The sequence below is a fragment of the Rhipicephalus sanguineus genome, chromosome 3, assembly GCF_013339695.2.
Source record: "Rhipicephalus sanguineus isolate Rsan-2018 chromosome 3, BIME_Rsan_1.4, whole genome shotgun sequence".
Lineage (NCBI taxonomy): Eukaryota > Metazoa > Arthropoda > Arachnida > Ixodida > Ixodidae > Rhipicephalus > Rhipicephalus sanguineus.
This window is the reverse complement of record NC_051178.1, coordinates 80085246-80192649: the sequence shown is the minus strand read 5'-3', so window position 1 is coordinate 80192649 and position 107404 is coordinate 80085246. Positions and strand designations below refer to the sequence as shown.

General features: G+C 48.1%; 3 protein-coding genes across 3 annotated transcripts; 1 reads left to right on the top strand and 2 right to left on the bottom strand.

Moving 5' to 3' along the window:
- Window positions 1-1131: 1131 nt before the first annotated feature.
- LOC119386785 (transmembrane 9 superfamily member 2-like) lies at window positions 1132-81184 on the top strand. Its single transcript, XM_037654057.2, is given in 18 exon segments — window positions 1132-1318; window positions 28560-28627; window positions 29908-30001; window positions 33174-33301; window positions 35403-35535; window positions 46858-47003; window positions 48565-48676; window positions 49838-49917; window positions 56193-56301; window positions 61496-61601; window positions 61604-61627; window positions 66365-66426; window positions 68305-68362; window positions 73418-73635; window positions 74677-74828; window positions 75647-75758; window positions 76535-76703; window positions 80851-81184. Coding segments are annotated over 18 exon segments (2022 nt in total). The 5' UTR covers window positions 1132-1135; the 3' UTR covers window positions 80919-81184.
- Window positions 81185-85649: 4465 nt separating this feature from the next.
- LOC119386786 (uncharacterized) lies at window positions 85650-89481 on the bottom strand. Its single transcript, XM_037654058.1, has 4 exons — window positions 89324-89481; window positions 87926-88058; window positions 86409-86497; window positions 85650-85916 (listed from the first exon to the last, which is right to left on the bottom strand). The coding sequence occupies exons 1-4, from the start codon at window positions 89437-89439 to the stop codon at window positions 85769-85771; spliced, it is 486 nt and encodes a 161-aa protein (XP_037509986.1). The 5' UTR covers window positions 89440-89481; the 3' UTR covers window positions 85650-85768.
- An 11416-nt stretch (window positions 89482-100897) lies between these two features.
- On the bottom strand, window positions 100898-107336 carry LOC119386787 (uncharacterized). The gene is made up of 4 exons (XM_037654060.2): window positions 107108-107336; window positions 105348-105480; window positions 102139-102227; window positions 100898-101141 (listed from the first exon to the last, which is right to left on the bottom strand). The coding sequence occupies exons 1-4, from the start codon at window positions 107221-107223 to the stop codon at window positions 100994-100996; spliced, it is 486 nt and encodes a 161-aa protein (XP_037509988.1). The 5' UTR covers window positions 107224-107336; the 3' UTR covers window positions 100898-100993.
- Between the last annotated feature and the right edge of the window lie 68 nt (window positions 107337-107404).

Sequence of the window (107404 nt, the reverse complement as noted above, 5' to 3'; positions counted from 1 at the left end):
ACGCGACGCGCGCTCTCATTTGCGCGCGCGTCGCGCCTCCCCTCTAGCCCGGCCGTGACTAAATAAACTTATTTGCTTTTGAAAAAAAAAATATGGCTGAGGTTTAACTCTTATAAGCCTATTTATCGCTATCGAAAGGTAGTGAATGAGTGAGTAAAAGCTCTATTTAAGAACAAAGGTATTTCGGTGGGCTGCTTTGTGGTTAGGCGGCAAAGAGCCCCAGGGCGGCATCTCCTGCTCCCTTGATAACCCGGCCTGGTCTGCAGGTCAGGGTCAGAGCTGCGCAGCACAACCTCCCACTGCTCAGCATTATTTACTTCCCGATTTCTATGGTCTACTTGTTTGGGTAGTTTTGCAAAAGCTATGCACACAGGCGGCGGCTGCAGTAGCTTCGATCTTGATACGCTTCCGCGCTTGGTAAGCTTCTCGACATTCATTCATTCATTCACAAAACTTTATTGAGAGTCCTGAATGTGTTGCTCCGGTGTTTCAGCAGGCAACTTTGCCTTTGCTTGAGATTTCGCAACCCTCTACTGAATGATTGGATTCAGCCTGTCGTTTGCGCTGAAGCGCACACACAGCCGGACCAGTCGGTACGTCATCCATGGCGAGACCGAGCGACCAAGCGCCGGCGAAGCAGCCGCCAAACCACAAAACACCTACAGCCGCTGTCGGGTGTAATTATACCAGCGTCCGCTCTTTGTCAATTTCAAAGCGGCAAGGGCACTTCGCAGGAAGGGCTTCAGTGCTCCCATTTGAACCGACCGCCTGCATCCACGAATAAAAGGTTAATTTAATATTTTTAATTGATGTCTTCAGTCATCTTAAGACATCTACCATTACAGAAAAAGTAATTACGAAGGCCGCCATAAAATATTACATTTCTATTATTTTTGAGGATTTTCGGGCACATCTAGAAACCCTGGATTTTGCACCGTAAATACTTGCAAAATGTGCGGACGAAATGGGCTAAAGAAAACGAACCCGGTGTCTGTGCCAATGTTGAGTGAACAGTCATCATCATCGCTAAAGAAGGAATGCACAGCCAAGGAGGAAGAAGAAGAAGAAGCCAGAAGCCATTCATAAAGGCAACCATCAACATCAGCAGAAGAAGAAACGTTCGTGAAGACGCTCAATGGGCCTGCGGAGTGCTGTGCAGGCGTTCCCCATGGCGGCCCCAAGCAAGCCATCGCTGTCGCTGTTGGTGCTGCTGGTGCTGCAGCTGTGCTCCTGGGCGCCGGGGGCGGTGGCCTTCTACCTACCGGGACTGGCGCCGGTCAACTACTGCAAGGACGACGCCACCACCGCCCAGTGCCAGGTACACGCGCCCATGCGTGGATCACTAGCATTACACTCATTTGCAACTCTTTGCTTCTCGTAGTTAATGAAGGCCCAAGTGCTCCGCAGAAATTAATTTTAGTGGCATTCAGCAGAACGCCTAAATAGTTATTGCATATGTTTTTGTGAGCTAGTTTCAGTAACCACGATGTGGATACATACATATGATGCATCAACCTCGTGCTTTTTTTTTTTTAACGTCATACGTACCTAGCCTTTTCGCAACACGTCAGCAAATGTTGCTGTGACGACTTCATGGAGAAAAATGACCACGATACAAACGGGGGCTTATCCAGGATTTCGTTTTTTTGTTTTTTTTTGGGGGGGGAGCGAGGGAGGGGAGGAGGAGTGCTGTCTAGAAGAGGGCAGGGGTCGGTGCGAATTAATTTTTCAGGGTTTCTGGATGCACCTAGGGGTGTATTAGTGTATTAGGGGGGGGGGGGCGTCGTATAAACCCCTGGATGCTAGATCTGGCATGAAAGGGGTACTGACACAATAGTGTATTAAGGGGGGGGGGGGACGTCGTATAAACCCCTGGATGCTAGATCTGGCATTAAAGGGGTACTGACACAAAATTTTGCGACCGAGATAGTCTGCGGGATCGATTCCCGTGAACATGCGTATATCATCTGCACAATATTGCCACGCCCACTTTTTGTCTTGTTTTGATGAATTCGGGTTTCACCGGCAGGGACGGTTATCAACGCTCGACGCTGTCCGCGAAACAGTGTTCGAGAAACTTCGCGTCTGTAGTAGATCGTTTTGTTAAGATTGCGCCCCGCACGCGAATGTTCCAGCTTTGTCTAGAGATAACGCCGCCACCAGCGATATTGCTGGAAAGTTTGATAGCACCTGTATAAAAGCCGACGCGCTTGGCCGCTTGTCAGTTGATCGACGGACGACGCCCTGTTCGCCGCTGTCATTGTACAGCGTGTATTGCTGTAGTGCTAGTTCTCATTTTCCGGCCACAAGTTCGGCCAAATAAACAGTTTCATCTTGCAACCACCGACTGATGTCTTCGTCGACGTCACGACCACGTGACATCTGGTGGAGGTGCTGCTTCATCCATGATCCGGACGCCCCCGCGAAGCGCTGACCCAAGCCCAAGCCGCGAGGAGGACGACAGCAAAGAAAACCCGGATCGTCGAACAAGCCGCAGGCAGAAGGGACTGCAGCCAGAGTACGGGCTCCTTCCCGAACAAACCAGGCAGCCCCAGGTCCCAACACCCACCGCAGCGACGATGACCGACCCCGTGCAGCCTGCGCCGGTCCTACTCCGGCAGCCCAAGGAGCCGCCAACCTTCCGCGGGTCGTCATTCGAAGACCCGGACACCTGGCTCGAGACTTTCGAAAGGGTCTCAACATTCAACAACTGGGACTCCGAGGACAAGCTGCGTCACGTTTACTTTTACCTTGAAGACGCAGCAAGGACCTGGTTCGAGAATCGGGAGTCCACTCTTCGAACTTGGGACGCCTTTCGAAGCGCTTTCCTGCAGACGTTTGCAAGCGTCGTCAGAAAAGAAAGGGCCGCAGCCTTGCTAGAGACGCGGGTCCAACTTCCAAATGAAAGTGTTGCCATCTTTGGAGAGGAAATGACCAGACTGTTCCGCCACGCCGACCCAGCCATGCCTGAGGACAAGAAAGTCAGGTTGCTCATGCGAGGTGTAAAGCAAGAGCTCTTCGCTGGGCTGATGCGGAACCCACCCTCGACAGTCCAAGAATTCATCTCAGAGGCGACGACAATTGAGAAGACGCTGGAAATGCGCAACCGCCAGTATAATCGCCGTTCGACTCAAGACAGCCCAGCTGTTCATGCCGTCGGCTCCGACGACCTGCGTGAAACGATCCGAGCGATCGTGCGGGAAGAACTGCGCAAGCTTTTACCCTTACCACAGCCTGAAGTAGCCTCGATCGCTGACATCGTCCGAGAGGAAATACAGCAGTCTCTGGGCACCCCCGAGTCAGCGCAGCCACAGCTGCAAGCAATGAGCTATGCCGCTGCAGCCCGACGCAACGCCCCCCCTCCTCGCCCACGTCAAGACGCCGCGCCACCCCAGCAGTTCCGCCGCCAGGCACCACCGCCGCCGCCACCGACGTCATACCGCCCGCCAGCCGGCCAGCTATACACGCCGAGGAAGGCCGACGTTCGGCGCGCCCCCGACCACCGCCCACTCTGCTACCATTGCGGGGAAGCTGGCCACACTTACCGCCGCTGCCAGTACCGACAGATGGGACTGCGTGGGTTCGCCATCGACGCGCCGCGTCCACAGCGAGGGGAAAGACCACGCGACATCGCCGACTACCTCGCGCGAACGCAATGGACGCCACGACAACCTTCCCGTTCGCCGTCGCCAGGCCGCTACGTCTCTCCCCAACGCCGACCATACACTGGCCCAACGCGAGGCCGGTCACCCAGCCCGTATCCGGAAAACTAAGGGCAGCAACCGATGGAGGTGCGGTTGCTGTACGACGAAATACCGAAGATCCTCCGCCGCCGACGACAACGCCGCAACGAAATCTAAAGAACATGCCGCAAGCCGAACGAAGCTCTGACGTCGAAACTTCACGGCCCGAAGAAGACCTGACGACACAACGTCGAAGCAGCGGGACAGACCGACGTAGCCGTGATCCGACGCCACGACCAAATCGAAACGGTAGGCGACATACGAGTGACCTCGACGTTCTCATCGACGGCCACAGCGTCACCGCTCTCGTCGATACTGGAGCCGAATATTCTGTCATCAGTGGACCGTTCGCGACGAAGCTGAAGAAAGTCAAGACCGCCTGGGAAGGCCCCGAAATCCGGACAGCGGGAGGTCACCTAGTAACGCCGGCAGGAATCTGCACAGCGAGGGTCTCCATCAACAACCGGATTTATCCCGCAAGCTTCGTAGTTCTTCAGCAATGCTCCCGAGATGTCATCCTTGGTATGGACTTCTTAGGCCTTCATGGTGCAGTCATCGACCTCAGATCGAAGTCGATAGCACTATCTACAGAAAAAGCTTTACCGAGGTACACGCCGCCAGGGAAGCATGCCTTGAATGTGCTGGAAGACCAGGTGACCATTCCCCCTCGCTCCAGCGTCATCATTTCCGTCGGCTCTCAGAAAGTAGCCGACCTGGAAGGCGTCGTTGAAGGCGACCAGCACCAGTTGATTAACCGCGAGATTTGCGTCGCAAGAGGAATAGCAGAGTTGCGGGGAGGCAAAGCAACAGTGATGCTCACAAATTTTAGCAACGAGTATAAGCACGTAAACAAAGGCACGACAGTCGCCTACATCGAAGAAATTGTGGCAGCCACCAATGCTTTCGCCATCGCCGATTGTTCCGAGCCCACACCGACGAACCAAGCTCCTCAACCAACTTTCGACGTCAATCATATACTTCCGAAGCATAAACAAGAACAGCTCAAAACCAGGGGCGTAGCCAAGGGGGGGGGGGGGGTTGGGGGGGTTCAAACCCCCCCGAAATTTTTCAGTTTTGCTTGCGTATATAGGCACGCACACATACAAACGCACGCACGAACATACATAAAGTATGGTTGAACCCCCCCCCCCCCCGAAAAAAATTTCTGGCTACGCCCCTGCTCAAAACCCTGCTCTTGAAATACAGGGACTGCTTTTCGTCATCGTCAAGAATACGCCAGACCCCAGTCGCAAAACATCGCATCATAACAGAGGAAAACGCCAGGCCACTCCGGCAGAGCCCGTACAGGGTTTCGACGCGAGAACGCGAATCCATAAAGAAACAAGTCGACGAAATGCTACGCGACGACATCATGCAGCCGTCAAAGAGTCCATGGGCGTCACCCGTGGTGTTAATGAAGAAGAAAGACGGAACCCTACGCTTCTGCGTCGATTATCGCCGCCTGAACAAAATCACGGAGAAGGACGTTTACCCTCTCCCACGGATAGACGACACCCTGGATCGACTCTACAACGCGAGGTACTTTTCGTCGATGGACCTCAAGACCGGCTATTGGCAAATCGAAGTCGACGAGAGAGACCGAGAGAAGACTGCCTTTTTAACACGGGACGGCCTCTTCGAGTTCAAGGTTATGCCCTTTGGTATTTGCTCGGCACCTGCGACGTTCCAGCGCGTCATGGACACCGTGCTGGCTGGATTGAAGTGGCAGACTTGCCTTGTGTACTTGGACGACGTCATTGTGTTTGCCTCAAGCTTCGACGAACACCTCCGGCGCCTTGACGCTGTACTACAAGCAATCAAGACCTCTGGCCTCACCTTGAAGCCTGAAAAGTGCCGCTTTGCATACGAGGAGCTACTGTTTTTGGGTCACGTGATCAGCAAGGGTGGTGTTCGCCCAGACCCGAGGAAAACAGCTGCCATCGCTGCCTTCCCGCCCCCCACCGACACGAAAGCCGTGCGCCGTTTTCTCGGCTTGTGCGCCTACTACAGGCGCTTCGTCAAGGAATTTTCACGAATCGCCGAACCGCTAACTCACCTCACGAAGACCGACGTGCCATTCAAGTGGGAAACGGCGCAAATCGAAGCATTTGAAGAACTGAAACGACGCCTTCAGATGCCTCCGATACTAGCACATTTCGACGAATACGCCGATACGGAAATCCACACCGACGCAAGCAGCGTATGACTCGGCGCCGTCCTTGTGCAGAAGACTGACGGGCAGGAAAGGGTCATCAGTTATGCTAGCCGGTCGCTATCAAAGGCAGAAACGAACTATTCCACAACAGAAAAGGAGTGCCTGGCGATCATCTGGGCTGCATCCAAGTTTCGCCCCTACCTCTACGGCAGGCCCTTCAAAGTTGTGAGCGACCACCACGCACTGTGTTGGCTAGCTAACTTGAAGGACCCTTCAGGTCGCCTCGCACGGTGGAGCCTACGACTTCAAGAATTCGACATTACCGTCGTTTACAAGTCCGGAAGAAAACACTCCGACGCTGACTGCCTGTCTCGCGCCCCCGTCGACCCACCGCCACAGGACGACAAGGAGGACGACTCCTTCTTGGGAATCATAAGTGCCGACGACTTCGCCAAACGACAGCGAACGGATCCGGAACTCAGGGGCCTTATGGAATACCTCAAGGGCAGGACCACCGTTGTTCCGAAGGTATTCACGCGGGGACTGACGTCGTTTTTCTTGCGCAACGGTGTTCTCCTAAAGAAGAACTTCTCACCGCTCCGAGCAGATTGCCTTCTCGTGGTACCCTCGACATTGCGGCCAGAGGTCCTCCAGGCTCTGCACGACGACCCGACGGCTGGACACCTGGGTATTTCTCGCACGCTAGCAAGAATACAGGAGAAGTACTACTGGCCGCGCCTTACCGCCGACGTCACTCATTACGTAAAGACCTGCCGGGACTGTCAGCGACGCAAGACACCGTCTACCCAAGCAACATTTTATCCTTGGCAAAATGTCGGCCTGATGTCGCTGGCCAACTGCACTGTCGTTGGCCCAACCTTGGCAACCAATGTAGGGCCGGTCTTGGGGATTGACATTGGCCTCATGTGGGCCTGCGTCGGCACCCGATGTAGGCCCGTCCACCGTGGCCGACGATGCCGAGTGCATGCCGCTCGCGGGTTGACCAAGGCCTGACATCACATAAGCGTCGATTTACCGAGGCCGTGGGTCGGTTGCGGACGTTCCTCGTTAGTATTGCTCTGTTTTTTTTCTTATTTTTTGTGCGTGTTCAAACAAAACGCATCAATTGTTTTTCTGGTGTGTTGATGCGTGTCATATTTAATGTGAACGGGCAGTTTATAGAGGCGTTTAACTCTATCTGAATTAATTACGGGCAGAGTGCACATGTAAGACGGAATTAAACGCCTCTAACGGTCTGTACTAACGTGTTAATACGTAACACACAATAACAGAAAGACGCGAATATAAGTTTTCTCTCTTTATATGTTTATTTTGCAATTGTATAGATGCACTAATTTTACATGCAACATTGTTCGCACGGAGCGTTTGCATCAGCCCTTGTGCAACGCAACCGTACAGTCCATGTGATCGCTGCATGATAGCGCTGACATATATATAAAACGGACGGCATTCTTGTTGGATCGGCTCCCTTCTTTCGGCCAGTTCTCGTGCTCTTGGCCCTGAACACGTACGCAGATGCGACGTTTTACCGTCGAGATGTGAGCGTAAATCGCCACCCTCATCAAGATGTGAGACTTGCATTGTTCTTCTGTCGGAAAAGACTGAAAGAAAGAACAATGAATAATACTCTGAGAAAGGTAGACTATTTACTTCACCAGTTGCACAGTCATGTCGCGTCTAGAAACTCTATTCACACAACTAAACAAAATTATTTTGTCACTGCACAAATAAGAAAAACACTGCACTTACAATAAATACGAGTGTGCTGAAATTCTGAGAAGTGCTTCAAGCTCCACAGTGCACAAACTTGATAATATGTGGAGACAGGATGGATTGAGGTTTTCATTGTTGGCTCGTAATGTCACTGCAAAACAAATGGAACAATAAATAGATTAATGAGAACACAATCTTACCTTCAAAGCGGCCGCGGGCCAGTCACATATTATGTATAGTCGGCATTTACAGCACACTTGCGACCAAATTCAACGTGAAAAGCGATTGCGTGAAACTTTTGTAACCAAGCATGCGTCTTACCAGAATTCTTTTCAGTTGGCGAGACCAGCGCAGCACGCTATCCACACCAGTCCTTGTTGCAGTGTTCCTTAGAGAAAACGGCAAAATAGGTTACGGTCTTACAATAAGATGCCACAAATAAAAAACAAGAAAATCTTACATATTTGCCCGTCAACAATGTCTTGGGTCCACGGACAAATATAACCACCGTTCGCCTGAACATTTCTGATCTGCCCGCTAGAAGAGACGACCAGATTGACGCATCAATTGCGCAAATAAAATTTGATTTTGTCGCTAGACAAAAGTCACCATACGATACACCGAGGAAATAGAATGTCACTTACGAGTTCGCGTCAAATCCTCGGCAGCGGGAGACGGCCGCGCGCCTCTAGGATCAAGGCAAACGAAATGCTTCTGAGTGCTTGCCCAATGCCCGCCTCTGCGTTCAGCACGTCCTCGCTCGAAAGAGCTACGAGTACGATTTCGCGGGAAGGGAACTCCCGCACGCCACGGAGCTCGCTTCCCTCCCCAGCGCGGTGATTGGATTGGAAAAACTTTATTTACGTCCTGCAGAACGCGCTCAGCGCGTAGCGGGCGTCTCCCACGTAGGGACCGACAGAGAATACCTGGCGGCCGCCTCGTGGGCCTGCTGGACAGCCCATTGCTGGTCGGCGAGAAGCGAGCTTCTGAGGGACGTCTCCCACTTGTGTGAGGTAGAGCCAGGATGAGCGTTTCTACACTCCCAGAGCATGTGTGTGAGTGTCGCCGTGTGTCCGCACGAGGGGCACGTGTCGCTGGGGTACGCGTCGGGATAGAAAACATGAAGCTTGGCGAGGTTTGGATATGTGTGCGTTTGCAGTAAGCGTAGGGTTAGCGCCTGCGGCCTGTTAAGTTTCGGATGCGGGGGCGGAAAAATGCGGCGTCCAAGGTAAAAGTGTTTTGTGATGTCGTTATACGTAATGGGTGCGTCCCGGTTGGCTTCTAACTCGGCGAGATGAGGTTTCCCTGTGACGGCGCGGTCGGTAAGTGCGCGCGCTGCGTCGTGGGCGATCTCGTTGAGGTTGGACGGGGCCAAAGAAAAAAAAACCGCGAGAGGTCCGAGGTCCGGCGCTCCGCTTGTACGCCCCGCCGCCCTCGGCACATTCCGTTCCTCCTTTCAGGACTTGTCATTCCTTCTAGGAGAGGGATGTGATGAATGCTGCGTGCGCTCTCTCTCAAAAGCAAGACCGCAAGACCCCATTTTACCACTTTTTTTTTTTCGGGGGAACGCACGTGTGTCTGGTGACTAGGGCAGCGCAAATGCGTCCAAGAAGCGAATCGAATTTGAATTGAACCGTTTTCGTTGTTAACACAAAATATCGTTGGCACCCTAACATTAAACAAATTAACATGAAAACCATAAACTGAGCATCAAGTACAAATATTAAAACTCTTCAGAGTGTGCGGAATATCGAATTCTGGCTCTGCAAGCGACTTTTACGCTAATTTTGTGTTTATTTGGACATAGATGATATTTTGAAATATTCGTATTAACGCATATGGGCTATTCCCGAAAACCGAATCAAGTATGACGATATTCGATTCTATATTTCAAATGTTTTCATTATATCTGATGTCCTCCCTCTGTCATGCGGCTCGATCAGATCAATCATGTATTTATATTCACGACCGTGCTAAAGCGGTGGACAGTTCGGTGGACAGTTCAAAATCATCGATATTTTAATAGAGCCTAGCGCGCTATAGTATCAGGATCACAATTAAATTTCTGCTAGGTACTCGCATTTATTCCCATTTATTGATGTTGCTCAACCAAATGCTTTGCGTCTAATGCATGTAAAGGCGGACATTTTCTTGAGCTTCGAGCAGAAACCGTAAACGCTCGGTACACTTGAAAAGCACTCATGTCGTACCACTCTACATTGAGCATATAAGTGCTTAATCATAACAGGTCATCATAAGGCTTGAAAGGTGCTCATGACAATGCGGCGGAGGATTCTCGGCGGCCCGATCGCTAAAGGTTCTGAAGTTTCTTGCGAAACAGGTGAAAAATTTCGACATTTAAATTCCGCATTCTAACCAACTCCGCAATTGTACCCTTTCTTATTCACATACTCAATGTGCACATCAGAAATATTCGGCTGGATTCGGGAAAACTGAGGCACAGCAAACATATAACTTTATTAGCAACAACTTGTAGGTTTGGGCGAGTCGGTTCATGATGCGAAAACTAGAAGCAGTGCTAGTCTAGACAGCGCTAGTCCTGTTGTGTGTGTTCCTATTTTTGTCGTCGTTTTTTTCGCGCTGCTTCTAGTTTTCGCATATAACTTTAGTGCTGGGGTTATTGATTGGAGCAGAACTGCAAATGCGACGTCATTTTTAGACAAATGGACGTGTAACAAGCTACAAGGACGCCAGATCTTAAGATCACTTCGCAATTCAGCTTTTCATGTAATCAGTTAGAGCTTTCGCGCCCCTGAAACACGTATCTGAAATTTTCCATTAAAGTTGTACAGTCCGCGAGAACTCTATTTCGCACAATTCATGTGACGAAATTAATATTTTTTTGGTCTCGCTATAAAGCAGCCAAAACCTTTCCGATAGGAGAAAGAATGATTTAATTCATTTTCACTAAAGTTTATTATTAATAGATGGTGTAATGTATATGGTCGGTTACAATCAACGTGCCATTTGCGAACTATTTCAGTCAATTCTATACCGCGGCACAATAGACCATTGTAAAGCCACATTGAACATAAATTCGCGTGATTGCACTTTCTTATCTGTTATGTACTTCCTGGTGGCAAATACATTGATCTCCAGAGTGTTCAAATCTTGCGATTTTTCAAGGTTATAAAAATATTTTAACGATATTCTCCGATCGAATAATTCTTCACAACGCCGAAGAACTCCAACTTCCATATTGATGTCAATGCATGCGCTCATCATTATGGCCATCGCATGTCTAGTCAGCATCCGATTAATAGCTTAACTTCAGTCAGTTCAGAGCAAAACTCGATGTTATCCCTTAGCCGGAAGTTTCCCTTACGTCTGTGGTTGACGGTCATTGCTGTTTTCCTTATTTGACCAAAGGCCGTCATCGCGTTTGTAGCTACACTACATGACTTATTTCTCAACATAATGCCCAAACGCGCTCGCGCTTGTTAGCTCGAAACCTAAATGTTGAACTTCAAAGTAAAATTGACCAGTGTTCAACTTGTCACTCGATCAGAGACGAATACTTTTCACCACGTCGCGTTATTTTGCTCTGCTTTCGATAACAACGGCGTTAGATTGATGAGCTCTGCTGACAAATCCTCATCACTCTATGCAGCCGATGTAAGGCTGGACAAATATATAGATCAATCTAACGGCGTCGAGCAGTGCACCTGGTCCCATGTGGTGCGTCACCAAGGGACTTGATAATTAAGTTCTCATATGTGTAGAAGCGTACGGTACGCTAATTACGTTGCGCAGCCTCTACAGTCAGCCACACATATCGTCAACGGCACGTGAAGCGTCTACTATTAGCAATGTAATTTTATTACTTTTTTTTTCGTTTTGCATGCGAGGCACCGATGACGGCAGATTACCGCGAGGCACTATAGCTATGCATTTGTCTAACGCGTCTTGAAATATAAAGCTACAGCGTCCATAGAATCATAGAAATATAAAGCTACAGCGTCCAGTTTTAAGCACGTGTTGCTCCCATTGATAATTATCATTATGTGAAATAACGGAACTAGTAAACATTTTATTACCATTCCAACAGAACAGCAGTGCGCGTTGCGCGTTACCCGCCGCAAATGCTCCATTATGCGATTCTTTTATACGTATGAGTCAGAAGATCAGACAAATCCGCGGAATGTTTCTCATGCATTTCCATGCATCATATTCGCTTGCTTATCTTTTTGTTTAGTATTTTCAAGACGTATAAAATGATCACCATGCGATTTCTGACTGGCATTATTGCGTATCTTGAGGCAGTGCATCGTTGGGATTATTTTAACTTCTTTATAATGTAGGTTACGGTGTACCTGCTTTGTCTTTTATTAAAAACAGGGGTTCATTTTTATTTGAAATGCTGTGCTAAAATGATATTAATGAGAACTAACAGACAATAACGCCAAGGAAAGTATAGGGGGTGTTATGTGTAGTATTTAGAATATAAATGTGAAGAAAGTAAAGTGGACGAAAGGATAACCTGCCGCCGGCAGGGACCGGTCCCTGCCGGCGGCAGGTTATCCTTTCGTCCACTTTACTTTCTTCACATTTATATTCTAAATACTACACATAACACCCCCTATACTTTCCTTGGCGTTATTGTCTGTTAGTTCTCATTAATATTGTGTCTAACAAAGAAAACGAGCCCTTAAGAATCATCTTCTTTCCTTCGTGCTAAAATGATGAATGTCACGAACATATGCAAGGCGACCTCTGACAAGGTGATGGGATAACAGAAACTTTTCAAATAGGCATATCGAGGAATATGAGCTTATTATCTGTAAGAGATAAAGGTGTAACTACATTGCACATTAAAGAAAAAGATAAATTCGCGTTAACTTAATTCCAACTTGTTACTACCTAGACGTACACGCGTAAATTTTGACAAACGCAAGTCTTTAGTGGTGCTGTTTCGGACATGTGTCCCATTTTCTTGGCGGCTTTAGGCGTGCCTGCAGATGTGCGGCTTCTTCGAAAGAGGAGGCGGCTCCACCATTCTGCCCTTGTGGCACTAGAAAACGCTGAGAAAGAAAACCGGAGAACAGCGGAAAAAAAGAAGTTTCCCTCTCCCCACCGGGAGCTTCCGGGGCGCGGGCCGCAGTAGCGCATGTTATTTTGCTTCTTTTTTTTAAGTGTGTTTTTCACTCCACGCTCCCTAGCTACACTGTAGAGCAGCGCGCGGTTCCTCTTTGATCTTTCCCGCACTTTTCCACCTTCTGCGTTTTATTTTCCACAGCACGAGTCTTCAGTGGATTGCCATTGCTGTGTGTTCGTTCTAACAATCTTGAAAGAATATTTCTTGTTTATTTATTATTCGTGTATTGGTACTAAAATCTTACATTGCGGCCACGCCTTTTGATGAGTTTTTTTCACATAGCATATATGGTATTTCCGTTTGCCTGACTTATCCGTCAGCGAAAGATGAGAACGTTTACTCATTCGATTGCGCAAATTACATAATAAAGGACTAGCTGTTAGAACAAAACATTGCGTCTCTCTATCCACAGGCTGTTTGGGTGCAGCGCTGCTCGGGCAGCACGCAAAAATTTTCATGCTTCATGTTGTCTGTATAAAGACGATGCTTCTTTTAAGTTATACAGAATGGTTTTTAATGGCCGTTTTAGTTCAGAAATGACATATATGTATTATGTGAGCTCGGTTTAATGCAAGCGGGTGACATTACTTGCATGAAAAAGCAAAATAAATAATCGCCTATCTAAATAAAGTTCATTTATGACCTTCAAATTACACTGCCTTACCTACGTACTGCAACTGACTAACTGTAGCCACTGAGTTTGCAATAATTGGAATGAAATCTTACGATTTAATATTTATGCCATCAAATTTGAGGTAGAAATTCACTGTTTGCTTCGGTCACGTTTTTTTTTTTTTGTAAGAATCCGTTTTAAGCATCGAACAACGACAAAAGCCTAGTTTAACGCCCATGTATACAAATACTGTCGCACACTTGGCGAATGATGGTCTCGAAAAACTCTAGATACGCACGCTTGGAGAAACCATGCACGAATGTAATGGCTCGCTATTATTTTTGTTATTTAGTCAATAATGGATTTGGATTGTTCGCACAAATAATCTCTATCACTTGGTGTAATCAGCTCAAGGACCACAAGTATGTTGTGTGTCACAGGTGATTTTTGTAATGTTTAAAAAGATCACGCTGTAGGAGTTGTTTACACTTCCTGCAGTGTATTTTATGCTGCCCTAAAATAATACACGCTGTTCGAATTCTCTGCCGGCAACCAAGGCCGGCACGACGTGTTGCCGACTTGTCGCCCCGACAAGCGTTTGGCGCGCTCGGCGTTCACTCGGCCACCAACGGTGGTGCGAATCGTGCAGCCGACCTAGTGCCGACAAGCGTTTGGCGCGCTCGGCGTTCACTTGGCCACCGACGGTGGCGCGAATCGTGCAGCAGATCTAGTGCCGACGTAGCTGGCAGCGCACCTCCGGCCGACCCTTTTCGGATGCCTGGTGGCCAGTGAAGTCGGCTGCCGGCTATTTGCCAGTGATCAGCCAAACGTCGGCAGTCGGCCAGCGTTACTTGGGTACTAGGCCAGCCGGACTTCTGCAGCCTATCGAGCCACCTCGACGGCCGTTCCAGCAAATCGGGATGGACTTACTGGGGCCGTTCCCGACGTCCAATACCGGAAACAAATGGATCGTCGTAGCTACCGACTACCTCACCCGCTACGCCGAGACAAGGGCCCTGCCCAGAGGCAGTGCCGCCGAGGTAGCGAAGTTCTTCGTTGAGAACATCGTCCTGCGTCATGGCGCCCCAGAAGTCCTCATCACCGACAGAGGTACGGCGTTTACTGCTGACCTAACTCAGGCAATACTGAGATACAGCCAAACAAGCCACCGCCGGACCACAGCGTACCACTCACAGACAAATGGCCTCACCGAGCGGCTAAACAAGACCATCGCCGACATGTTGGCCATGTATGTCGACGTCGAACACAAGACGTGGGATGCCATCCTTCCGTATGTGACCTTCGCATACAACACGGCCGTCCAAGAAACGACGCAGATGACGCCGTACAAGTTGGTCTACGGAAGGAGCCCGGCGACGACGCTCGACGCCATGCTACCTTGCGTCACCGACGAAGAAAACCTCGATGCCGCCGCTCACTTACAACGTGCCGAAGAAGCTCGACAACTCGCCCGCCTGCGCATCAAGACCCAGCAGCACACCGACAGCCGTCGCTACAATCTTCGACGACGCTTCGCGGAATACCAGCCCGGCGACCGTGTTTGGGTCTGGACGCCGCTACGCCGACGTGGGCTTAGCGAAAAACTCCTCCGGCGATACTTCGGGCCATATAAGGTTCTTCGACGCCTCGGCGCTCTTGACTACGAGGTGATCTCGGACGGCATTACGAACTCCCAGCGACGCCGCGCACGACCTGAAGTCGTCCATGTCGTGCGCCTTAAGTCGTTTTTTGCGCGTTAGCGCACCTGGGGACTCTATTTTTTCCCCCTTGTTATTGTAATTTATTTGTGTATGCACTTGTTTTTTTTTTCTCTTCTATGTTCTTTCACAAGCATCGGGACGATGCTTTTTCAGAGGGGGGCAATGCCACGCCCACTTTTTGTCTTGTTTTGATGAATTCGGGTTTGACCGGCAGTGTATTAGGGGGGGGGGCGTCGTATAAACCCCTGGATGCTAGATCTGGCATGAAAGGGGTACTGACACAATAGTGTATTAGGGGGGGGGGGGCGTCGTATAAACCCCTGGATGCTAGATCTGGCATTAAAGGGGTACTGACACAAAATTTTGCGACCGAGACAGTCTGCGGGATCGATTCCCGTGAACATGCGTATATCATCTGCACAATATCAACAGCGAATATAGCTTGGAAGGTATTTGTCGGAGGCTTGACCATTTTGAAACCGAAACTGACACTGGTCGGTAATGAGAAGCCTGTAATTATCTGTCTCATTTCAAAATGTGCAGTTAACATTTTGAAATGCATCCACACCAACTCGCCCAAGCGTCAACCCTTGCTAATTATCTGTCGCGCGCTGCAGCAAACGATGTGCCGTGCTATGACTAACGGGCCCCCAACAACACATCGCAGCAAAAAAATGCGAGGACAACATTTTTGTGTTAGTACCCCTTCAAAATACCGAATATGAATGCATGTGAAACATCTTAAAGGGCCCCTAAACCACCCAGCGGTCGAAATTTAGCTGACGTGAGGAAGTTGTGCTCGAGTTTACAACGAACACGTAGACGTGAGAATTTTTCGAAACGGTGCCGTAATAGCGGAGTTACACGCGTTTGATGATCGAAACGCGACGATCGCTTCTTTCCCTCTTTCCTACGTTACCCTCTTCCAAAACCGCTTTGCCCTCCTCGCTGAATGCCCCTCCTCATCTCGCGTGGCATACGTCACCGCTGACGCGCTGTTCGAGACAGCGTCTACTTCCGGTTGCCGCGACTCCGGCGACTCCGACGCTCCAGCTCGCCGTCAACTCTGTGTGTACAGTGTTCTGTATCTGTGTGGTATCTGGGTGCACTGTTCGTTGAATAACCGCTGTTGCTGCCGTGCCGGCCCGTGCCCCTACGAATCGTGCCGGTATGGACCCTGTGTTGCGCGCACGCCTTCAAAGGATCGCCAACGTGATGGGACCCGTACGGTGACACGCCGTGCCAGACCACCTCGGCTCGAGATGAGTTCACGGAGCTCATCAAACCGCAAGGCGTGGATGTGTAATTACGCTAACGACTTGGCGGTTGCGTTTCAGTCTGTCCGGCATTAAAAAAGACAGCGTCGCGTAAAACCAAATAAAATGTCCCCAAGCTGGCGCCAGGTCAAGTGGCGCCAGCTATGGAGGATTAGAAACAACTAACAAACGCGTAATCTATGTCCTCCGAGCACTCGGAAGCGCCCTTCTCGACTCGCTAAGCCTACAGCATCGATTATTTGAGTATGGCTCTCCAAAACGGGGCTGAATCGGTACGAATACCTTGCTGTCGAAGCTTAAGGACATGAATCTAAAGCAAATGGAAGCATCAGTTCGGAGCTTACACGCTACAGAGCACACGGCGGCCACTTGATAGACTCGAGGTGGACGACAACCGCTTTTGGCACTGCGGCCATGTTTTTCGGAGGCTTGCCGGCGTACGAGCGTTTCTTTTCTCACAGACTCCATCCGGGTAACTTGAGATCTGGAGACTTTTCGTCCGCTTGCTCCTTGAAAATCCCTCTACGTCTGGGTACTACCTAGGCAACTGTTTATCCCTAAGAGACCCAGCCACTCAGCGACTCAGCTGCTTGTTGATGGCGCGTGTACTTGTCTACGAACGAAGTTTGTGCGCGCGCGGATGGTGATCTGCGGCCGAGGTGTGTTTACTTTCCGTCCGTTCCAGTTTTTACACCCATCGAACGCTTCGAGATAGTCCGGGACGCGTGTTCATAGTGAATGCGCTGCGGGCTCAGCGATACTGTCTCCCCGAGTGACAATCCACGTATGCTGGCGAAGTGAGAGTCAAGTGCGCTCCGTGAGCGACACCCTGGACGTTACTTTAGCAACTGTTAATCGTTACGTCTGGGCGTAACGCTAGACACCGCCTTTACATCGCGTTTGAGCCCTATGGGTATTAAATTTATGAACAGCGGTGGCCGCCTTCATCAGCTTGAGTAAAAGACCCACCAATCATGATCAAGAAATTCGATGTGGATCAGGCCCGATTGTGATCGAAAGGGGTTGTGTGACACCGGTATTATGTTTTTCACCGCTTGTCTGAAAAGGCTGAGTGAGGAAATCGGTGTCATATTCTCAAAACGCTGCCTAATGCATCCAGCAAAGCTGCTATTGCCGTGGCAGTGAAATCATGCCAGCTAGACATGTATTCAAATGTGCATGGTCATTCTTTTAGAACTGACCTGTTTCATTGGGCTGTAGTCTTCCTGCAAATTATTCGATTTTAATGCAGCTTACGGTCAAAGATTCAGGAAGGATGAAAATTTACTGGCTCGTCCCATTTTTTTATGCGCAATGCAAAAAAAAGAATAAATAAGAAATAAGGAAAAGTGCGAAAAAACTCTGAATGTCATGCGGCATGCCACACACGACTCGTAAAGGTTTGTAAACGTTATAAATCACTTGCCCTACCGCAGGTGTTGAAATGACCACCCTGCATGATCAAACTTTTTAATGCATTTATTAGCATGCACAAATTTTAATGGACAAGTGGCACCGGTATTGCTAATTATTTGACACCATGATGCTGTCACCACATGCTCAACTAGGAGTTTTATATTTTTCATATTAGTGTAACGCAAAAGTTGCCCATGCAGACTTGCAGGGAGTACTGAAAAACCCAAACGACATTACAGACAAGCACAAGCAAGGTTTGGGGCTTTGCGTAGGCAGAGTTGCTTTGGGGAACGCAACATATAAATCTGCAAGAATTGGGCACACACCCAACAGCCAGTATCAAGCATGCTCTTTACCTTTCCAGTGAGTTCGTAAAAACTTGCTTCACAATAGGTAAGCAGATATAAACACCACAAAATGGAGTAGAAGTTTTGTTTTATCTGTTAGCAGGATACTGCAGGCCTTGAGCCCAGAACAGCAGGGCAAATGAACAGAAGTAGTTATATATGATACTTAAGTTCCTGTGTAGTAACGCCCTCATATTTCAAGTATCATGAATTACCAACTCACCCAATCAGCCATTCTGTTAGGTATATGTGGATGTGTGTGCATGTGTGTTGTGTGTGTGTAAATAAGTAATGAACATAGAAAAAAAATAGTTGGTTTAATAAACACATGAAGCACAAGGCTAACGAATACACAATAAGAATAAACAATGATCAATAAAAACATATCATTCACATGCACCAACATCATAAACAAATGTACGACATGGAACCATACAGGTGCATTACAGTTCAAGATTCATAGTTCTCATTCTCTTTGTGGGCTGGTGGTAGTTTGTCCCAGTCACTTGATCGTTGAAAAAAAAAAGTGTTTAAATGTCTTAGTGATCTCATTCATCTGATAGCTACAGCGTATAGAGATGTAAAATACAGCGATCATAGGCTAGTGAGTGCAATCCTTGCCCCCAGTTTGAAGAACACACACACAAAAAATAACCACTAATGCACAGGCCAACCCAGGTATAGCCAGGAAAAAAACAGAATACTTTAGAATTCCGCTAGAAAACAAATACGACACCTTAGAACAAGAAGAAACAAAAGACATAGAGGAAACCACAACTAGACCGATTTCTGAATCTGTAGTCGAAGTTGGAGGTAAAGCATCAATGCAAGAAGTAAGCAACATCTCTTGAACCACAAAAGACTGGATAAAGAAACAACAACAGATAAGTGGGTGGGCATAGATAAATAGAATTTGCTTAGCTATTAAAGCTATCAATAAGTATAAGCCCAGTGACATATGGAATTATGATATCAAAGAGCAGTGAAAAAGGTGATGGCATCGAAACAGCTACCAGGCAACTCTATAGGAAAGACCAAAATGCATGCAGTGAAAGATAAGCATGGCAATATTAATGGTAAACTGAATGATGTGGTAAACTGAATGAGTGCATCACTTGTTACACCACTAAAACAAGATAATTTATGAGCTCGTGGCAATTTCTATTCAGGCCACATGGTTTTGAGAACACTGAAGAACTGATAGTTTTTGGTGCAAAGTTAAAAAAAGCAATTTGTACCATTCTTTTCCCTCTTAATAACATACTGCCATGAAACCAAGGCGAGTAAAAGTCCTTGATTACTTTATCAATAAAAACTGATTCAGTGTTTCAGATTAGCAAGCCTTTAATGTTGAAGTAAGGCCCGTATTCTGAAATGCTCCTTGCCTCAGCGAGGAGGCCATAACTGCTTCAGGACGCCTTGCCATGTATTCTATAACGCTTCTTACCAAGGTTCCCTCACTGAGGCCTTCCTTGGTGCAACCTTCGTGCCTCCTTACCTCGCTCCTCGCACTAAAAGGGTGCTTCTCTGCAGTACTTTGTCAGTGACACTGTGTCCGATCTTTTTTTTTTTTTCCTTGTACTTCTGCACGAGCTGTGTAATTATATCCTTCCCATTGCCGATCGAAAATTGCTTGTCGGGCATGTTTTTTAATGTGCGGCTGAACAGTGGCCAAAATTTTTCATTAAGGTGGTGCAGTACGAAGAGGACAGGGTACACAGAGACGACGAAGATGGAATGCTTACTGCCAACTCATGCTTTGCATTTCAAAGGGTTAAACATTCTTCAGCGAGACCCGTATTACACCTTTGAATGCGTACCACCCTGTGTTTGTGACATCATATACTACGTCCTACCTTCCCGTGCAGGCAGTCAAAAACAAATGGTGATCCTCCTGCATACAAATCGTTATTTGCAGTCACCACTGTCGGGTTCCCAAAAGCTGTCGAAGCTCACTACAGTGTCAAATGAAAAAGAACCACATGTCCTGCATGGTTTCCTACTTGTCATTCGGGCTGGCTATCACAGGAAAATATTAGCAACTGTCTTAAAACGGGCGAAATTCAGTGAAAACAGCTCTCAATGGCACAAAATAAACTTCATACCAGTAAGCACACATAAAGTGAGAACAGCTAAGATGCAAGCATTTATGACGAGAGAAATCAACAAGGAAGGAGACATGGTGAGAAAAAAATTTCCACACTCCATTAACATTGGTCCTTGCCTTATTAACTGAAACGTCATGCTTCCTTGTTTAGAGGGTACAGGTATATGTGGCTTTGTTGGTAGGTGGGCAGCTGCAATTTGAAAACAACTACATTTTTCCATTTGTGTGAATGTAAAAAAAAAAATGCTGAAAGTACACGGTAAACCATTCATGTGTGTCACTTTGTGAATCATTAAAGCAGCATATGCAGAATCGGCAACAGACAGGCAGGTACACTCTTGCGACAGAGCATCGCAAAAGCAAAGGTCAAAGGATGAAGCAACACAATAGTCAAAGGTTCTCAGTCAGGAAACAAACCAAACAACACAAGTGACATTCCCATTTCTGTTGTTTTGATGCCAAGTACAAGAGAACACAGGAAAAAAAAATACTAATTTCAGTATAACAAAGGAGCAAGCATTTGCAGCTACAAATGTTGGTTGTGTGCATCTGCTCTAGTCTGCAAATGGCAGTTGTAGGTAGAAGAAAGTGCAGTAGCAATTGAAGGGGTGCATTCGTGGAATGGTGAAAGTTACAGTGCTGGGCTGAACTGAACCAAATGAAGTATCCCATGCCTATAGAAGTGTGTCACCCATCTAGAAGTTAAATGTACCATCTAATCTAATGATGGTGCATTTAACTTCACATTTTGCATTAAGCCAGTTATAAAGTCTCATGACCAAAGGAAAACTTTTCCTAAAAAGGTGCACCTTTACCAACCACCAACTGTAGAAACAAAGTTGCAGGTGCATTCACACCACTGATACACCTGTGCGACAACATGAATGAAAGCAGTCATGCTGCTTCTCAAAACATTTCGCTTCTCTTTATCTACTCACCATGTAGACGTATCCTTGTCATTGTATGTCCAAATATTGAACACTAGCAATGTGATGTAGCCAGCAGTTGCAATTATTTCTTATTACCACCTGGCGTCTAAGGATCCTGCTCGGCTCTTTTTTTTATAGAAGCATGGACACTTTCATTACTTTGGGTGCACGTGCCCTAGATTTTTAGCATCAACTATATTAAAACTCAATCACATGCGCGGGCAGAATAGCTATTGCAAGTAATACCGGTGACACGCAGGCACTTTTGATCGCAGTCAAGGTTGACCCGGACCGGATTTCTTGATCGCGATCATCAATCATTGCTGCTGCTCGGTTCAGACTAATCCGGATCGAGTTTGACGCAGACATCAGTCAAATCGCGATGTGGGAGCCAGATATCGATGCGCAGATCGCTGATCGCAATTAAAAGTGACCGTGTAGGTACACCTGATCCGGATCGAGCCCAATCCCGATCGGTCATGATCGCGACCAATTGCCCGTGTGACACCGGTATAACGATCAGCGAAGTGCTTTCGTTCATGCCAGTTTCCAAAAACGCACAATATTCTCAGCTACACTGATAATGGCAAAGAAAACACCCGGCGAGCACGGACGCGCCGTCCGCCACCAACGTCAACAACACAAACCTCGCGTGCCTCGCGCGCCAACCCGCAAACGCGAGCTCTCCTAGGGATAAAAAGAGCATTGCACGTGTTCCTAGGTAGTACCCAGACATAGGGAGATCTTCAAGAAGCAAACGGGGAAAATATCCCCAGATCAAAGTTACCCGGATGGAGTCTGTGAGAAAAGAAACGCTCGTTTGCCGGCGTAGCTTGCGCGAAGCGGTAACTCCAGGAGGGTGATCCTCGCTCTCATTGGCTAGTTCGATGCAGACGTCACCGCTCCGTATAACATCGCTTTCTGGGGAATTCTAGGGACGGTGCAGCGTCAACCACGAGAGAAATCAAGAGCTCGATTATTCCCTATCAGGAGATGCCAAGTTTTCCCAGTTTACCTACAGTTCCTGCCGATCCCGCAACAAGTGAGCCTCGCGTTCCCGTCTCCCGAGTTAGCGGAGAGCGATTCTTTTCTCCTGTCGGACGCTCTCGATGGACGGCAGCGAAAGCGCCGGGACGCGCGCTAGCACCTCTTAGACCTAGCACGAGCAAGCGGAATAGCACATACTGAGACAGCGACGGAGCAAGCAAGACAACACATGCTCTCGTGTCGACTTGCTTACACCGTCCCTGCCTCGGTGTGAGCTATTCCGCTTGCGTTATGTATGTACACGAACAAGCCCAAGCTACTCTTCTTGCGTACAAGAATTTCTACGGGACACTTAAAATGTGTGCAGCTTCATGCAATACCATGAAGGAAAAAAAACGCAAAACACTTCTCAAACCATTCACGGAAACTACGTAGAGTCAGCACACATGACACCAATGAAAATGCCTCAACCTAGCTGTTGCCAGTACATTTGGTTCATAGGCGCTTTCTCAACATTTAGCACTTCACATTGCGTTTTCACACCTCACTTGCCTGTATTTCTTTTCCCAAGAGTCGGTTTCAGTGCTAATGAAGACGTGCTTGAAACGGCCTGCCACGTTTTAAGTGGTAACGAATTAACGCAACTTTACTAGCTCGGAAGCTGTGGACACACGCCCACCCCGTTCATGCCTCTCACACAAACCCATCACGCACCACGCGATTGTACCATTGTACTACGTGTTCCGCGTGTTCGGTGGTTGTACCTAAACCGTCCCTAGACACACTCTCTGCTCCTAGGTGAAGATGTACCTAGATGAGCTATCGCTTTGATCACGTGACTTTATGCCCACGTGACCTGAGGATCGTTCTCCTGCATTTACCGCCTCGCGTAGCTTGCCGTGCAAGTTGGACTGCTGTCGCGCGTGCGGCGACGGCCGACGTTCTGCGACACCGCGCCGTTGCGACAGGCTTGCCGCTAGCGTGAGCGGGCCCTTACGGGCCGCAGATGTCGATTCGCAAGCGGCAACACGACCAAGAACAGCAAGGTGCGCACGAACAGCTGTTTGCAGAGTAACCGGAAGTCGTCGGTTGTCGTTCGGCCAATCGCAAGCATCGAAACTGATAACGTCATAGTTTCACTGGTGATGTCACACATGTCAGTGGCGGGAATCGCGGGGACCGGAAAGGAGAAGCTATTGTTTTTTCGAAATTGTGGCGCGCCCGCGACCTGTAGCGCTGCGGCGTGTGGCATCGTTGATCGCGACGGCATTCTGCACGCGATGCGCTTGTTTACTTGAAATGTTTGGGAAAATGTCGGAGGGGGTTTAGGGGCCCTTTAAAATTAACTTCACTAAAAAAGAGTTCCCCATTGACGGTAATGGGGAACTTCAATAAGGAATTCTGCCGTATGAACAAATGCGAAGCTGAACGTCGATGGAGAAATCAAAAAATTATTTTCTTCCTTAAAACTAAAATTGTAATGACAAAAACTTGCCATATAAGAACTATTTATTTGGTTTCGGTTGAGCTATAAAGTTGATTTTTAATTGGAGCACCACGTGGTGTAAATTGCGTCTCAGTGTGGACCAAACTGAACATTTTCTTAAATTCGTGACTTTTTCTCGTAAAATTTACAAACTTCAGTGGTGTGAAAATACATTTAACGCAAAATATACCTTCCGTAGAGTAAGTATTGGTTACTGAGATATTCATACATAGCGCAGTATTACAACAACAAAAAAACGCCAGGCCTGCGATAAAACCGCAGCACAGTCACAGCGAAAGCTGGAAGAGCGGCGTTTCTAGAGCCCGTTGTAAGCTATCTTGGGGCTACAATACAAGTAGACTAGAAAGGTACCCACTACGCCATAAATCACAATTTTTGTGAAGTTGGGAAGCACCTACTAAGCCATTATTCGTCATTCTGCGGAGAAGCGAGGCACCAGCTACACGTCTGTAGGGCATTATGTGCACTTTGTTGACGCGACGACTGATGACAATGAAGAATTATGGCTCAGCCCTTTGTAATGGATTGGGAGCTTTAAACGGCCCACCAGTTATGTAATTTGCATTGGGTGACGCCCGCTCGCTATTTCCCTCTCCCGTCATGCTGTATAACATACGTTGACGTGGGAGAGAGACGGGGGGAGGGGGAAGAACTTACTGAGACCCCGAGGAAATGGATCATGCGCTCATGGGCTTCCTTGGCAACTAATCCAAGTGCACTTGCGAGGAACCCACTACGATATAAAGCATTGTAATTTTACTGAGACCCCGAGGAAATGGATCTGCGCTTATAGGCTTCCTTGGCAACCGATACAAGTGCACTTGCGAGGAACCCACTATGCTCTAAATCATTCTAATTTTTGAGAAGTAGGGCAGCAGGCACTGTGCGATTTTTCTTCATTTTACGGAGATCCGTGGTACCTGCTAAACGCATGTAAGGCATTGTGCGCACTTTGTTGATGCTGTGCTTGATGACGACGAAGAATTATGGCAGAGATCTTTGTAATGGGTTGGAAGCATTTCACAACCTACTCGTTGCGCAATTCGCATTGTGTGACGCCTCGTTACAGAATTCGTGTTGTGCGACGCTTGGTGCTTATTTTACTCTTCTACCACGCTATATTGCATATGCTAATGTGGTTCCTTCCCGACATGAAGCCTGTATAGGACCTTTTTGCAAAGCAGTTTCAAGCACCGGCATGGCTCAGAGGTTGAATACTGGCCTCCCACGCAGAGGGCCCAGGTTCGAACCTCGTTCCATCCTGGAGTTTTTTTCTTATTTCGTTTTTTTTCTTATTTCGATCGATACTGGTTACGGACACCGGCGGCGGCGGCGGCGGACAACTACGGCGCCAAAAACGACCGGTGAAATGATCTCATAACAGCTTTCGCTGTAAAAAATGCAAACATCGAAGGTTATGCCAAGATTTATGGAGGCGTATATGGAAGAAAAATTGGAGTAATATTATTGAGCTTCGAATGCCTTGCACAAACGCATTTGCTTAATATGTAAACTAAATATGGCATTGAAATCAACAACGATACTCTCAAATTAAATTTTGTGTCAAATATCACTCAGACGACGACACTGAGAAATGCGGAAGGCTACGTGGCAAAAAAAAACTTTTTCTCTCCGAAATATTCTAGCAATTCACTGTTATCAATGCAATAAATGAGCACATTTTTTTTCGAACACAACTGGGATGGTCGCAAAAATGGCTGTGACGTTTGGCGTGGAGTGACTCACACGGCAGTGAGCAAACCCAGCAGCCTTTCTGAGTCATAAACGTCGCCTCCCGGAACGCTTTACACTTTCGGCGCATGTGCACACGCAGAAGCTGCGCTGTATTGCACAGACATAAATAAGCGTTTCGGTGTTGAACACGTGCGAAATAGCGTTGATGTGTTCAGATGTTCATTGGGGTGTCAGGAGTCGACAGCAGCTCGACTTCACGTGGCAACGAGCGACATTTAGCGAGCAGTGAACAATGCCAGGTGCGCCAATGCAGAGACCGAAACCGAAACCAACGCACTTGCATCACTTCCGACTTGCGTAGTCAGTGTAGCCGCCGGCAGGTAATCGCATTTGTCATTCGCTTCCACAGCAAATGTGTAAAAAAACGAACACGTAGGGCACAGTGAATGCTTGTTCTAAAACAAGGCGAACGCCCTTTAAATAATTTTCAGCGAGTTCGCCGAAACAAGATCGAAAGTTTCTTGAAAATCGCGAGTCCCTTCGCTGCTGCGGTGGCACGTGTGAAACCAGTGAGTGAGAATATGCTCGTAATATATAAAACATGACAGCCGGAAAACGTTGAAATATACCATTTCATATCCACTGAGTAGCGTGTAAAACGGAAAAAAGCTTTTAAAATGGCTTATTTCTCATCGGAGCGCCCACTTAGCAGAGTGGCGCAGTGGAAGCGTGCTGGGCCCATAACCCAGAGGTCCGTGGATCGAAACCACGCTCTGCTATCAATTTTTTTGTTAAGTTCTTTTATTTTTTTTTCTCAACATTTTTTATTTCAGTGTCTCGTTTTCATGATATTTTTGACGCCATCCCTATTGAAAAAATCCATATGTACGGAGTCCGCAGATACGAACTTATTGGAATATGGAATGCCATATCACCGTATCATACGGATATCCGTATCTTACGGATTTCCGTATCATACGGATATCCGTATCTTACGGATTTCCGTATCTTACGGATTTCCGTATGATACGGTGATATGGCATTCCATATTCCAATAAGTCCGTATCTGCGGACTCCGTACATATGGAATTTTTCAATAGGGATGTCTCTTGTACCTGAAAAAAATCAACATTTAAAAAGAATACAGCGATCACACAGACCACTGTGCGTGACAGGCAGTGATGCTGCGCAGGTCGCGATAGACACCGACACAAGCTACGGGTTCGACAAGACACATCTCTAGAATTATTCGTGCCGCGTTAATAAAATAAAATTACCGATCTTAAACCTCGACTCATGTAGGTATAATTTATTCGCTGAGGTCACGCTTGCCCGTTTGCCCGCGCTGTTTCCTGTGATAATTCGAGGACGCGAGTTCGATTCCCGGCCATGGTGACCGCATTTAGATGGGGGGGGGGGGAACTGCAGTCACGGGCTACAAGGGTATCTCGGGAAACAAACGATCAAAAATCAATCCCCAACTGGTCCGCGATATACAGCGAAGAACCCAACAACAATATGCCCCGCCCCACAAGCTACTTAGTGTGGAGGAGGCGCAAAAATATAGAATACGGACCTATATATACCCACATTTAGGTAGATACCATAAATTAAACCCAGCCTTATAAAATTACTCTTGCCCATGGTGCGGGTCCTGGCATTCACTGCGTCACTTACCATGATAATACGCCAAAAGACCTCGAACTGTAAGTTCACCTTTGGTACTGGCCTTGCTTGGTGAGCCTTTGGAAGCCATCCTTGCTCTTGCTGACCTCGAGGCCCGCAAGGGCCTCCTGGATAAGGCTGGGCACGTCGCGGTGGCCACTGGAGTCTTCCAATAGGGACCCAGATCCTCTCCCCTTCCTTCATTGTAATCAATAAATATCATTCATTCATTCATTCATTCATTCATTCATTCATTCATTCATTCATTCATTCATTCATTTACTCGCCTGCCATGCTTCTCGGTGGACACCTCAACCATGCCCCGCGAAAGACTTTGGCCGTTGTAAACTCTTCCACAGTCTAAGAAAAAAAAAACCACAAATTATAAGAAAAAGCCGAACATTTGGGAGTAGTTCTACCATACAACAACAATCGTCATCTGGCTTGCTCGCGTTTCCTTTCTTGAAAACCCGGTTCTCGCCACTTTCCTATCAAGAATGCTGTGTCACGCTGACAGCGCGCCGTTCGTGACCGGGAAGTGACGAGACCGCGGTGATAACGCAAGGAAAGTACGCGAGGCAGATGACGATTATAGTTGTGTGGCAGGAATACCCTCCAAATACTCGATTTTTACAGCGAAAGCTGTTATGAGATCACAGCAGTGCCGTAGTTGTCCGCCGCCGCCGCCGGTGTCCGTGACCGCTATCGCCCGAAATAAGAAAAAAAAATGAAATAAATAATATTCTGGATTTGAACCCGGGTCCTCTGCGTGGCAGTCGAGTATCCTATCACAGAACCACGCTGGTGCTTGAAACTTCGTTGCAAAAAAGAAAAAGAAGAAAAAGAAAACAAGAAAAGGTGAAGTTTGCACTAAGCCGCGCAAGGCTTGAAACAGCGAAACTGGACGATTCTGAAGGCTAATCTGGTTGCTTCGAGGTTGTTTCTAGGCCTTAGCTAGGTGATGCAGGTTCTAGGTTGCTTCTAGGTTGCTGCTGGGTTTGAGCCAGGTGATGCTAGGTTGTGTTGAGAAGCGTGTAGGCGCGGTAAACGAAGTAAACCGGACGGCGTGAATAGACAATACAATAGACACAGATGAAAAAGAAGAAGGAGAAAAAGAAGATGGCTTTCGCTTTCCAGACGTCTTAGGAAAATGCATAAAGGGCGGTGTGGCTCTTTGTTTAACACAGCGCCGACACGATGTAGTGACCGCATGTGGTGTATGTCCTTTTTTTTTTTCTTTGTCGTGAGATATTCTTGCGCTCTACCTTTCGTTATAGTGCAAGATATAGGAGTATAAACTGAAAAAGGGGGGGGGGGTACAACTAGAGTTCGCCCAAGTCGCTTCATGGTTTACTAAGTACGGTCGTGCTTCTGCTGCTGATGCAATGCGTATATTTACTTACGAAGTGCTTTACAGTCAATGCAGCATTAGATTTCTTGCAAGAGTGTGTTTTCGCTGACTGTTACTTAAGGCATGGCCACGCAAAGTGGAATGTGTTGATCCACGATGAGTATTACTTACGGTATATCTCTTTCTGGCCGTACAGTCGAACGTCAGCCTGTACGTGAACCGGCTGACGTCGGAGGAGTCGGTGCTGCCGTACGAGTACCACCAGTAAGTGCTGCGTCATAGAGGAGCTCACATTGGTACCTTTGTCGTTTTTTTCTTTTTTTTTCTTAAATAATTGTATTGCATGTGAGCTGGCTAATTGAGTTTTTTCTCTGTCCATGCTTTCCATAAACCGTTGGGACGTGCAGATGACCATTTATTTGTCACTTTACGCCTGACATTGCTGTGCACTCGAATGTTTAATTGTCGAAGTAAAACACTAGGAATAGACTGTATTGCTGTGCACAATACCATGAAACAGCTATAGTATTGCTGGCCGTAATGTCCTAAACGTCGCGTTGTTGCGTTAAACGCATACTGTCGGGCAGCATTAGATCAACTTCAGTGGCTAAAATGTACACACCTTTCTTGAAAAATCGCAACAGCTTTGTTTTTTAGTAAAATTAAAGACTTCGCCGCAGAAAAAAGATATTGCAATATTATACATATGAATAAAATGAAATTTTGGTGTTTTTTGTGGCAATACCTAAGTACATGAGTGTCTTTTCCCACTTTGTTCCCATTTTTTCGTATTCTGAAGTGCACGTCGTCACTAATAATAAAGGGGGAAAGAAGGTATATTCATGCTACCACCAAACAGTGGCTTTTAGAAGGATCAGACGCGCATGCGAACTTCTCAATACGAATTCAAATGGATGAGGTGCTGTTCCTACTGTTCAATCGCCCACGCAGTGCGGGTTTTCTTATCAGTAGCCCCAATTTGAAACACAATTCAGCATAGGTTGCATCTGAAGAAGGAAGAGTGGTATACACACTAAAAAATCTCATTTGACTCTTTTTGGCGAGTCCCGTCTTGTCACTTATAAAACTCTCTTTGAAGATACACGTTTACTCTATTTTGGAGACCATTATAATCTCTTCCGAGACTCGTGGGAGGCGCGACTTTTAAAAACGGAGTGACGGTGTATCTGTAAAGATACACCGTCACTCCGTGCGCATATGTCGCAAGTCAAGACCTATTAAGAACAGCAACTGGTGGTCTTTTTATTTTTTTCTTAGAGCGTTAATATTAGAAACAGTACAATCCGGACGTATTGTTCACCTCAGTCAAATTTATTAGCGCTTGGCGAAGAGTGCGATGTGAAAATAACCCCGGAGAAAAGGAGGTGGGGGTGTTTTGCCACTTCTTTAGTCTTAATCGCCTCCGGAGGCTTCGCCCATAGGGTTGCTCTGAAACCGACGTTCTCGAAAGTTAGTTGAACTAGGAAACGGGCTCTGCGGTATATATAAGTGACCTGTCAGCCACCTCGCGTTCCTCTGTGCAGCTTCGACTTCTGCAAGACCAAGGAGCCGGTGTCGCCGGTTGAGAACCTTGGGCAGGTCGTCTTCGGCGAGCGCATTCGTTTATCGCCGTACAAGGTAAGCGCGCGAGCTACACGTCAGGCTTAGAGCCGGCTACATTTTTGCGCCCGCCATTTTAGTTTTTCTCGTCAGTATCGCGACATCAAATTTATTTATTTATTTCTATTAACCGCATCGCGCCATACGACATTACAGGAGGGAGGGCATTACAGCACGTAAAAAGCCTGAGCAGCTTCAAAATGATTGCGAATAAGGGTTGTTGTAAACCTGTAAGTTAGGTTCCTCGAAGTTTTACGGTCGATATCCACTGTTTCCTCTCATACACATCTACGATGTAGCTCGAACCTGTTGTAAGAATCTTGTTGCGCTACGGCTTTAATAATAGAGAAAGAGAAAACGCAGTGAAATCACCTCAAGGCAATATTCGCACCAGAACAGTTCACAAGAGCTAATCGAGCCATTCGCGATGTTGCACACAATATTAGCGAAGTTGGCTGTTCAGTAGCAGCAGCGCGTTTTGGAACACGAAGATTTGAGAATTCAGCTTCTAGATTGCAGGTTTATACTGTGAGCGTTGACGTAAATTTATCTACACGTATCTCAGGACAGTAAATATTCTTCTGTAACTATACATGATTTGTAGACATCCCTGAAGCTTTATGTACTATTTTGCGATCGTACGTTTGAAATAAGATGCGCTTTACTTTTGCATATGTTGTTACGCGAGTGACATGTGATGCTGCGTAGATGATGTGGCGTTGCTACTTCTGTAAAAAAAAAAAAAGACAAGACACACTGTTCACGCTAAAGGGGGTGAGAGCTTAGTCAAGCCGTCATATACGCACCGGCTTTCAGAGCGAAAGCTGTTATGAGATCACAATGACAGTGCCGTAGTTGTCTACCGCCGCCACCGCCGGTGTCTGTAACCGCTATCGCGCGAAATAACAAAAAAAAAGAAATAAATAAAAAATATCCGGGATCGGATGAGATTTGAACACGCGGGCCTTCCGCGTGGCGGTCGAGTACTCTACAACAGAGCCACGCTGGTGCTTGAAGCTCCTTTGCAAAAAGATCATATACAGGCGTCATGTCGGTCAAGGAATCGCGTTAACATATGCAATATGGTGTGTCAGAAGAGTAAAATAAAAATCAGGCGTTACACAATACCAATTGCGCAACGAGTGTGCGGCTTAATGCTTCCCAGCCACTGCAAAGTGCTCAGCCATATAATTCTTCATCGTCATCAGCCACATGCAGCATCAACAAAGCGCACATAATGCCTCACAGATGTGCAACGGGTACCTCGCTTATCCGCAGAAAGACGAAGAGTGGCATAGTGGGTGCTTCCCCACTTTACAAATATTATGATTTATGGCGTAGTGGATACCTTGCGTGTGTACGCCCCAAGAGTGTTTGCCGCTCTTCGAGCTTTCGCTGTGACTGTGCTGCGCGTTGCGCGCAGGCCTGACGTTTTTTCTCTTGCTCCTCATGCTGTATTCCAAACATGCGTAACTACGCGTATTACTACGCATATTACTTAACACCTGCCCGTCCTGATTATTCAGCTGTAATTGCAGCGCAGAGGTATCTGCTCATGAGCGAACACACGGTGAAGATAATAGCTTCTGTCATAGAGTTTCATAGTATGAAACTCCGTGGCTTCTGCCCAATCATTTGCAGCCGTTTCGATAACACGCCCTTCACCTTAGACACAGGCTATATACGAATCCATCGTCTAATTTTAGGCAGCGCAATTTATTATTCGGCTGGTCACTTCATTCTAAAATCAATGCGCGCCGCCTTTGCATCACACTTCTGTCATCCATCAAGTAGAATGCACTACATGCGCTTAGTGATATGCTGTTGCCCGCCTTCACCTGCCATCACCAAGAGCGGTTTATCGAAGTTATACTATGCCGACTCCGCATTGGGCACACACACTTGACACACAACTTTTTACTCGCAAATGAGGAACAACGAATACGTGAAGAACCGTTGACAATTATACACATCCTAATCGCATGCCCCGATTTTGTAACGCGCTGAAGGGACAAAAATATCCCAGCAAGTGCAAGACATACCTTTACACCGTACTCTGCTTCTAGATCATCCTCGTGTACCCTTGACTTATGTGCTGAGCTTTCTAAGAGAATGTGGATTTTAAATGAGCTTTAAAACTGCATCATTTCACTGTTTATTACTTAACACCTTGTGACTGGCTCAGCATAGTCTCTAACTAACTAACTAACTAACTAACTAACTAACTAACTAACTAACTAACTAACTAACTAACTAACTAACTAACTAACTAACTAACTAACTAACTAACTAACTAACTAACTAACTAACTAACTAACTAACTAACTAACTAACTAACTAACTAACTAACTAACTAACTAACTAACTAACTAACTAACTAACTAACTAACTAACTAACTAACTAACTAACTAACTAACTAACTAACTAAACTATTGTCTCGCTTCATTATTACACCAGACATAAAGCGGCCGTCAGTGGCTTGCGCAACCTCTACACATCAGTGTGGAGGTTCGCAACAATTCGGTTGCGAATGGCACTGCGTGCATCCATCAAATAGACAATTGCGGGGTGCACTTTTCTCTTCATTTCAATCATCAAAAACCACTCCCCCCATCAAATAGTGCAAAAAAGGCCTCCTCTTCTTACCAAAAGAAATCCACAGGTAAATTCGAGCTTTCAGTAAACCTGGAATTTGCAAAAAAATATTTTATATTGATTATTGCGGGGTTGGGCTTATGAAAATATTCGTACACTCTGCAATTGCGCTATTCGAGCATTTATACTACTACTACTACTACTACTACTACTACTACTACTACTACTACTACTACTACTACTACTACTACTACTACTACTACTACTAATAATAATAATAATAATAATAATAATAATGACAACAAAAATTAGAAGCTTTTTATTTCCATCGACGATAGAGGAGACGGCGGGTATAGGTTACTTGAGAAACAAGCAACTTTACAGCAGCCCGCAGCCACCTCTACAATTCAGGCAGCGATAGCACACATATTCAGAATACAAGAAATTAAAAGAAATCAATGCACTTTCATGGGAAACAGTCACAGAAGTAACAAAAATTAATAGCGCTAATATAGGTACTCAATGATCGCGTTTCGTGTGTGGCCGTCGTACCTACGCGGGCCTTTCCTGATTAATTCACCCCAAACTGCGCAGATCCGCTTCCTGGAAAACCGGACATGCGTGTCGCTGTGCAACAAGACGTACAGCATTGATGACCATGCCTCCATGAAGAGGCTCGAGAAGCTCAAGAAGGGCATGAGCAAGAACTACATGCACCACTGGTGAGCACGGATCGAGGGCGGGACTGTAAGGAGGTGGTGCTGAAAAAGGAAACACTGCGAAGCAACATAGCGGATGAGATCACAGTGACATCATGAGCTCAAGGTCTTTTCAGTTATAGTGTCGCGCAAGCCAGGCGTGGCACAATTCTGCTCCTTGAGCTAGACTAATCGTAAAGGCTGTATCAGCATGGCGATAGGTCTCGGGGCCAGGGTTGACAACGATCGCATATGTTTAAGCGTTGTTTCTTTGCTGTGATATGGGGCAACGCACCCCCCCCCCCCCCACACACACACACACTCCCCGCACACTTACACATTCTCGTAGAGTTGATCAGGCGATATGATGAAAGCCTACGCTTACGCATACGACGCGATATGCGATACGTAGGTGGGCATTGTAGAAGCGGGGAAAAGCTCCCGTCACTGTTCTTGAAATGGACCCGACGTTTCGGGCGCCATGGCGATTCACAAACCTGTGTTGAAGCTCGCCGGCTTGCTGTATACGGCCGAAGGATCGACCTTTCTAAAGAAGCCAAGGTGGTGACGCGGGCTAGTTGGTCGTGATGACCGGCATTCATTAGGTAGCGCAAAAATAGAGACACAGACACAAGAGAGCACACGTAGACGGGACTATAGCGCCCGTCCTGTCTACGTGTCTTCTCTTGTGTCTGTGTCTTGATTTTTGCGCTACCGAAATGAATGCTTCCGAAGAACAACACCGGGAGTTCTTCTACAAGCTGGGTGTCTGGTTACGAGTGCCCAGTCAGTTACATAGGCGAAAGCGCGCGGTTTCATGCGAGAATCCGCCTCACAGGAATGATGTGAGAAGATTGGAAGCTCGACGCAGCGCAGCGCTGTTGCAAAACACATTGAGAAGCAGGACCACAAAGTGGCCGACACCGAAGCAAATCCCGCAAGGAGGCGCTTACTCGAGGAGTCTTTGCAGAACATCCCTGGCAACATCAACCGCTCGCTGGGAACAATGCCTTCTGTGTACGTGCACGGCCTTCGATACGCGATGGAAAGGGGAAACCGAGTTCAGAGGATAAAGACGAGAGGCTGCTTCCACAAACAATACAGCCGCGCCACGAAGAAGGGACCGAACGGGTTTCGAAACGTCAGGTCCATTTCGAAACTTTGGCTGGAGGCACTTATGCTGCTAGAATTCATTCACCCAGCCAGACATATATCGGTCAAAATGTTTACATTTAAGAGGCGGACATTTATTTCCACGAGAAATGGGATTGCATAGTTTAGGCGTGGATACCAGACCTTGACAGCCAGGCTAGCTGTTAGCCTGATTTAAACTTTCTTCATGTGCGCATCGTCCCGTCATCGTCATGGCACCGGCGGCCGCGTCATAACGTTTCCTCGCCGGTTTCTCTTCGATTATGGGACAGCAGAAACGTTGGCTAACTGTCATGTATATGACACCTTACCATCCCATCTTGCAGACAAAAGAGGTGAGCAAGCGCTCTTCCTTTGCTAACGCCGGCCTCGGGACTACGGCGATGATGGAGCGGATGGCCGCTTTGTGAACTAGGCTTGAGGATTTCTGCGAAACATTCTAGTTTGGCGTGAACTGGGAGAAATAGCAGCGCGCGTCCTAAACGAATAGACGAAGAATTGATAGGCGGATATCTTAGTTACCTGGACCCTGAAATCTTCTGTCCATGTGATTTCTGCTCCTTCCAGAGGTGTCCTTGAGCAGGCGAAAGAAAATATACAGCTCGCGATCTGTGTACGAAGAAAGTTGTTACGAACTAAGGAAAAAAAGAAACGAAGCATTAAAGGGTGTTCATTGAAGGGCAATAAATACCGCTAAATTTAGGCCGTATAATAGATGCGCAGCTACGGAAATGAAATCGGAAAGAATACAAATATCCCATAAAAAAAAAGAATGCCGAAGTCTCACTGCTGAACATTATCGAGAAGTGCATGTTTCTTTAGGAGCTGTTGTGTGCGAATGCACTGTAAAAAAGAGCCTGATCTACCCCTGATCTATCTCCGGTTTCTGTGTCGGTTTCTGTGTCGGTCTTCGTCGTTTTTTGATTGTCGATTAGTGTATGGTATAGTGCACTCACGTCCCACACTCACGCAGGATCGTGGACAACATGCCCGTCACGTGGTGCCACTCGACGAGCGAGCTGAGTGGCCAGACGTGCAGCATGGGCTTCCCTATGGGCTGCTACACGTTTCGCAACAGCGTTCCCCGAGGAATATGCGGAGTCTACGTGAGTCACATAACTCATATACATAGTGTGGCCACTTTCAAAGCCTACGCATATCTTAGTCTGCTACTTGTATTTCTCAGATATTTGTAGCGATGGTAAAGGAAAAAAATTAAGCGGTATTATTGTTCTTTAAGCGTCTATAAATGCACTTACCCCTAGCATTCGATGAACATTTTGTTCACGTGGGTAGCCTTTAAAGTCAGAGAAAACAATCCTGGGGTATGTGCCGTCTTGTTGACAAACTTGACACACACGCGCAAGAAAACAGTCTTCTCTTTGAATGAACTCGTTCAATTAATTTTCATTAATCATCCTGACAGTGAATTTGCCCTTATCTTAAATAAACAATGGTCCGATATCATATATATGCTATAGAACTCTTAACTTAAACCCTCCTTTTGGTATTGCCACGCCCGCTTCTTGTTTTTTTTATGTGTTCGGGTTTGGCCAGCAAGGACGGTTAGCAACGCTCGATGCTGACCGCGCCGGTCAGCGTCGCCTAGCCCGTATCCGGAAAACTAAGGGCAGCAACCGATGGAGGTGCGGTTGCTGTACGACGAAATACCGAAGATCCTCCGCCGCCAACGACGACGCCACGACAAAATTGTAAGAACACGACGCAAACCAGATTGAGCCCCGACGACGAAACCTCGGGGCATGAAGAAGACCTGTCGACGCGACGTAAAAGTAGCGGGACAAGCCGACCTAGCCGTGACCCTACGCCACGACCTAACCACAACGCAAGACAACGGACGAGCGATCTCGACGTACTATTCGACGGCCACAACGTCACCGCTCCCGTCGACACCGGCGCCGACTATTCCGTCGTCAGTGGAGCGTTCGCCACAAAGTTGAAAGTTAGGACTGCTTGGCAAGGCCCTGAAATCCTTACCGCTGGAGGCCATATAATAACGCCGGCTGGAGTCTGCACCGCAAGAGTCACCATCGATACCCGGACTTATCCTACGAGCTTTATAATCTTACACTGCTCCAGGGATGTGATACTTGGGATGGACTTCCTCACTCACCACGGCGCCGTCATCGATCTCATGTTTCAATCCATAACACTAACCTCAGAAAAAGCGCTGCCACCCCACACGACGGCAGGGAACCACGCATTGAATGAGATAGATGAGCACGTCACTGTTCCGCCTCTCTCCAGCGTCATCATTTTCGTCGGCACCGAAGAAACCGCAGACATTGAAAGCGTCATCGAGGGCGATCAGCACCTGCTCCTGAACCGTCAGATTTGCGTCGCAAGAGGCATAGCCGAGCTGCGTGACGGCAAAGCAAAGGTGGTGCTGACAAACTTCAGCCACGAATATAGGCACCTCAACATCGGTACGACGGTTGCCTACATCGACGAATTCGTGGACGTCAGCAATGCTTTCGCCTTCTTCGATGCTACCGAACCTGCTTCGATGGATCGAGGTCCCAAAACACATTTTGACATCAACCCAGGCCTCCCGAAGAGCAAGCAAGACCAGCTCAAAGCCCTGCTCCTGCAATTCCAGGACTGCTTCTCTTCGTCGTCAAGAATTCGACAGACCCCAGTCGCAAAACATCGCATCATAACAGAAGAAAGTGCCCGACCAATCCGTCAGAGCCCATACCGAGTTTCGACACGAGAACGCGAAGCCGTTAAGAATCAGCTCGACGAAATGCTACGGGACGAAATCATCCAGCCGTCCAAGAGTCCATGGGCGTCACCTGTGGTGTTTGTGAGGAAGAAGGATGGAACCCTACGTTTCTGCGTTGACTATCGTCGCCTGAACAAAGTTACGAAGAAGGATGTGTACCCTCTCCCCCGAATAGACGACGCCCTAGATCGACTCCACAACGCGAAGTAGTTTTCGTCGATCGACTTCAAGAGCGGCTACTGGCAAGAAAAGACTGCCTTTATAACACCAGACGGCCTGTGCGAGTTCAAGGCCCTTGGTCTTTGCTCGGCACCTGCGACTTTTCAACGCGTTATGGATACAGTGCTGGCTGGCTTGAAGTGGCAGACGTGCCTCGTTTACTTGGACGACGTCGTTGTGTTTGCCTCCGACTTCGACGAACACCTCGGGCGCCTTGAAGCGGTACGTCAAGCAATCAAGAACTCCGGACTCATCCTGTAACCAAAAAAGTGCCGCTTCGAGTACGACGAGCTCTTGTTCTTGGGCCATCTCATTAGCAAGTCTGGAGTTCACCCGGACCCGCGGAAAACAGCTGCCATTGCTGCCTTCCCGCCGCCCACCGACAAGAAGGCCGTACGCCGATTTCTGGGCGTGTGCGCATAGGCATGCGCAGGGTTCCCCATCAGGGGGGCAAAGGTTCATCGCAGCGCCCCCCCCCCCACCCTACTAAGCCAATGTATGGGGCAGATTTTGCGCCCCCCCCTCTTAGGTGACTAGAAGGGTCAATGTACGGGGCAGATTTTGCGCCCCCTCCCCTCTTGGGTGATTAGGGGGGGGCGCCCCCTTGCCCCCCCCCCCCCTGTGCGCACGCCTATGCTTGTGCGCCTATTAAAGACGTTTCGTCAAGGAATTTTCACGGATCGCCGAGCCACTGATGAAACTCACGAAGACCGACGTCGAATTCAGGTGGGAAACGTCGCAAGTTCAAGCATTTCAAGAATTGAAACGACGCCTGTAGACGCCTCCGATACTTGCGCATTTCGAAGAACACGCCCCATACGGAAATCCACACGGACGCAAGCAGCGTAGGACTCGGCGCCGTCCTTGTGCAGAAGACCGACGGAATGGAGAGGGTTATCAGCTATGCTAGCCCGTCGCTATCAAAGGCAGAAATCAACTATTCCACAACAGAAAAAGGAGTGCCCGGCCATCATCTGGGCTGTGAGCGACCACCACACCTTGTGTTGGCTAGCTAAATTGAAGGACCCTTCAGGCCGCCTCGCACGATGGAGCTTGCGACTTCAAGAATTCGACATTACCATCGTTTACAAGCCCGGAAGAAAACACTTTGACGCCGACTGCCTGTCTCGTGCCCCCGTGGACCCGCCGCCGCAAGGTACGACCAGGATAATGACTACTTCTTGGGAACCATAAGTGCTGACGACTTCGGTGAACAACAGCGATCCGCCCCCGGAACTCGGAGGCCTTATAGAATACCTCGAGGGCAAGATCACCGTCATTCCGAAAGTATTCAAGCGAGCACTGGTGTCGTTTTTCTTACGCAACGGCCTTCTCCAAAAGAAGACCTCACCACTTCGAGCCAAGTACCTTCTCGTGGTGCCTTCAGAATTGAGACCAGAAGTCCTCCAGGCCCTGCATGACGACCCGACATAAGGACACCTCGGTGTTTCCCGAACGCTAGCAAGAATACAGGAAAAAGCACTACTGGCCGCGCCTTGCTGCCGACGTCACTAGCTACGTAAGTACGTGCAGAGAGTGTCAGCGACGCAAGACACCGCCAACAAGACCATCGGGCTTTCTTCAGCCGATCGAGCCACCTCGGCGACCGTTCCTACAGATCGGGATGGACCTCCTGGGGCTGTTCCCAACGTCGACTAGCGGTAATAAGTGGGTTGTCGTAGTTACCGACTACCTGACCCACTACGCCGAAAAACGGGCCCTGCCCAAAAGCAGTGCCGCTGAGGTAGCAAAGTTCGTTGAGAACGTCGTCTTACGTCATGGCGCCCCAGAGGGCCTTGTCACGTGGTCGTGACGTCGACGAAGACAGCAGTCGGCGTTTGCAGAATGAAACTGTTTATTTGGCCGAACTTGTGGCCGGAAAAATGAGAACTAGAACTACAGCAATACACGCTGTACAATGATAGCGGCGAACAGGGCGTCGGCCGTCGATCAACTGACAAGCGGTCAAGCGCGTCGGCTTTTATACAGGCGCTATCGAACTTTCCAGCAATATCGCTGGTGGCGGCATTATCTCTAGACAAAGCTGGAACATTCGCGTGCGGGTCGCAATCTTAACAAAACGATCTACTACAATCGTGAAGCTTCTCGAACATTGCTTCGCGGACAGCGTCGAGCGTTGATAACCGTCCCTGCCGGTCAAACCCGAATACATCAAAACAAGACAAGAAGTGGGCGTGGCATTGCCCCCCTCTGAAAAAGCATCGTCCCGATGCTTGTGAAAGAACATAGGAGGGAAAAAAAAAGAACAAGTGCATACACAAATAAATTACAATAACAAAGCAAAAAAATAAAAAAAATAGGGTCCCCAGGTTCGCTAACGCGCAAAAAACGGCTTAAGACGCACGACATGGACGACTTCAGGTCGTGCGCGGCGTCGCTGGGAGTTCGTAATGCCGTCCGGGATGACCTCGTAGTAAAGGGCGCCGAGGCGTCGAAGAACCTTGTATGGCCCGAAGTATCGCCGAAGGAGTTTTTCGCTAAGCCCACGTCGGCGTATCGGCGTCCAGACCCAAAGACGGTCGCCGGGCTGGTATTCCACGAAGCGTCGTCGAAGATTGTAGCGACGGCTGTCGGTGTGCTGCTGGGTCTTGATGCGCAGGCGGGCGAGCTGTCGAGCTTCTTCGGCACGTTGTAAGTAAGCCGCTGCATCGAGATTTTCTTCGTCGGTGACGTTGGGTAGTATGGCGTCGAGTGTCGTCGCCGGGTTCCTTCCGTAGACCAACTTGTGCGGCGTCATCTGCGTCGTTTCTTGGACGGCCGTGTTGTATGCGAAGGTCACATACGGAAGGATAGCATCCCACGTCTTGTGCTCAACGTCGACGTACATGGCCAGCATGTCGGCGATGGTCTTATTTAGACGCTCTGTGAGGCCATTGGTCTGTGGGTGGTAGGCGGTGGTGCGGCGGTGGCTCGTCTCGCTGTATTTGAAGATCGCCTGAGTTAGGTCCGCAGTAAAGGCGGTACCTCTGTCTGTTATGAGGACCTCTGGGGCGCCATGACGCAAGACGATGTGCTCCACGAAGAACTTGGCTACCTCGGCGGCACTGCCTTTGGGCAAGGCCTTTGTCTCGGCGTAACGGGTGAGGTAGTCAGTTGCTACGACGATCCACTTGTTGCCGGAAGTCGACGTCGGGAACGGCCCCAGTAGGTCCATCCCGATTTGCTGGAACGGCCGATGAGGTGGTTCGATTGGCTGCAGAAGTCCCGCTGGCCTAGTCGGCGGTGTCTTCCGTCGCTGGCAATCTCGGCAAGTCTTAACCTAGTGGGCGACGTCGGCAGGAAGGCGTGGCCAGTAGTATTTTTCCTGTATCCTCGCGAGCGTGCGGGAAAAGCCGAGGTGGCCAGCCGTCGGGTCGTCGTGCAGGGCCTGCAGAACCTCTGGTCGCAGTGCCGAAGGAACAACGATGAGGTAGTCGGCCCGGGCCGGAGAGAAGTTCTTCTTTACGAGGACGTCGTTTTTCAAGAGAAATGACGCCAATCCCCGCCTGAATACTTTTGGAACAACGGCGGTCCTGACCTTGAGGTATTCCACAAGGCCCCTGAGTTCCGGGTCGGCTTGCTGTCGTTCAGCGAAGTCGTCGGCACTTATGGTTCCCAAGAAGCAGTCATCATCGTGGTCGTCCTGCGGCGGTGCGTCGACGGGGGCACGAGACGAGCAGTCGGCGTCGGAGTGCTTTCTTCCGGACTTGTAAACGACGGTAATGTCGAATTCTTGAAGTCTTAGGCTCCACCGCGCGAGGCGACCTGAAGGGTCCTTCAAGTTGGCTAGCCAACACAAGGCGTGGTGGTCGCTCACAACTTTGAAGGGTCGGCCGTAGATGTAGGGGCGAAACTTCGATGTAGCCCAGATGATGGCCAGGCACTCCTTTTCTGTTGTGGAATAGTTGATTTCTGCCTTTGATAGCGACCGGCTAGCATAGCTGATGACCCTTTCCAATCCGTCGGTCTTCTGCACAAGGACGGCGCCGAGTCCTACGCTGCTTGCGTCGGTGTGGATTTCCGTATCGGCGTGCTCGTCGAAATGCGCAAGTATCGGAGGCGTCTGCAGGCGTCGTTTCAATTCTTGAAATGCCTGAACTTGTGACGTTTCCCACCTGAATTCGACGTCGGCCTTCGTGAGTTGCGTCAGTGGCTCGGCGATCCGTGAAAATTTCTTGACGAAACGTCTGTAATAGGCGCACAAGCCGAGAAAACGGCGTGCAGCCTTCTTGTCGGTGGGCGTCGGGAAGTCAGCGATGGCAGCTGTTTTCCGCGGGTCCGGGCGAACACCATCCTTGCTGATCACATGACCCAAGAACAAGAGCTCCTCGTACGCGAAGCGGCACTTTTCAGGCTTCAAAGTGAGTCCGGAGGTCTTGATTGCTTGAAGTACAGCTTCAAGGCGCCGAAGGTGTTCGTCGAAGTTTGAGGAAAACACAACGACGTCGTCCAAGTACACGAGACATGTCTGCCACTTCAAGCCGGCCAGTACTGTATCCATAACCCGTTGAAAAGTCGCAGGTGCCGAGCAAAGACCAAAAGGCATGACCTTGAACTCAAACAGGCCGTCTGGCGTTATAAAGGCAGTCTTTTCTCGGTCTCTCTCGTCGACTTCTATTTGCCAGTAACCGGTCTTGAGGTCCATCGACGAAAAGTACTTTGCGTTGTGTAATTGTCGTCTATCCGGGGAAGGGGATACACGTCCTTCTTCGTGACTTTGTTCAGGCGACGATAATCGACGCAAAAACGGAGAGTCCCATCGTTCTTTTTCACTAGCACCGCGGGGGATGCCCACGGACTCTTCGACGGCTGGATGATGTCGTCGCGTAGCATTTCGTCCACCTGTTTCTTCACGGCCTCCCGTTCCCGTGTCGAAACCCGGTAGGGACTCTGACGGAGTGGTCGAGCATTTTCTTCTGTTATAATGCGGTGCTTAGTAAGGGGCGTTTGTCGGACCCGCGATGACGACGAGAAGCAGTCCTTGTTTTTCTGCAGAAGGCATCGAAGCTGTTGCTGTTGGCGAGCGGGAAGACTTGGGTTTACGTCGAAGGGTGGCTCAGGTGTTGGGGTAGTCGTCGTAGCTTCGTCATGATCTGAAAAGGCAAACGCATCGCTGACGGCCAAGATTTCTTCGATGTATGCAATCATAGTGCCCCTGCTCAGGTGTCTGTATTCTTGGCTGAAGTTCGTTAGCATCACGCTTCCTTTTCCTTCATGCAACCGAGCAATGCCCCTTGCAACGCAAATGTCGCGGTCTAGTAGCAAACGCTGATCGCTCTCGATGACACCTTCGATGTCTTCAGCTTTTTCGGTGCTGGCGGGAATTATGATGCTGGAGCGAGGCGGGATGGTAACTTGATCCTCGAGCACGTTCAGGGCATGGTGACATGGATTCGTATCCGGCGGTGTCGTTTTGTCCGACGATAGGGTTATCGACTTGGTTCTTAAGTCAATGACGGCGCCATGATGGTTTAAGAAATCCATGCCAAGTATGACGTCCCTGGAGCAGTGTTGCAAGATTACGAAACTCGCAGGATACGTGCGATTATTGATCGTAACTCTTGCTGTGCAGACTCCAGACGGCGTTATTAGATGGCCTCCAGCGGTACGGATTTCGGGGCCTTCCCAAGCAGTCTTAACTTTCTTCAACTTCGTGGCGAAAGGCCCACTGATGACGCAATAGTCGGCTCCAGTGTCGACGAGAGCGGTGACGTTGTGGCCGTCAATGAGAACGTCGAGGTCGCTAGTTCGTCGTCTTGCGTTGCAATTGGGTCGCGGCGTCGGGTCACGGCTGCGTCGGTTTGTTCCGCTGCTTCGACGTGGCGTCGTCAGTTCTTCCTCAGGCCGCGAAGTTTCGACGTCAGGGCTTCGTTCGTCTTGCGGCGTGTTCTTTAGATTTCGTTGCGGTGTCGTCGTCGGCGGCGGAGGATCTTCGGTAGTTCGTCGTACAGCAACCGCACCTCCATCGGTTGCTGCCCTTAGTTTTCCGGATACGGGCTAGGTGACCGGCCCCGGTTTGGGCCAGTGTACTGCCGGCGGTGCGGAGACATGTAGCGGCCGGGCGACGGCGAGCGGGAAGGTCGTCGTTCTTGCCAGTGTGTTCCGGTGAGGTAGTCGTCGATGTCCCGAGGCCGTTCGCCTGGCTGCGGGCGCGGCGCGTTGACGGCGAATCCTCGAAGGCCCATCTGTCGGTACTGGCAGCGGCGGTATGTGTGGCCGGCTTCCCCGCAATGATAGCAGAGCGGTCGGTTGTCAGGGGCACGCCAAACGTCGGTCTTTCGAGGGGCGCATGGTTGTCCTGTCGGCGGGCGGTATGGCATCGGTGGTGGTGGCGGCGGTGCCTGACGTCGGAACTGCTGCGGCGGCGCGGCGTCTTGACGCGGGCGAGGAGGGGCGGCGTTGCGTCGGGCTGCAGCAGCATAGCTCATGGCTTGCGGCTGAGGCAGTGGCGGTTCAAGGTTGCCCAGCGACTGTTGGATTTCTGATCGAACGACGTCTGCGATCAAGTCCACTTGAGGCTGCGCCGAAGGTAAGAGCTTGCGAAGCTCCTCCCGCACGATCGCTCTGATCGTTTCACGCAGGTCGTCGGAGCTGAGGGCATGAACAGCTGGGCTGTCTTGAATCAATCGGCGATTATATTGGCGGTTACGCATTTCCAGCGTCTTCTCAATCGTGGTTGCCTCTGAGACGAATTCTTGGACCGTCGAGGGTGGGTTCCGTATCAGCCCAGCGAAGAGCTCTTGCCTTACCCCTCGCATGAGGAAGCGGACTTTCTTGTCCTCGGGCATGGCAGCGTCAGCGTGTCGAAACAGTCGGGCCATTTCCTCTGCGAAGATGGCCACGCTTTCGTTTGGTAGTTGCACCCGTGTCTCCAGCAAGGCTGCGGCCCTTTCTTTTCTGACGACGCTTGCAAACGTCTGCAGGAAAGCGCTCCGAAAGGCGTCCCAAGTTCGAAGAGTGGACTCCCGGTTCTCGAACCAGGTCCTTGCTGCGTCTTCAAGGTAAAAGTAAACGTGCCGCAGCTTGTCCTCGGAGTCCCAGTTGTTAAATTTTGAGACCCTTTCGAAAGTCTCGAGCCAGGTGTCCGGGTCTTCGAATGACGACCCGCGGAAGGTTGGCGGCTCCTTGGGCTGCCGGAGTAGGATCGGCGCAGGCTGCACGGGGTCGGTCATCGTCGCTGCGGTGGGTGTTGGGACCTTGGGCTGCCTCGTTTGTTCGGGAAGGAGCCCGTGCTCTGGCTGCAGTCCCTTCTGCCTGCGGCTTGTTCGACGATCCGGGTTTTCTTTGCTGTCGTCCTCCTCGCGGCTTGGGCTTGGGTCAGCGCTTCGCGGGGGCGTCCGGATCATGGAAGAAGCAGCACCTCCACCAGATGTCACGTGGTCGTGACGTCGACGAAGACAGCAGTCGGCGTTTGCAGAATGAAACTGTTTATTTGGCCGAACTTGTGGCCGGAAAAATGAGAACTAGAACTACAGCAATACACGCTGTACAATGATAGCGGCGAACAGGGCGTCGGCCGTCGATCAACTGACAAGCGGTCAAGCGCGTCGGCTTTTATACAGGCGCTATCGAACTTTCCAGCAATATCGCTGGTGGCGGCATTATCTCTAGACAAAGCTGGAACATTCGCGTGCGGGTCGCAATCTTAACAAAACGATCTACTACAATCGTGAAGCTTCTCGAACATTGCTTCGGGGACAGCGTCGAGCGTTGATAACCGTCCCTGCCGGTCAAACCCGAATACATCAAAACAAGACAAGAAGTGGGCGTGGCATCCTCATCACGGACAGAGGTACCGCCTTTAATGCAGACCTAACTCGGGCGATTCTGAGATACAGCCACACAAGCCACCGCCGGACCACCGCCTACCACCCACAGACCAATGGCCTCACCGAGCGCCTAAATAAGACCATCGCCGACATGCTGGTCATGTACGTTGACGTCGAACGCAGTACCTGGGATGCCATTCTTCCGTACGTGACCTTCGCATACAACACGGCCGTGCAAGAAACGACGCAGATGACGCCCTACAAGTTGGTCTACGGAAGGAACCCGGCAACGACGCTCGACGCCATGTTACCCAACATCCCCGACGAAGAAAACCTCGACGTCACTCTTTATCTTCAGCGCGCCGATGAAGCCCGACAGCTCGCCCGCCAACGCATCAAGAATCTACAGATGACGGACAGCCGCCGTTACAATCTTCGACGACGCTTCGTGGAATATCAGCCCGGCGACCGTATGCGGGTCTGGGCGCCGATACGCCGACGTGGGCTCAGTGAAAAACGTCTTCGGCGATACTTCGGGCCATACAAAATGTTTCGACGTCTCGGCGCTCTTGACTACGAGGTCATCCCGGACGACATTACGAACTCCCAGCGACGCCCCGCACGACCTGAAGTCGTCCATCTCGTGCGCCTTAAGCCGTTTTTTGCGCGTTAGCGAACCTGGAGACTCTACTCTTTTCCTTTGTTATTGTAATTTATTTGTGTATGCACTTGTTTTCTTTCTTTCTATGTTCTGTCACAAGCATCGGGACGATGCTTTTTAAGAAGGGGGCAATGCCACGCCCGCTTCTTGTTTTATTTTGATGTATTCGGGTTTGGCCAGTAAGGACGGTGAGCAGCGCTCGACGCTGACCGCACCGCCGTGTTCCAGAAGCTTCGCGATTGTAGTAGATCACTTTGTTAAGATTGCGCGCAGGACACGAAAACTCTAGATTATTCCAGAGCTTGCGCGACCACCAGTGATAAGACTGGAAGGTTCGATGCGTGATGTATAAATGCCGACGCGCTTTACCGCAGAGCAGTTTTATCGACGGCCGACGCCCTGTTCGCCGCTATCAGTGTACAGCGTGTATTTCTGTAGTTTGACTTTCATTTCCCGGCCAAAAGTTCGGCAAAATAATGTGTTTCATCTTGAACATGCCGACTGCTGTCTTCGTCGACGTCACGACCCCGTGATAATATGACCTTTTATTATTATTATTGTTTTTTGTTGGGGTTTTGTCGCATTCTAGTCAACGCTCAACTTTCGGTTAGCTGGGGGTGAATTCCGACATGTTCCTTGAATAATTTAATGTGGCTAGGTGCTAGCAAAAGAAAAAAAGAAGCGTAGCCGAGCCGCCTACATAATTAAGAAAAAAGAAGAAAAAACGTTTAAGAGACTTTTTAACGCCTCTGGCAGCGTTTTTGATGAACCGGGGCGATTTTTCTATGTTCAAAGAAATTAGTATAGACTTACTATACTACATATGCTCTAACTAAAGTTTCATTTCATTCTTTTTTTTACTCCCAATCGAAGGAAATAAGGTGAACCAGCTCTATAGAGTGATGTAGGAATAAGCTTTCGGTTTTCCTGCGTCAAACGCAGGCGGGTTGCCAGTCCTTCTAACGCTATCGCATGACGGCTTCTCAGATTTATCATTTGTTTTGTTTTTTTCTGTTGGCCATGACAAATGCAGTCGGCCTACTCCAAGCCGGAGACATTCTACCTGTTCAACCACGTGGACCTGACCATCTCGTACCACAAGAGCGAGAAGGAGTCCTGGGGAAGCTCCTTCATCGAGGAAGGAGGGCGCATCATCTCCGTCAAGGTGCAGCCCCGGAGGTGCGTGGCGTAGTGCTTGAGGCGGTGTTGCGCATTTACGTGTACGCCTATCTACTGACATCGCGGTTAAAGCGGCGCTCTCAGCGAACACAGAAACGAAGCTTAATAACTTTATCAACTGTCGTAGAAGCGGGGAAGGGATCTCTCTCAAACGGTGTTAGTCACGGTTTATGAGCGACTTGAGCCTCAAATATATGGCAAAAAAAGAACGAGAAAATCGTCCATGGCGTTTACCGTGGAAGTGTTGCGTTACTAAATCGTGCCACATAATATATACTGTCGTACATAGGCGTTCGAAGGGTTCTCCATTGCGTAGGGGGGGGGGGGGCAGAAGAGGAAGCTTCACTGAAGCGCCCCCGTCTCCGCATCGGTCGAGTTTGAGAGAAAACAAGCTTCGCAAGGGATGGAAAAAATGTCAATGAAGGATGACGTGCTTCCCACAACTGCCCGTATTTTTCCCCAGCTTTCTGGAGGTATATATCGAGGTGGGAAGTAGAGTTTGGCATGCAACATGAAGCCTCCTCGGCCGCCATTATCGTCGAAAACCTGCGTGACCATAAAGGCTCATTCACACCTGCGACTTGCGCCGGTCGCGCGACCATTTGCGACTGACCACCAAAAGGCGACTCGAGGCGACCGGTGTTCACACCTGTTTTGCGACGTATACCCGTCGCCACACAGAATTCACGTCTGCTCTCATATGGCTCGTATTGCCATTGCGCCGTAAAACAAGCCGACTTCCCTGTTCCTGCGCATGTGATTGGCTCAGAGGTTTGCGACTGAATAAATCAAGCAGCGAACGACTGTGCCTAAATAGTCTCCTTGCGACCAAGCAGCAATTTGCGACCGTTTGCGACTTTGCGACTAACTTGGTCGCAGGTGTGAGCGAGCCTTAACACTATATACAGCTTAAAAAATGACTGGACAGGCCGGAGTTAGTAAAGGTATGGGGCAGATTTGGCGACCCCCTTGGATGATCGCCCCCCCCCCCCTCCTCTCCCTCTTCTGCCGCCCCTGTGCGCACGCCTATGCTGTAGATTCTGCAGTTGCTTTGTGACTGTGTGCACTTTCATAAATCGAGCTGCGTGGTTATGTCTCGTATTGCTTACACGCTCAACTATGCTGTAGCTCATATATTCGCACGCGCGCGCGTATAGATGTTTCAACTTTGCGAAGCTCCACGGAGCGTGCAGTTTTTCTTAGTGATTTGATTGTTTTGCTTATTTTTGTTCGCGGCGACTGGCATCACGCAGTGTGGTGACGTACTGAACTGAATTGCAGCTTGTTTGTTTCACATGCAAATAACGGCGCGTGTAACAAAAGGCACCAACGTCACGTACAGCTTATGACATGGCACTGTAGCTGCGCGCCTAATTTTGCACTGATCCTTTTTCTTATGCACATTGATTTCTATATGCTAATGTGCTATAAAGGCAATGGAACTGTTATGCCCGTTGACCTAACATGAATTTATTGAGGCGCAGTGAACGCTTACGGTGCGTGAAGTAAACGGTCATGTAGAAAGGAAGAGATTTTCCTTCTATTTTCATTTCAATTACAGCATCGCACACAAGAAGCGGCTGAACTGTGATTCTGGCGAAACCATGGCACTGAGCTCAGGCGAGATGAAGGAACAGTTTACAGTACAGTACACGTACAGCGTCGTCTTTGTCGTGAGTATATATATCGCGTGGTCGAATGTGGCTTATGCCACGTCAGTCTATTGGGTTCGCGGTTCTGTATAAACTTCTCTTAAGCCTAATTGTCGTGCTTTTTTGTTTGCGGTCTTGTATTTTTCGGTGAATTCACTCACTTCGACAATAGGCCTTGACACATCTGTTTCATTTGCCCCAATTTGGTATGTGTAGGTCCGTGCAAACTTCCAACAGCGGCTTTTGCAGAGAACGAACGGTCCGTAACGCACGAAAAATATTGGAACTTCTGAAGTAAAAGTACTGAAATTTTACAAGTATAATAACCTGAACAGTTCGAAATCGAAAAACTTAAACGATAAAATTAAGACTAATTAAACTAGAGCGAGTCGAGGATGTAACGAAAAATGGTAGAGGCAAGATACAGAGCAGAGAAGACGAAAATCGCAGAGGAAACGGCCGTGGCTAACCTTTGTTTCTAGATTAAAGTGTATTTACCAAGTTGGATAGGTAATATAACTGATGCTTTAATGATGCAACAAGGGGCGCCAAAGGAAGCACCGACGGCGGTGAATACATGCTGCAATGAAATGAGGAAATTTGCAGGCGTGAGACGATTCGGCTGGAACAACACACTATATATGGATGCAAATTAAGTCTGGAGAGGCCTCGCCCAGATCACCGAAGCGCGGCAGCCAATCACCTCTGCGACTGAAAGAAAGTCCCGCTCACGCGGTGCTCTTCGAAGGCGGCGTTACCGGCCGTCCGGTTCACGACGTAAATGTGGGGCACGCGCCCATTGGTGCAGGCTTGCGTACTTCTGTCTTTGAGGGGGAAGTGCCGCAGAGTTCTAAAGTTGCCTCCGACTGTAGAGAGATCGTAGCAAGACACGTCTATTGCTTAGTTGGCATTGTAGGTTAATGATGGTGCCGATGACTATGGCGATGACGATGGATTATTTCTAGCTATAGTTGTCACGTTGACTGTGGCAGAGCTGCTTAATCGCATTTCCATGTCAAGTGAATGAAACGTGGCGTCTTTGTGGCTACATGTCTTTGCCCACAGATTCGCCCTGCTACAAATATTTGTAGCGCACTGTGCAACGTACATTTTAATTTTTTTGCAGTTAATGTTTCAGGGAATTCATATGTTTGAGAAATGTCGCATCTCATCTGCTCGCAGAGGAACGACCAGATCCGGTGGTCATCCCGTTGGGACTACATCCTCGAGTCCATGCCGCAGGCCAACATTCACTGGTTCAGGTGGGTGCAGCATGTTCAAGGACGTGCAGCGCGAGTAAACTGAAAAGAAAAATTGCGGCAGGAATCGACTCGTCTCAGTTATCATTGTCGATGCGAATAGCATGCACGGCGAATTGACGACACTTCGTGTGCAGCGTGAAAACGCACCAAGCGTTTTAACGTGCCAGCTCGCACGAAGTAAATGGTTGAGGAAAAGCGTGACAAGAGTGTGAAAGTACTTGTTTGCTCGCGGGAGATACATATCTCGTGTAGTATCTCGTGCAGTACAACATGCATACCTGACTACGCCCCTGGTATGCTGCAGCATACCAGGGGCGTAGTCAGAAATGTTTACTTTTTGTTTTTTTGTTTTTTTTTGGGGGGGGGGGGGGGCGGTTCAACCATGCTTTATGCATGTTCGTGCGTGCGTTTGTATGTGTGCGTGTATATATACGCAAGTAAAATTGAAACATCTCATGGGGGGGGGGGGAGGGTTAAACCCCATAACCCCCAACCCCTTGGCGACGCCCCTGCAGTCTACTAATTCCCATAGGGGCAGTTCTCCCGCTCCCTATAGTATTTTCATGGTCAGCATGTTTGAACGAATGGTGATGTTTTAATATTGTTTAAGGTTAAATGTGTTAATGGTAAAATGACGACATAGCGTATTTTTATGCTGACAAAAGTAGTGTTCAAGAAGACTAAGCAGTTTTGCCACGCGTCTGGAGCGGTCGTGAATATGGAGAAAACTAAGAGTCCACGCAAGATGTCCGCTTACAATTCCACCACGCTCTCCTCGATCCACCCAAATTTTCAGACACTAAGGCTCTCCTTAGCCTCGACTTTCACAAGGCATTCGACCACGTCTCCCATTCGGCTATCCCTGCCCAACTCGCAGCCCTCAACCCAGGCACCCACACCTACAACTACGTTCGCGCGTTCCTCAACCGCCCGCACGGCCGAAATCATCATAGAGGACCTCTCGTCTCCCACGTACGAGCTTGGCTCTCGTGGCACCCCTCACGGCGCCGTCTTGTCGCCTTTTCTATTCAATCTCGACCTCCGCTCACTTCCTGGCAAGCTGGATCGTATCCCCGGTCTCAAACATGCCCTGCACGTGGGCGACATTGCTCTCTAGGTCACGTCGGGCTCTGACGGCCACATCGAGCAGACGTTGCAACGCGCAACCGACGTCGTCACGTCCCATGTACACGCGGCCGCTCTTACTTGCTCAGCAGCCAAACGGCCCTCCTACTCTTCCGGCCTCTCTACCGGCGTCGCTACAAACTCCTCACCTTACCATCACGGTTCATGTCAACTCCACTCCCATCCCCATCGTTTCGCATCTTCGCGTGCTCGGGCCGATACCACATTCCAACCGCCATAACACACACACCATAGACAAGCTCTCGCTCTCGGTGCAGCAGACCGCAAGTATGCTCGCCCGTGTCCGTGTGTGACATGAGGGCGCATGCGAGAAGACGATCTGCTCCGCCTTGACGCTTTCGTCGTTTCCTGCGACAAAATTGACGTCCTCATCCGTCGGGCATACAAGACTGTCCTCGGCCTTCCCCCCAACGCGTCCACCGATCGTCGTTTGGGTGTACACAACACCATTGACGAGCTGATTGAAGCTAACCGCTCCGCTCGGGTGCAACGCCTTTACCGTTCGCCACATCCTTTCCTCCATCGGCCACGACACCTGCTCCCAGCCTCCGGATCTGGTCTCATTACCCCATGCTGTTCGAGCGGCGTTCTCTATCAAGCCGCTACCTAAGAATATGCTCGCGACAGTGGCATAGCCAGAGGGGGGGGGCACACCGGGCCAGTGCCCCCCCCCCTCCGAAATTTTTTTGCCATGTCATATACAGCACAAAATGACACGTGACCACATCTACTTGCCCTGCCCCCAATTCAGATCATGGCGGTGCCCCCCCGCCCCCGGAAATAATTTCTGCCTACGCCCCTGCACCACGACGCTCGCCGCCATGCTTCAAGCAAAGTACGCCGACCACCCGGCCGTCGCCTACGTGGATGCGCCCGATACAACTCACGCAGGGACGCCTTCCTAGTCATTTCCGTGTCGTCGTCCTCATCGCCTTTGCAGCAATCACGGCTGGCACAGTTCGAATACCTTACGCTGTCAAGGCGGAGGAGGCAGCCATCGCTTTGGCCGCGACCTCGGTCGACGCTGGCGTCATACTCAGCGACTCCAAGCAAGCCATATCCAATTGCGCGCGAAGTCTCGTCTCGCCTACCACCCTACGGCTCCTTTGCCCACTACAGCTGCAAGATGAGCAGCGCCACATAGAACTGATCTGGGTCCCCGCCCACTCGGGCCACCCCGGCAACGAGAAAGCTCACCAACACGCTCGAGGATTCGTCGACCGACCGGTGGGCCCCTCAGAGTCGGACGCCGCGGTGCCGGAGCCCCTGGTCACCTCCCAGGACATCCCTCAGCACTTATCGCCTCGAGCGATGTGCCTTTTCACCTCCTCACAACAGCCTATCCAAGCTGTCCGAGATCGCCTGTCGTCGCCTACAGACCCGCGCCTTCCCGTGCCCCCTCGTGTTTTCGTACATGCACCCAGGTGCCATCGATCCACGCTGCTGCCTGTGCGGCAACGTTGCCTCGCTGAACCACATCCTCTGGGGCTGCCCGGAGGATCTCATTTGCTCACCTCCCACCGAAGAACAATCGGATGCCCTTCTCTCCAGCACCGACAGAGACACCCAGACACGGGTCCATTAACGAGCGGAAAAAAATTGAAGGACACCTTGTAAATTCCAAAGTGTGTTGGGCGAAAGCCTGTGGCCATTCGACTGACTATGCCATGGTATCGGGGGAATCCACATTCTTGGGGCGCTTCTCCAAGCCGCTTGCCGTGGAGTCATCACCGGGCCGCTTGGGAGTCGTCCGACTAACTCGACTGCTGCAACGAGACGTCTGACGAAGGAGTGTTGCCGCGCGCGCCGCTGTGCCATCAAGTGATTGCTGAGAGATTGTGAGGGGGCACGGACGGATGCCACCGACGTACGTCGCCGCACAAATGCGCAACGCGCGTTGCAAGGAGCAACGTGAAACTGTAGCACGTTGACGGACTGACGCCGCCGCTGGACGCCGCCACCGCGTTGCGCAACAGTTGCTCAACGCGCGTTGGAAGGAGCTAAGCGCAACTGTTGCTATGCGCCGCTGTCCCATCACGTGATTGCTGAGAGAGTGTGAAGGACAGCGGCCACAGCTGGCACCGTTCCAGGGCACGGACGGACGGAAGACGGACGCCACGAGTATAAGCCATTAAAGGTTTTCGCCTTACGCCATCGAGAAGCACAGCCTGGCAGCCTAGGTGGCTTAGCCACCCATCACCCCTTCAACTAATAAAGTCGTTACTCACTCATTCGGTGGTTGAGGCCTGCAATTCAAGTTGCCTCTTCAGAATATTCTTAACATTATTATTTTATGCTTATTTATGCTTATCCGGTGTACATATGCGCTCTACTGACGTCACTCGTTCGCGCGCATATGTGTGTGTCACCCCGGAAGCTGGAGTGTTCACACTTTCGGAATCCGTCACGCAAAAAAAAAAATAACAAAAACAAAAGAAGGATGCAGTCGTACTTAAATGCCTGTCAAATAAGCGCGTAGCACTCACGCTAACGGCATCACTGCGTTAATTGGCCGAAAGAGAGCGTTTCGCGGCTATTTGCTTAACGACAATCACCAGGGGCAGAAAATCGAGATGACCGTTTGATTTGCTGCGCCCCCTACAGGCACGCTCCGCATTGCGATAATATGTTGACGCTCTAAAGTCTTGTTTTCTTTCCTTAAAATGTACTGTCTTTTATGGGTCTCGGCCTAACCGCAATGAACGAGTAAACAATGAATCGAGCTATAAGTTAGGTGACTTGCGCCGCACTTTAACAAGGGTGTCACGCGATACTAAGCTGCTTTTATGAAAAAAAAATTAATTCACCCCGTACTTCAATGCTTTTATGGGCTCTCCATAATAATATCATCTGGAGTTTAACGTGCCAAAACCGCGAAATGATAATGAAGCACGCCGTAGTGGAGGGCTCCGGAAATTTCGACCATCTGGTTTTCTTTAACGTGCACAGACATCGCACAGTACTCGGGCCTCTAGCATTTTGCCTTCATCGAAATGCGACCGCCGCGGCCGGGACCGCACCCGCGACCTTCTGGTCAGCAACCGAGCACCGTAACCGCTACCCCACCACGGCGGACCGCAGCCTCTCGATGCCTTGGTAGCTGTAGAAAATAATGTACAATAACTTCGTTTCAGTCTGAAGAATCAAAATTTATTCGCTGTAATACTCGCGGTCACGATTTTTTCACCACCGACACGTGATCTGAAGTCTCTGAAGCTCAGGAATAGTTTATACGTTGGAAAAATGAGTCTCTAAAGCTTCGGCATGCAATGAATCAACTCTATTTTTGACTTTTCTTTGGTTGCAGTCTTACCTAACTTGCTAAAAAACTGAACTGTAAACCTCATGTTTCCTTCTCTTGCTGATGCTAACACTTCCAAAGCGATTTCTTTTCTCCAAGCACAACGAGATACTTTAGTTCACTCTTGGGTACTCATCGTTGCTCACCGATAAAGTAGTTTTTGCGCGTCATGGGAGAGTACATTATGATTTCACAATTAATTTGGTGTGTAGAATTTATTATTATATTTAGGAAGAACTTGTTTTTGGGCGAGTTGGTGCCTTAGTTCGCTGAACATATCGTAACTGGTGCGAAGCTAGAAACGTGAAAAAGGGGCCGGAAAAAGGCATGAAAAAAAGGCCTTTGGCGCTGTTCTGTCTCTTTCATCCGGCCCCTTTTTCATGTTTCTAGCTTCGCACCAGTTACGATATGTTCAGCAAATTACTATTATATTTTACCTCTGTTCGCCTGCCATATTAAAAATGCTTTGGTTACGTTGACGTTTGGTAACTACTGTTCCCTGCCTCTTCCCTCTCCTGCTGTAGCCCTGTAACAGAGATGAAATCTGTATAAAATAAATGAATAAACAAACCTATATATGTCGACATCCACCGATATATAGTATACATATATATACTGTAGCGAAGAGAGGACGACGGCGAAGCACACGAGCAAGCTAGCAAGCAAGCAAGCCGCAGTGTCAATAGTAATAGGGGACACCAGCTAGCGCTTGCCCGGATTTTGGCTACTTCACGGCCGCCGCTCTCCGACGCCCTACTCTTGACGTCTGTCGACATTCCCTGAAGACGCGTCAATAAATCACGTCACATTTGGTGGAGGTGCGGGGTATAGATGGTAGGTGCTGAGCAATTTGGGTCCGAATGACGTGTTTAAGGTTAGGGGCGAAAGTCTGCGTCAGCTCGTTCGTGAGAGGTAGTAGTAAAAGCTGACGGGCTACCTCTTCGCGGGCAGCGGCTGCTGATCGGCAGGGCGAGCAGTAACGTGTAAGCTCGATAGCGTGTCGGTCGTCGTGAGGGCTTGGCGCGCGATCGAGCGCTGCCGACGCAACTCGTCAAAGCTCTGACACAATGAGACCAGTGCAGCGACTGTGGTGGGATTCCTTGCGAGCAGCATCTGAAAAGCATCGTCCTCGATGCCCTTGAGGATGTGCTTGACCTTCTCCTCTTCGGTCACGGTAGAGTTCAGGCGGTTGCAGAGGTTCAGCATATCCACAATATAGCCCGTGAAGTTCTCGTCGGGTTGCTGCGCGCGTTGACGCAAGCGCTGCTGTGCCTGAAGCTTGCGAGCCGATGGCCGACCGAAGACGTCCGTAACTGAAGTCTTAAAGACGGACCAAGTGGGAATGTCGCTCTAGTGGTCGTTATACCACAGCTGGGCGATGTCCGCAAGGTAGAACTGGACGCAACCAAGCTTCATTTGGTCGTCCCATTTGTTGCTGGAACTCACACGTTCGTATTTCGAGAGCCATTCTTCCACGTCCGAGTCACCCGAGCCGGTGAAGATGGGCGGATCTCGCTGGCGATACACGGTGCCGCAGGTGACGTTGACTGCCGAAGGTCCAGACTGGAGAGGGGTCCCTTCGGCCATGTTGGCGATGTGGTCACGAACCGGGGGGAGTTTCCGGGAGCGAAGGTCCAGGTTGGTACTGGGAATTCACGTACCTCCACCAAATGTGACGTGAATGTGACAAATGTGACAAATGCATACTTGTGCGTAAGAGATGGTAACTGGAGTGAAGAGTCAAGTGTGTTGTGTAAGAGATTCACTGCAATCTATTGTGTTGCATGAGTACGCTTCATTGCATTGCATCATCTCTTTCTTTCCCCAGCATCTTGAACAGCGTTGTGATCGTGCTGCTCCTTACCGGAATGGTGGGCATGATCCTGGTGCGCACCCTTCACAGGGACATCGCGCGATACAACGAGCGCGTCTCAGGGGTGAGGCGTGATTGTTTTTCTCTCTAAATAGATCTTTGCTTTCTGTGCCGGCGAACACTGAAGTTTTGGGCGAGTTTATAAGATTCCCATGCTTGCCTGATCGCGTGAAAAGCGAAGATACAACTCAAGATGACAGCAGAAGCAGTAACTCCAAACTAAGCTTTTATTCGTAACACGCACGTTTTTTTCGTCGCCTTGACAAAGACGACATGGAAAACAATATAGTGCTTGCGAGTCAAATTTACTAAAGCATCCATGCAAAATTCATGACGCAGAGCTGCTCCAAAAAGAAAGAAGTGTTTTAAAGCTTCGAATCGCAGCTGGAATACCTATTGGCAAGTTTCATCGAGAGAACAGGAGCAGAGGCGTTGTGCAATCAGGAGTTGGGGGCCGAGCACTGAGATCAAGGCCACTCGATCTGCCATGAGAATGCGGCACGCATCCAGAGAGCCGGTGCGAGAGTGACGAGTGAGGAGAAAAAAAAGCCGGCAGATCCCACGCATTGTGGGAATCGATGTAATGCGAAGCAGCCAGCAAAGAGCTGCATACATCGTCTTGTATGTCATTGAGGAAAATGCGTGTCATGGTTTTCATGTCAACTCCTATTATTTATGTTCGTCACACAGTAACGTCGCGCAATACCAACTTGGGGCTCGATCAACCTAGAAAAACGGCCGCCAGGGCACCATGAGCGTGGCACGAAAGTCATGCTGTACATGACATGTGTGTCATGATTTTCATGATAACTCGTGTTTTTATGTTTGTCACACAGTCACGTCGCGCAAGACCAATTCCGGGGTAGATCAAGCTAGCGAAACGGCCACCAGCGCGCCATGAGCGTGGCACGTAAGTCATGCTGTACATGAAATGCGTGTCATGATTTCCATGATAACTCGCGTTATTTATGTTCGTCACACGGTCACGTCGCAAGATACCAATTTTGGTGTATATCAATCTAGCGAAACGGCCGCCAGCGCCCCATAAGCGTGGCACGTAAGTCATGCTGTACATGACATGCGTGTCATGATTTTCATGATAACTCGTGTTATTTATGTTCGTCACACGGTCACGTCGCAAAATACCAATTTTGGTGTATATCAATCTAGCGAAACGGCCGCCAGCGCCCCATGAGCGTGGCACGTAAGTCATGCTGTACATGACATGCGTGTCATGATTTTCATGATAACTCGTGTTATTTATGTTCGTCACACGGTCACGTCGCAAAATACCAATTTTGGTGTATATCAATCTAGCGAAACGGCCGCCAGCGCCCCATGAGCGTGGCACGTAAGTCATGCTGTACATGACATGCGTGTCATGATTTTCATGATAACTCGTGTTATTTATGTTCGTCACACGGTCACGTCGCAAAATACCAATTTTGGTGTATATCAATCTAGCGAAATGGCCGCCAGCGCCCCATGAGCGTGGCACGTAAGTCATGCTGTACATGACATGCGTGTCATGATTTTCATGATAACTCGTGTTATTTATGTTCGTCACACGGTCACGTCGGAAGAGACCAATATTGGTGTATATCAAGCTAGCGAAACGGCCGCCAGCGCCCCATGAGCGTGGCACGTAAGTCATGCTGTACATGACATGTGTGTCATGATTTTGATAACTCGTGTTATTTATGTTCGTCACACGGTCACGTCGGAAGAGACCAATATTGGTGTATATCAATCTAGCGAAACGGCCGCCAGCACCCCATGAGCGTGGCGCGTAAGTCATGCTGTACATGACATGCGTGTCATGATTTTCATGATAACTCGTGTTATTTATGTTCGTCACACGGTCACGTCGGAAGAGACCAATATTGGTGTATGTCAAGCTAGCGAAACGGCCGCCAGCGCACCATGAGCGTGGCACGTAAGTCATGCTGTACATGACATGCGTGTCATGATTTTCATGATAACTCGTGTTATTTATGTTCGTCACACGGTCACGTCGCAAGATACCAATTTCGGTGCATATCAATCTAGCGAAACGGCCGCCAGCGCCCCATGAGCGTGGCGCGTAAGTCATGCTGTACATGACATGCGTGTCATGATTTTCATGATAACTCGTATTATTCATGTTCGTCACAAGGCCACATCACAAGATGCCAATTTTGGTGTATATAAAGCTAGCGAAACGGCCGCCAGCGCACCATGAGCGTGGCACGTAAGTCATGCTGTACATGACATGCGTGTCATGATTTTCATGTTAACTCGTGTTATTTATGTTCGTCACACAGTCACGTCACAAGACACCAATATTGGTGTATATCAAGCTAGCGAAACGGCCGCCAGCGCACCATGAGCGTAGCATGTAAATCATGCTGTACATGACATTCGTGTCATGATTTTCATGTTATGACCTGTCATTTATGTTCGTCATACAGTCATGTTACGCCATACCAATTTTGGTGCACATTCGATTAACCAAGCGACCAGGAGAGCACGAAGTCGTAGGCGGCTGGATAGATAGATAGATAGATAGATAGATAGATAGATAGATAGATAGATAGATAGATAGATAGATAGATAGATAGATAGATAGATAGATAGATAGATAGATAGATAGATAGATAGATAGATAGATAGATACGGTCAAAGTCGCAGAAGTTCGCTAAGAAATGCTTCGCATTTAATATAGAGTGCGATCAGAACATTCGAAGCCCCGGCACTCTCTGCGGGACAGCAGCACAACACGCGTGAAATCTGTCGCTCACATCTGCGCCATTATCCCCATTTACAGTTACGTGCTACGTCTGCGCAACGACGCATCTAGTAAACACAGATACGTACACTTCGTAGTCGTCACCGTCGCTACTTGTATAAGTGGCGCCAATACGGCCAGCATCAGTGGTGTCAAACTATGCAAGGTTGCCACCATTGCCTCCGCGCTCGCCGGCTTAAGCACAATAAAAACAAACAAGGAGAATTTGATGTTTAAAATCTCGCGACTCTCGTCGTACTCCGCTTACTCCCCTTTTCAGGCGAGAGCGCTTCAAACTGCTCGTTGCTGCTCTCGGTGATGCAAAAATGCTCTTGTTCTACCGCTGGATGACAGTACTCCTACTGCTGTTCGACCACTGAAAACACGGCGGCTCCTAAGAGAGCACTTTCAGCGTGCTTTTGAGTGCTCCTGTCCTCCCAATGGAATTCGCCATATGACACATTCGGCTGGTCGCTACCGCGCTCTGATTCGTGTTACAACGATACGTAGCGTGTTAATCCGAAACGCGTGTCCGATTTGAATGTGCAGCCGATCGCCACAGCTGCCTGGGCCGGAAGGGGAAACAAGTCAGGGCGCCTTCTGTTGCAAACATGCACCGCGCTGACGTCATTTCGAAAACGGAAGCTGCCGACCGGAACTCTTCGAGATCTCGGTCGCGCTAAGACGTTGAAGATAAAACCAGAGGGGTCCCCCCCCCCTCTTTCTTCCCGCCCTCCGGTTGGTAGAGTCCAAAAGAGTGGAATGCAAATGAAGCGATGACGTGCTTTTCACAGTGACCTGCCTTTGGTTCGTGGCTTTCCAGGAATAAAGATGGAAAGTAAGCAGTTCTTGGAATGCAATATCATAAACCTCCTGCCACCATCATCAACAAAAACCTGCGTGGCCATAAACTATGATGACGCGACAGAGAGTTCCAACTGGGTAAAAGTATGGGACAGACTATGTGTCTCTCTTAAGTGATTAGGTGGTACACCTGCCCCCCCCCTCCCTACATGCGCACGTCTAGGGGTAGAACCACCTGAATGTGACGCGCGTTGCCAGGGGGCTCCGGAGGGCTAAAAAAAAAAAGGACCAGCCGGATGCACCATTCGAGAAGTATACTTAACTGTTATACTGACACTGTTTTCGCACATACAACATGTATCAGCTAACTCTAGCCACGCAGGTGTTTGGTTAAAATAATATTTTGTCTTCGTGTTATCCGAAAACCGCTGCGCAATAATTTTGTTAAGGCGGGAAAGGACAGATGACCGATCCCGTGTAGGTTAGTAACCGCGTAATAAGCGAGTGTAAGCTCTCTTTTTTCTTTGTTCAGGGTTGCCTAACGTTAGCTAGGGCACCCAGCATATATTCAGGCGCATGATCCGATGGATGCTTACAATTCCATGTTCCCAGAAGGTTTAAATTATTAAATGCATGAACATGAATATGTCGAGTAGCAGTGAAAACTTTTATTGATTACAATATAGGGGCCGGCAACCTTCGGCCCACGGGCCACATGCGGCCCGCGGGGCAGTATTATGCGGCCCCCGGCACGACGTCAGAACCCCCTCCTCCCCTACCCTTATCACTTCCTATCTGAAGGCCGATATGGCAGTTTTGACCTCAGATTGGTTGAGACAGGAACAAAGAAACAAAGTTTGAAGAAACTACCAGCAGCCATGATAATAACGCTCGGCAGTACATGCTTCTGCGAACAGACTTTCTCGAGAATGAAGTTCATTAAATGAAACTTGCGTTCCCGACTAACCGAGGAACACCTCCACGACTTTCTGCATCTGTCGGTGAGCAACCTTGATGTAGATATTTACGAGTTGGCTTAGAATTTTGAGCACCTGAAGTCGCATTGAAACAGATAAATAACTTTTATTCTGGTTGCCTGCAGATTGGGTAGGGGAAGGTGAGGGAGGGGGGGCCAACCCTGCCTATCGATCGCGGCCACGAGTCCTTGCGCTCTGGCAAAAAAAGTTCTTTTTTTTGCTTCTAACCTATGTTTTTAAATTGCAACCTTGTGGTGTGCGTGCTGCATATACGCATGATTTCTATTCCAGTTTTCCAGTTTTGTACATTTTGTACAGTTTTGTACAGGGCCAATCTTCTACGGACAGTTTCCGTCGACGTCACTGTGTTCGACATTTTAGAATATTGGCACATCTGAGCAGCAGGAAACATGGCAGGTGTGTCCTGCGCCGATAGACAAATCGATAAAGGACAATCTGCAGTAGGATGGATGTCCTGTTTTTTCTACGTTCCTACCACTGTGTCTACGTATTTTAGCGCTTTTCCATTTCATCAGGCAAGTAGAATCTGTCGAAAAGTTGCAGGACAGCGAAGCTCAAAGTGATGCTCGCGGAATGACGTAGCGTGCTCACGTCACTGTGGCCTCAGTGGCAGGACACTAGCACGGCGAGAAGTTCCCATGGTGATGTCGCGTGTAGCATGTCGATAAGCTCTGGGCCCTGGTGTGCAGGAGGACGCCCAGGAGGAGTACGGCTGGAAGCTGGTGCACGGAGACGTGTTCCGGACGCCAGGAAACAGCCTGCTGCTGTCGGTGTTCGTGGGCAGCGGTGTTCAGATCTTTTCATGACCTTCATTACACTGCGTGAGTGTCGCCGCAATTCTACGCCCTAGCGATAATCAATCAATCAATCAATCAATCAATCAATCAATCAATCAATCAATCAATCAATCAATCAATCAATCAATCAATCAATCAATCAATCAATCAATCAATCAATCAATCAATCAATCAATCAATCAATCATGCAAGCAAGCAAGAAAGCAAGCAAGCAGGTTTATTAGCATAAATGCAGTTACAATACACATATCAAGGTGATACTTTTTCAGGAGGAGGCCCAAAAATAAGAATTATGGGAGGGCCTTCTATCGGACTTAGATAAAACAAGTTCACTGAGCAGAAAAAGAACAGACATTGTAAAAGAGTGTATACGATTAAATAAAACGCGGAAAGAATGTAAATGCAGACAGTTAATCAATGTTGATACACAAAGTAACTAAAACTATGAAACCAGATATGTTTTCAGAAGTCATCTGAAACGACTGAACGGCAATAGTTTGAAATCAAACCTCCACAGCTTGTTCCAAATCAAAATTGCTGCAAAACAGGCGTTTTCCTTCTCGTAATTTGAAGTGGCTTCAAATTGAAAAAGTTAATGAAAAGCAAACGCCATTGGATTTTTATTAGTGAATCGGCGAACTGAAAAAGCATCAATGGAACTACTTGACTGCATATGACGACTTTAGACAGCAGGACCATCAGACTCACCTCATGTGTGCAATCAGCCGGAAATGTACACCCAAATGGAGGAATAGGGGCTTACATGATGAAATAAGGAGTGTAAAGACTATAATTTTTATATAAATAATTACTGGAGTTTTTATGTGCCAAAACCACTATATGATTATGAATCGCACCGTAGTGAAAGGCTCCGGAAATTTCGACCACCTGAAGTTCTTTAACGTGCACCTAAATGTAAGCACACGGACATTTGGCCTCCATCGAAATGCGTCCGGGATTCGATCCCGCGGCAAGGTTATAATTTTCAAAGCTTTTCTTTGGATGCTAACCACATGAGTATAATAAGTATTTCCGCAAGCAACAATACAATAAGGAACGTGTGTTGGACGCTAAATGTGCGATGAAGTGAGAGAATTGCGGTACACTCTTTAAAAAAAAAGGTACTACTGCTTGCTAACTTTGGGGTTGTAACGGCTTGTCACATATGTACTACCCTGCTAGTAAGTGCAGTTAGTAACGGCAAGGGTGGTAACTGTTACTACATTCACTGTTACTAACAGCAATTAGTTACTGTTACTATCCTAGCCGTTACTAACCATAGGTAGTAAAATAAAGGTCGTAAAAAAAGGTAACCGACACTAACGTGTTCATTTTGCCCCATTATTAACAGTGATCAAATTCATAATGTCGCACTACGATACAACTTCGGGTAATCCTTCCGTGGAGTGTCATCAACTAGAACAATACACAGATACAACAAGTTCACTACGCGACAGTACTTACTTTGCGACTCCCGGGGTATTTATAGCCCCTACATTTGAGATGCACGACTGGTACCGGTGAGCACCTGTGTTTCACGATGAATTATCAAAAAATATGACACTAAAGTACCATACCCTACTACTAGATTATATGTGCTTGGGGATGTAGCACAAGACATTTAATCAACCGTAATAAAAGGAACAATATGTCCTGTCTATTTGCTATAAAACTGCCGCAAAAAAGCATTATGTACAGCGGCCGAGACAAGGCCAAATCCACTAACATGGCCTCAGTGCATTTCAATGAATTCCTGTGCTAGTACATAGACAGTAAAAAGCTAATAATTATCATTTCTGGAATTTTACGTGCCAAAACCACAATATGATTTGGTTCTTTCACATTCGCCTGATGCTAGTTTGTTGGAATTGATATTGTGTACTAAAACGCGTATAACACTTGCTTACAGTTCATTAACATTTGCTCCTCTGTTTTCAGAATAGCAGAACGATGCTTATAAATCGAGGTTGCGTAGTTTTAAAAAGAGAAGTTGTATTTTTTTCTTCATCCACGAACATTTTCTTCACCAGTTTCCGATTACAAATGATGTGTCGAGACCATTCCAGTTATAAATTAACACAGTAGGTATTAACTACAATTTTAGGTTAAGTAGTTAACGGCCAGGTAGGAAAAAGGTAGTAACGGTCCATGAAAGTTAGTAACGGCTGCAGTTACTGCCTATTTGCTTGCAGTTACTAACGTAGGTAGTAAACAGGTCGGAAAAAGTTAGCAACGGCTGCAGGTAGTAACTGTTTACTAACGTAGGTAGTAAATAGGTCGCAAAAGGCTAGTAACGGTCCAAGACAGTTAGTAACCGCTGCAGTTACTACCTATTTGCTTGCAGTTACAACCTTTTTACTAACTTTTTTTTAACAACGTAATGCTTAAAGCCGGGCGACCTTTAAGGATCTTATGCTGCAGCCAGCTTACATAGCGGAGTAAATTTTAGCGTTAATTTCTTAGATTGGATGTACACTGAGTCTCAGGAACTTCGCATAACCAATTTGCTAAACTTCAACGTTGCTTATCTGCATTTGTATATTATGTGGCGTAGGTTGCCTTCACGTAGAAAGGTGCGCTCAAGCGATGGCATGCGTATGAAGGCTTTTATGCGACCATAATTCGCGTAGCGCTGCCTATCGGAAGCAACCGAACCACGAAACAAGGGCGGAGGGCCAGCTCGTGGGCTCCGAAAGAGCGCGAGCGCCATGCAGTGTAGGAATGAAATCCGGCTTGTTGGTTCAGAACCTTTGGATGATATTGTAGCGCATATTGACCCAGACACAAGCGAGGCCCATGAACACACAGGCAGGAGTGCCGTGTGTGTGTGCGTTCGTGTGTGCGTGCGTGTGTGCGTAATACAATAATTATGTTGGGGTTCTACTTCCCAAAACCACGATATGATATGAGGGACGCCGTAGTGGAGGGCTCCGGAATGTTCGACAACCTGGAGTTATTTGCCTTGCACCTAACTCTACGCACACGGGCCTCAAGCATTTCGTCTCCACTGAAATGCGGTCCGCCACGGCCGCGATTCCATCCCGCGACAGTCGGGGTCAACAGTCGAGCACCATTACTGCTAGACACCTTGATGAGTGTGTGAGTCGTATGGGTGGCCTGGTTTTGAAGGGCTGGGGCTTCCGACGTTTACCGTAGAGGTCTCATACCCCTAGCGTTGAGAATCGTTCTGGCTGATTGACGTGCAGCGTGACGCATTGTTTAAGGACAAGCGCCAGTGCAGAGCACGTGCGACTTTTCCCCCCTCTGTCGAATGCCGAATCGGGAGCGAGATAGGTAGCAGCTGACTTGCGATTGATGGCGATGACACCTCTTCTATTCACCTGGAAAGTCTACTGAGGCAGCTTCAGCCGGCATTTGCCAGTGTCAATGAACAAGCGAGAACGGTCCCTAAGAACGGTTCTTTTTAAAGGACCGCTAAACCACTCTGGGTTCAAGGACGACAGAGTGTTTTCTTTCTCGCCTTCGCTACCCTTTCTACAGGAGCCATATCCTCCTCGCCACTTCTTTCTGCATAAAACAAGTGGAGAATGTCAGCGCTACACGTTGAACCCATCAGGATTTCGCTACACGATGTTATCTCCGTTTGCGCAGTCGAAAATTTACACAACGAAATGAAATAAGCTGATCGCGCGCGATAGTCATGCGAGACAGGGAAGAATGGGAATAATAATAATAATAATAATAATAATAATAATAATAATAATAATAATAATAATAATAATAATAATAATAATAATAATAATAATAATATCCGGGGTTTAACACTCCAAAACCACGATATGATTATGAGCCATGTCGTAGTGGAGGGCTCCGGAAATTCGGCCATCTTGTATTCTTTAGCGTGCACCTAAGGGTATATTCAACTGAGGTTGAGCGTTGGGCTAGTTGATGCAGCATAATACAAAGTTTCACAGAGCATGGAACGAGGACGAGTGTGTGTCTCTTCTTTGTTCGACCTCGTTCCATGCGCTGTGAAACTTCGGAAAATTCAACTGGTCGTTCTCGAGCGCACCAGAGCGCTCTGGCGACGCGCGTCACGTTCGGCCTGGTCGAAATCAAGCGCTCTGACTACGTTCGGCTGGTTCTTTCACAGCACGACGCTCCAACTCGGAGAGCTCTGAGGTGCTTCACTTTGATCTCGGAGCGCGACCGAGATCTGATCACGTGACTCCCACACCTCGTCTGTTTGCAACAGAAGACGCGATGACGTGTATCCTGTTCCGGATTCCGATTGCTCTGGCGAGCGGCCGCACGTTAGGCTCGGACTCCCGTTCTCTGGATCGTATCAAGAGCGGGCTCCGCGTTGTTGCAATACGAGTCAGTGCGCGGTGCCGCCCAGCCGAATGTACCATAGATCTAAGCACACGGGCTTCTAGCACGCACGAAACCAGGGTACGATACAATTCACACAACTGATATCCCTCGTGTGTGGACCAATCGAGAGCTTATTTCCTCGTGACGTCACGGGAACGGTCTGCTGGCGTCAAGAATTGTGCTGGAAAACGGGAAAAGCCAGGATGGAATAAGGGTGCTCATTTTTTGTATATTCAGGGGTTGTTAAGGGGCCATTTAACATTGCACTGCGACGTATGCATGCATACCTTGCTTTCGACGGTTGTAATTGTCACCGACACTGAAGCGATGATAGCTCTGTTTTCTGCCGATTGACCTGCTCTGCCAGCACAGGTCTGGCTTATATCAGAGCGAATGGCCGCAAGTGTCTCTCTAAACCTTGCGCAGTGTTCGCCTGTTTTGGCTTCCTGTCACCGGCTAACCGTGGAGCCCTGATGACGTGCGCTATGGTAAGTATGTCTTCGTGTAACGAGATGCTAAAGAAGGAAACTTTGACCCACATTAAAAAAAAAAACACTCCGTTTCTGCTCTACCAAAAGAAGCTATTCTGAGAAAATACTGAATAGTACTTTTAATGCTTGATAGGCCAGAAATCACACAAACCCGAAACGAGGCAGGTGACGTCTCAATATTCCCGCGTCAACTCGCCGTGGCGTCATACATTTAGGCTGTATCTGCTGCATCCTTGTTATTTTTTCCATCAGAAGAGATGGACTGCGATATGTTGCAATGGAACTGTACACTGACTCCAGAGACTACTGTGCTAGAGCGACCTAAGTAGGAACAATCCGTGACGTAGTATTCACGTACCGGCCAAAGCATAATACCTGGGATTTAACGTCCCAAAACCACGATATGATTGTGAGAGACGCCGTAGTGGAGGGCTCCGGAAATTTCGACCACGTGGGGTTCTTTAACGTGCACCTAAATCTAAGTACACGGGCCTCAAACATTTTCTCCTCCATCGAAAATGCAGCCGCCGCGGCCGGGATTCGATCCCGCGACCTTCGGTTCAGCAGTCGAGCGCCATGACCACTAGACCACCGTGGCGGGGCTACCGGCCAAAGCACCGGTACTGAAAAATGGCGTGAAAAAGTAGCTTGATCTTCATGTCTTCATTCAATAAAGCCACCTGTTTCGCTAAAACTATAACAAAGGCAATGGAGTTTTCAAAAACAACATTCTGTTTCGGTTTAGCGTTCAGAATTAATGTCGGCAAACGAATCGAAACGAACAAGTGTGCAGGTTTATTGCGGGTAGGTCTTTTTTTTTTTCAACCGCGTTATGCCAGACGCGGGCGGCGTACCCCCTGTGGCGTGATATGGTAACCGAAACACGCTTTTTTAAACTGCGCAGAACAGTGGTTCTGCAGAGTTTGAACAAAAGTGCGCAGTGCGAAAAACCACTACTATGCTTCTCTTTTTTATTTCGTTGCTGTCGTAAATCTACTGGAGTGTCATGTTGCTAACTCGTGCGGACCGCATTCATGAAAGTATTCCCTGTTTCACTTTCCGCCTTTCTTTTTTTTTTTTTTGCCAGCAAGAACGATCTGCAGCGTAAAAACATTCCCAGCAGACAAAACCGAATGGCGTCGCCACCAGCGGGTCTGCTTTACGTCTAAATTTACGAAAAGCAATCTTGTACTATATCGTTGTTCGTAAGATTTCAGCCAATCCTGACTTTGGACACACGATAAGCGCAGGTGACGGCCATTGACAAAGCGCGCTTACAAACGAAACGCTTGTCGGCCCCTGGTGATTCGGTTTGGCCGTAGCGCGTTTCCGTACCCTAAAGAACGCTGTAGCGGAACTCTCGGTCGCCATCACATGCGTGAGAGTCACGTGACCTGGGCAGAAACGTCACGTATTACGTCAGTGGTAGAGCGGCACGTCGCTGTCAACACTGGTTCTGGCAGTAGTGAAAGCTGCGAAGCGGCACGGCATAGGTTACTGGCCCCTCAGAGACATGGGCCAACCACTGACACTGGAAAGATAGAGATACTTAAGCAACGCCAGCACAGAACTTTCCTTTTCACTGAAATTTTAAGGCAGTAGTGTGACGTCATCGTGACGTTTCTACTCGGTCACGTGATTCTCCCACATGGGACGGTGACCGGAAGTTCCGCTACTACGCTTTTTAGGGTACGGAAATACACTTCATCGTAAATGTATATTGTGAAGCTACCCTCTCTGTTGTTACCGGGTGTTCAATATATGTGCTTATACGATGTCGCTTGTACGGATTCGTTCGAAGGCAACTTTGAACGCTGCGTCTTGGAGTTTATAAGTGCGTCTCCTTGATGCGTATGCAATGCGTGTTTCTCGCAGGTACTGTTCGTGTGCCTGGGTACTCCGGCGGGATACGTGTCGGCGGTTTTGTACAAAAGTGAGCCCAAGTTTGACATGCGCGGCAAGAAAGTTCAATAGGAAATTATAATACGTTGTTTTGGCCCTACACTGAAAACATATGCCAAGCGCCAGGCACTTTCAACGGGAAGTTTTTCACGCGAAGATAATTACGTGACAAAGCTACGCACCGATAGCGTATATGCAGCACGTATCGATGGAGCGCGGAGAGGGTTAAATGTGCACACAAACAGAAAATTACCACATAGTGATTGAATACTGCGGAAAGGAAGTCAGATTTTTACGAACGTGCATCTTCTTTTTACTTATTCGGAGTTAGCGTAAGTGAATGCAGCTAAGGTGGTCCTAAGACTGGACGCTTTTTTATCTTGCTCTAACGAGACTGTCATTGTATTGCAAGTTCGCTTAAGCACATGCCTTGCCGAGGGAACAAACTGCGTAAAAGAAAACGGGAGCTGCTCTTTTTCAGGTGACAAAGCTTTCTCCGCGGTCCTCCTATCGCTGCCTTCGCCGTGACAGTCGTTAATTATCAGTGTTCCCTTTCTTTAAACCTTTCCCGCATCATTATTTCCAAGCGTGCTCCGTCGAATAGTCATAAGAGTTTGCTGCTTTGCTTCGATGGCACATTTCCTCGGAAACCAGAGAAACGTTTGTTTGACATATCACACCATAAACGCAGTGCAGCATGTCGTGCACCTTTATTTCAATGTAGAAGATGCATATATATATATATATATATATATATATATATATATATATATATATATATATATATATATATATATATATATATATATATATATATATATAGATAAAGAGAGAGAGAGAGAACTTCTTCAGTCGCGCTCAGTTTGATGCGATTTTTGACTTTTGACATACAAAGAGAACTGGGTTAGCTATGTTTAATAATAATATTGAAGCAGTACAGTTTTACTAGCATACATTATAGGGACAACTTTTTATACATTAACCATACAACTTCATGCATAAATACAATTATGTCCATGGCGGCCGTCCCAGTAGTATAGATTTGTATCCTTGAATTAAATTTCGTTAATGCCTAAAAGCTACTCACTAATAGCGTTTTTAATGTAGGTAGCAGTGAGTGCACGTTTTCTTTTTATTAATTATTACTGCACTTTCTTGCACATATTCAGGTTTCCGTATGTTATATTTTGCCTTGTTTGACCTTAGTCGAAATAGCATATCTTGTGCGTTATTGTTGGTGTTGTTGTTGTTATTATTGTTACTATTATCATTCCCATTACTATTATTAATAGTAATATTATATTACCACTGTTGTAAACCCCTCAACCATAAGTTTCCCTTAAAATGTAAGAATTTGTGATATTAGAGTCGCAGTACATGCTTTATACTCAACGTATTGGCATTTGCAACGTTGCTTGGAGGGCCTTCCGGCCCCTCTAAGTAAATGCGCCTATGCTAACAGTGTGAGCACAAGCTTCTGTTGAAAAAATGTGGGCGATTATAGTTGAACTACCCCGCATTCTTTCGTTAGCTGTTTGATTGGTCGAAATTTTCTGGCTCATGCACACAACACCTGAACAAATAACGCGAAAATGATTAGTCGCGTAGCGACCACTTATGCATGACTGCGTAAAAAATGAGAACACACTATATTCAATGCAGCATATTTTTGACCATTGGCTCTTCGCCATTCGTCAAAAATTTTTTGGTGTGCCATAAGTTCGCCTGCTTGATTCGGGACGTCACAAATCTGTTAAATCTCGTGATGCTAAAATGACGTATGCACATTAAACATTGCATTACTATTCTGAACCATATCTAAACTTTTTCAGAATAGCCGGGAAGTGTCTCACCTGAACGCAATTCAGGAAGGCTGCCCGCCGCACACACAGGCAGAGACTAATTATAGCAGCTGGCGAGATGAATTCATATAAGAAAATATTTTCCGTTGTACTATAACGATTTTGAGATGTTCCTGCGCGTACACCACTCTGTGAACTCAGCCTTGCTGAAGGAGACAGAGAGAGAAATAAACAGCGCTGGTCGTGTGCGCTTCTTTGCCATCCGAGTTGTATTTTTCGCTGTACAAGTCAATTCAAGATTAATCAAGATCAACTAGCCCGGCTGTCAGTTCAGTCTCCCTAGTCCAGAAAACCGTGAACCTTGACGATCTTCCTGGTCCGGTAGAACAAGTTGAGGGGCAAGTTTGAAAGCTGGGCTTCTCATTGTGCTGGAGTCCACTGCCTTATCCGTCACATTGTTGCAAGTCGCCGCGATCGCTGAAAGCTGCCATATGATAAGCAAGGCCAAGCAGTTTGATCGGAGAATAAAGCGAAAACCTTTTTTAGCTCTCCCAGTTCGGCCCAACTAAAACACTTAACATTTCTGCACTCTCATAGACCCACAGCAGCTTGGATATAGAGCAGACGTGGTGCTATTCCTTTTCGAAGAAAGAAAACGAATATCATGAAACAGGAATAGCGTTTCATCTGTCCAGAAAGCGTTTGCCCGTATTTGTGTTCTCGATGATGTAAAGTTCAGGCCAGGTAAAGCAGAATGAAAGCATGATGGTGTGTTGCAACGTTATAGTGCCGCTGCTCAGCGGTAGGCTCCTTTAGAATGCTGGAGCGCAAGGCGCGAAAGCGTCGCATAGGCGGCCTGCACCCCAGAGAGCCTAGTGCGTGGTCGTGAGACGCGGAAGACAATTTTCGCAGCAGAAGCGTAGGACAAATTTGTTTATATAATGACATGATTGCTGCGTTGAAGGAAAACTTCGCCACAGTTGTTTCTTTCCCATTGTGCAGCCGACAGGGACCTCTGTCGAAAAGGGGGGGGGGGGGGGGCTAGGGCCCCCCTTGCCCCCCTCCTCCAGAGTAGATACGCCTATGGATGCTGTAGATGGTGACATCGATAGATTCAACGATGCCGCTCCTTGTACAGCTTGAAACACTGGAGGCACAAGCACAACCACAAAAAAACTGTTAACTTAGAAATCTCAAAAGTGGAAAAGGGAGTACTGGTTTGAACGCAACTAATTCGTGGGAGGTGGTGCGAATTCTCTGCGTAGCATTACAGGTATGGACATGGAACCTACAGCGTTGGTTAGTCAGACACATTGGCTCGCACCATTGGCCAGCAAACTCACTCATGAGGCGACTCACTCAGACTCAGATTGAGCCGTGAGTGTGACTCTAAGTGAGTCAGGCTAAGCAATACTTTCGCGAGTGTGAATCTACGTGAGTCACGGTGAGTAATATTCTGGTGAGTTTGAGTCCGAGTGAGTCCGGTTGAGGAACATTTTGGTGAGTCTGAGTCTGAGTGAGCCCTGAGGGCAACATATATTTCATGAGTGAGTCTGAGTGAGCTCCACATTTTTTTGCCGACCTGTGGTCCTATCTACTCAACTTCAGCATTGCTATCAGCCTTATCAGGACTCACGTTTGTACTCGCGTCTACACACATACTTCAAAGCACAATCGTTCTTATGTCATCTCAATATTTATTGATCAGAGGCGTCAGTTACAGAGGGGGTCGTTTGGGGGGGGGCCGTGTTTGACCTTCTTCCGGCAAAATCTTTCACGGGAAGTTCTTGATAAAAATATCTCGTGAGAGTAATCGCTTTCATTAGAAATGTCTTTACTGGATTGTAACTCGTATTTGAATGTACGGCATGAAAACGCGCCAAGTAGAACACCGATTATGAGATGTTGATGTTAAAAAGCCTCGACTCTATGGTCGAAAAAGTTAATTATACGCTAATGGACTCACGAGTCGACTCACTCAGACTCACATTGAGCCGTGAGTCTTAGTATGAGTGATTCCGAGTGAGCAGTATTTTGGTGAGCTTGAGTCCGAGCGAGTCCGGTTGAGAAAAATTTCAGTGAGTCTGACTGAGAGTGAGTCCGAATGAGGAAAATTTTGGTGAGTCCGAGTCCGAGTGAGCCCTAAAGGCAAACATATATTTCATGAGTGAGTTTGAGTGAGCTCTACACTTTTCGCCGACCTATGGCTTGCAGCGACAAGAACCTATACTGAAGACGCCGCTCGCTACATGGGTACGAAAAGCTCAAGCTCTCCGAAAAAAAAGAAAAAGATTGGCAATGATTTGAAGACAATAAAGGAAGGGGCCAATTATGTGATTGCCGAATAGCTTTGTACCGCATTTGTGCATGTATAAAGGCCGAACCACATGCAGCGTTTTTGTCGCCATCGTCTCATAAACGCCGCCAAAGAGGCGGCCAACCACATGAAAAGCGCCGAGGTCAGCGCCAGCCCAGTGTCGCACATTGACACTAGAGGGAATGAACCTGACACCTCACAAAGCAGTGTGCAGATTCCGTGAATGGACCAACAAGCAATATTGCTGATTATGGCTTTTATGTCTCATTTGCAGTCTTGCATAGTGCAAAAAGCGAGTCACACTGTCGCCTAAAGGTCTATTTTTCTTTATTTTACTTGTAGCGCCAGCTATTAAGATTAAGATGAACCACGAACTCGTAATATACGGCCTGTGAGCTTCACGTTGCTGCACATCTTTGATATTCGGCCAATTAACTCATTTCTGCTAAGCCTACCGGTGAACAGTTCAAAGATATCACGCGCGCTTGCCGTCGAAGCTTCTAGGGAAGCAAGCCAAGTAAAATACAAGCATCAGTTGAGAACTTGTGGGCCACACAGTGCACGGCGACGACTTAATAGACCTGAGGCGGGCGACAGCCATTTTGGCAGCAGCGACGCCGGCATTACGTGGGCGGAAGTCACAGCCAGTCGCTCGCTGATTCGTTCTGCGGCAATCGAACCGCTTCTGGCGTCGACGCTGACGCTGCCGATGTCTGGGACGTCCTGAGGTGGTCGTTTCAGCTACCGTCTCTGGTAGCGTCGACGCCGAGTGACGCCGGGGTACGAAACACCGGAAAAACGCCGGCAAAAACGCTGCATGTGGTTCGGCCTTAAGGAATGCATTAGGCTCAGGCGTTCGTGAAAGCATTGCCTATCTACAGTAGGCGAGTTCGCTCGTTAGACATAAAAGCTGCTCATGCCCATTTAATTTCACACTCATCACTGTTGTTGCCTTTGTCTGGCGCAGCGTTTGGCCAGTTCAGATGGAGGATGAACATGTTGATGACGGCGCTGGTGTGTCCCGGCGTCGTGTTCAGCGTGTTCTTCGTGCTGAACCTGCTACTCTGGGCGAAGGAGAGCTCGGCCGCCATTCCGTTCACTACCCTGATTGCGTTGCTCGCCCTGTGGTTCGGCATCTCGCTGCCGCTCTGCTTCGTGGGTGGCTACTTTGGCTTCAAGCGCAAGGTAAACATTGGTCTAATGAAAGAACTTTATTTAGACAATTTTATATAAAATGTCGAGAATACGTTGGCGAAAAAAAAACAACAAAGAGGCGCCTGATAAGGCGCCAGTTGCGAACGAGCACTTACGTGCTCTAAGGCACAACGCTGATTGTGGACAAGAAAAGAAGGCTGTCATGACTGAATACAGAGACAGTCATGGTTACAAAAAAGGAAAGCCATTGAGATACACGATTAACACGTGACATGGTAATGAGAAGAGTTGAAATATGATAAAATCTCTAGACAATATAAAATTTCTGCCCTTTCTATGCAATGGTTTATGCTAGAGTTCTTTGGCACCCGACAAGAGCTAAAGACATAACTGATTTTCAGTTCGTGTTTATTAGCAACCTGTGCGTTTACAAATGTGACAGACCCTATTCTGCTTTGTCATCATGTCTTGAAGGTCCCAAACGTTGTACGATGGGTTATGTCCCGATTGCGTACTGTTATTTTGTAACTGTAGGAAGCAGACTTTTACCTATAGAACGCGTACATTGAGGTCTAAAAAGTGATCAGAGAATTGCGCTTGATTTATACGCTTTTTTTCTGTCATATATATTTATTTTAAGTGTGTTAGAGTTAGTTCATTCGTGATGTAAACTGCGCGATCTCGATTGCGCGCTTTCTGACAAGTGTTTTGAATGGGACAGCAGAGGAAGTTGGTCTTGTTGGCACAATTTCATTGTTTAAGCAGCGCGAAAAGACGTGTGCAAGGAGGGCACGTCTTGGGTGTTCGTGCCTTCTTTGTATACGTGTTTTTGCGCTGCTTCAACAATGCAGTTATGAACGGGGCCACAGGCAGACTGAAGTTGTAGTATAAACAGCAACGCGGCTTCTCGCTTGCTGTGTCTTTTTGTCTTTCTCAAGAGGATGATATTGTAACTCAATTCATTCATTCATTCATTCATTCATTCATTCATTCATTCATTCATTCATTCATTCATTCATTCATTCATTCATTCATATGCTTTCATGTTGTACACCTGCTTCAACCTCACAGGCGATCGAGTATCCAGTGAGGACAAACCAGATACCGAGGCAAATCCCGGCTTACACCTTTTACACAGATCCCTTTCCGGCCATTTGCATGGGGGGCGTGCTGCCTTTTGGATGTATCTTCATACAGCTCTTTTTCATCCTCAACTCCATCTGGTAAGAGCCTAAACACGCGATATCCTCGATGTCGTGGGCACTCTTCCACAATGTCTTGGCCGTGCAAGATTTTTTTTTTTGTGCAAGAAGGTTGCTATTGTCACCCACGAGAACTGCGGCTCTTAAGATGGCGAAATGCTCGAATATCTTAGTGCTGATAAATTGAATATTAATGAGTAGTATATGCCAATAAAACAATCTCGGACAAAGCTGCAAGGATGGCATTTGTCTAATCTTATTAACGGTATTTCGATAGCTCCCCAGCAGATGAGGCACTGATCTGCTCGTAAGCGGTTATGACACAGATCCGGGACTGTGGCCTTTGAATTGGAGCATGATGCGGGCGGCCGCGGATATACGGTTTTGAAAAAAAAATACTAGTAGAACCTGAAAAACTGGTTTTCGTAGAAGATGTAAGTTCAGCCAAGGTGACAGCTGTGTGCAGCGCACGTGCTTGGCCTATGATTCGTCTTTCTGACTTCGGATGGCTTTGCGAGATTGAGCAATTAGCCCTTAGTCGAACTATGAATGGAGGGCTGACGTAAGATGACTAGTGATCTCTGCGAGTGAGGCAACTATAATGAGAGAGTCCTTCTTCGTGAACGTTGGGGAGGGAGCAGGGGCACGCCTGAAGGAACTAGCTGAGAGTCAGCTTTGTAGCGGTACAGGGGGGCGGTGTTACTGGGACAGCTACCCCTCCTCTTCCCCTACCCCATCCCCCGCGCCCTTCTGGCACCGCTTTTGCGGTGCAGTCGATTTCGAGCCACATATGTTACCCATCATATATCTTTAACTATGCACGTGTCATGCTTTTCCAGGTCCAACCAGATGTACTACATGTTCGGGCTTCTCTTCCTGGTCTTCATCATCCTCATCATCACCTGTTCCGAGACCACGGTTTTGCTCTGCTACTTCCACCTCTGCACTGAGGTAAGACGCGGCCGATTTCAGTTACAAGGCTGCATGATATTCTGCCCAGTGTTACATAAGTGCTAACGTTAAGGGTGTCCTACAATACGCAACTTCTCCACTGCTACTCACTGCTTATATAGAAGAAGTATTCAAACGACTACGTTAGGAAGAAATAGGAAAGAAGATCAATGGATAATACCTCCACAATTTACGGCTTGCAGATGACATCGTACTCTTTAGCAAAGACGGCGACGAATTACACAAAATTATTGAAGAATTAAACGGAGAAAGCTTCAAAGTATGGTGCAAGATGAATATGCAGAAGACGAACATTCTGCTTAAGTGGCTTGGCCAAAGAACGAGAATTCATGATAGACAACCGGACCCTTGGATCAGTAAAAGACTATGTCTATATGGGCCAAACATTAACAAGGGAGCCTATTCAGGTAAAGTAAATCGACCGAAAAATAAAGATTGGGGGGGGGGGGGGGGGGGGGCGCATAAGGCAGGAACTCTCAATTCATGATCGGAAACTGACCGCTGGCTCTAAAGCGCAAAGTGTACGAGCATCGTATTTTGCAGTTCTGGCATATTGGGCAGAAATCTCGAGAGTAAAGAGGAAACCGGAAAAGAAGCTAAGGACCACACAGCGTCGTAATGGAACGACATATGATAGGTATAAACCTGAGAGATAGGAAGACAGCAGGGTGGATCAGAGAACAAACGGGGGTAGCCGATATATACTGTGTACTGCACTCGCATCTTTTTACATGGTTCACATGCTGTGTGCGCAGGACTACCACTGGTGGTGGCGCTCGTTCCTGACCAGTGGCAGCTCGGCGCTGTACCTGTTCTTGTACTGCATCCACTACTTCATGCGCCTGAGCATCACGGGCGCAGTGTCCACTTTCCTCTACTTCGGATACACCTTCATCATCGTGTTCCTCTTCTTCCTGCTCACGGGTGAGTTCACCAACGGTTTAAAGGTCTTGCTAGCCGGTTTTTGATCCGTTTAGCAAAAGTATAAGCTAAGCGGTTTAAACTTTAAAGATCCGCATATCTATGTCAGTCTGAGCAACTAATACATCGTGGGTAGCGAAGCTTCATTAGCAATTTCTCACACCCTTCTTAGTCTCCTGAAGGGCTCAGAGGGTGAAGAAGTGTGAAGGGCGGAAGGGCGTACTTTGAGCAAAATGTCAGCTAACGTTGCCATTTGCATGGCTGGGCAAAGATACTTTAAAATTGTATCCCGATACGATACAAGATACTACAACACTGATTGTATCCGATACGATACATTCCAATTGTATCTTACGATACTTCGATACATTCGCAAATTTATTATTATGTATTTATATAATGTAGCACTAAATGACTATGCACGAAAATGTTTGCTTGAGAATGTATTAATTGCGACCAATTTTGTTTGATTTGAATGAATGTGTGTTAGTATCTCAAAAGTTTTGGACTTCTTGCTCAAGGTATGTTAGTTTCATTCGGAAACAACTTATTGGCGTTGCTTTAGCTGGTTAACATGACAGCACTTCATACTCTTCGCTGATAGAGGTTTTTGCTTGTCGCTTTTGTAACTGATGGGAGTCGCTGCTCTGCTTGCCGACCAGCTAACGGGTTGCCATGTAATCATACGAACTTCAATAAGAAACCTCCGCACGATAGTGCAAATACCACTGTGGAGTTCTACCTTGCCCGTAAACGAATTACGGTTTTCGCAATAACGGATCACCGGACAAGTGTACGTCACCAAGAACATGTGCCGCCCAGAAACGATTCAGACGTATTGTACAGTGGCAGAGAGCGCCACAGAACACCACAGCTATTCAGACTAATGCCACTTATAGCTCCGATTACCTGGTGGCTAGTAACAGTAAAAGAATTTAGGGAAGTCTAAACAAGGAAAACAAATATATCTAAGTAAAATAGAAAAGCGGTTGCGTACCGAGCACATCGAATAAGCATAGAAACACGATACAGGCAGCACCCCAAAGAGTTAATAATAATTGTGGCGTTTGATGTCCCAAAACGACGATATGATTATGAGAGACGCTGTAATGGAAGCCTCCGTAAATTTTGACCACCTGGTGTTCTAAAACCTAAATATAAGTTTGTTTTCTTGGTCAGGTAGCGGCGTCTAGTGTGCTGTGAGGTGAGCCATATAATGTGCTGTAAGGTCATGTAATAAACAAAAGTTGGAAGTTTAGCTCTCATCCTGTTGCCTGTGTTTCCTTCTTCGCTGTAACCTCTTTTCTTTATGCTCAAACTGAGCCGTGCTATACCAATACGATATCATAATGCACCAACTTGCCCATTCTGCAGTACTAAATATAAGCACAGGGCCTTTAGCATTTTCCCTCCATCGGCATGCGGCCGCCGCGACCTTCGGGTCAGCAGTCAAGCACCATAACCACTAGACCACCGCGGCGGGCAACCCCTAATAGCTATGAGAATTACATTCAATGCCTATGGAAAATAGCGTAAAACGGCTCGTTGGGACGCTCATGAGAAAAACGGAGCATTTGGTATCACAATGTTTCTTGAATATCTTTTCTAACACATTTGAAATGGCTCGCAATATCTTGTGTTATTATAATGAAAACTCAAGTTCGCGATTTTACTTAGTAGTAAGCAGAATTTTTGTTACTGTATACGCCAGGCGCGCCCACATTATTATATATTTGCTCTCAACACCCCCTTTGCATAACAGTAAATTCAAGTGGACTACAAATATGTAAACAGTAGCAGAAATGACGTATAGAGTTAAAAGCAAGATTAAATCAGAGAGCTTACTTTGGCAGTACGTTAAAGGCATATTGCAGTAAGCAGACCACACAAAAAAAAAACTATATCGAATAATATGTAATGTATGGGATGGAAAAGAAGGACAGCTAAGAAAGAACTTCTGCTAACAGTCAAATTATAATTTTAAGAACTCTTTGAATATAAGAAAAAGAGACGTACGCCAAGATAGCAGTTGTAATGTGAATGCTTGTTCTGTAAGATCCAGCATCGGTACCAGCGGTGCTATAGTTGTTGGAATATTATTTGCATATAAGTTAATATTAGTGCATGTAAGTCAAACTTACATCCACGAGATTCTTCAAATCGCCGATGCACGAAAGCCACTAGACGCAAAGCAATCCCCCACGCTTGCATTCTTCAGACTTCGTAACAAAGCACCACGCAAGAGAAACATCGATAATGACATTACAGCGGCTTCAGAATGTGTGCGAAAGACGCCGCGCGCATTGGAGTACGCTGTACAGGACAGTTGCTAAGTGCCAAGTGTCACGGCACTGACACAACTAAAGAGAAAAAGTGATAAAACAAAAGGCCGGCTGGGCGTACGTTCGCGCGCTTGTCTATCGAGACGACGCGAGCGCCATCACCTGACTCTGCTCCACCAATAGGGACGCTGACAGCTCATCGCCTATCCTCGCTGGAAAAGTCTGGTGGAAAGATAAAATAATGTCATGGCCTCTAGTTCTATTCTGGTGACTTAGTGGCAGCAGTATCAGCTTGAGATGCGGCGTTCAGCCAACGTTTATCGTTTCGCACAGTGGTGGTGCGATCGCAGTATCTTGTATCTTAAGATACGCGATACATTCATCAATGTATCGGAAATACAGATACTGATACACGTCTTGCGAGACGTATCGCGATACAGATACAAGATACCCAAGGAGTACCTAAGATAGTATCTAAGATACATGTATCTTCGATACTGCCCAGCACTGGGCCATTTGAAAGGCCTTTCCCACATCTCACTAATGGGTCATTTCTGAAGGGGATTCAACATCAGGTTTCGAGAAACATAGGTATTGACCTCCAGAATATCTGAAATATGGAGTTTTTGTTCCACGGTTGTGTTTCAAAGGGGTCATGAACTTTTTCAAGTAATAATCGAATGATCTCAGTAACGGAGTTTATTGCCTCACGAACCGATTGCAACAAAAATTTCTTGAATCCGTCAAGAACGAGCGAGGAGCAAACAAGTTACGTCAGCGCGCGCCATGACCTTGAGCGCGCGTGATGCAACGCAGTCGCTTTCTTCCGTTATTTTTGTGCGCGAGCATGGCTCACTGTGTAATGTTAGCAGACTATGGAGCGCTGCGCCTGCATGTGGCGGCACCCCATGGCTAGAAGCGGATCTGACCCAAACAGTGCTTTTCATTTAGCATGTTACCTGTTGTTCTACGTCAAAAGGCAGGCGCCGGCAGCTACGAAGAGTGAGCACGGGCCTCTGTATGAAAAGAGGGCGCCTGAGGAAATGGCAATTTCGCGTTCCGCTTGCAGGCTCTCCTTGCCGCGCCTAACCTATTCTATCCTAAACCTAACCTAACCTAACGTGACTGCGACATTTAGTTGAGATGTTCATAGCAGTGTCGGCTATGCGGAGGATGTATTTTCTCACCAAGCCCGAGGGGTGGTTCATGGTGACCGTATGGTGTGCGTCCCGAAAAAAATAATGCCTGAGACCAGCAACGCCTGCGCAACTCACGAACATTCTTACTAAGCAAATAAAAAAATATATGGGAGCTTATGTGCAGGCCGGGCCGCTTGCGAAAGGTCCGCGGGCCTCGTGTTTGAGACCGCTGGCCTAGAAGTGTAAAAATACATTAAAGGGGACCCTTCTTGATGTGTACAGTCACCAAGATCGTAGACGGTTGGAATGCTGCAGCGGCATAGCTTAACGTTGAAGCAGTGTGTGGCTTTCGCTCTCGCGTGCGGCAAGTTTCCCATTCGTCTACGTTCACAAGGGGCGTAGCCAGAAATTTTTTTCGAGGGGGGTTCAACCATACTTTATGTATGTTCGTGCGTGCGTTTGCATGTGTCCGTGCCTATATACGCAAGCAAAACTCAAAAATTTCGGGGGGGGGGTTGAACCCCCAACCCCCCTCCCCCCTTGGCTACGCCCCTGACGTTCACTTCAGCTTTATATGTTGGTTCCACATTTCATTTAAATTAACTGCAGTATTATTTGTCATTCAAGTGGTTTTATTTTAAATAGAAATTGATAATGCCGATGGCAATACCACTTTTAAGGTGAAGCTAGATTTTGCATGAATATGTTTACGCTATTGTTTCCTCGCAGGAACTGTGGGGTTCATTTCTTGTTTCATATTCGTCCACAAGATCTACGGAGTCGTCAAGGTCGACTAAGATTTCTCACACACAAGCACTGCCCGCTGCCTCACCACTCGCCCGGCTATCAGTCTCCTTGTGTTCATCTCTTCACGGATGTATGTGATGTGAATGTGACCGGGGTTCCATGGCAACCATGGCCACTGTTGCCTGTGCAACCGGTGTTTGGGAAAAGGGAAATTGTGTGTCTCGTTCTTTGTGTTTTCATGTTGTTTGTGCTTTTACTGACTGACTTGCTTGGTGTGGACAATAACGCAGTTTTTGTTGTTGTTGTTGAAAGCAGAATACAGGGCTTCAGTGCGGCTTGTCTTTCAGACAATTTGGTATTCGTCGTAGCATTAATCCTTGTTGCAATGACCGTGGTATTAAGGCAAGAAAACTTTCTTTAGTCTTATTCATTCATTTATCTTGACAGGCACAAACGCACAAGTACAAGGGGTAGAAAAGAAAGGAAGAGTAGAACAACATTTTGTGGAAGATAACATAGGCGGAAAACGCAACAAAATATGGCCAGTGATCACCGCGGCAGCGCTCGGCCATCAGCGTGCATTTGCACCGTCATTCAACGAAAGATGGAAGCCCAAACATCGACCACTTTCAGAGCACCCTGTCACTTCCCCATGGCAGCCGCAGGCGATCTCGTTCACCGGTTGCACGCTTGAGAACAGCACTATAGCAGTGCGCTCGCGGTCCGTCACGTGGCTTCTTTTCAAATTTCGCGGGCTTTCTTTACAACGCGGAAAAAACAGCGCGAGACGTATCGTACAGGAAACAATTCAGTCCGTCGTTTCTAAAAGTGCTCTACAGCTCAGTGTTCATATTTGGGGCTTGCAGCCAATATTTAATAATTTAAGTAATGAAAAATAATTAAATGATTAGTTTAAGCGAAAATTAAAAATAGCCTGAGTATCTATAGGCTACTGCGAGAAGTATACGTTTGGTTCAATTTGCCTCTGAAGTTCCTTTCATTTTCAAAATCTTGGCTCAAGTTATGTGGGACAACCTGTATAATTCACAAAGGGCCACATACACCCAGGTAGTCTTCGGATAAGGTAAGTGCCATCCACTAAGTTGGTCTACGAAGCACTTTCCAGGGCTACCAGCCTCGACTGCCTGTACGTCACCAATGAAAAAGGTGACCACGTTCCGAAATGTCGCCAGCTCTATCGATGCCACAACCACAACAATCACCTGCCGCTCGCCACTCTCAACGTACAGTCTGTGCACGCGTCCGTGCACGACCTCGAAAAAGACGCTCTGCTCACAGAAACTGGCGTGTTAGCACTTTCTTTCTGAAACCTGGAGCGATGAGCCCACGGTGTCGTTCACAGCAAGCGGCGTCATTGCACGTGCGGATGCGTGGGCACAGATAAGAACACGGCGATGCGCAACTTCAACGTAGGCCGCATCCCACTTCGCCGGCCGCCAGACACAACACACACATACAAACAGCGGAATCGGCGAGGTCTGCGTTGCGCACATCACTTACAATAACAAAGACATTCCGCTCACCGCCGTCCACCTGAGAACTCTCAAGAACCCCATCCACACACGCACACGGGTTCGTGACACGTGCGTGCGTTCTCCATTATAACGGACAAGTATAAGCACTACATATCGGCTTACCGCGTCTGGTGTTGTTAATACCCATGTTGCTGTTGGCATCGTTACGCAACTGTAAACAACTGATTATATAAAATATGTGCGACTCTTCAACCTATGTGTGTGCGTATACCATTCGAGCCCATCTTTAGTGTCAATTCGTAACGTCTCGCTCAATGTAAAAAATTACGCTTCGCCTTACATCGATTGCCACAGTACGTAGGATCTGCCGAATTTTTTTACAAATTTTGATAACTAATACCCTGCATCAGGAAGAGCGTCGTCGTCCTGTCCCACCACGATGCGCGGTAAGTTATGAGTGGTCCAAGCCGCCTCTGCGACGCTCCCTCGTCTTGGACGCCAGCATTGCCGAGTAGGCAATGCTGGCGTTTAAGATAACTCGGGCCAGGTGGGATGCGGCCCTCCGCAGGCCTCTTCTGGCCGACCAACTCTGGGCTGTCCAGCAGGCCCACGATGCTGCCGAGAGGCTTGGCATGCCGGTCCCTACGTAGGAGCGGCCGACTGCGTTCTAAAGCACGCTCTCTGCAGGACCTCGGTAAAGTTTTTCGTACCAAGGCCTCTTCTGGCCGACCAACTCTGGGCTGTCCAGCAGGCCCACGATGCTGCCGAGAGGCTTGGCATGCCGGTCCCTACGTAGGAGCGGCCGACTGCGTTCTAAAACACGCTCTCTGCAGGACCTCGGTAAAGTTTTTCGTACCATACCTTCACAGTTCGCTCAAACGGCTGCAGCAAACTGCGTGCATCGAGCTAACTGAGTTCGTCCTCTAAAGATGGACGAACTCGCCCAAATCAAGGTATCGTGACAAGGACAAGCGCATAGCGCTCGCCCTTTTCCATAATACGCTTGTTTTTTAGATGCGAAGTATCTTGAGGCGGAGCTCAATCCGGTGGTGGTGGTGGTGGTGGTGGTGTGCGGCGTGACCACCCTTACTGCGCATGCGCATACCCTCTCCACACACCTCCTCTCCACTGACCCTCTCCCCTTCCTCTCTCCACTTTCCCTCTCCCATACCCCTCTCCCCTCCCCCTTTCCACTTTTCCACTGAAACGCGGGCTAGACATGCCGAAATTCTCTCCTGCGCAACGCCGCGATGAGCTCGAGCGCATGCGCGTCCCCTCCCTTTCTCCCTCCTCTCCTACGCTGCCCCCCTCTCGCCCGCCTGTCGACCGCGTTCCCCGCTCGCCCTGTGAGAATTAACGGCCGGGCTAGATGGAAGATACGACGCGCGTAGCGTCCCTCTTCGCGTTCCACGACGCGAGGTCGGTAGCATGCCCAACGAACGCCAACGAAACGCTATCGTGCAAGTGCTCCGGCTTCGCATCGCCTCATGGTCCCCTTTAGCGGGAGATGGTGTGATTTTTTTGATAATTTGCTCTTGCAATGGGCCTGCTGCTGTAGCAGTGCTTCGTGTTCATTGTTGTATGGTGCAGATACACGAAAAAATTCGTCAGATCCCACGTAACGTGGAAATCGATAATATGCGAAGCATGCGGCAGGTAGGTGACTGTGGCGTAAGTTTTTTACTTAGCGGCACGTTACGAAATGACGGCAAAGATATGTATAAGTTTTATGCGCACACATATATATGTTGAAGAGCCGCATATGTGTTATATAACCAGTTGTTTACGGTTGGGTAACGCTGCCAATGGCAACGTGGGTATTACCAACACTAGAAGCAGTAAGCTGATATGTAGTGCTTATACGTGTCCCTAGAAAGCACGCACGTTTCACGAACCCGTGTGCATGTGTGCAAGAAGTTCTTGACAGTTCTCTAACAAGGGCATCATCACCGTGATCAGTCAGCACCAGCAGCTGGTCATGAGTTGTTATAGGATCCGGTCGTGATCGGTCCATGTGTAGCGAAGTATATGGTATAGTAGAGCTGTTGGAATTCGTAGATGCCTCGGTCACATCACCGCACCTTACGGTGCGGTGATGTGGATATCATATGTAACTTTCGTTAATGTGTTCCTCCGGGGTCGAGCAATGCTTCAATATAGCTTGCTGAATAATACAAATACAAACATAATGTTTATTAGACTGTATAAAAGCGGAGCCAACACTGGAACTACAGACGTTAATTTGATATGACGCCTGTATCGTAGGAGTACACATCGTAGGAGTATCATGTAGTGTTTATTGCTTTATTGTAAAATTAGATAGCCAGCACCACAACCACAATTGACGTTGCACCGATATTACGCCTGCGTAGGCTGCTTTTCCAAACCAGTTTATAGACCTGGAGTGGCTCAGTGGTAGAATACCTGATTGCCACGCAGAATGCTTGGGTTCGATTTCTGCTGGGATACTAATTTTCATTCTTTCCATTCGTTGAGTCAACGCTGCCGATGTTGGTTTTCCTTAACGCTCTAGCATTTAAGTTACCAATGTCTGTTCTCGCCGTTCCTGGCTAGATATAAACTGCCAATCACCTGTGGCGCATACCCGTACACCGCGGCCCGTGGTAAACGGGTATGTGCCACACGTGTCTAGTGGAAAGGGTTTGACGACGTACGCGACAGGATTTTAAGGTTATTCATGTCATGATCCGGCAATCACATTCGTCAAATCCACTTACCCTCCCATGCAAATTTTGGTCCACACCAGGTTAAAGAGGCGTTCATGAGCGCACCCAGACGTAGGCGGCTAGATAGATAGATAGATAGATAGATACGTAGATAGAAACGCTCAAAGTGCCAGAGGTTCGCTAAGAAATGCTTCGAATTTAATAGTACTGTAACAAGATAGCAAGTTGGGCGAGTTGGTACGTATTCATATTTGAAGAAAATCGGCGCACAGGAAAACTCTTCTTTGCCTTCGTTTCTCTGTGCGCCAATTGTCTTCAAATATGTACACGAACAGAGATTACCTAAGTAGCGGCAAATAGGTCCTCTTATTGAACCGCTTCGTATTCGATTCGAAAATGTCACTCAGCGGCGAAAGCTTTGGTCCTACGCTCCTCCGTAAAGTATACGGAGTGGCGACGCTCTTTTTGCGGGCGCAATCGTTGATCGACCCCGCTAGAAAATTGGTCGATGCTTCAGGATTATTCGCACATCGTGTGGAGACGCGATAAATCTTACGACTTATAGCAACTATCGAAAAGAAGGAAACGAGTCGTTCCAAGAGAGTGGTATAAACAAACTTCATTTCTGTTATGTACATGTGCGGCATAGCGAGAACTGCCGCGACAACCGATGGATCTTCAGCGCGGCATATGCGTTGTCGGCGCCAGAGTTATGGTCTACCGAGAGTCTTGCGTCGAGGACTCTTCGGGCTCCTCCTCGTGAGTGGAGCTTTCGGGGGCCGAGGTTGTTGAAGATTCCTCCGGTTCGGTCGTGGGCACCGTGGGGGTGACGGCATTGGAGTTGCGCTTCCAGTAGGGGCCGCCGCTGTACAACCACCACCAACCAAAGCAAAGAAGCATGCAGGAAGAAAAAAAAAAGTCGCGCCAGGGGACGGCGGCTGTTACTCTCGAGTAGGAGGAAAAGTGCATGCGGCAGACCTAGGTGCAAGCAAAGCCGCTCGAGTTCTAGGTGCGCCGATGGTACGAGGCTATCCAAAGGCCGACGATTGACAATGTCTTTGAATACACATCGGAAATGACACGCGAAGCTATGTGAAGCCGACGAAAAATAACGAAAGTAAGTCAGGGCACGTGAACGCATGTAGCGTAGCAATGAAATACTTTTTTTGAGATATGTAGTGCGAAAGATACGTTAAGAGACATCCACAGTGCAGCGTTAAAGTAATTATGTGCCGCGTGCACGAGAAAATTCCCAAACCAAATTACATGCTCCCACTATCAAGCAAATTGATCAAGTGCAGATTAGCGGCCAAACAGCTTCAGCTAACAGTCATGCAAGAAGGAAGGGAAGCATTACAAGTAATCGAAGGGGCAAGTTCCCAGCAGCTCGTCACAGCACACCGCATTCACACACTGGCCCGAGCAGCAATCCAGGGGGCCGAAACACTGAAAGAAAAAAAAAACAAGACTTCAGCTTCAGGCTAAATATACAAGGTGTCCCAGTAGTTAAGCACAATAATCATCATCAAATAACTTTATTGAGGGCCCTGCGAATTGGTGGGATGGGCCTGGATCCCAATGTACAAAAAAAAGGGAAGCGAAAGTTTCCATGCTAATGAAACTATTAGCGGCAACATTGAGAAACAATTAACATGCATATAATTAGCTGCATTGTTGTAGAATCGGCAGTGATATTCACAAAAGTTAGTACCTGGCGCTCAGCGGTAGCTTCGCAAAAGTGGTTAGGCGGTGATGAACGGGCTCAACAATGTACGCTTGTCAATATACTTGCTACAAACACTGTAGTCGGGCAGCGTTTTCGGTTTCTTGAAAAGGTTGACCAAAGGAGCGCAGATAGCCACGTGTGACGGTTTTTTTATATTGCGGAAACACGGAATCGCAAAATAAATGACTACCAACTCACTGTAGTCCACGTGGCCAGTAGGTGCAGCAAGGAGCGTGCATGAAAATTCGCTTCTTGAGGCTTGAAATAACACGGACACGAAAGTGGGACAAATTTCAAGATCGCAGTGCCTTCTGTAGGCTTCGCCAGGCAAGGACATGGAGCGCATAGTGGGGTTCACACCCGAAAATAATTGGAGTTTTACGTGCCAGAGCCGCGGTTTGATAATAAGGTTGGTCGTGGTATTGTGTGGGATTTGGTACTAATGTTATTCCTCCAAGGTTTTTCGACGTGCACCTGCATCGAAGCGCGCGGATGTTCTTTGCATTTCGCTTCCATCGAAATGCCTCCGACGTGGCTAGGAATTCTATCCGCGTCCTCAAAGTTGGGTGGGCAACATCTTGGAGCTAACTCGGCGGGTACTTCTCAGCGAACGACCGTTTGTGACTGCGGCAAACGCCGAATGGGAATGGCAAGTTTTGAAAAAAATGGCACTTGAAGTAAACTATTGTGCCGTGTGCACATCCAGACATGGGCATGAATGCAGTGTTTCAGATGCGGATAAATTCACTCATATCGGCGACAAGCTTGCCGGAAGTAGGCAGAGAACGCGCAAATGCGCGGCACACAGCAGTGGGCACCGTATGCGCCGAAAGTTGAGCAAGGAAATTTAGAGCCACATCAGGAATGAGCAAAAGGTTACGTACGAGAAGTCATCACAAAGCATTGATCTGAACTCGATTTTACGAACGGTTGATTTGTCAGTGCCAGAGAGGACATGCACGCATTTGGCCGCCGTTTTTGCTACACAACATTCAGAAGAGCTTGTGTTGGGACCAGTACATTAACGCGTGGTAAGAGACACATTGCTCACATAGCTTCGAAATATTAATCTGCCATGACGTCTAGAATGACACGTGTGCCCAGTCGTAACTCTACCGGAACGCGCCTGGAAGACTTGCGGAACGTACCACGTCTCCGTTGGGCGAGCAGAACTGCCTGGCCGCGGCTTCAGCTACAAGAGGGGCTGCCATGAGCAGCACGGTTATGAGGGCAGCTGCAAGGATGAGCAGACGGGTCGTGCCAACTGCGGACGTCATGGCTCTGGAAAAGCACGGCAGAGAAATGTGTTATTGTTGTCCAAAAACGCATTATGCAACGAAAGCGCTGAAGAACGTGTTGCTGAAGAACGAGCGCAAATACGTGGCTCAACGCATGCGTGAAGTCGCCTGACAGAAGATTTCCAAGTAAATCGAGGTATTTAACCGCTCGCACCCTGCATAAGCGGAGAGGCGAGCCATCCGACATTGCCACGTTGAGACAATTGTTTTTTATATAGCAGAGCTGGCGTAACTTTTCGAGAGAATAAGGATAATCAAGGCTGTGCATGAGGTTCTAGCACTGTGGGCTAGACAGCAGGACAAACGCACGGGAAAAAGTGAAGTGCAACCAACTTTGCTGCACATTTTCAGAGCTTCTTTTGCGTTCGTGCGCTTTACATGCTGGAGTGTTTATAAAAGAAACGAACTATTGCACTGCCGTCTTTTACATGAACTTGGCTAAAACACGTTGGCGGGCTAGTTGGTTTGCATCCATGAAGAGTGGTAAGCGCGACTAGACAGGGACGAAGAAAGAAAACAGACAACAGCGCTGTGTCCTTGTCTGTTTTCTTTCTTCGTCCCTGTCTAGTCGCGCTTACCACTCTTCATGGGTCTTTTACATGCCACACCCACGACAAGATCGTGCAGCCTGCCTTAGGGGAAGGAGTTCGCAATAATTTGGATACACGGGAGGCTTTGCGTCCACGATTGTTGCAATAATCGCTTTTCTTTAACACACATTGCGTAACGAGTTTTCACGTAAGAGAACCAGGGTAAGATCATGAGACCCCCCGTAGTAGGGGACTGTACATTCATTTTTACTAGCTCGAATTTTTTATCGCAAACACAAAGGTATGGACACTAGCGTTCTTGCTCTGCTTTGGAAATGTGGTTGCCACGGTCGGGAATAGAGTCCCCGTCCTCGAATTTAGCTACAGAACACCACTGAGCTACTATGACAACTACACATTTCTGCATACAGAGCTAAATCAAAGGGCTGCGACCATCGCAAAAAAAAAAAAAAAATCGCTAAGGGCGCATTGCTTGCTAACATGAAAGAGAATGCTCGAAACCAGTGGAAGAAATAAAAACGCCAGCGGAGCACGTTATTCCGTTTTGTACGGCAGATTTTTCCGTGACACCAATACTATATTATAATCCCGATGTCGACCGAGCTGGAACGCATTATTTTGACTCCATTGCCGACACTGCGCGTGGAAAAAGCGCAGAGCCGCATATTGCTACGCGGTTGCGGCTTCCAAAACTTACATTTTCGTGGGTGGCGAAGTCCGGTCGACGAAACGAAATCGGGCGTTGAACGAGAGGCGTCCTTTCACCGCGGTTCCTACGAACGAAGTAATCCGGCAAGGCTGTTCGGTTCGCATTTATATTCGGTAGGAACGAGATGGGGGCGCTCCTCCTTACGGGGGCACGCTTTAGGGGGCAAAGCCGATCGCGGGGCATTGAGCTGACTCCCGTCACCCGGCCGGCGCTTGATAAGCACCCTTCGACTAATGATCGTGACCGTGCTTGATAGCAGGAACGGGCCTTCGTATCACTCATCATAAGAGGCCGAAGTTTATCTTGCCACGTGATATAGTCGTTGCCATATCAGGAGAGAAAGAGAAAGAATAAGCAGAATCTTTGAATGAAACACGCCGAACTGTCTTGCCCATTTTTTTTTTTTTCGTCTTCGTCTGCGTGCGCTTAGATCAGTCAAACCATGCTTCTCAACCAACTAACCCAGATGTCGATTCTCTTGTGAGGCCTTGTTTTAAAATTTTATCACTCTGTCCGCAAAGCGCTGCCTTATGCTGAGTCATCATGGGAGGAAAATGCATCTCGGACGAACTAAGCGTGTCATTTCTTCACTGTAACGACACACAAGATACGCCGCTTATAAAAGCGCGCTGTTTCCTGTATGTGCTCGATAATTGCTGGTGAATTAATACGAAAACGATGCAGTCGTTAAAAGCCGGTTAAGATCAGCAGACTCTATATACGCACTTATTATCTGCTTATGATATGCTTAGACATTGGGCTCTTTAATTTAGCTCGACTTTCTCGAATTTAACTGTCATTTCTGTACTGCTTGAACGGCAGCACCAGTTTATCTGTGAATGTTCAGAACACTGTGCCTATCACGCACCCTATCGCGAAAGTTGCTTCCCATAGTGAGCGCACATCGCCGATGATATGTTCGAAGGATGATGTGTGCGCGGCACTAAAGCGTTTGACGAGCAAGAGAGTTGATAAATAGAGAAAGAAAAGGTCAGATGTGCTGATTAGCGCCTTAATAGCAGAAAGGAATAATCGAAAAAAAAAAGCGCCACAGTACGACACGAACGCGCATGATTCACCGCCCTTAAGATTTATGAATTTTGCTCCCGGATTTTGTGTATATGTGTGCATGGGGGTCGGGGTGTGTGTGTGGGGGGGGGGGGGGGGGGGGGGGGGGTTAGGCAAATACTGATGCAATAAACTTTAGGGTGGCCTGAGTTTAAGCGTCACTCCATGATTATATCACCCCACTCCTATGAGCGTGATCTAGCCTACATTTTCTCGAGCTTTTGGTGCCATTGGTGTCCTTATTCGGAAAGTTAATAAGCAAAGCAGGTAATGAACGCAAAGCAAGCAGACACACAAATGAAAAAATACAACGATACTACTACTATTACTACTACTGCTACTAGTACTACTACTACTACTACTACTAATAATAATAATAATTTGGCAGATGCCACATACCGTGGGAGTCGTTGTTATGCCAAGCATGCGGCAGGACGGTGACTGTGGCTTAATGTTTTTTACTGAGCGAAACGTTACAAAATGACGCTAAAGATTTGTATAAACTTTATACTCACACATATATGTTGAAGAGCCGCATATGTGTTATATAACCAGTTTTTTACAGCTGGGTAACGCTGCCAACGGCAACGAGGGTATTACCCACACCAGAAGCGGTAAGCTGATATGTAGTGCTTATACTTGACCCTTATGATGGAGAATGTACGCACGTTTCACGCACCCGTGTGCATGCGTGGAAGAAGTTCTTGACAGTTCTTGAACAAGGTCATCATCACCGTGGTCAGTGAGCACCAGCAGCTGGGCATGACTTGTTATTGGATTCGGTCGTGATCGCGGTGACAAGGGCTCCATGTGAAGTATGAGGTGTAGTACAGCTGTTGGAAGTCGTGGATGACTCGGTCCTTTCGTCGACAAATTGTCTGTCGATAGACCCGGCGACATGTCGGAACCTGAAGTCGCCGTTCCCGTTGGTGAGGTATAGGTCGTCGAGGCTGGTAGGCCTGGATAGTGCTAGGTAGAATAGCATCAGTGGATGGCGCTTGTCGTATTCGTAGACTATCTGGGCGTATGTGGCCTACGTAGCCCAGTCTACAAAGCTGCTATGAATCAATCTGGCATCATCATCGGTCAGCATGAGGCCATCGCCCAGCCTCATAAGAAATGAAGATGACACTGCGTCGTTCTGGCGGACTAAGTGCACTTTACGGTGCAATGTTGTCAATATCATACGTAACTATCGTTGATCTATTCATCCGGGGTCGAGCAATGCTTCAATATAGCTTGCTGAATCCTAGGAATACAAATGTAATGCTATTAGACAGCCATAAAAGCGGAGCCAACACTGGAACCACAGACGTTAGTCTGATATGATGTCTGAATCGTAGGAGTACTCATCCCAGTACTATCATGTAGTGTTTTTTGCTTTCTGGCAAAATTAGATAGCCAGCACCATAACCACAACTGACGTTGCACCGACATTACGCCGGCGTAGGCTGTTTTTCTAAACCAGTTTATAGACTTGGCATGGCTCTGTGGTAGAATACCTGATTGCCAGGCAGAATGCTTGGGTTCGATTCCTGTTTGATCCTAATTTTTATTCTTTGCATTCGTCGGGTCAATGCTGCCAATGTCGGTTTTTCTTAACGCTCTCGCGTTTAAGTTACCAATGTCAGTTCTCGCCGTTCCTGGGTAGATATGAACTGTCAATCACCTGTGGCGCATACCCGTACACCGCGGCCCGTGGCAAACGGGTATGTGCCACACGTGTCTGGAGGAACGGGTTTGACGACGTACGCTACATGATTTTCACGTTATTCGTGTCATGACCCGACAGTCATATTCGTCAAATCCTCTTACCCTCCCATGCCGATTTTGGTCTACACCAAGTTAAGGAGGCGCTAATGAGAGCACCCAGACGTAGGCGGCTAGATAGATAGATAGATAGATACGTAGATAGAAACGCTCTAAGTGCCAAAAGGTTCGCTAAGGAATGCTTCGCATTTAATAATAATAATAATAATGAATTCACTGTTTTTTAAAAGCATCGGAGAATCACTGGATGAAAGAGAGGTATTCTACTTTCAGAGGGCAAAATTATTTGACAGCATTGCAGCTAATACGCATATTACACTTCACTGATCTGTGCTGTTTATGAGCACGCACTCAGTGCCTAGGATGGAAGGGACGTAGTGCTGTAAATATCTCAGGTTCGGTTCAGCGCGTATTCAGAAGAACGACTTACGGTAAAAGCATTCATATGGCAATATTTCGCTGAATCCTGATGCTGGACATATGAACCCGGTAGCGACCAAGGACTAAAAAGCATTTTAAAGAGAAACATTGTGAGTTTGCCCCATGAGTTTAAGGCTAGATGTTATCGAACTTCCACTTCTTGGGAGTGTTCGGCATATGGTTAACAAAGTAGGCATCGAGGGTGTTAATTATTTTGTGATGGCCACCTTTTTGGGCAGAAAAGTGATTGTACTAGTGAGGACTGTTAATCATGAAGATTAGGAAAAACTTAAGAAGGAAGGAATGGCACGTCTTTGCCTCCCTGAGTCGTATGTACGGCACTGTCGCTATAGGCTTCCCAAGCAACGCTTAGCGGCGCTGCTGCTCTTGACAGGCAGCGCCATCTTTGGCAGAAAAACAGAAACTGGGGCGTAACCAGCGCGCGTTTTCCCTTCTCTCCACCGCGGTGCCGCTCGCTTCTGTGCACGTGCAGAGCTCTCGCGGCGCCTCACAATGTACCGCCTGCAGTGCGGGTTCAGAAAGATCTCACAGCTGGACAAGCACTTCCGAAAGCGAACTTGATAAAAGGAGAAAGGCTCGTCAATCACGTTAACGGTGAAGAGCAGACGATCGACGACAACGACGCCCGACTCAAAGCGAAATGCATTTTCCAACTTTGCTTAGTTTCTACAGCGCGACTGGACGCGGACGGAGAAGGAACACGCAAACACACACACAGCGCTGACTTTCAACTGGAATGTTTATTTTTCATATGCACGTGACGCTTATATAGACACACGCGAGCAGGTGCACACAAAACAAGAAACAAAAGCAGCACCCAAACGCGCATGCTCTGCCGCGACACAACCAGTTGCCACCAACCTAGAGTGATGGGTCCAGATATCTCTTTTCCTTATCTGTTAGTGACAAGGATGGCATGCTGACACATGTATCATTCATTTTATCTATTTCATACGCTTCAATAATTTCTCTCTAGTCAATCGATCTCTTGCCCTGTTGAGAATACTAGTTTTATAAAAAATGGGAAAACAGCCACATCTTTGGCAGTGAATGGCAAGGTGGCCGGAAATAACTTTCGTGACATTGTACTTATGTTCGCGCAACCTTTGATTCACACAACGGCCGGTCTGGCCAATGTACACACGGGAACATGATAGCGGGACGGAATAAATAACGTCTTTAGCGCAGGCAACAAACTTCTCGCTATGTTTAGTGGAACACGAAGCATTTTCTTTTTCTCTTTCCGCCTGCAAAGTCCCTACAGTCGAACGGGCGCGGAAAAAACAACGTCCACACCGGACCTTCTCGCAATCCTTTTCAGGTTGTGAGATACGGTGTGGTGTGTATTCTCGACAGGGCAAGAGATCGATTGACTAGAGAGAAATTATTGAAGCGTATGAAACAGATAAAATGAATGATACATGTGTCAGCATGCCATCCTTTTCACTAACAGATAAGGAAACGAGATATCTGGACCCGTCACTCTAGGTTGGTGGCAACTGGTTGTGTCGCGGCAGAGCATGCGCGTTTGGGTGCTTCTTTTGTTTCTTGTTTTGTGTGCACCTGCTCGCGTGTTTCTATATAAGCGTCACGTGCATATGAAAAATAAACATTCCAGTTGAAAGTCAGCGCTGTGTGTGTGTTTGCGTGTTCCTTCTCCGTCCGCGTCCAGTCGCGCTGTAGAAACTAAGCATGAACAACCAACTAGCCCGCCAACGCACTTTAGTGCATTTTCCAAGTCGCGATTACACCGTATAGGACGTATACCTCGAGGTAAGTCTCATTCTGTCATGGTAAAGATGCGTAATGGTCCATATGCACTCCGAAATGAAGCCGTACACGCTATCGATGTTCTGCGGTGTAGACTACGAATCATATGATTGTCATACGCGGCTAGAAAAATCGCACAGTCAGAATGTGGTTACTTCAGGGTTGGAATTGCAAAGCATGTATTAAGTGCCAGTTATATTTAGCGGGTCATATATATATATATATATATCACACTAATAAAGTGACAAAAACAAAGCAAACCTGCACAACGATGTCAAAGCTTGCTGAAAATGCACAGACTTCCGTTCCGGCATGATAAAGCAGCCTTCCCGAAGCGTGAATTGCAGGCGCCGAACTTCTGACGATGTGCCGACTTCAGTTAAATTCAACCAACCGCGCAACGCTAACGGTATAAAGCGAGTGTGAACGTTCAACAACGACGGGTAGGTCTCACGAACACGGGGAATCAAAACACAAAGTTGTTTCACGTACAACCGTAACTGGACTTTCACAATGCGAGAAGACAGCGAGTAATCATGACTGAGTCGCTGCGTGCATGCGCCGCGTTACTTACCGATTCAGGTAGTCGAACGCGATGAACTCAGACAGCCAAATATAAGGCGAGACAGCGCTGTCAGCTATCCAAACTTGCCGCCTTTATTTCTCGTGCGACACGACCGGGAACCAATACAGTTTCACACGTGAGTCGCGTGTCTTGGCGTTGTCTGCACTGTTGTGGCAGCCCACGACACAGCAATACTTCCGACCTCACGTCCACTTCCGTGGGGTCGCTTCTGCCATCGCGGAAATGCGCAGCTTCGCACAGCAAATGGCACAGCAAGCCTCTCGGTTCAACCAACACCACCTAGACTAGGTGGTGTTGGTTCAACGTGCCGAGCTGACGGCCCCCCAGTTACCCGCACCGACAGAAGAACGCGTGCGCACGTGCGCTACCGCCACCGTGAAAGGGGCTGAGTCGGCCGCGCATAAGCTCCAGAGCTTTCGGACAGAGCCGCAGCGCGGCCAGCGCGGCGCTGTCGTCGCGCCGCAAACTTGAGCTTGGGTTTGCACTGGTGGCGCCTCTATCGGTGGAATCGCCGAACTAACGGCATGTGGGTGCCAGAAAGGGGCAGGCGCTTGCTGCGGGGACGCGGGGCTGGATGTTGGCTGAGCTTCACTGTGCTCGCGTCGCTTGTGTCCTGGGCTGCCGAAGTGTAGGGGTGTGCCAATAGCGAATTTTAGAACCGAATCGATTACGAATCAAAAGTGATGACCACTAATCGGAGACGACTACAAACTGTTCGAATAGTAAGACAACCATTTTCAAAGCAGCTCTAGAATGGTAAGGTAGCAATTTCTAAAACAGCCCAAGAATTCCACAATACTTTACTTGAAGGAAATATATGCAAGCTTTAACAAAGGAACATTACGAGTGCTGTTACCCTAGAAAAAAAATACCGCAATTATTTAACCTGAGGCAAGCGCATATACAGCAGCAACAATAGAGCCTTCGAAATATTTTGTAACTGCTGGCTGCAATATAGCAGAGACTAGAGTTTTCGAGGTGGTACCTTTGTGAACATCTTTTAAACAAAGCTGATTCGTTAATATTAAGCAAGTTTCATGAGTTAATATTATCATGACTGTCATGCTAGTGCATTGATGTCATGTCATGCAGCGGATTGATGACACTGTCGCATCGGCGACACTGATGTTTTAAGCAAAAGCGCCTTTATCCTGTGATCGATATAGCGTCGATAGTCCCGTAAGTACACATGCTGCATGCACCCAGGTAATTAGGTGATTGAAACTAGGAAAGTTACCCATTGCTGTTCTAACGTCTCGTTCCTTCGGGCATTTTTCGTCATTGCTGATTATTCGATAAATATTCGGTATATCGAATATGCACTATTCGATTCGAGTACCGAATCAAATAGAACGCTGTTCGATTCATTATTCGAAATTTTCGAATATTCGCACACCCCTACCGAAACGCCTCGGGGAACAAAGTCCGAGCAGACATGTTGCGCTGTAGGCTGCACAAACAGCTATGCTAACATGGAGAAAGCTGAATAGTACATTGAGTTCCATCGGTTCCCGTGTGCAATCGCCGTCGACACTGGCCTTGCTCGTGCACCGGCCGCCAATGACGTCCTTCGTTGCGTCAGGCTACGTGAAATACACAGACTGAAGATTATCATACGTGTTAAAATAGAAACGGCGAAGCATCGAAAAAAAAAAGAAAACGTGAACACGAGTGTGCAAATACAACTAACGTGTGCAATCGGCGAAACATCGCGTAAAAAAGATGAAAATTGAATTAGAGACTTACGCTCTCCTTTTTTAAATGTTAGGAGATAATATTAACGTGTAGACAGAACAACAAAGTATTGGGAAAATAGAAAAGGTGCTACTTATATTTAGCTCCACATCGTAGCTTATCGCGTTGTTTCGTCTGCGGGGAGCACTTGCAACGCAATTTGCACTCGTTGCACTTGCAACGCAATTTGCAGTCCTGAAAGGGACGAGGCACGGTGCCCCTTCTGGTCCGCCTCCCAACGAAAACGAACGCCTAAAAGCACAGCACCCCTACAAAGAACATGACTCGTTTGATTTTCTGACGGCGCTCCTCGGTGGGAAGGCATGAAAGGGTAACGTGTCATCCTTTCTAAGTCACCTGGCGTCCATTAAACGCGCCCACGACCGCAAACTACTGCGTGGGAGTCTCTCAGAAGCCCGGCTACGGGCCCTGTTATCTGAACACATCTTCGACAGTCGACGCTACGTGCACTGTTCAAAAGAACACTGTTGCTGCCGCTTCTCTTTGGCTTGGGAGTCAAACGGCAAACGCAATAGCGTACAGCTTCGCATGGTTCAACAATAAACGCTGCCGCTTCTCTTCGAATACGGTCCCCAACGTAACAGAGCCTGCTGCGCGTCGTCTTCTTCACATGCCAGTGCTGTCTCTGCCGCCGTTTGCGGCGCTGTTCGGGAGGGGCGCTGCTGGCGCCTTCTGACGGCCGCCCGGTGCCTATACAGTGCGTGCCCACTTATTTGTGTTAGCACACCAATTCATGTAAGGGCTTCGGTGCGGGAGCCTTTCTCATATGAAGCCGCTGCATGCATACCAGCGAGGACCTGCATGGATACCATTTTATTAAATCTGTGTAGGTCCTCGTCAGTACGTGCATAATTATTTGTCAAGAGCGTGACAAACACATTTTGGGGCTGGGAAAGTGCGGAAAGGTTTAATGTTCGATGACTACGCATCCCTAGCTAAAGCTAAATCATCTTTTCAAGGTACACCTAAAATCGTACTTATAAATGAGGCCTTCACAAGGTGTACTTAGAATAGTCTTTATACGTCAGTAAGAAGGAGGAGTTTACATGGTCTATATAATATAGTCTTTATAGAACAGTAAGAAGGAGGCCTTCAGACGGTCTACATAAAATAGTCTTTATACAGAAGTAAGAAGGAGGTCTTTAGACGGTCTGTTGACAAATGTTATAGATGGCAAATGTTAATAGACTGTCATCAATGTCAATAGATGGTTACCAGATTGTCTACGCCATGTTACTAGCCATTTTTGCAAGTGTCGCGGCGTAGGAGGTGGACACTCCGTTCTTCCCGTACCCTCTGAGCGAACTGTTCATGGCCGACTTCCACGCCATCTCTGCGTTCTGCTACGACCCGGTCTGCATCCTGAGCGGAGTGCGCCGTCTATATACGTGGACGACAACTTCGCCATCGCCACTACTGTCGTTCCATCCGTGAGTGGTCCAATTATTTTTCAAACGGCGCCGCACAATAGCAGGAGAACACTGACTAGAACACGAACACAAGCGACTGATGTATGTAGGGCCTTTAAAAAATAGAGTTGTTCAAATAAAAAAAGAAACCCGTCGTTCAGGTTCGTCTCTGTGTTTGAGGCCTACAACCCGCAAGACTAGCCCGCAGTGAAGTGGATGTTACAGCAAACCTCAAAAAGCTTTCGGACAATCCGTGAATCCTTACTTCTAAAGAACCACTCCTTACGTCTAAAGAATCAGCGAGACACTTCCTTGCGTATTTTCAAAATACAATTTGCGCAGTGCTCACATCCCGACCATCAACTTCTCGAAACAGATCACGAATGTGAAAGATCAGTTGTCTAGTGGATCGTTCCCAGGAGTCGTGCAGAAGATACCGTACGTTGATTACCATATCAAGCAGATATTGGCGAAACGGGAAAGTTATTCAGAAAGCTTAAGGACCACAAACGAGACGTAAAAAAAAGGAGTCATGCGACGGAAGCCATAGACTAGGATGCGCAAGATGATACTACAAAATTAACTGGGACAATGCCACTGTTGTCGCCAAGGAAAAGAACGTGTCAGCCCGACGACTGTGGGAATCGCTAAGTATTCAATCGACGCCAGCAACAATGAACCGAACCGCAGAGACTATGCTTGCACTTTACGTACGCTAGTTACGCCACATATGCTGTCTACATACATGAGCCACTGTAATTTCCTATCCAACTCAGTGAACAAGAAACTCGTATCCGAAACGTCGGATAATTTAATCGGACTTGGGCAGTAAGCCCGCTCCATTTCATTCTATGCCTGACCAGAGGAACTATCGTCGCACCCTTCATTATGCAAACTAAAGTGGGCATGTGAAGGTTGTGCGGCACATTGGCAAAAACAGGCGCGCTTTCATTCCATAAACAAGAAGTGTCGGACACTTAAGTGGCCGCTGAAAGTGGCGCCAAATCACATGCAGCGTCCCAAACCTAAGACACATGCCCCGCGACCTAAAACAACAACGCCAGCTTGTCGAGATTACTTATAAGGTGACCGCATGTCTTAAATCTTGTCTTCGTTTAGCGATTATATATTCGTTTAAATCACCGGTTTGATGCACTTGAAGGCTATTTACATACGAGGAAATTGCTTTGTTTGTACTGCACGCTACGAGTGTTTGTGGTACTGCTGTGCCGTTGTGTGAAGTGCGCCACGATGCTTTCTCAACGGCGCAACTTACTCTCCTCCACGTCCGCGGCTCAACAGCGCCCAGGCCCTCACACTTAGGCTTTTGCAGACCGAATACGTATCTCAACCAGTGTCCCTTACACACGATCTATCCAGTTACTTATAGCGACAATTCTTGCCCCTCATGCGTCCGAAACTCAACAGCGCCCAGGTCCTCACACTTAGGCTTTTGCAGACCGAATACGTATCCTAACCAGTGTCTCTTACACACGATCTATCCAGATACTTATAGCAGCAATTCTTGCCCCTCATGCGCAGAAATATCCACTTTAGATCACATGCTGTGCCAACGTGGCCGGTCACGATCTACAATCGATAACAACTCGGCTAGGTGGGATGCGGCCCTCCGCAGCCCCCTTCCGGACGACAAACTCTGGGCTGTCCAGCAGGGCCACGATGCGGCCGAGAAGCTTGGCCTTCCGGTCCCCACGTGGGAACGGCCCGCTGAATGCTGAGGCACGCTTTGCAGGGCCTTGAAGTTTTCCATACCATACCTTCACAGTTTGCTGAAACGGCTGCAGCAGTTGAGTGCGTCGGCTTTGCTGAAATGAGAGACAGTGGGACCGCCTTTTGATAACTGGATAATTTTTGATTGGGCGAGGTGGTGTTTCCGATTACTGGAAAATACGAGTGCCTAAACAAGCGCTACGAAACGACACGGACAAATTTAGAGAGTACTTAAAAAGTGCAAACCACGAAGAAGAAAGAAGCACATACAACAGGACTGGCTTTCGTGTATTTCTTTAGCGTTCGTCATTTGAGCTTTTCAAGTACCTTCTAAAATGGACCAACTCCCCAAAACCAAGCTATAACTGACAAGGACAAGCGCATATTCTTTTCTTCTCGTAATCCTTAGTTGTTAGGGTTTTAAGTCCTGAAATCACGATATGATTATGACTCACGCCGTAGTGGAGGGCTCCGGAAATCTCGACCCACTAGGGTTCTTTGACGTACACCTAAATCCAAGTATACACGGGCCTCGAGCATTTCGCCTCCACCGAAATGTAGCCGCCGCGGCTGGGATTCCATCCCGCGCCCTTCGGATCAGCATTCGAGCCGCATAGCCACTACCAGTGGCTGGTGTACTTGTTTACTTACGCTCGTTTTTCAAAGTATTTTGATAATTTGCTCTTGAAATGAGCCTGGTGCGATAGCAGCGCTTCGCGTTCATTGTTGTATGGTGCACAGGTACATGAATAGAGATTACCAAGTATCGGCGAATAAGTTCTCCTATTGAATCGCTTTGTATTTGATTCGAAAATGCCACTCGGCGGCTAAATAGTCCTACGCTCTTCAGTAAAGTAGATGGACTGGGGAAGATGTTTATGCGGGCGCAAAAATTGATCGGCCCTACTAGCAAGTTGGTCGATGCGTCAGGATTATTCGCACATCGTGTGGAGACGCGATAAATCTTAGAGTCATACCAACTCTGGGAAAAAAAGGAAACGAGTCTTTCAGAGATTGGTATAAACAAACTTCATTTCTGTCATGTACATGTACGGCATAGCGAGAACTGCCGCGACAAACGATGGATCTTCAGCGCGGCATATGCGTTGTCGGCACCAGAGTGACGGTCTACCGAGAGTCCGGCGTCGAGGACTCTTCGGGCTCCTCCTCGTGAGTGGAGCTTTCGGGGGCCGGGGTTGTTGAAGATTCCTCCGGTTCGGTCGTGGCCACCGTGGGGGTGACGGCATTGGAGCCACGCTTCCAGTAAGGGCCACCGCTGTACAACCGCGACCAATCAAAGTAAGGAAGACACGCCCAGCATGCAAGAAGGAAAAAAGTTGCTACTCTGGGGTGCATGGGGCAGGACTAGGTGCAAGCAAAGCCAGCTGGCGAGTTATAGGTGCGCTGATGGTACCAGGTTATCCGAAGGTGGGCCATTGACAATTACTTTGAATGCACGCAGGAAAGGACACTCGAGCCTAAGTGAAGCCCACAAAAAATAATCAGGGTAAGTCGTTGCACGTGTAGGCATGCAGCATAGAAATGAAAAGCTGAGGTATATAGAGAAAAAAAAATTCCCACCATATCCACGAAGTGAATGATGTTAGAGGAGCTTGCTCGGAGATAATAGGGTAAACCGTGAATGCAGCCAGTGGAGCCTTGGAAGAAGGACCCCACCCACAATGAACTATTTTTAAAATAAATGTTGCTTCTGCGTACAATTCCTCTACTGTCATAAAGACGTGACACGGCCTTGTCTTCGTTCAGGTTATCAGTATCGAAGCGCACTGACTGAACTGTCGAAAGAGAGGAAGCGCGCAGTTGTGGCCCTCTAGCGGTCTCCTATCAAACTAGAGCACGCGCCGGAGTGGAGCAAGCGCGGCATGCTACAGTTGGCTACGCCATACGTGGTTTTGCCTGCGTTAATATCACCATCAAGGTGCCCAATGAACAAGAGGAAGAAGACTTCTCTTTCGCGCGAGCGTGCGCTGACATGGTTATACTTTACCTGTGTTATGCCAAGCTAGCGGGGGCAATGAGAACTAGCGGCTGCTACGGTGATGAACAAGCCCCGAGCATAAGGAGCAAGCTCCTAAAAACGTTAAGAGATGTCCTCAGCACAAGTACACCGTTAACGTAACTATGTGCCATGTGCACGATAAAAGCCTGCACCAAATTACGTGCTTCCGCCACCAAGCAAGTTGATAAAGTTCAGATTAGCGGCCAGGCAGCTTCAGCTCAGTCATGCAGGAAGGAAGGAAAGGAAGCATTACTAGTAGTCGAAGGGGCAGGTTCCCAGCAGCTCGTCGCAGCACACTGCGTTGACGCACTGCCGCGAACAGCAATCCAGGGGGCCGAAACACTGAAAGAAGAAAAAAACATGGCGTAAGCCATCAGTTTTGGGCTAAATATACAAGGTGTCTCAGTGGTCGCGCACTGTCAGTGCACTTGGCCTGCAGGTGCAGCAAGGAGCGTGCGCGAAAATTTGCTTTTTCTGGCTCAAAATAACGGCGACATGAAAGTGGGACAATTTTCAAGATCGCAGTGCCTTCTGTGTGCTTTGCGATGCAAAGCCACGGAAGTCATCATGTTGCTCACACCCGAAAATAATTGGGGTGTTACGTGCGAGAACCACGGCTTGGTAATATTGTAAGGTCCGGCATGGTATAGCGTGGGAATTGGTATCAATTTTATTCCTCCGAGGTTTTTCAACGTGCACCTGCATAGAAGTACACGGATGTTCTTTGCATTTCGCTTCCACCGAAATGCAGCCGACGTGGCTAGGAATTATATCTGCGTCCTCAAAGTTAGCTGGGCAACATCGTGGAGCTAACACGGCGGGCGCAGTTCTCTGCGAACGATAGTTTGCGACAGCGGCAAACGGCAATGCGAATGTCAAGTTTGGAAAAATCGATTGAAGTAATCAATTGAGTCGCGCGCGCACATCCATACATGAGCATGAATGCAGTCGTTGACATGCGGATAAATTCACTCGACTCTGTGACAAGCGTCCCGGATTATCGGAAATAGCGAAAGTGTGCACAGATGCGCGGCACATAACATTTGGCTACTTATGGGCTGTAAATTGAGGAATGGAAATTGAGAAGACAAATCAGCAATGAGCTAAAGGAGACGCACGAGATGGCATTAAAAAGCATTGACCTGAAGTTTATCTTGCAAATGAAACTTTATTTGTAGTGCCAAATAGGACATGCAGGCATTTGTCCGCCATCTTGGTACGTACGATAACATTCAAAAGAGCTTGTGTTGGGGCTAGTTGGAACAGCTTAGCTAGAACGTATTTTTTTGTAAACTGTGCAGCGCTGCTTATTCCACTAATGCCCCATAATCCTGATAGGATGTCTGTCACCGAGTTTTAATCATGGCAGGGGCTGTGCAGTGGTTGTGGGAAGAGCCGAGTTGACGAAAACTGGCGTTCGGAGTTCACGTGCGGCGCAGGAACCGGCCTATCCTTGTAGCTATACACCTTTTCACAGGAGCACCCTCGCACCCATGCTCGCACCAGTGCGCTGCAGGGGTCGAGGGTATGTTTTCAGTGTTGCCATCGCGCTTTGGGCTGCGCATGTTGTACCTGTACGCTTGGCACGCTTGGATGTTGTGTGTGAATTAGGCCCTTCTTTGCGATAAAAAGCGGTTGTCATGACCGGAAATGGTGCGTATTCAAAGAACCGATCGTCTGGCCATCACTGTGTCGTGCTCGGATGCACGAACAATCAGCGGAAAAGGTACATTTTAGGCGTGATTGTGCGCCCGCAACACAGCACGCCGCGCGAGGATTGCAAGTGTGACATGTTCTCGCTGTATCAATTTCCGTCGTCGCCGGAATTGCAGAAGATATGGGTGGCGTCGGTAAATCGGAAAAACTTCCGTGCTTTGGGCTGCGCCAGTGCTGTGTGTGTGTGTTGCTTCCGTACGCGTTTGTGTGACTTTGTTATGCGCCTGTGTCCGATACGAAGTGGCTATCATGGCAGAAAATTTACTGCATTCGCATAGCAAGTCATCTGGTCATCACTGTGTCGTGTACGGGTGAACGAACAAGCAGCGGAAGAGAAATATTTGAGGTGCAATCGTGTGTCCGCAGCGCATGTACGCCACGCGATGAGTGCAAGCGCGGCATGTTCGCGCTGCATCGTTTTCCTTCGTCGCCTGAATTGCGGCAGCAGTGGGTGGCTTCACTAAATAGTAAGAACTTGCGCGTGTCGCCCTGGTCACGCCTCTGTTCCCGGTATTTCGTTGGCGGCAAGAAAAACGACGAGAACAACGTTCCCAAGCAGCATCCAAGATAGGAAAGAAAGGTACGCAAGCCACTGATGACTCACCTACTAACTCGTGAGAACGTTGCGGATTCACACTTCATATCGTCCATAACACAGCGGCCGACACGGCTGCAAACTCCGCCTTGCCCGGTAACGCATGTGCAGCCTGCGCGCGCCGTACTTCAGCGGACGGCCTCGCGGAAACCCACGTGCGATGGGGCCTACTGTTCACGGCTTGCGACGGTGTCACATTCCCCTTCACCAGCACGACTTTTTCCTTCACATTGTGCGCCAGCGACTGACCCATAGTCAGACTGCACGTATATAGCTGCGCGACTCCAGTGCCTCGTAGTTCCACACCTGGCGAAGACCCCACGCATTCGCCTCAACGAGATATAAACAATGTTCGCTCGCGGTATTTCTGGCCACTCACAGGTCTCCTCGACCTAGTCTTCGACGTCGTCGGGGTGAATGTAGGTCAACTGTATCTCTGAAGAAGGATTGTGCGGTGTTTACAGTTTACAGCTGACAAACTTACGCGCCGCGAACGAGTATGCGCGGAGGTTTGAAACTGATGGATAATCCGTAGACATTTAGTACGCCAATAAAGGAAAGCGGTAGACAGCTGCAAGAACGCTCTAGTTACCGATTATTAACACTTCACGCCGTGATCGACCTGGTACTACGCTGGCTGCTACAGGTACAGACGACGAAGCACTGCCGTTCGCAGACACGGAGCTAATTCTTGCGTCGCACGGGCGAATGCGCGCCGCTGAACGGTTCAGACAGCGACAAATAAGTCAGTGGCAGCGACGATACCAAACAAAACAGCTTAAAGAAACGAAAAATCAGCAAACACAGGCTTTAGCAGGGACCTCACACCAACAGATAGCGCGCCGGTTCGAGTACGCGCAGCCCAAGATGGCGATTTCGCCAATCTTGCACGTTAGACGGCGCGCATTTCAATATGGCGCCTCCCTGGGGTGAGAATTTGAAAAGGTGTATAGCCAGACACTGTTGAAGAATTGGCAAACTGTACACGATGAAAACGTTAGAAGTGGCGAGATTCTAAGAATATTATCGCACGGTGAGCGACACGTTTTAGGCACAGCTGCAAAATATTGATTTAGCTAAGATGTCTTGAACGGCATTTGTACCCAGTCGTAACTCTACCGGAACGCGCCTGGAAGACTTGCGGAACGTACCACGTCTCCGTTGGGCGAGCAGAACTGCCTGGCCGCGGCTTCAGCTACAAGTAGAGCTGCCATGAGCAGCACGGTTGTGAGGGCAACTGCAAGGAATAGCAGGCGGGTCGTGCCAACTGCGGAGGTCATGGCTCTGGAAAAGCACAACAAAGAAAGGTGTTATTGTGGTCCAAGAAGACATTATGCAAAGAAAGCGCTAGCCATAACACTTTGGCGAACGACTTGCAGAAGGCAGCCATGCCTTGCAAATGAAAACTACGTAGAACTTAAGGAAAAAGAAAAGAAAATTAATTGAACATGGAATGCCGCTGGAGTCAACGATTGAGCAAGTGGATTGGTGCCTTGACGCAGACCTATCTAATGTCGCAACGTTGTCGCCAGCGACATTCAATGATGAAGGATTTTTTTACCACCTCTTCTAGACTCCATCTTACCCTGAACTTTATCACGTTTGGATAGCACGAACGGGAACTCAAATTGGAGCACTGGGAACACAAATGGCAGCGATGGGAGCACAAATAGGAGCAAATGGGAGCACTCGTCCTGTGGTTAATGTGTCTTTCGTCTCGTCCTTAGTGCTGTTCTATTTTACAAATTAGAGCCTTGAAACATTTATAACCGACGAGGATTGATGGAACATGGCAGCGCACATCGGAACAAGGACAATACAGAATAGAACAAAAATCTCTGTACCTCAAGTGCCGTGTATTGCTGAAGAACAAGCGCAAATACGTGCTTCAACGCATGCGTGAAGTCGCCTGACGGGAGAAGGTTTCTAAATAAATCGAGGCATTTAACCGCTCACACCCTGCAAAAGCGGAGCCGTCCGACATTGCCACGTGGCAGACAATTTTTTTTTAATCAAACAGCTCCGACGTTAAGTTTTGAGAGAATAAGCGAAATGAAACCTGGTGCCAGCACTACGCTATGCATGTACTGGACACCAAGACAAACGCATGGGAAAAAGTATAACCACCTTTGCTGTAGATTTTCAAGGCAAGACTATGAAGTTTCTTTCGCGTTCTTTGCATGCTGTAGTAGTAGTTTTAAAGAATAGATTGCATTCTGTCTTTTTCTTTTGTTACATGCCACACCCACGATAAGATCGCCCAGCCTTCCTCAGCTGAGGGACTGTGCAAGGATTTGGATACACGGGAAAGTTTGAGTCCACGAATCGTTGCAATAATTGCTTTGCTTTAATACACAATATAGTTCCGAGATTTTACATAACAGAACCACTGTGAGATCATGAGGCCCCCCGCAGAGGGGACTGCACATTAATTTTTACTAGCTCGAATTTTTTATCGCTAACACTAAGGTATGAACACTAGCGTTCTTGCATTGTGCTACTGTGGAAATCTGGTTGCCATGGTCGGAAACAGAGTCCCAGTCTTTGAATTTAGCTACGGAACACTACTGAGCGACCACGGCAGCCACACATTTCTGCATACAGAGCTAAATCAATGGGCTGCGACCATAGCAAAAAAAAAAAAAAAAACGCTAACGGTGCATTGCTTGCTAACATGAAAAAGAATACTGGAAACCAGTGAACGCCAGCGGAAACCAGTGAACGCCACAGAAACGCCAGCGGAGCATGTTCTTCCGTATTGTACGACAGCTTTTTCCGTGAAACCAATACTATATTATAATCCCGATATCGGCCGAGCTGGAACGCATCATTTTGACTTCATTGCCGACACTGCGCGTGAAAAAAGTGCACAGCCGCATATTGCTACACGGTTGCGGCTTCCTAAACTTACATTTTCGTTAGTGGCGAAGTCCGGTCGAAGAAACGAAATCGGGCGTTGAACGAGAGGCGTCCTTTCACCGCGGTTGCTGCGAACGAAGTAAACCCGCAGGGTTGTTCGGTTCGCATTTATATTCGATAGGAACGAGATGGGGGCGCTCCTTTTTCGGGGGCACGCTTTAGGGGGCAAAGCCGATCGCGGGGCATTGAGCTGACTCGCGTCACCCGGCTGGCGTTTGATAAGCACCCTTCGACTAATGAACGTGACCGTGCTTGATAGCAGGAACGTGCCTTCGAATCGGGCACCGTA

Bases quoted from the DNA above. Each gene is read 5' to 3' on its own strand.
- LOC119386786 (XM_037654058.1), bottom strand. From the start codon at position 89,439: ATGCGAACCGAACAGCCTTGCCGGATTACTTCGTTCGTAGGAACCGCG. The intron at 86,498-87,925 runs GTACGTTCCGCA...TTTTTCTTTCAG, and splicing joins GCTCGCCCAACGGAGACGTG to TGTTTCGGCCCCCTGGATTG. The intron at 85,917-86,408 runs GTAATGCTTCCC...GTGGTTGTACAG, and splicing joins ACTTGCCCCTTCGATTACTT to CGGCGGCCCCTACTGGAAGC.
- LOC119386787 (XM_037654060.2), bottom strand. From the start codon at position 107,223: ATGCGAACCGAACAACCCTGCGGGTTTACTTCGTTCGCAGCAACCGCG. The intron at 105,481-107,107 runs GTAAGTTTAGGA...GTGCTTTTCCAG, and splicing joins ACTTCGCCACTAACGAAAAT to AGCCATGACCTCCGCAGTTG. The intron at 102,228-105,347 runs GTACGTTCCGCA...TTCTTCTTTCAG, and splicing joins GCTCGCCCAACGGAGACGTG to TGTTTCGGCCCCCTGGATTG.